At 36.4% G+C, this 124719-nt stretch overlaps 1 protein-coding gene and 4 long non-coding RNA genes across 5 annotated transcripts; 2 read left to right on the top strand and 3 right to left on the bottom strand.

Moving 5' to 3' along the window:
* The first annotated feature begins 21912 nt into the window (after positions 1-21912).
* Positions 21913-82085, top strand: LOC116179229. Its single transcript, XM_031498961.1, has 3 exons — positions 21913-22238; positions 73838-73984; positions 81847-82085. Exons 1-3 carry the CDS (start codon positions 22074-22076, stop codon positions 81946-81948), a joined length of 414 nt encoding a protein of 137 aa, XP_031354821.1. The 5' UTR covers positions 21913-22073; the 3' UTR covers positions 81949-82085.
* Positions 82086-87233: 5148 nt separating this feature from the next.
* Positions 87234-87554, top strand: LOC116179818. Its single transcript, XR_004147046.1, has 2 exons — positions 87234-87331; positions 87376-87554. It is a non-coding gene; the product is annotated as an uncharacterized LOC116179818 (long non-coding RNA).
* A 1607-nt stretch (positions 87555-89161) lies between these two features.
* Positions 89162-89556, bottom strand: LOC116179667. Its single transcript, XR_004147013.1, has 2 exons — positions 89458-89556; positions 89162-89406 (listed from the first exon to the last, which is right to left on the bottom strand). It is a non-coding gene; the product is annotated as an uncharacterized LOC116179667 (long non-coding RNA).
* A 2810-nt stretch (positions 89557-92366) lies between these two features.
* On the bottom strand, positions 92367-92668 carry LOC116177600. Its single transcript, XR_004146711.1, has 2 exons — positions 92571-92668; positions 92367-92526 (listed from the first exon to the last, which is right to left on the bottom strand). It is a non-coding gene; the product is annotated as an uncharacterized LOC116177600 (long non-coding RNA).
* A 5229-nt stretch (positions 92669-97897) lies between these two features.
* On the bottom strand, positions 97898-98219 carry LOC116179792. The gene is made up of 2 exons (XR_004147040.1): positions 98118-98219; positions 97898-98059 (listed from the first exon to the last, which is right to left on the bottom strand). It is a non-coding gene; the product is annotated as an uncharacterized LOC116179792 (long non-coding RNA).
* Between the last annotated feature and the right edge of the window lie 26500 nt (positions 98220-124719).

Here is a 124719-nt window from a genome sequence, read left to right as displayed (position 1 = left end):
CACTCTACTCGTAATCTGTTTCTATACCAGGTACGGTACTTAATTGGGCAAACTCTTCAGGAGGAATTGGTGGTCCCCAACAACATTCGCGTTTCAAACTCGATCATATCTTAACCGAGATGGCAAAGATACTAAATAGGTACTGATGAGTTTGAATGTAATCGCATATGAGCCTGAAGGGGCAAAAATTTTTATTAACTAAAGCGCTAAAGTTACGGAAGTTGTTCCTCTGTTAAGGATCGAATCTCAAATCTCCTCCATGACCCGTTGTGCAGGTGGAAAGATATGTCAAAGGTGTCGGCACTCCCAGGTAATGGTGGACTTAATCCAAGGTTACCACACTCGTATGTCGAACAAGAATTGTAAGTACAGTGAGACGTATTCGGAATTTATACTGATACTTAAAATTAAAATTGAACTGGTCCTTAAACGAGTACTAACAATTCAAACTCCAAAAGAAATCTAAGGCGATCCTTCTTTCATAACCTAAAATTTACATCCCTCTTAGATAAGAGGTCTAATCGTAGAATGGAAATTGGGGTACGCAAATATGAGCCGAAACCTAAAGCCGGGTATACTCTGAGTACACGAAATGCAAATGGTGGTACTTACGATAAGAAAGGAAGAACGCAAATTATATTTTCACTATAGAAGTTATGTAGGTGAATCCCGTCCTACAATACTGCGGAATCCCCAATTATGAATCCAATCGCCAGAGATATGGATTATGGCAATTAGAATTCCATGCGTTCTAACTCACGAAAGAAAGATGAAAATCGGCACACACTAATAAAGGCAAGAAAATGCGCTGTCAAATGCGTCGAAAAATGGCGTTGTCAAATTCCAACAATAGATGGAGCCATCTATCAAAAGGCTACAAAAGTTAAGGGATCTTTCAACCGTAAACTATAATAATGCTTTGTAATGAAGGAAATTAATCGTTACATTCCTTATACTTCAAGAACAAAATTGTCGGAGGAGGGTACTCACAAAGGGCGATTGGGAAGTTAAGGGAAATTAAAGGTTTAAATCTTTATGAAAAATAACTGCAACTTGATTCTTACTAAGTTAAATAAGACATTTTCTTAAAAATCCTTAAAGAGCTCAAGCTATAGGTAATTAAAACCGAGTAGTCTTGCATGTATTTTTTACCGTTTATGAATTAAACTTTCCCGAATCAACGCGGTAAGAAGAACCCTTGCCTAGTTTTGAACGGAGAAGTTTTTATACGCTCAATATCTCGTTGCGGATCAGTCAACGCGAGCATATTACGGGCAACAGACTACATCGTTTTTGGGAAAGAACATTTTTGAATTAATTACAATTACGTTTTAGGACCAAAATTTCAACAGTAAATAAAGTTGCCTGGTCAGTGAAACCGATAACCAAACCCCCAACGTTTCATTATCTTCCAAATTTTACCAGGAGTCTACAGTTTTAAGGAGAGTTTAAGATAATAAAATAATTTTTACAGTAAAAAAGAGTTTTATGGTTTAGCAATCAGAAAGGACTATCAAACGTTATAACGGCATTGAAATTTGGTAAAAAGAGTTAGATTCGGTAAGTTTCAATCAAGCTAATCTTAGGGAGAAGGTTTGTAAAGGAGTAGAGCTGGATTGAGGTTGAATTTAGCAATGTATTTTCCTGAATATCACGGTGGATTTCAAAGATTGGACGAAAAAGGGAAATGAGCCGTTTCCTTTCAATAATATTAATTTCATGCTAGCCAGGAATTATTTCAAAAATTTTATTTATAAAATTCAGATAAGAAAGTGAAAATTAGGTGAGTCAAAACGAACTAAGAGACTCTGAATGGTCGCTAAGTGAGTACGATTTTTTAAAAACTATAAGTTATATATAACGTAACGTAGAATTAAGCCTTTATATGGGCATTCGTTGAAAAGAATACCAGAACATTAATAATGAGCGTGTCTGTTAAGAAGCAGCGTGCCATTTTCGGTAAACTTATTCATACCACACCGTAAAACCTTTTGTCGATAGTATCGCCTTCGCCCAAGCAGAATCATCCCTTTCGTTGTTTAACCAGCCGGTAATTATAATCTTTAAACAGAAATTGAATATTATTCACTCGGGATCATTCGTTGTTTTCTCTGACAAACAATGGAATAATTCACAGGTTGCCACTCCAGAAGAATTGTAATGGATTCCTTTGACCCAAGGAAACTGCCGCAGGGTTTCCTAAAATGACAAAAAATTACGTTCGTGGCAAAGCTTCCCAAATAGAAGTATGATAACTTAAATTGCTCTTCGCTTCGTTATTGAAAAAATCTATGCCGACATTTTATAATGGGCAATTTTAAATCACTACGAAACATCAGTTGCAGTTAGGTACGAATTATATTGTATAAAACACAATAACTTTGTAAACTGTCGAATAAATACGTAAAAAAACGATGTAGGCAGTGAAATTGATAGATTGCCTACATAAGGAAAAATTGCGTCTGTAAAGACGTTGCGAAATTTTTCCGACCAGAATTCCATAAAGAAGCCCATTTGTTCTATTTTAATTCCCTAACGTCGCCTTGTTGTGCTACGCCATGTGTGATGTGTTTGAATTATTAAGTGGCTTGACACCATCTTCGTTCAGTGGTGTCATTCATCATTCCTACATGTGTGTAATGAAGGAAATACGAAGACGACGCGCGCACTGACTCTTATTAACCCAAGCAAACGCTAGGTGGCTTGTACAATCGATTCAAAGTACACTGTCAACGTAAAACTTGCGCCCTCTGCAAAAACTCCGGAATACCACCCTAACAGAACCACTGAAACATTTCTACCGAAGAGGGAAGTATTGATCGGCTAAGAAGCGACATCTGTAGTACTTCTGATACACCTTCAATAGTGCGGAATTTGTCATTTACACCAGCAGTGCTAAAATGGGAGATGAAACCTGTTAGTTTTCATTTAGATATCTGCCACCACAGGAACACAAACCAGACCCAAGTACTTTGCAGAATTTGTGACAACTTCCCCCTTTAGGACACCGTTAGATGCCTCAACTCATACTTGCTCTGAAAAAATGCTTTCCAACCATACCAAATAGCATTACATTTAGGTTAGTAATTATCGTGCAAATCAAAAAATAAACATGGAAAATCGTATTTAACTTGAACTTCCAAAGCCGACTTGACAGCATCTCATTTTTGATCGCCAGTTATAATCTATTCTCAAACTCTTGTCGAACCTTTTCAAATGTTGGTTTTGCAATATTTCGACATTCTTGAATTATTCTCTGTCTTAGTTCGTTTATGTTCGCCGGTTGCGTTTTAAATACGACAGATTTCAAATGTATCATATTAGTTTATTTTTTGATTTGCACGATAATTACTAACCTAATGTAATGCTATTTGGTATGGTTGGAAAGCATTTTTTCAGAGCTTTCCAACGACGTATCACACATGGGGGGTCACTATTTAAGATTTAAAAGTTGTGGTGGCTGGGGCGCAGGGGGTTGGAGGGGGTGCGTCGCCGCAACTATGTCATTGTGATTCCCCCTCCGAATTACCGAAACGGATTTTGATTTTTTTAAATATCTCGTTTATTTACTAAGATATGGGGGGTGGTAAGTTTTCAAATTGTCACCCTGTATAATCGGACATAATATTTTAGATTTTCCAGGAAATTTGTCTGATAGGTATTTTCGCACGATTAGGGCGATGTGTGCGGGTGCACCATCTTGTTGAAACCAACAGTATTCGTAATAAAAAATGCTACTCAATACAGTGTACTATTTTTATGGGCCATATAAAATGAATAAATAAATAAATAAATAAACGATGTCTTGTAGAGCTCAAAAAGTGACAATGGGAAGGTACCTTTTTACCTTTTTGTATCTGTACCAATAACATCAGAAAAAAATAGACAAAGACAAAATCGGCAAATTTTGGTTTTTCTGGCATATATCTCCCGAAGTAATCTGGATTTTCTGGTTTTCTTTAAAGCATGATAATAACTCTCTAATTTCGCACTTTTTCTATAATTTGACCATCGTATCTTCAGAGATCCCCATGACAGACATTCAGCAAAAAAATATGTGAGAAGTCAAGGGACAGCCTAGTCTGGGGTGGTTTTGGAGGGATTCGTTAGCGGACCACGGAAGCTTCAGCCGTGTAGGTCGCAATTTAGTAAAAAGAGAATTAATTCGTGTCTGGGTACAAGAGCAAGCAGTCTGTACTCTGAAAGTAAACAAAAATGGGTTTTGTCCACGGGAGTTTCGAGATATTCGGTTGCCACGAAAGATTTCATTCAGAGAGCTATTTTGTCGAGCATTAGCTTCAAACTGTAATTTCCAGCGAGTTTTCAAGAACGTTACAATTAGAAATGGTGAAGCAATTGAGAACAGAAGAGACAAGGTTTGGATTTAAATTCCCGCAGAAACGGGTGAAGTCGAGTTTTTTAAGCTGTAGAAAAGTAAAAGTTCTGAAGAATTTAGCTGGTTGTTTGGTAGTCAACAAAACACGTGTCATTTCTAACTAGTCATTAATGCGTCTTGGTTTTTTTCTAATTTGCCCTTAATCGTCAATCGCGCCCTGAAATCTAAGTTAGGGATCAACTTACATCCGTTTTAACAGAGATATAGTATTGCATTTCTTCGCTTATCATGATATGAAGCACCGTGAAGGCTGCTGATTGCGTTGATTTCCAACCTTAAAACCATTTGCGATTGGTAGTACAAATGACCAATAGAAAATTTAAACATCGCCATTTTGAAGAGAATCCGGCAAACTCTTACACAGTCATTGAGAGGGGTATTGGCTGTATGGAAATTGAAAGGATTCGCGCTTTGACATTCAGTACGATCCTCTAGGAAAGAAAAATGCCCTTTTTGGCATTAAAAAGTGACCGTTTGGTCCTAACAATAGAAAAATTTGCGTTTTTTTTTTCTTGTTGGGGTCCCTTTTCAACGTTGAACCATTTCGAGTTTCAAGACACGTGGAGAAATTTAGCACGCAAAATTATTTTTTTTGTCTTTATTTTTGAAAGCATCTATTTAACGTTGATGATCCCTTGCTCAAAATGGGATGGGTGAACCAATTGGATAGTAAACAACTCTGAACCTTCTCCATGAATAATTTTTAATTATTTGGCGGGGTTTCAGCCAAGAGCCTACCACCCATTTACATGGATATTAACTATCCATGCCCGGACCGGCCTTAGTGCCTCAGTCGGACTTACACATATAATATAATTTGGTATTAAAAGTGCGTACAGTTTTTGCACGAGGACGGGCATATCCTGAAAAACAACACACCGTCAAAAAAATGATATAGTTTCAAACGAAAAAACCCACTCATTGCGTTAATGCGTCAGTTAACCCAAAATTTTAACTCATCATTTTTCGCGAAGTAACATTTTGCATCAATTAAAATAAGTGTACGGTGTAGAAACTAGACTTTCACTTTTTGTAAAAGATAAATAGGGTTATCTGTGAAATTGGTGAGTGTATCCGCTGCTAATTAAAAAGTTGCAAACGACAAAGAAAATTTCCTAGTCAATAATAATGATAACAACCCCCAACTTTTTGCTATATTCGAAATTTTCCCCGGAGTCTACAAAATTGAAGGAGATTTGAAAATAGTAACCGCATTGTTACCTCTGATCGAGCCATCTTATAAACGTAAGCAGTTTTTTTCTAGTGTACCGTAAAGCTGTACATCCGGAATCCGTCGGCAAATGAAAATTTCAAGACAGTACAACCAGAGAAGGTATTGTTACCATTTTTACCTGCATAATCTTTGGAAATCTAACTTGTTCTTTCATTGAACCTGTTTGGTAAGGCAAATTACGAGAATTAAAAAAATTCTATCTCTTTAATTAGCTATAGCAATTTAGTAAAGTAAGTATTTCGAGTATTTCACTGAATGGCTCCAATGTTGGTGTTGGTGCCATGATCCCACAGGTACTTAAGTACGGCCCTATTGGCAAGGAGGCACATTTCTTTGTCATTTCTTAGCAGTTCTAAAAAACTTCTTTGTGAAAACGTCATTTGAGATTATTAATGATAGCAGGTATTTGTTATTGTGAAATTAAGGGTATTGCATGCTTATTCTATTGCTAGAAAGTGAAAAGGTTTAGGAATTAGAAAAGGTGATCACGGTTTTAATTGACTTAATCTTATTATTTTTGTGTTACCTAATGTAGGTCGTAATCTTTGCATTTCTTTATAATTCTTTTGTGTTTCTTATTTAATATCATACATTTTTTATATTTTTCTGTCTTTGTTATTGAAAATTGTCATAATTTAACCTCAAGAATCACGTTTCTGAAAAATCCCGTTAACCTTTTGTTTGAAATCGTTTACGTTTTTGGTGATGTTTATGATTCCATTACATGGTCTTGGTCTCAACGCAAATGTATATTTTTGATCGTTCATTTAAATTTGTGGAAGTTATTGAATCGTTTGATGTACCGACTTGTTGTTTGTAAATTAACACTTTCGCCGTGAATGAGGCGGTCACGGGAGTGTAACCACATTTCCGACACCTAATGCCGGGACTGACCTCGACTCTCAATTGTAGGTTTAAATTCCCTCGACAAATTTAAGCAGGGAGGGAACGTTGCCAGATTGATTTTGGCTTTCCCTGTTATTGCAGTGTCAATACCACTTGAAACATTGATAGTAATTCTATGTGATTTTCCTTAGAATCTACAGCCGTACCGAAGATCAGTGCCAACTCGATGATTCGAACAAACGACCCTTTTGGTTGTCTCCGAAATTCTGTAACGATAGCTATGGAAAGGGGTGTATACTTTTTCGACATGGTATGTGGGTTACTTCAGTTTTAAGAGTTTGTGCAGAAATTTGACCTTCAATTGCTACGTTTTTGTATTTCTCGGTTTTGACATCTATTACGTGTTAGGGTTTATTGAGGTTTATTGAGTTTATTGAACAGAGGTTAAATGTGGATAAGACAGACTGTGGTTATTTTTATTTGTATATTGTTGTTTAAACTACGCCCTGCAGACATTTTATTTGGCATCAGCACCTGAAACCAGTATGGGTCATCCTGTATGTGAATTTCGATTATTTTTAACGTTAAAGTTGGTTGTAATTTTGAGATTGGATGCAAGAATCGATCATACTGGTTGAATTCGAGGTCAACGTTGATGTTGTATCAGAATTATTTAATTATTTCATGTTTCATTTTGTTATTGTTTTGGTAATTATAAAACACGTGTTATAAGACTTCCGAAATTATTTGCGTAGCATTCGTAGAAGTCTATCTCATTTTTATCTCCGGTTTTAGATAAGAAGTTTCCTTATCGCGGCGTAATATATCGGCGCTGCATGTTTTATGTATGTTTAATTTGTTTTATCGAACGCTTGCTGCGTGGTATGTTTATTCTGACCCTGAGTGCAATTCTTTCTTTCAGCCTATTTAGCTGTTTTATGTCCAATTTGTAGCGATTAGGTTTCCGTGGTTGAATGCTGATGCTTTCAGTAACCCCTTGCCTTTTTTCATGGTTAATTGATGGAAAGCATTCAAATATCTATGCAAAATCCAAATATGAACCTCGCACCCTCGATGTGTCTTTAATAAAAAAATCTCATCAGCTTCCTGTATTTACACTGACCAATGACCTAATTAATTCCTGCTTTAAAAGGTGCCCTACAAGTCAACTGTCCCAAAATGCGAGCTTCTGTGTCAGGGCACAGAAATAATCCTTTTCGATCAATCTCGGATTAGACAGCTCCCCGCTCGCAGACGTTTTGACGGCGAACCGTTGTTTGGTAACAAATTGGTTTCATTGTCCACGCAATCCCATATCGTCTCATTTAGAACAAATCCCAAAATTTCAATAACCGCCGAAAATTGATCCACGCCCGCCGTATCGGCTTACCCGTCGTTCATTATTAAGACGGTTGGGGTACGACAAACTGAAAATGTCTCGCGGATTTCAAAATAAATCTTAGATATATCGGAAAACTTTAATAAGCTGCCTTAACAGCTTCGAAATGTTAATTAAAAGAGATCAGCCGTGTGCAAATATATTTCCCTTCCAAAAATGTCCACATCAGTTTGTTATGGCAAGTCAAAGGTTAATTAACGAAACAGTAATAAACTTTACCGTATTTGTTGGTTTTATTGCGTCTTTTTGGGAGTGGGAGTAATTGAAACGAAATGAAAAAGCAATATAAGACTCTTATTTTTCTAACTAAATGCTATTAGTCGCCAATTCTGTAACTTGGTAACAGTATCTCATAACATCAACATGATGTAGCTACCGGACTGATTGGTTGGAAGTGTATGGTATGCAGAACTACAATGTGAAATCGCTCACCCCTAAATAGGGATCTTTCTCTATACAACTCCTTTGTTTACGTTTGTTTATTCATTTCCGACGTTTTCCCCATTCAAAGACCGACAGTCACAATAGTTTTATTGGTCAAAATTCGACTTAAAAGTTCAGATTGAAAATGAAGGTTAATTTTTCAAGCACTTTTTCCCTTTATACCCTTCTCATTGAATTGAAAAATGTGCAATTAATGCAAAAATCCGATACAACTGAATACCTACCGAACGATCCTCGAGTTCGTTTTTTGAGCCGAACCTTTTTGACCCAATAGTCTACGTACGTAGCTGAAAAACTTTTCTTATATCCGGTGCCATCTATAACACCTCCAAACTAGTTCCATTTGGAACCTTATTAGCGATTGAACCGTCTTAGAATATCAATCCAAAAACTTTTCTTCGGTACTGTAACGGGAGCCCGTTTTGCAGTTTACATTTTTGTACCTATAAGTAAGCGTGAGTGAGGTTATTAGCGGCAAACGTGCGCATCTAGAACGCATGAGCTGTTACCACGGTATCAGCGAACATTACTGCTTCGGTGGTTCCGTTTTGACCGAGCCAAAAACGCATAGTAAACACAACATGGAAGTCTGCTGTTGGTTTAAAAGAGACGCTGCCTAGAAATTTGCGTTGGGTCTGTTTGGGTTTCTCCACGCGGAAATATAAATAGCGAAGCGCAACGAAAAAGGAGAGAGGAGTAAATTAAACAAATACAGCAGACGAGCTCCTGAGTATGGCTATAGCTTGGCATTGCGTATTATAAGGATAAAGCTATGCTAGTTTTCAATTTCATGTAATTCGGTCCAAAACTAACGGAGATATCCCGCGGGATTTGCGGGACTGAGCAATTTGTCGACCAAGAGGACGAATCTGTTTACTTTGTTAATAAAACGCATAACGGAGAAGTTATTTTTAAAATAATTGTTAAACTTTTTTCGTTAAAAATGTACTATGATTTTGAGGCACTTTAGAAGTTTACTTTTTGTGCTTTACAGGTGAGGTTTTGAAGGTACTTTTTTGTTGAATATTGTGATAATTAGCGATTTATTTTAATACAGAAGTTAACCGCACAAAATTGCTTATTTGCTAATTTATTTAAAATTAACAACTAACGATCCCGCCAATACCGGGATTGGGATTTTGCTGCGGGATTGCATTCCCTAATTGGGATCGCTGCATGAATGAACGATAACCTATTTAATCGGGTACGAGCTGCATTCTTTTTCAATTGCCAACTCTGTTGAAGTTTGCCCTTGTCACATTAAGGAGCGGCAATTACCAAAGAGCCTGACATTGCCCAAGGGCAATTCTGTACAACGCGGGAATCTCTGGATCTGGATGACGTTTTCTAACAATATGAACTTAGAGGTATCGTGAACTTATTTTTGTATTTTATGCAAGTTAAAAAACCGTAAACAATTACGCCGATGTATTCAGAATGTCCAGCAGAAAATTAAGTTTCCTATTCCAGTATTGAGTCAAAATTCAAAAATATAGTTTTGAATTGTCCCTCTTACTCCCAGCCCTTTCCATTATTTCGCCTTGTTTTTATTACTATTTATTGCACAAGTTGCATTTTTTGCGGTCGATGAAAAATCTGACATTCACCAAGTCAAATGTGCTGTGTGGAAAGGTTACCGACTTCCCGCCCTTTTCACGATTCGAAATGTTTACTGCTATTGCCGGAATTGTATATGTGAACATAATAGGCTCTGTTACGCCACCAACTCGAATTGATTCGGCGTTATCGGAGGGGGGGGGGGGGATTAACCAATCAGCACAGAGTTGTTCATTTCATTTTGTATTTCTTTCTGTAGTGGTACTTTTCCTTTTCGAGTTGTTGTAATTGCGTATTGTTTATTTAGATGTGTTCATTTATGCCGATTTGGTCGTTTGCGATAAGAAATTTTGGTATCGGGCGAGATTTAATTGATGTGTGTGTTTTTTTATCGGTCTAAGAAAAGATGATGGGATATGCAGTTGTTCAACATTGCGCGCATTAGTTCGGCGTAAGCGGGGACGCGTTCTGACGAAGCTGGGGTTATCAAGGGTAATTATGATTGGCGCTTTAACTGTAAAACACCGAAAGGAGTTTTATTTTTTTGTAGAAGTGGTGTTTTATTAATTACTGCAAACAGGAGGCTGCTGCTAGGTGGCTGGTTTAGCGACGGTTGGGAAGCATACGCTTCTTTCCGGTATTTTTATTCGGGAGTTTCGCCCGATTTGATTGATTAAAGGCGCTGTTCGTCATTTTCGTGATATTTTTATACTGAATGTGTTACAAAGTTGTGAGAAATTCAACGCGTGTTGTCCGTGTTGGGAGAAAGTTAGTCAAGTTGAATTAGTAAACCCTGAGGCACTCTGTCAAGGTTCGCGTATTATCAAAATTAAAAGTGTGTACCGTCCGAATAGCCACCGTCATTTCCTCATCAAGGTTTGTATGTTAAAGAAAAGTTCAGAAGCAGTCAGCGCTTGAACGGTCAGATTAGAGAAGAAAGTTTTAAGATTTTCTTATTTTATTTGTCGAACGCCTCACTGTGGGGTAATAAATTTATCCAAACAAGCTTTAAAAGCTTTTCATTTTTTCCAGGAATTTTGTTTTAATTTTTCACTTCATGTGTTTCAAAATAAAATTTTGTCATGGTTAATATATTAATTGTGTGTTTATTAGAACCCACTGTTTGACCTGGATAGAGTTTTAATGTCACATTTTCTTTGTGTCCAAGAATTGTGTCAGGTGTTAATGAAAATTTGTGTATTTAATCTTTTGGAATTCTCAGAAGTGGACGAGGAAGTATTATAAAAAAGTTATAAGGATCAATTTTGATTGGTTTAAGTTAGCTGAATAAGTGTTTTGTGTTTGGTGTAGTTGACCGCATACCATCTCACAGAGCAATATTTAACATGGGTCCAAGGCCATTTAATCATAACCATAATTAAGCAAACATTTTATACCAAAAACGAAAACGATTTCAAATAGTCATCGGCATTTTTCATACACGCGATCCCGCATTGTAGTTGAATCATATCAATTTTAAAAACAAACGTTGAAAACTATAAAACAACATAAAAACACACAAATTATAATGTGAAAAGATTACTACCATCATTAAATAACACAAAAAAAGAACAAACTTAAACTAGACGATGATCTCTTAACGGCAGCTCAAACCAAACGAAGAAGCGTTCCCGCTTTTGGTACGGCGCAGGCAGATTCCTCTTATAAAACGTCGCGCCATTGCCAACTTTCAAGCCTGTGTCAAATCCTTCACTTTTAACGATCTATTACGTCTGTTAAAGGCCTTTATAAGACTAATAAAAGATTTAAAATAATTACGACGGGCCTCGGAGCCTGTCAAAGACCCTTGGGCACTTTTGATATTATGGACGACTCCTGAAGGTTTCCAAAAGCTCATAAAGACACCGCTTTTCTGGACTCTTAAGGGACACACTCGTAAAGACTAAAAACACTTACAAGACTCTGAAAGTTCTTTGAGCATGTAGGCTAAGTTAACTCTTAAAGGTTCTTAGAGAGCCTCATCGATTTATAAAGTTCTTAAAGACTACAAAGGACTTTGGGAACATTTTAAAGACTCATGTATTGTATTAATACATAATCTTGGACTATACAGGTTTTAAATTTGTTATTGCATTTCAAGCTTTTAAAAATTCTTAAAGACCCTTTAAGACTCTCAAAGTCTCTTGGAAATTTTTGGGTGATGAGTAGTCTGCTATACGCACGATCTATTTGGCCACCCTTAAAAGTTCCTAAAGCTGTTAAAAGCTCCTATAAACATTCAAAAGTTTTTAAGGAATCTTTGTCCTCAACAACACATTCCCCATAACAACGAAACCTCGTAAAACATTTACTTGGCCAAAAAGCTACTGATGCAACAAAACCGTTTACCGGATGTACTTGCTAATGGAGCTACGTAGCTGAATTTTAATTTCTCTGAAAATTTTGTTTTTGTACGCCAATGGATCGTGGAGAAAGAGCCACTTATTCTCTTATTTAAGCGCCAGTGAATTTTAAAAATATTTTGATTGAGAAACGTCTGTGCAATTTCGTTGTGAAAACATGAAAACACTTTGCAACAAACCCCAAAGAGTTGAATTTTATGCGGGTGCACAGATGTATTTGGAACAAGTGAAAAAGTTAACAAACTTGCGTGAGACGTAAACAGGGCGTTTGTATTGGGAAAGAAAAGCTAAAAATCAAAACTAATTTTTGGCAAGATGCATGTGCTGATTATTACCCCCTGATTTACTTTATATATGTAGCAGATTCTACGTTTTCTAAGACGCCGATATCCTCAGCGTATGAAATAAATTATGTCCACTAAACTTGTAGTAGACATTTTCCAAGTTGTCTACCAGACGGTGCATTTTCCAAATAATTCACGAGTGTTCAAGATGTGGTTTAACAATACATGAGAATAAAAGCTGTAGGGCGTTACTTTTGACCAATACTATAAACTATGAAGTATGAACTTTGAAAAGCGACTTTTTTAATTTTTATAAATGGTTAGCTCCCGGGTCATTTATGTTTCATAAGCTGCTTAATACATTTCAGTTTAAAAGTTGTCGAGTTTTGGATTCTCTTAAGTCTCTTAAATTTAAAGAATATCTTGGATTATTTTGTTAAAATAGTCTGTTCCTTCACATCCTCTGACTGTTTTACATTTTTTTTCTTTGCATTGTCTTTATTTTATAGTGGGAGGGGATTAGCTGATAGGAACCTCATCTTCAATATTGCACTGTAGGTATAATTCTATGTAAACATCTCCACTCGTGCTGTGGAATTACTCATCAATCCCACTTGAATCCGTTTATTTCCCCTTGTGATCAGTCCATCTTTGTATGGGTGTAACAATTATTATTCTTAATATTCCGCCCCCTTACCCGAATATTACCCCGACTTATTTGATGTTAATATTGTCAATACCTGCATTATTATTCTGTTTATAACCTCCAGCCAGTTTCATAAAATGTTCTCTGCCTGGTGAATTACGGCATATTATTCATTTGGTAAAGATCAACTTTCGGATCAACCCTATTCGTTAATAGTAACGCATGGCAAGTATTATACACGAAAAAATTACAAGCGATCAAGAATCTTTACTTTAACCTTCCTCAGTTGTCTCTTAAATACACTACGTCTCTTGCTTCTAGAGGATCTAGGGTTCGTTAATAGCTCAGGGACATGCATTAGTATATGACCTGTCTCATACAAAGTAGAGTTTCGAAGCCCATCAAATAATAGTATTTCAACAACATAAACATTCAGGAGTCATGAAAAAGTATCACATTTGCCATTTATACAAAACGAGATCATGGCAAAATACTATTGCAAACAAATTCAAGCCCTACATAAAACAAACAAAACCCCCGACTCATCATACAAGCCGATAACAAATATCGTAATTGAACTTTGAATTGTTAAAATATAAAATACATATGAAAAGTTACACAGCACTTTAACTACGTACAGAAATTCTCCCAAATACCCTAAATTATATAAATACCCTGTATATTAATCTCAAATGAAAGCAACCCACACCTATAGAAAGTTCCACTTTAACCAACTACGCAACGGAAACTTACTAATACGCCACAACTTGTGTTTACACTAATCTTTAACCCTCCTTTAACAAAAATGATAAATCGCAATTGCTATAAACGCAATTGAAGCGTTCTCTATGAAACTACCCCTAAGCACGGCGACTTATCTTACGGACATTGCTCAATGCTTTATAAGGCCTTGCAAATTCAATTGTATAAAAACAATAACACTAATAAATCGAGAAGCAGATAATACAAAACAATTACCCTGCATTCTATGATAATTACAGTAATTATAAAGGAAAATAGAGCATATATATTTACCTATATTGGCGAATCAAACATATACATACCACCAAACGCTATCTACGGTTATAAGGGTCATTGTAAAACTTCATACACATAGAGCTGCCTATCGGATCCGTAATTAAAAGGCGAATTGGAATTCATGTATACCTTCATGAAGTCTGCTTCTTTCCTTCATTACCGCCTCACGACTTTATACTTTTCTTACTTTTAAGTGCGCCTCGGAGGTGTTTTTTTCCTTTATATTAAATCATTTTCCTTCAAATTTCCAGGTTCCGGTCCTTTTACTCTTCCTTTACAGTTACACATTTTTCTCGCCTTTTTCAAGATTCCTCACACCGAGTGTTTTTAAGGGGGTTGATTTTTTTGTTATATTGTAAGGTAAAAAACTGCAAATTCGGCATTCGTTTCAGACAATGTGTATTTATTTATTTATTTATTTATTGTCTTCGGGTAAACAATCAGAGTTAACGGCACTTTGTAAGAACAAAACAAAATTATGGCGCACGGCCCATCCGGCAAGTTCCCTAGCTGGAATGAAACCAACAAACCCAAATTAATTAGCTGTGTCTAAGGAAAAGGGAAGCGAAACAATATTCCCCTATAATTACTGAAACAGAAAATCGAAAAAGCTTACCCAGCAACTAAAGTGAGCAGTAGGGGTTACTTTGCGAGAAAAGAAAACTCTGTGAATACGTAAAAGCAAAAATTAAACGGTATGAATGCAGAATGAATTTACGGAAAGTATCCAATATTAATACGGTACTTACAAATGTAACTTAGCAAAATGAAAAAGGCAAAAAGATAGTACGTTTCGGTAAAAACACCAAAGGCAAAAACGTGTTACATTTTGGTTAACCCTCCGGCCCCGGTGTTTTGAAAAATCACGTACTCACCGGAGGGGGGCAACGGCGTTACCACAGCTCAAGTTTTTTCTGTTAACAACTGAACCGGCTTTATTTCTTCTTTGTTTACATTTTATTAACGAGAGACAAAGAGCGAATTCATGATTTTGGACTTTCTGTCCGGCCGTCCGTCCGTCTGTGTGCATGATAACTCTGCCCACTTGTGTACATGATAATTCGTGAACGGTTTCGAATTTTGCAGTTCTGTTTTCAATAGCAGGTGGACAACGGTCAAGGGACTAATTGGTTGCATTTTGGTCATATGGACTTTTTGTCCATCCGTCTGTCTACATGATAACTAGCGAATGGATTGAATTTTCCAATTCTATTTTCAGTATTAGGCGGACAATGGTCAAGGGACTAACTAATTAAATTTTGGTCATTTGGAATTTCTGTACGTCCGTCTGTGTGCATGATAACTCCGTCCGCTTTGTTCTGGGTAACCGATCAACCCCGACGGTTACAACCTTATTTAGTTAGGTAATTTAATGCCTTAAAATGACATATAATTCACGTAAAATTGCTCTTAAGGTCATGAAAGAAAAGTGTAAGCAAAATACGGAAATGTTAATAAAACACCAAAGGTAAAAAGATCTCTAAGCAACGGTTTTAAATGCACCATGACATGGAAGGAACGCCGGTTTTCCCGACCAACCCAGTGTATTCCGATAAGGATGTCCAAATATTTAAACTTCTTTAATTAATTTCTCGGCTTCTGGTCACCTTGTAAATCGGAGACATTCCAAAATCAAATTTCTAAATGCAAACTTCTCTTGCAACTTCTCAGGTCAGGAGAAAGGTTTCTAATCAAACTGATACCGTCGTAAACCTGCATGGTTTTTCCGCTTTAATTCTCATTTTAAATTAACATAAGAAAACAAATTCTAAAATATGAATTTGCCCTCGTCTTTTAAATGACAAGAACTTTCGGACGCAACAAAGGTAATTGAAATATCTTGACAGGAACGGTTGTAAACGGCGAATTAATTACTGCTTTTGTTTACGGTAACGCCCTAGTAAACGCCTTCTGAAACACAACTCTAAAAATAAAATCAATTACCTTACATCTTCAACTCCTAGAACCAACACAAATACTTTCGGCACGCCACTTTTCGTAACGAAGCGGCTCCAGATAGATACCGGGTGTTCAGGTACCGGGTGGTAATGAAGGACGGTATGTAAACTTCAAAGCGGAAAGTAGATGCTTCTTTACAGAAGGCCTACGATTTCACGAATCTTAAGCTAGAGGGCGACCCATAGGGTCCAATGTTGAACTGCGCAAAGGTTAGATTTGGACGACTTATAAAGGTAAATTGGATTGCTGTATTTGTACTTTGATACCGGTCGTGTCCTTCTAGAAATTTAGCGATTAGAATTTTGAAGATCCTTGAAAAACACGATCCGTTTACTCTGTGAAGGTGTGAAATTGTTGAAAGAATTTTTCCATTGCAATTAAGTAATATCTTGCATATGAACTCGGTTAGAAGAAAGTAAAAATGTTTCTTATTACATATTCTACCTAGTGTGTTCTCTCTTCATGTACCACTAATAGGAATCTCTTTATTAGACTATTCTAGTGACCTTTTTTAAGCCTCCCTTGTCTACCCGTAGCTTTCAGAATTCAGAAAGATGCTCTCCATAAATTAAGAATGTTTAGCGTTCAATTTTGCTTTTATGACAAGTGCCTTCATAATACATTTGCGTAGAACGCTTGTAAGAGGACCGAACTAATCATTGCTGATTTGACTTTCGGTTAGTTAGAAATTGAAATGCGCTACGAGCCGTATAATTGTAGTAATTCAAAGGCAGCCTTGACATTTACTAGTGTCAGAATTAACTTTGTGTATAATTTCGATATGCTAATCCAAATCCCCCCATATTTGTAACACTGTTATGTAACATCGATGAGCTTTACTCCAACACATACCTATTCATCAATAAGAAGGCTTATGCGGCTTAGCGGATTGGATGTTGTATTGTAATCCTTTTCAAACCAATTCGTTGTATATATTTTCGAGGGCGATTCTACTGACACTCCTGCAATGTTTGTACAAATTTGAGGAGTAAAAACGGGACGATTTAGGCCGCCTTTGTTCGGATGGACATTGAACTTAGTGGCGGCGAGTGATCTGTCATATTCACAAACAATCGACTAAGTGACGATGACCGATAAGGAAATGTAATCCCCAGGAGACATCAGAAACGAGGCTAAGTGCAATTGATTAGGTACTTGATTTGTCATAAAGAATCTCAGATTTTCGTATTTGGACGTAGTCCATTCCCAACGCGTTTAAAGATTCTCGTGAAAATAATCACGGAACTGTTGTAGCACCCCCCTCAATTGTTGGGAAATTGTTTAAAATTGACGACTCCGTGTATGCACCGTTCATGTTACAATTCTTGATCCCTCCAGGAATCGGTTCTTCACTTATTTAATTAGACTTTACTTCGTTCAAACGACGTAATAAAAATCTGTTATAGTCTTATAAAAACTAACTTGATTACGTCCAAAATTTACTATTAGCAAGAGTGACTGTATTACGCTAGAAATTCAAAAGCAAAAGACTCTTTTAACGTCCGTCTATTCTATTTAAAACAATTTTGTTTTTTTCCACCTCCACTTCCATAACAAATTAATGCGTCGTTTTTCAATAATATGCACCTGTGTAAACACGTGCCTATCTTGGAACTAGTTAGCCCACACGGCGATAACAAAACTTCTCATCTACCACCGGAGATAAACTTTTCGTGTGCGGACAATTTGCACTCGAAAAATTCGCTCCCGGATAATTCGCACCCGGACATTTCGCTCCCAGGATATTTAGCACCCTGGACATTTCGCTCTTGGATAATTCGCACCCGGACAATCCGCACTCGAAAAATTCTGTAAATCTTTGGTTTATTAAAATTAAATATTTTTAAGAGGCTACTAGACGATTGCCTTTACAGAATGTATGTAGTAGTGCACATCTTGGTAAACATCTACTTCATGGAAAAATGTTTCAAATAATAGTTATTTGGTCTTTCATTTTCAACACATCGCGATTCTTAAGTATTTCCATTTCTTAAATATAATCACGCTGGTTTTTTTTTAAGTTGTATGAAGAGTCTGATATAGTTAAATCCTGTAATTTAAGAACACATAATTTTTATCTACTGCGCTTTCGTTTTGAGAAAATAAGAATAGGTAACTGAAACGTCTTTTGTGGAGTAATTTTAAATACCAAATAGTTATACCTAGTTATAGTATATCTACAATATTATGTGTAATATTCGCTACTTTTGAGACGCTTTTAATATTAAAACAGAATCAACATTATAATACCGTACACAAACAAAGCGATAAGTCTAAAGTTAAAAATATTTACATTATAAGATCAAGTTGAAAATAGAAAAAGGAAGTAATTTTAACGCTCCCTTACATAAAGATTTCTTAATGAAGACACATAAAAAATTGTTCTTTATTTCTTTAGTTGAAAAGGGTGACAAAGGAAATGAATTAAATTTATTTTAGACAAAACGAGTATGTATAAATGACAATAGAACAATGCATTTCATAGATGACACTAAATTTGGATAGGTAATTAAGATAATATTATAATTAAAGGTAAATTTGAAAGGACCCCGATAACACAAATTGCACTTCATAAAGAAACAATAAGAGAAACATCGTAATGACATCCTTTCTATTATTTCTGGAAGACGAATAGGGTTTATTACAAGATAAAAGTAATTAGGTCCGAAAAATCAGGTTTAAGTACGTATGACCACAACTAATTAGAACTTTAACGCCTGTATAGTATCTTCATTCTTGAACGTTTGACAGAGTGGTATCTTAAAATTTATCTGAGCACGGGTTTTGATTTTGTGTATACTTATTTTTTAATTAAAAAAAAATTTATTTCTGGTGGTATTGCCTTGGTGGTGTTCAGAAAAGGTAAGTTTCCAGTTTTCTTAGAACCAGTTTTACGTTTCTTTGACCACATATGGCTAAATGTTGATTATTGGTGACTGAGTAAAATTACACTAACTGCTTATTTTTTTGCGTTATCTTTGCTACAACTATGGTAGTGAATGAACTTGAAAGTTTCTTTTTGATCTTCTTACTCTTATTTATTTTATAGTTTGAAGAGATACATGGAAAAATTCTAGCAATTTTTTAAGAGATTGTTAATAATCAAAACAGTAAAGCTTTTAAAATTCTTGAAACGTATAGGAACAGGCCGATATTGCTGATTTTTTCTTTTAAATGTTTGTAATTATTAAGTACCTATATACTTCCTTTTTAATTTTTGTATGGCATACCTAGTACTAAAGCAAAACCCTTAGCATTGGTAATTGCGCAACAAGGAAGATAAGGACATCATAGGAAAGGCTTTCCTTATCTGAATTTGGTGAGACTATAATTTTTTAGATTAGATATCTTCGAAATATTTTAAAAGTAAGTTGAGGGCGCGCTGTTGTTTATGTCATTGGAAGGATGTCGGGCCGATCACTATGTAATAGAAACTAATGCGATCGTGCGTCAAAATTATGCAGTTGCAAGATGGTATAAAAAAGAGAAAACTTGTATCTGCAACGTCGAATGCGCTGGAAATGATACAACTAAACCAAAAAAATTACATATCCGAATTCAGAGATGGGCGACCATACCAACGATGCATCATTTAACATTTTAAGGGTTGCACTGTCAGCGATGCGAGACAAAGACATTAGTGAGCAAGTTTTATTTTAGACACTGTTTCCTTCCATGATCAATTTGACGTACCAAAGTGTTTTTTTTAAATTATTTTAATTTACAGAAATAGCTATGTATCGTTTCTAATGCACCACCGTATATTATTTAGCTTCGGAGAAATAACACCAAAATCTGCCCATAAAAGTGGTTATAATAATAAATGGGTAGATTTTGGTGTTATTTCTCCGAAGCTTCTTAATTGAGAGTCATGGATCTTCACAATTTCAGTATATTATTTAAATAATAGCCATATAATAAATAAATAATTTTTTTCACGATATTTATCAACATTTTTTGCTTTTTTCGTTACTTTACAGTTCTTATCTCTTTAATTTTACGGAAACTCTCAAGAATCTATTTGTTTTACGTTCAAATATGATTATAATTTACTTGAGATTCTTTTAAGACAATACATACGTATTTCGTTATGTGTCCTTTAAATGGACTACATCGAAGGTTAGAGAACTTGCAGCTATTAACAAATAATAATTGTTAAAATTTTATTTAGATTTTTATATTCCTATTGCAATATTATTTGTACATGCTAAAAGGTTTCCAAATGAAAAAAACCTTGATTGTGAATTGGTACAATAAAACTGGTTAAATAGGTTTAAGAAATGTCAGGTGACAGTTTTGCTGATAGACCGATACCAGCGTTTAGCAACATCCGTCTACTTGTGAACATGAGTGCATGGACAATTGACATCACGGATAGTGTCTTTTTACCTTTTTTTTGTTTTTTTTTTAAATAAATTTTCATTCATGGTACCTTTAGCAAGTGTTCTCATGTTTAAAACGGAGATTAAAATAAAATAAGTACTAAATTCCAGATTTTGAGTGATATGGATGCTATTAAAGTGACCTAAAATCTCTACTGCTTTGATATGGTCCATTCCATTTAAAAAGGTACATAGGATTGTACGTATGAATTCTTGCCTCATAAATACTATTAAAAAAATTATTCCTCTACAAATTGTATGGCTATTGTTTAACCAACATAAATATTTAGGTGCCACATTAAAATCCCAAAATCAAGGAAAATATCATCAAAAATGGACTTGTCCCTGAAACTAAAAGTTGAAATTTGATTCAAATCAAATAAATACAATACATGGTCATTATTTAAACAGAATTAGCAACTAATAGTTCTGATACAAAATAAAATTGACGAATTCAACTAATATGCTCGAATCTTGTATCCAATCCAATCTCAAATTACAACCAACTTTTAACGTTAAAAATAATTGAAACGAACATATACAGGGTAGTCCATCGTTATTGCATGTGCTCAAACGGAAGTTTTACCACCAGGTGGAATTTAATATGTATGACTTATTCGCGTGTTAACTCCACCAAATAGATCATATCTATCAATTCAGCAGTAAAAAAACTGCCTGCATCATTACTTGTCATAAAACGTTGAATTAACAGGAAGCAGACCTGGATCAACATTGTGGTACAAAAACTGAATATCAGAAGTTGTTTTTGGTACAAAGTTTCATTTACGAAGGTAGCGCCCTTTTATAAGACTGGTAACGAAATCCGGTTGGAATGTGTTATACGTGTCTCACAAGATTTAGACAAATTGCTGCCTCAAATAAAGCAAATTGTTAGATAAATCTTTTACAAATCCTAATCACTCTTAAATAGAGCAACACAACACTCGCATGTGCTTCACAATACAGTCGAAAGTTTACCCTCAAATTAAATGGGCCAGGTTAATGGTAATGTAAATCTACACTAATTGCTATGATTTAAAAGATTACAGATCCAATTCATTGCGATTTAGGTCGTTTTTTGAAATTACCTTTTGAGCACGGAATTTTTTTAATTCCATGTAATTACGCCTTTTGTTCTGTTCCTCTCTCGCACTCTTGAATTTCTCCAACTTTAACAAAGAGGCAAAACGCGGCCAATAATTAAAATTGTCTATTTCGTCTAAGATAAATCAACCGTCGACGATTAAAAAAAACGTATGTGCAGAAAGGTTTGTTATTTATCCGGTATGCGATTGCGTTGATCGCAGTCAGAAGAGCGTATATAAACTCGTGCTTCTCCAACGAAAGAGAACAGTTTACAATTGCGCCATCCTACTCCCTTGATAACTCATTGATAGCATATAAACTACGCCAAGAAGCATTCGTAGACAAATTAGTCCGATTTTTAGTTTTCGTTGCTCGATTACAAGGAATGAGTTTTTGATTTTCTCTTGTAAAAGTAGAAGCTCCGTAGTAAATTCTCACAATGGAAAGCAAACAGGTTGCCGCCTGGTTCGGTGTGTGTTTAGTATGCATTTTGGTCGCGAAAGGAATCGATGCATTTGAAATTGTACGTAGAAGCGCCGCTCCTGAGAGGGATTCCGACGATTATCCCGACTACCAGTTGGGAGTTAGATACGACGAATATCCTGTAAGTTGCACGTTTAACAGTTTTCCCTTACGGATTTGTTGCGTCTAAGTAACCTAATTTTTTGTGTACTAACATCCACTTCATTTCTGTTTACTGGATTTCCCCCCACTGACGTTATGACGCATTTCTCGTACTTCTAGATTTAAAAAAACCCATTCGGAGAATGCGTCTTTTATTCATCCTTATTTCGGTACATACAAATATCGTGGGTACCTGTAACCGACGCTTGGGAAATTCTATGCTCAAATATTTGTCACTCGAAATTGGATTTACACCATGGCCGGAAATTGGTGGTAAACTTATTCAATTGAATTTTAGGTAACAATTGTACACCTAGTAAACCTTCCTCCTATATTTAGTATCAGTTAACACAGACTCCCGAGGGACAAGTAAATCTTTAAAGGCTAGCTTTGTTCGCCTTCTACATGTTTACTTATATTAACAATCTACTCAACTTCCTAATTTGACTAGAGATCAACTACCGCTAACATTGTAGCGTGTTCGAAATTGGTTATGCATTAGATTATACAAGACAATCTCCATAGATATTACAAACATTAAAGTCTTCGTATTCGTGCGAATGATAATAAAGAGCATTTCTTGTGTTAACTTTAAAGCAGAAAGAGCCCAATTGCTAACTAACTGAAGTTAACTACATTTTACTTCGATAACAAAATTTTTCCGACACTCGTCTATTATCTCGCCAACCTCTTCACAATTGCAACATAGTAAATGAGATTTTTTTAGATCACTAAATATCTAATATTAAAGTTGTTTCGGGATGTAATTGCCAATCTAGACTATTTTCAGCGTGTAAAAGGCGTTAAATCTATGCCGAAAGAAAAAGAACACAAGGTCTTTTCGACGGAATTGACATGGTTTGGAGCATAGAACAACGTTATTATTTTTACTTGTACAGTAGCTGTTTAAAAGCAGTTAATAATGGGTAACTAGTAGTTTATAATGAAATCTGTCACTTTCAGAGTAGTTGACATCTCATAAGGTCGCTTAATGTACTTTTGTTTATGTTGCACAAAAACTTTAATTAGTCAGGGAGTAGTTTTCCACGTATATTTTTTACTTGGTCTCGTAATTTTGGAGGTACCTTTTAATTTATTTATTGTCTGTTTTTCAAACCGAAACTTGATTGTTTGTTATACTTTTCTTATATATTTTTCAAAATAATAACATACGTACTTTTTTAACTCAATCAATAATACACCCATTTGTCTTAGTTCTTTACAACATACGTCTAATAGTACTTTCACTGTTGTATTAACTTTCAACAACTCTTTCAAGCTAGAAGAGATTTTTTATTTACTCTGAAGATTGTTAGTGTTGAAATTATTTGTGAAATGTGTTTTAAATTAAAATAAAAAAATTAATCTTTAATTTATACGTTCCATTTGTTTTATTAATTCTAAGAAACGCCGTTTTTGAGTAACAAATTGTTTAAACAATGTATAAATCGTTTAAACAATGAAAATCTAACTTGGGTACAAATTAGTCTTTAATTTATACGTTCCATTTGTTTTTATTAATTCTGAGAAATGCCGTTTTTTAGTAATAAATTGTTTAAACAATGAAACCCTAACTTGGGTACAAATTAGTCTTTAATTTATACGTTCCATTTGTTTTTATTAATTCTGAGAAATGCCGTTTTTTAGTAATAAATTGTTTAAACAATGAAACTCTAACTTGGGTACAAATTAGTCTTTAATTTATACGTTCCATTTGATTTTATTAATTCTGAGAAATGCCGTTCTTCAGTAACAAATTGTTTAAACAATGTATAAATTGTTTAAACAATGAAAATCGAACTTTGGTACAAAGTTTTTGATGTAACTAATAAAATTTCAATCGGGAAAGGTGGGGGTGCTAGCTTGATTTCAAGTTAGCACCTCCACTCTAAAAATTGGTTTTCCAGCGGAACTAAGCGAGTACAAATTCTAATTTTGTGGGTACAAATTAGTCTTTAATTAGTCCTAAATTATAGGCATATTTTTAGTTCATTTAGGCAAAGTGGGGGTGCTAACTTTATCGACCTCCCCATACTGTATATTTCCCATCGAGTTTCTAAAGATTCCGAATGCCATTGTTCTCCTTGTAGAAGTTTCTTTCGGCACGATGCTTCTGATGTCGAACCGATTCCTTCACAAAATTTGCGCCGAATTCTTTTTTGGGATCCTCTCATGACAGAATTGTACTCGGCTTGGGTCCTTCTATATTTTTCCCACGTTTCTTCGCGCCTCTTTCGTTCAGCTTCGTTGAATATCCTTCTGACTTTAACCCGATGTTTTACTAGATCCTCATTCCACCAGGGAACGTTCCTCGTTAACCCTTTAGTTTATGTGGGGGAGCACTTCTCATACGCATTAAGTAGGATCATTTAAGGCTACCTATTGTCTGAACTTCAAACTTCTCATAGGCGTGCCAGTCTGTCAGTTGTGGAACCTTGATTGTAATAGACTGTATGCGTGGTCCCTTTATCTCGCCTCACGTTCTGCTGGATTTTGGTCATAGCCTCACCAAGCCTACTTGCAGCCTCACCTGAACTTTTTGACTCCGCAACTGGTGCCTCTGACTGAGTCAGAGCACTTAGTGGGCCCTTTTAATATAATAGGAGTCATAGCTTCGGCTTCGGCGGCTGCGCCGCCTCGCCTCGCCCTGTTACTACGACAAGGTTGTCGACTAAAACACCATTTCCGATTGGTAGTTACAGAGCGAGCCGATTTTGTTAATAAAATGGCTTGCAATCTTTTTTGGCTTGAGAGATTCAATTTTTGTTTCAAAGCTTTAACTACTGAATTGTTTCCCATACCCGCGGGTTATCTTTCAAAATGGCGCCGCCTAATTTTTTAATGACCAGTCTCTTTCTTCCCATCAATCCTAGATGATTTTAATGGTATCCCATCTCTTTCCCAAAACAAGCTTACTCAAAAACTTCCACGTTAACTTTATCTCATGATGAGTTCACTAATGTAATACAGTATCTCCAATCAAGAAGGATAAATTTGCAACCGATTACCGCTACTTTGTAATTAAAGAACAAAGGTCCAAGGGAAATGACTAGTAAGAAACCACGCATATTTCGTTGACCTCAATCAATCAGTTAAATTCAATCTGCTTGGGAAGACACTTTAAAACCTTGATATTTTCAAAGTTTGAAAATAAAGATTCTAATTTACGTATTTATGCGAGAAATTTGACAATAAATCTAAGCCACAATGCTCTCGTTGCAATCTATAACAAATATAGAGTTAATTTCCAAGAAATTAAAAACAAAGATATATAAAAAGACCACAAATGATTAGTGTAAGAAATCCTGAAGATGACATGGAGGTTTGTGGTTTGAAAATGACAAGAGAAATATTTTTTTATCAAAATGAGTTACTTGAACCTCAGCAAGGACACCCTTTCTTTACTCACTTTACTTTGTTTCAATATTATCATATTATCTTTGCTTTTCAAATGAAAAAAAAAACTGGTAATATGGCCATTTTTCCCTTTTTTTAATTTAAAATCTTACTTCTTTCTATTAACCTGCTTCAAATGTTTTTTCCGGAAACTTTTCCGAATTTTCTCCCCATATGCATCTTCAGTTCTTCCTATGATTGCACTTGATCAATCTACCTTGCTAACTTCACTTTGGTAAAATAGTTATGTAGTAATGATTTCCTAGTTATCTAATTTTCTGACTAACTTCTTCATATCCACAACGCAATTCTTTTTTTCTTTAATTTCTTTAAATCCTTTATTACACATTTATGTCTTGGCTGCGCAAACCTTGGTTTTGTCTTGAAACTTCACATATTTATTTCCAACGTCAATCTTCACTTTCCTCTCAGCCATACAATCCATCCTTAAAATACTGATCAATTCCAATATGGTAACAGAGATATACTGGCGCGCTGAATTAATTCGCCCTTGATCGGCTCTCCTTTATGGCGATGACATAACGACCACGTTTATTCTTCCTTGTAACTGCACAATAATCCTCATTTTTATGGTGTAAGTTCCGAAACAAGTACGTTTAAATAATCCACCTAGAGATGGTGGGCGTTCTTTAACGATAAAGCTCGTATTTTTTAATTTTCGTTGACCGAAAAAATAGCTAGCAAATAGTTCTTTCCCATATGACCTCTACTACTTAAGTTAACCATTTCTCTTAAGGACAAATCGTATTGAAGGTACCTTCCGAGTGCTAGAAAAACTAGGATGTCCTTAAAAAACGCAAACATGGGAATGTGCTCAATTTGTAATGTTTACAATGTGGACGTTCATTTCATGGCTGCCTAATCTTTGTCAGCATCTTTTGTGACAGGAGCCCCAATAGCACTTACTCTGTTACTTTCAACTTAATTTTGCCCCGATTTCCGGATCCCAAAAGATACGATGCCCCATAGAATTCAAATGACGCAGACAGCCTAGCAACTGTTTACAGATTTATTCTTGCAAGTGCACCAATCGTGCTATCAACTGTAAGGTTCGGTCCTCTAAATTTTTACATCCGGTATACCTTCTACGATATGTAATGCCTAAACTCTTTTGACCCTTAGAATCTCAAACAAAAATTGAACTCAAGTAAATTCCAAAATTAAATAGAACCAAATTTTGAGCTACTGTTACAGAGCCTATTAAATATGAAGATCTGGATTATACAAAATAATCCGTAAATATTGCTATCCAATGTATATTGTGTAAAAAATTACTTACCACTCATTTTAAAATTTAAAAGAGGGAGGGCTTGCACTTATAATTGTGTAGAGTAAGATTTTGTGCTCTACATCCTCGTCTAGAACCCTAGAACGGTTTCTTCACTTCGTCATCTAGCAAAAAAAAAGACTTAGCACCCTCTCGTTATTTTCATTCAAGTTAAACTTGTATTTCCGGTCTAGTAATTTAATTTTAGGGTAATTTAAACCAGGAACATTTCTATCAACTATTCAGGTCCTCTTTCTACACTTCCTTTTCCACCAAAACCAAGAATCACGAAAATCTTCTAGCTATTTTCAGCTAAAAAATTTCTTTTTCACCTTTTGAAGCACTCCCTCCCACTTCTCTGGAAACTGAAGGGATTTGGGTACACAACTTTCAACACATTTTGTCTACAATTTCTTGGAAAGGCTTTTGCCTGGGCTTTTGTAACCATTCTCCAAACCAAATTTTTTAGGAACCGTAGAAGTCAAGTAAATCTTCAAAAGACATTTTTCATTAGAAACCTTCCAATTGGGATTTAATTACACAACTTTCAGTGCAGAACCGCCGAAATAATGACAAAAAAGGAAAAACTGAAACAAAAACACCAAGGAACCACCACAAATATTTAAATTTATTTAAATCAAAGCTGGCATCATCCACCAGCAATAAATTAAACGAGAGATCTGATGACAGCTTTTCTTGAACGTATATAGAATTTTCTGTACACGTTAGTGGAGTAACGGGTGGCCGTATTACAGTTTTTTCGAATTGGTATTTCGTAGAAAAATTTACATATATACCGCTTCATAGAAAACATTAACGAAAGTATGTCGAGAGATAATAGCGATAACGGGCACGCATTTCGAGAAAATTCAGGCTGTTCTTAGTGAATAAGCGCTAACTCGACCGTGTTGCCAGTTTTAAGAACCGTCGCGACGGTGAGGTAGGGGGGCTTTTACGCATATGAATAGAAAAACAAACTCGCGACTATTTCCCTAAGTTCCGTGTTCGGTTTTTCCAGTAGGTGAATTGCAAATATTGGTTCCATTAACCCAATACCAAACCTGGTGGCTGAATATTATCATTTATCCTTTAATTCTCCGATGTCGGTTTCATGCTTGTCACTTCTCTCTTCATTTTTCTTAACACCATCCTTGATTTCGACTACTTTCATTTCTTGTTGTACTCCTTTAATCGTTTCTTTGGTATGTTGTCTTCGGCTTCTACTACTTGAAAAATTGTTGCTTGCTCTCCTTTGCTGTTTTGAATCTCCTAAAATAACTCGACTTTGTTGCAAAATGCAAAGGGCTTCGTCATTATCGGGGTGTTCTTGTATTGATTTGCTCCTTTCCTTTGCTAATTTACCCGTTAGTTTCTTGAATCCTGACCCTAACTTCATATAATAATAAAAACTTGCCTTTGTTTCCTCCTAAAATCCTTCTAGAAGTTATAAACATCAACCATCGCTTCCAAGAAAAATCAAAACCTTCGACAGCCCTTAATAAAAAATTGTCCACTTCGCCACTTAATTCAAATGGGGCAAAGCCAACGGTTAAACAGAATACGAAACAAGTGACTTCGCCAATGTATTAATCGGCACATAAAATATCAGAGTGCGACATCTACGGAAAAAAATTAAAAAATCCTACAATCCGATCAGGCCCATTTGCGAATCCAGCCATCTGTAAAAACATTTTCTGTCAAGATCCGTCCATCTGTTTAGTCACAAACCCACGCACAGAAGATTTTTATATATAAGGATAAGGGTAAGTAATAGGCTCGGTAATAGGAAACGTGCAATAGATTTGTATTGGTGTACAGTTAAAAATGATTAATGAACTTGATGACATTTGATAGGGATGCAAGAAATTAGCACTTACATTAGTACAAAATTAGCGTTGTCCATTTAGGAATACTACAAGGGTTATTTTTGCAATCGCTAGGCCGTTTCTGTAACACGTTGATATAACTTCTACTGTGTGTTGCCTGAAGTGTTTCAATTTCAGAGCACAGAAGGTCTACAATTAGGGAATGCAATCCCGCAGCAAAATCTCAATCCCGGTATTTGCGGGATTGTTAGATGTTAATCCTGCGGAATCCCGGTATTTGCGGGATCCCGCAAAACTTTAAATATATCGGCAAATAAGCAATTCTGTGCGGTTAACTTCTGTATTAAAATAAATCGCTAATTATCACAATATTTAACAAAAAAGTACCTTCGGCCTAACTTAGAACTCAAAAAAACCTCACCTGTAAAGCACAAAAACTTGAACTTCTAAAGTGCCTCAAAAATCATAGTATATTTTTAACAAAAAAAGTTTAACAATTATTTAAAAAATAACTTCTCCGTTATGCGTTTCATTAACAAAGTAAACAGAATCGTTCCCTTGGTCGACAAGTTCCTCAGTCCCGCAAATCCCGCGGGATCCCGCTCCATTGATGTGCGGGATTAATCCCGCAAAAATGCTGCGGGATCCCAGTATTTCGGGATCCCGCGATTCCGGTATTGCATTCCCTACCTACAATGAACACCCGCCAATTTATTTTGTTATATATTTCCGTATTCGTTTCAGAAATGTTACACCTGCCGCTTGCAACTGACGATCAATGATACCCTAGACTCTTGATAATACTTCCTGTGGATACTTTTATTCAAACCCTTTATTGGTGACACCCATTTCCGAATTCCCAATTCATTTATGCCGGTCATAAAAACTGTAGATATCAAACGTTTAAGTTTTATTGCTATTGGAGCCACAAGTCCTAATGGACCGAATTAACGTGAAACTGCTGAAAAAAACATATCGTTTGGTGACACCTACACCCTCTGATGTTAATTTAAGTTTATATATTCGGTTATTAAACAATCCTGTTTATTCAATAGCAATAAAGCTAATAAAGTCCTATTTTATAACAGATTCGAGTGTTTGCAAAACCATTACATACATTCGTGTCAGGTGTGGAGTTTAATAAACAGGAATAATGTTTACAAAATTAATGGAATTGAAGGCTGCCCAACTTTAATTTGACTTGAATTTCTGAACTTCAAGAAAAACCCCTTGATACGACAGGGTAGGTACTCCAGAAGCGGCTTGAAGCTGGGCTGATTGAGGAATGTACCAACCCCTCGCAGTATTCCTTTCAATTGGAAAATCTCGAAAAAGTTTCTAGAAAAATGGAATTTTAGAAGGATGGAACAAGAACTAGAGAAATAGAAGACAGTCCTAGAAGTTCAAGAGGTGAATGGTGGATTAAATGAGGCATTCATTTTGGATACCGGTCCAGCAGTTGAAGGTGTTTTGTCCCCAAAAACAAGATTTAGAGGAGAAAGTTGTTGGATACTTCAGTTAGGTGGTTCCTAAGCCGGAACGGAATCATTGTGTTACCGTTACCGGTCGCTGTAAAATCCATCGAGCACTTCTACAGATAGCTGTACGTAAGAAACTGTCCTGGTGTTCAACTATAATCCAAGGGGTTCCACTTCTCCAACATCAGTGCATTGTTTCTTCCCAAAAAATGGACATTGTTGTAAAGCTGCGACGTGTCGTTTCCTTCATTATCTTCGGTCAGATATGTCTTTGTTTCGAGACGAAAAGAGTTCTAAGGAGGGGGTAATGTAACGGTCAAGTGATTTAACGGTGTGGACAAGCGGTGACAGGAGAATTTTTAATTTGCTCGTTTTCTAAGAAAGTCTTGTTTTAGAATGATTCAAGTGTTTGCAAAATCATTACAAATTTTTGTTAAATATTCATTATTTGTACTATTTTCTTTTGCATTGGAACCAAAGTTGCTGAGTTCTCATGAAAAAAGAAGATTATTAACTTTGTCAGTACCCTAGACAAATTATAACTCGTACAGTTCTAAGAATCCTATTGGCGTAAAATAGCTGTCACTCTTAACTTTAGTTTATGTAATTATTGTGGTTCATCAGAAATATTGATGGATGGCTCATGAGTTAGGCCACTAGTAGATAAACATGTGAAATTATTGCTTTTATTTATATTGATAAGACATTGTGAAATGATAAAAGTGTTTTTGTTTGTATACAACTTTCTCTAGGAATTATGTTAGGTTTTCTGTGTTTAAAAAAATGGCATCTGGTTAAGCCAATAGTGATAACATTTTGTTGACGCGATAATACAAGCGCTTTAAAAAAATCTATTTCTGGAAGTGTTGCTAGATTTCTACATTTGATTGAGATTTAAATTTTCAAGTTACAATTTGTGAAATGTGATTCCATACGAAATAAGTTTAAATTATCAACAATTACAACTTATTTAATTTAGCTACCGTGTACGTGAAGTTCATTACATTGGAGATATTGTTTTTGCTGTAATTAAATGTGGAGTTACGAGATGTAGATCGGACAAAAAGCAATTATAGACTAGGAAATAGAACGTAACGCGTGGTAGAAAGGTCCATTTGGATTCCACACGCGAAGGGTTTTGCTATTAAACGTTTTGCTACAAGGATCATCCTTGTACCTTGCTTTAATTGTAAAATACGCACCCAGCAAAATATCGTATATTCGTTAGCATGGCAGTTCGGCATAAATTAATTTTAGTATTTCGAGGGCAAGAAGCGGCATAACAGTGGTTTTTAGTTTAATTGCATTTAAGTGCTTTTGCGCCCACATCGTTTGCTAACTTACCCAAATCTTGATAAAGTCCCGCGTGGATTTTCTCTTACACCTTTTAAGGGATCATACCTGCTTTAAAAGTACTTAACACCCTTTTAGTGCCCCATTTCTTTTAAAAGAAGCGACGTAATCAGCATCAACAGTCGGCATTATAGGGCAATTTGCACGTGCAATCTTCGTTTTACTCAAATAATATTAACCTGCACGTTTAAAATATTTTTTCCTCACCATTGCGAGAAAAATTGAGATTCTAGTAAGTGATAACGGTTATTATATTTGCAGATCAAAAACGTTCTCGTTTACGTGTTGTCGTGTTGTTAGGGGCTCACTTCCAAAATAGTCCTTGTGCCTATCCCTACTAATCTCCCCCTTTTCAGTATAACACGTAATGAAAATTCTTAAGGTGTGCTTGTATGGGTAACCACTTGTGACAAAACCCCTGTCTTCTCAGTATGTATAACAACTCCAGGCGCAAAACCGTATTTGGCGAAACTGTTGTTGGTACGCGAGACATAATCCGGAAGGGAATTGAATAAAATGCAGAATTTTTGTGCATAAGAAACAAGAACAAGTAAAATATATTATACACACAAGGTGATATCCGGAAACCTTTTAATGGACAAAAACCTGGCATATCCCACACAAAATACACGAATTAAATCATTTACGACAACAAAATCCAAAAGATTAAAGACCTCAAATTGTATAATAAAAATCAGGTATCGAGTGAAATGAGGTTAGGTAAATCAACAAGAATGAGACTCAAAAGACATTACAAGTGGAAAAAACTATAAATCTAAGATTTCATGGTTGTTTCGTGTATTTTTCCCACACTGCCATTCAGTTGTGAGATCTGTTGCCTAACCATAGAGGTAGGTTACCACAAGGTATTTCCACTTTTAGTAGAGGCTTTATTTGACGAATTGATAAATAAAACTTAATCAAATTTTTTTACATTTTATGTGCGTGAAAAGTGAAAGATTTAAGCTGTGAATATCTCCTTTGATGTTTTTATTTATCCTCCCTGAGACGCAGGCAGGTTAGTGTAAGTAAATTAAATAAAGTCAGAATTCTGTAACTATCAGTTTAATTTAAAGACGCCAATAGTCTAATTTCCAATGTTTCAACTCCCATTGTTACTTCAGAGGTTTTAAAAATTAATTTCTAGTTTAGCACTAAAAAATGTCGTAAATGGATTCGGTTACTTCGGTTTTTTAAGAGAATTTATTAACATGTTCAGTCCAGACGTCTTTGTTTCGTATTGAAATTCATGTTTGGTGATTGCTTGAAGAAATAAGTATTTGCTGTTTTTTTAACGATTTGAGCTTTACTTTGAAAAATGTTTACTGACATATTCCGAATACAATGTTTCTTGATGCCTTTTCATTGTATTCGTTTTTTCTGTTATCAGCAACCAATATCTTCAAACACTGAAATAAAAAGGAGCAAGTAAAAAAGAGTAGAAAGGTTATTTTGGACTAGAAATCTGACAGTCGTTGAAAAGTTTCACTGAACTTTGGTAAATGTAGTTTTTTTAATCGCTAATTTATCGCAAGCATTTCATATTACAATTCACATGTAAAATTACATGTAATTTATGTCACTTATAACAGCTGTTCAGTAATTTTCGAGTGTTCGTATTTGATTGCCACTTAATCTACACGTGTCGTCCTTTAAATCGCGCCAATAGAACTGGTACATACATTCTGAATATTTGTGAGGATAATTCAGGTGCGACGAACTTTTCCGAGAAGTCCGCGCAAATCGGTGGCTTTAAATTAAACGGTGTGATTAATTAAATCCATAAAATAAAATTTAATTGATTACCAAGAAAAATATATATCCAAAACACAAACGGAAGCTGAAGGAACGGGACTCGGGCGCCACCAGGGAAATGTGGCCTTGCCCCTAGACAAAAATTCGGAACGGTTGCCACAGATAACACGTCAGAGATCTTGCGGCCAGCTATGGTCGTCAACGCAACACGGCCACGGCAACAGCGGAAACGGAAGCGCACATTAATGAACGGTATCTACCGGAAAACAAACTGCAGGCAAGCAGAACACAACTTCCCTTATAATTGCCATATTGGCCAGCATATTCGGTTGTTTACGTCCAAACATTAAAACTTCTTTATGTAATAGTGCCACCTGCGGATTTTTTCATCCGGACCGAATCCGTATCCAGGTACGGAATTTTTGCGGGTCGGTCCGGGCCGATTCCGTCCGGACAAATGTGTTTCAAGCTTTAGCCTTTAGTACATTTCAAAGGAGAAGAGAGAATACTTACAGAAAGGGGGAACAAGGCACACTTTGTTCTGGTCTTCATAAGCTAATGTAATTGACAGGGTAGAACATAAATAATAATTGTGATCACAATCGAGGGAAATTTAGTAAATGATCTCAAATTATTTTTTAATAATAATAATAATAATAATAATAATATTTTATTGTGCTCATGTGATGCTTCACTTACACTTGTCATACACTGAATAGATAATACAAATAAAAAATACAAAATATACAAACAGAAAAATATCACAGATTTCTTTTACAATAAATAAGATAATTTTCGAAATAATAAAAAGCGTTCATGACTAGCAGGTTTTTTACAAAATGGTAGTTGTTGTATGTTTGATGGCAAACAGTTGAATAAGAAATTCGATTGGTACTGGACACCATCTTGGGATTTGCATAATCTGTAAAATTCATTTCGAATACTTGTTTTATTTCGGGTGTCATGTGCATGTATTTCACATTGACGTAAATTTTTTGAAATGTTACGTTTTGCATAGCAAACAGCCTCGAGAATATAGATGCTTGGAAAAGTTAGAATTTTAAGATTTACAAACTCCTTTTGGCAGTCCTCTCTATAACCTATTCTGCCTATTACAAATAGGAAATTGTAATATCTAGATCTAAAATGTTAACTCAATATTTAGCAAAAAGAAGGCAATCAACTCGTAGTTGGAAAAACAATGTCAAAAAAAGTTTCCACAGAACACAACGGAGCATTATTATTAAACAAAGGTAGTAATTACAATTCGATTGTATCGAAAATCAGTATATAATCAAACGTTATATCAAAGAGTCGTCGAAAAAATATTCCCTTTCAACTCTGGTCGTAACGGCCTCTTGAGCTCAGAAGGATGCTGTTCAGCCTTATTTGTAGCAGATAAAACAAACAAATTTCAAATTGTTAAGGAAAAGAACGTAACAACCTGAACTTTAATTAAGTAAGTTCCCTAAATTTCCCCCCCCCCCCCAGGGGTTGCATTTATGCATTTATTTCCAGCATGTTGATTTCTGAAGGGCCAATAAAGCGCTAACTGCTCTAAATTTACCAAGATGGCTGTAATAAACCCTTGGAAACTCTTTTCACCATTGTGTCATAAATATTCTTATAAATTAGAAACTTAACATTGCGTAGTTTACGCATGCGATTTTAAAATATGCGATATGTTTGTTTTTACTAGAAGCATCTGTGGTTAAAATTTCCAAAAAAATTACTCCATCAGAAAGTTGACAGTCCGCAGTTTGCGCATGAGCAAATTAATCGTCACGATTTTCCTTAGCCTAGGTGCCAGAGCTAATATAGGCTATCAAATGCAACTCAATAATCTTGAAAACTGCAGAAGTAGTTAAAGCCTAGAACGGACAGAGAAAGTGGTTATAATAGCGCTTTCTAACATGAATTGGAAAATAACTGCTTAAATTATTTCAATTCACCAAGCCAATGGTGCTTCCATACAGTTTGGAAAATCGAATCCCCTGCTCCTACCTTTTTTCTTAGCGTGGGCCTCCCAAGCGCTGAGGCGAAAAGTGCAATAATTTTTGTTTAATTGTAATGTTCAGAGCAACCGTGAACAATAATAAATTTAGTTACGGCCTTTAATTAAAGATTTCGTCCATTAGGAAGCATATTAAATTAGCAATAAACTTTACACCCTCCATACGTTACTGGCAAATTAAGCGCCACTTACATCCAGTCTACTCTTTGTGACTATTGCATTAGAGTCAATTAAAGTAGGTAGGCATTAATTACCAACACGTTTTCAATCGTAAAGGGAGAGTAATTAAAACGTGTGGAACGAAAGCCGATTCCTTGTTAAGGAACGTTAAATGTGACAAAAGCCAAAACTTTGATTTTGTGCTGCTTTTAACTGACAAATAACGATATCGTTAGGGTTACTGTGGAAATAGAAACAGAAATAAGATCTATAGGTTGAAAAACACTGCATACAAAGAGTTAAAATTTAGGGGTATGTTACTGCACGAAAATTTAGGTTGGCAAGAACTTAATTTTTTTGCAGTTGCAATCTTGCCCTTGTACAGAATTAACCTATGCGAGATATTATTATTACTTAATTGCAGCCACTGTCTCTGTGCGTATGTCCGTCTGTCCGCCCGAGGCCTTTTTGAATTAGGTAACCTACAGTTTTGACCCCTGAGACTATGGAATGGTAACTTTTATCTTTTATCTTTTTAAAATTTGAACCACAGATGGTTCTAGTAAAAGCGAACATATCGCATATTGTAAAAATCTGATGTACCTACGCATGCGCAAATTACGCAATGCTAACTTCCGTATTTATGAAGACATTTCTTTGAAATTTTAACCATAAATGCTTCTAGTAAAGAAAAACATAGATACAAATTTTGTCGAAATCACAATTTTTTTCGCACCCCACAGCCCCTTTCATTTCTCAAGACCTCAGGAATTATTCTCCGGAATTCAGCGATAATTCTTTGTCGTAGTTCGACAAATCTTCGTTGGAAGACCTTGTATGCTAAGAGGTAGGCTATTCCAAATTACCTCTGCGTAAAAAAAACAGTTTGTATCAGCATCAAAGGCGACTAATTATATTATACAATCCCATTCGAGTTACGAGCGCTACAGTTTGAAAAACAAAGACTTCTGACAAAATGAAAATTGCGCTGCGAGGAAAATTCAGTGTCACACACTGCCCGCGCAAGTAATTTCTCACAATGCCGTCTGTTGATTTGTTTGTAGCAGGGACAAACAACTGTGATTACAAGCAGGTACGAAATAAAGCACGTAAATAATTGTACGAGACGTGAGTAATTTAACTTTGAAGAAAACTTGAAACGATTGCTGTTGAATAGACCAACAATTTTTGTAATCAGTCTCGTCTGTCCATTTTTTGCGTTGCCTTCGAAAGGTAGACTTCCAAGATTGTCCAATTATTTTAATAGACATCGAACTTTTTATGCGATCAACCAAAATTAAACATGAATTTGAATATGGATAGAGCAAGACATTATTTAAGAGAACTATAGTACGAACGTCACAATATGCAAGTTGTCTCTTTAAATTATATGCTAATTTTGTTCTATTTTTGCTCTGTTATTACCTAAACGTGTTAGATAGAATGGAACTGTTCACCTGTATTCGTATTCTCGATATCGACAACTTCTGTCCCAATGTTGTGTGTTTTTGTGCTATTTTGACTTGCAAATTTGGCGATTTTTTGGTTCAAATTTTTAGCAATTATATAGTATTCCATAGCACAGTTTCCTACCTTAATCTTCGTGTACCCTTTTCCCCCGCCATATAAATTTTCTTTTACCAAAGTTTCGTATTATCAACAGAGATCTCCAATAAAAATTACGGATGGAGGAACAGGTGGAGATATTATGTTCTACAACTCCCATCTCTGTACAAAGATTTTCCTAGCCAATATTGACGCCACCATCAATAAGATCTTGCCGAAAGCTACCACGTTCACTTTGTCGGTACCATTTTCTCACTTACCGTGCACTTGCAATTCGCGTTTGAAGTTTTGACTCCACCATCAGTAAAATCCTTTGGGGGTTACCATATTCCCTTTGTCGACACCCACTTCTGATCACCCGCAACAATTCGGATTTGAAGTTTCGACTCCACCATCAGTAAGATCTCGTCGGGGGTTACCACATTCCCTTTGTCGATACACAGTTCCGACGTCCCGTTCATTCGTAATTCACATTTTGGTAGATTTCGCTAAAATCCCGGCATAAAATCGTATTCAACTTTTGGGTACTTCACATAGCTCGACCTTCTATTAGTGACACGAGAAAGAGAGACCGCGATTCGCGCTGTAAGAAACTTTTGGGCGCCCAAAGTCGACTACCCCTCGAAGCGCGCCGCGCAAAAGGTGGTTTATTTCGCCCCTAGGAAAAAAAAACAAAATTCCGCCACGCAGGAGTTGTGCGCGTTGACAAGATCTTCCCGACGACACCAATTTGAAAACAATCGGAGAAAAACTGTAGAAGAAGATAGATAAAAACTGAAAAATCTCCAGGTTAGTATAATACGCTCGGGGATGACGTCCAGATGTCGTCGTCTCCAAATCTTGTAGCCCCATCCCTAACGTTCTTAATTACACAGCCCCGATAGTTACATGTACACTCCTTGTCTTTTTACAAGCATTTTTCTACGGGCGCGCATTTACTGCCATCCAGCCAGCCAGCCAGCCAGCCAAAGTGAGATTAAAAGCTACTTTTTACAAAAAAAAATTTTTGCAAAAATGCGCTAAAAATGGGAACATTTGAAGCTGAACTGTGTAATTCATTGAATTCTTTTTGTGGTATTTAGTTGTATGATAAATTTAAAACGGGTAGCTTATAGAACATTTAATGGAAATTTTTCCGTGTGCTTAACGTTTTATCCGGCTAGGTGTTGATAAAAAATTGTTATCCAACAAAAATTAATTGGTTTTTCGACGAAAAATGTCACGTGCGAGATAAGCGATGCAGGTGTTTTATCAGTTCTGGCGGCGTAGATAGAATTTCGAGCGTCGTCGGGAGTAACGCTGTTGATTTTATTAGAGTAGGATATTGCTTAAATAGGAAGAATGAAGAGTAAATGAAACTGTCTCGGGTTATTTTTCGAGCAAGTTGTGGTGTATTAAAAGTGGGCTTATCTTGTTTCTAAGAAGAATCTGTCAGATTCGTGTTAAAGAGTGTGTTTCACCGAACATCTGATATTTCGTGTCGTGATCAGTTTGGATTATGATTAAAGAACTGCGAGTAATTTTTCAGATTTCTTAATTTTTCTTTAAATCCACAGTTTGCAAACGTGTGTATTCTATTCAAAAGGCACTATTAGTGACTGATCTACGTTAGATGTTACCATAACCATAAATAAAATTCAACTGCGAGTACTTTCCCTACGCCTGTGGGATACACAATGACGTTTGCCAAGAGGTTATTCTATAATTTTTATTAGTTCAGTTTAGTTAATATGGTATTTTATAAATTCATTAATGTGTATATGTGGGAAATAAAATTTACTTTACTTACCACCGCAATACTTAGCGCTATTCACTATCAATCTTGTTTTTTGTTTTTATCTGCTACAGATAAGGCAAAACAACATCCTTCTGAGCTCAAAAGGCCGTTACGACCAGAGTTCAAAGAGAATACTTTTTATTTTCGACGACTCCTTGATATAACGTTTGATTATATACTGGTTTACGACACAACGATCTCTTAGTTTACCTTGTTCGCCCTTTCTGTAAGTATTCAATATTTTTTTTTTAAATTTACTAAAGACTAAAAGCTAGTCCTCATGCATCCGAAATTCGCAAATTTTTATCCGATTTTCGTGTTTTCGTATAGGTACAAATTTATTGATGTTCTCATACAATCCGAAATTCGTTTATTGAAAATAATAACTTCGATATTTTTTGGTGGATTGGTATTGCTATTGGTCGTAATTAGTAAATATTCAAATAAATAATTAATTCATACGATTACTTGGGAATGATTTAATACCCTTGCATCCAAACTTGCAAAAAAATTTTTTGGATTAAAGGTAATTTCATTGGTTTTGGTTATGTCAACAAATAAGCATTAAGCATACAAACCAAAATCACTACATTGTCTAGTGACAGAGACAGAAAATATGAAAGACTGCAATTAATTAATTAATTAATTAATTCCGCAAAAAAGTTAAACACATTTCAACTTCTGACGCGAATTCGTCCAAGTTCCCTATTTCCCGCCACGAAATACTTTAAACGGAAAAAGCTACGGATCGGGAAAGAAATTGCAAATTTCGGATGCATGAGGACCAACCTTAAAGCTTGATGCACATTTGTACGGACGGAATCGGCAAGGACCGACCACCAGAAATTCCGTACCTGGATAAGGAATCGGTTTGGATGGAAAATTCCGCAGGTTGCATACGCACATTTTGTTAGTCACGTGCAAATGTGCAAAATCTCTTCAAAATCTAACATTTCATCAAAATCCCTTCAACATTTCTTCAAAATCTTTTCAAGATCTCTTCAAAATCTCTTCAAAATCTCTTCAAAATCACTTCAAAATCTCTTCAAAATCTCTCAAAACTCTCTTCAAAATGTCTACAAAATCTCTATATAATCTCTTCAAAATCTTTTCAAAATCTCCTCAAAATCTCTTCAAAATCTCTCCAAACTCTCTTCAAAATGTCTAGAAAATCTATTCAAAGTCTCATCAAAATCTCTCCAAACTCTCTTCAAAATGTCCAGAAAATCTCTTCAAAATCTATTCAAAATCCATTCAAAATCATTTCAAAATCTCTTCAAAATCTCTTCGAAACCTTTTCAAAACCTCTTCAAAATCCCTTCAAAATTTCTTCAAAATTTTTTCAAAATCTCTTTAAAATCTCCTCAAAATTTCTTCAAAATTGCTTCAAAATCTCTTTGAAATCTTTTCAAAATCTCTTCAAAATATCTTTAAAATCTTTTCAAGATCTCTTCATAATTTCTTCAAAATCTTTTTTAAATCTCAAAATCTCTACAAAATATCTTCAAAATCTCTCTCCCAACTCTCTTCAAAATGTCTACAAATCTCTTCAAAGTCTCTTCAAAGAGTCTTCAAAATCTTTTCGAAGTGTTTTCAAAGTCTTTTCAAAATCTCTCTCAAATCTCTTCCAGATCTATTCAGAATCTCCTCATGGCCTCTTCAAGATCTTTTCAAGATCTCTTCAACATCTCTTTAAAATCTTTTCCCAATCTGTTCAAAATATCATCAAAATCTCTTCAAAATGACCTTAAGTTAAGTAATCCTAATCATACGGCCATAATTGCGGCTTTCAATAAACACACTAACACTAACTCTAACTTCTGTTACTCCTTTATTAAAAATAGTTCTTCTTCGCCAGAATTAACATCATTCTGGATCCTTCGCGATATCACGTGCTCATATCTTGAAACTAATTAATTTATGTAGCGATAAGAAATCTTCTTATCTACGACTGGAAAAAACATGAGATATGCTTGTACAAATACTACACAGATATTTCCTAACTGAATATCAAATAATTAAATAACTCTGAATTGAACAAATATGATCGAAGTATGTGCTTAATGCCAAATTCTAACAACAATAAATGAAATTCATATACGGGGTGCGTTTTATCGTTGGTGCAGGTGCCGAAGCCAAAGAAAACGTCTGCTTGAGACGTAATTTACGCAACATTATGTAAGTATTACTTAGAAAGTTACGAATTTAATTATTTTGTATTGTTTGTCGCTTATTTGTTTGACTTTGCGTTTGGGTTGAGAAAAGAGGTATTAATTGACGATTGTCAGTGAAATTATTTTCAGTTTACTGCGCCCTTAACGCGTACCTAATGTGAAGAGTTGTCTATAACCTCAATCTTCCGTAAAAGTATCTATTCTACCTGTATTTTTGAGTAGGCGGAGTTTCAGCCAAGGTAGCTCCCCTATACACCCATGCTTGAATCACGATTCGAACCAGTGACCCTTAGTACCGCAGTCGAGCTTTCGGGCCTGGATGCAGAAAAGTATATTCTTCGCGACCTTCTGCGCGCATTAAAATATACGTGCATGGTGCCTCCAGTAAGTATATGCTTCAAAACAATTTCGCTGACCCTTCAGAGCTGAAATGATGACTGTTTATAGAAATAAAATAAATACGATCTTGCCCACTTCAGATGCCCACTCATTCTATTGAAAAAATCCACCATCCCGCTAATGTTTTTTCCGATAAATCTCGAAACAGGCGTCTCATGAAATGTGAATAATTGAATACGTCAATTACTACTACTTCACCATCAATAGATAGATGGAGAGCACCCACATTTCCAAAGTGACAGATTAAGAATTTATTTATTCAACTCGAATTTTAAACAAGCGGCCCTAATTCATGTAAAGTACGCGACATTCAGCGCCCCCTCAAACTCCTTGATTGGCCTAATAAGCCACTCAGCTTTCAATAGTGGGTCAAATATTGGTGAAAAACGACCCTCTAATTCACAAATTCCCCTCACATTCTTTCGTCGACTGAAGAATTCCGTAATCGAAATTTATTGCCCGTCGTATTTATCCCGCAAGCAAGACGTCACTGTCAGCCACCTTTCCCGGCGAAATTAATTTTTGCCGAGCGACATTTTTAATTTCGAAGGGCCGACAATCGTTTTCGTTTCACCGACGATATTAATTGGCGAACGTTGTTGTTTGTTTTCCTTTTCGTCAAAGAAGATGAACACAAACATTTCGCCCTCTTTGTTAATTGCGGGGGGGGAATGTTTCTGTTGTAATTGAAACTGAAGTGGTTTGGTTCAAATGAGCGCGTGGGAAAAGTTTTCCATTTGTTGTTGGCCAAGTTCGGAAAAGATAAATTGAAATTACGCGCAACTTTGTAATTGTTTTACGAAATTTAAATTCAATTTACCGTTTGCAAGGTAATAATATTTGGACAAGATTTATGCTTTTACAGCTTCCCTTTTTTCTAAATGGGTTGAGTGTTTTAGCTTTCCTTTTGCTGATTAATTGCAGTACTTACCTTTATGACTCATTCGCTATCGATAAGCAAACGTGTCACATAGAAAATATACAATCGCATGAAATTCAGTCCCTAAATATCGAACTCATCCTAAATAATATTAAACTCTAAACTGTATTTTGCTTCCTAGAGGATTTCAAGAACCTCCACAGAAGGATAGGATTCAACTCTTGTCATCTAATTCAAATAATTGAATCCAGTTTAATGGAAAAGAAGTTTCCTGAAGTTAGCGAACGTTTTTCTTTATTTAATTGTCTCTCGAACACCTGCGTGCGTGGTATATGTAAAAACAAACTCTGAATGCTAATTTCTTCTGTGTTGTGCGGAATAACTTTTTGTCTTTGTCGTGTGTTTAATCGAACCCAAAGTGCGACCCAGATAGAGTTTTCACGTTAGTTTTTCTATTCGTGCATAAAAATACTATCCAATGGTATTTAAAAAAAAGTATAGCGTTCGCCTATTTAGAAAAATATACATCTTTTAAGATTACAGGAAATCGAAACATCCGGTGTAACAACGAATTCTATTGATAAAATTCTCCTTGCAAGTTTCTTCATCTTCTTTTTTTATTGTATTACGTTTGGATTTACCTTCTGAAATCAAAAATATTCTTACAATCCTCTGAATAATCGTAACTGATTCAAAAATATTTTTGCTAGCCAGGTAATAGAAAACAATGTAACCCGTAATTAACAAATTTAAATAAGCGTCCTGTAAATACGCACGAAGTTAATGCGAATCAGTTGTCCACTGGTAGCTCGCACCAAACCGAAATAAATAGATAAAAATCAGTACCTTGTCGATTTTGAATTTATCGCTGGATCGGGTTTCAAACGTGTGTTATCAGCTCCAGCAGTTTGAGTTCGATGTACTGCAGCAGCACTCTCAAATTTGAGTAGTAGAGGGGGATCAAAACAAGCACTTTTTCTAAATAAACCGACCGGCTTAAATCTTTCCAGATAAAATGTTCACCCTGTATAATATCTATAATATAGGAGTGGGATGCATATCCGGTACCTTATATAAGTGAGTTATGTACATTATTCGAACAAGAAAATTGCAGGCTGACTCTCAGCAGTAAAAATCTCTTCACTATATGCCACTATGGAATCAAGTGTTCTATCAAACCCAATTTGTCTCGTATAACACATATCGTTTCGACTGACCGTTAATTGTTTAATGTTTAGTCTAGTCGGTAAATAATCGTTAAATGTTTCAGTTCTAAAGGTTTGCGTCTCTTAAAAGGATACAGGATATATCATTAACGTACATTAGGATCCACTAAATTGGCAGTTAGAAGACAAAACGTTCTACGGGGACACATAATTGCGCAACAAGATTAATATGAGATGTTCGGTGTACAGTAACATTTTTTATTCTTTTGTAAATTCTTTGTCTGGTATCCCCAAGGTGTCAGTGATAGTTGCGGTTACAGTTTATTGTAGAATGCGAAATGGAATAATAAATCTCGGTTACACTAATACAAAACGAAACGTGCGTGGATATGAATTAGCAATGATGGAACTTAAAGGTTTTTTACCCACTTGCGGAATAACTTGCGATTTCAAGGCACATAGATATTCAAAAGCATATTGGCAGAGCAAGAAAAACCTTATTCTAAAGATGTGATGTACAAAATAATAACTAAGTTTTATACAAAAAGATAACCAAGCGAAAACATCACACAAAATTCGTTTAACAAGGCTGACTTGAAATGCAATCGTTGAAATAAATCTAATGTCCTACGTATGCTTAAAAATATCCATATGGTAGAAACTGTGTCTTGAGTAAAGCAAGTAAATAGTTGGAGAGATTTGAAAGTTCGGAGGTTTATAAATGGTCATAATATTAAGGGAGAAGAATTAATTAATTAAGCGGCGATGCGAAAACAGAAACTTAGGCTCCATCACGGCCCTAAATGTGGCAAAAAGAGAATTAAAAATTTTAATGGTGACTAAAAGCGACGCTTTTCTTGTTAGCGTCCTATTTAAGGCGAAACCCTTCCTCCGATAATAAAAATTACAACAAATCATACACAGTTGACAACAAAACTATCCTATCAACGCACGTCATTAGTCCAAAACAAATACAGGTAAATTATTTTTCTAAATCAATTTATCAGACATTAAGAGATAAATCCAAATTTAAATTCTAGGAAAAATAAAATAGTATGAGACTAAAGGGAAAATGCAGAAGCATAAGTCTAATCAACGTACATGCGATTTCGGAAGACAAATGTCAAGAGGAAACAAGGGTACAAGGAGGTGGGGAACCTGTACCAAAAAAAAATTGAGAGAAATGGGATATATAACCATGCCATAGGTCAGTACAGCAAACACAGAAAGCTTGGAGAATGTTAATCGATATTGCAACGGAAAGAAGTATGATAATTGCTTGAACTATCTTCAAACACAAAGACATACATATTTCGGAACCTGGACATCATCAGATAGGAGAACTACCAATCAGATTGAACACATGGCGGTGGAATCACAACATAAGAGAACCATCAAAGGCGTAAGAAGTTGTAGAGGGGCAGATGCTGACACAGACTACTTTAGTCCGGGTTAAAATGGAACAAGTTAAACGAATTGAAACGATGGCGATACAAGGGGAAGGAGTGAAGTGTAACAAGAGCAAACTGAAAACGGAAGAATACATCGGAAAATATAGAAAGGAGTTTGAAGATGGAAGTTTATCACTGATCGGGACCACAAAAAAAAGGCCACAGACTAGTTCGATGAAGAAGAGCTATTGAAACCATTATTGAAAGACAAGATGGAAATTGTGACTTGGAATACCCAAGAATATAAAAGTAGGTATAGGGACAGCAGAAAATAAACAAAAAAGATATCCAACGGAAAACAATGGAAGCAGAAATACAAAAATTGAAGGAAAACTTCATCAATAAGGAAATTTGCCATTTTTACCAAGAAACAAACAAAGGTAAAATAAGCAAAAAAGGCTTTAAATCTCTATACTGCAGGAAACCTGGTGGGCGACACAGAAGGAAGTCGGAGCAGATGAATGGAACACTTTGGAGAAATCCAAGGGGTCAACGATGAGGAAACAGGCATGGCGGAACACGAATGAGAAAGAGAGACCAGGAGGAAGGGTAGATACAAACACCCACATATCTCCAAAAGTTTCCCAAAGGACGTTTCCAAGAATATTTATATTTATAGGACTTTCAAGAAGATTTCTAGAATGCTTGAGATAAGGGTGCGACAGTAATGCTCGTAACAAGTTCCAAAAAAGTTTCCGTCGTGAATTTCGAGGGGGGTTTGAAGGTTTTTCAAAATGTTTTAATGCTTCCAATATGGTTCTTTCAAAGAAGATCTAGAGTACTCTTTCTGAATCTCAAATAGTTTAATATTATATCCGTAAAAGAATTCCTGAACACTTTCCGATCTGAGTTTCCGAGTATATTTCGCTTTTGTAACCAAAATTGGTGAAAATAATGAAAATTACACATCGAATTTAATAAGCAACCATTTAAGGATATTTAAAGTATTTCTATGCCAACTTCGAAGACCTAAGAATATTTCTAAGAAGACTGATACGAATACTTCCAAAAAAGTTTCCGAGAATTTTCCAAGTATTCTAGATGAATCTGGGACACTTCCAAGATTCTTAAGCTTTTCAAGAGGTCTAGGAGGGTTATAAGAAGATTTTATATAAAACACCGTTCCCACGGAGAAAGAGGCGCGCTTAGACGCCGATGATTTAAAGTGTAAGATTTTCTCTTAACGTCTTAAAATTTAAACTAATTTTAAGCGACGCACAGACGGCAATTAATTTACACAAATAAAAATCTCCATCTCTGAATAAACTGCCGTTACATCGTACGCTTTATTAAAGTTATATTGTGGTTTCTTTGTGCTTTTGTTTCCGTGTTTGTTACTATGGAGGCGGTGTGCTAACCTCAAGCGTTGAAGATGAGAATTTTAACCATATTCAATACCGGATGATCCTTCCGAACGCATTTCTCGTTTAAACTTCGACTTTATCTTGTAGTACTAATTAGGCGTTGCGTTATTTGCTTATAAATAAGAAATCCTTTTTCATTATTGCGTTCTAAAAGTGATATTAAGTAATTTTAAATGGTTTAGGAAGTATCATCGCAACGTTATCGAATTGTTACACTCAAATCGGAAAAGTTCATTTAAATAACCACGTTTCCCACGACACCACGGTATTCAATTCATTCCAATACTCTATTTTATATTTTATTCTGAAACTATACGTCCTATTCAATTCTGCATCAGCCAAAATGTTGATATTAAATGTACAGTGTAACAATCAAGTACATAAAGTAATTAAACGCCCAGATTGTTCAAAAACTAAAATCCGCAAACTTAAAGGAGACTAAGATTTTGTCGCATTCCCGCTTAAGGATGCGTCATCATGGGATGGGAATTTTTAAATAATGTTTGTCAAATCCGAATAGCCTGGACGTGGTCTTTTACTCCTTCCTCCTATGTGCTATCAGGCACGTTCAAACAAATTAAGTTGTTTTAATACTCCTTTCCTCGACATCAGAAAAATATGGGACTTATGTCAAACTTCAAGTTTTTTAAGAGCGCAGCTAACGGGTGTAATCTCGACTTTACGGTTAATTATACTTACCCAAATAGTCGGAATAAAATCTCCAAATCCGACAGTCCAGCAAAACCATTTTGTTCATAGGAATGTGACGTCATTCGGCGCAATTGGTTACCATGTTAATATTTTGCTCGAACTTGCCGGTTTCAATCCTGAATTTTCGTATACCATTAGAAAAGTGAAATCGATTAAACGGTAATGAACGCACCTAAAACTTAAGCTTGACTCTCCCTCTCTTTTTCCCCGACTAGAGAGCTTGAACCTCGATTCCTTTTACAATTCCTCCGCTTCTCCTTTCAGCGACAGGTGATTCCTGCGATAGGGCTCTATCTTGAGTTTGGACAATTTCTCAGAAGTTTATAAGAGCGACTTCGTCCGTACCTGACAAGATGCTTTGCACGGGCATTGTCTGAATGTTGCGAGCTCGAAGCGCTCCATGGTCGGCTTTTATATTTTGGGAACTCACTCCAAAATGTAGCACCTTTCTGGGTCCGGAACTCTTGTGGTATCGCGCCACCGATTCGTTTAAAACCTCGAACCAACAATTGTCGCATTAGGGTTAAAGGCCTAATGTACACCATCCATCCGGCTCGAAAGGCCAAATGTAGCGTTGGGGTCGTAAATCCTAACATACACTCAAGCCAACTTACACAACGTAATCGGGGATTATCTTACACAAACCGGGTATGTTACCGAGAGTTCGAATTGTTGACGGATAATATTTATTGTAAGAATTATATGTTATTTATATTGCTGTGTGCGCTGGTCCTTAGGCCAGAAAGACCGTACACAAAACACCAAAACAAAAACCTAGCTAGCTCTTTACCTTCACTTAATATCCCAGCACAAAACTCCCCCCCAATACGGAGGAGAGATTCGACTCTGCTCTCTGCCAAGCAAAAAGCCCTTCAAAAACTTCTATGAAACGTAGTTCTTCGTTGACTGTAGCTAAACGCTGATTTTAAACTTCAACGGAACGTAGTTACGCGCTGAACTTGGTCCAAAGCTGATTTAAATTGGCTCACTATGACTCTAAACTTGACATAAAACCGATTTTTAAATCTTCAAAGAAACGTAGTTCCGCTCTCAACTTGGCAAAAAGCGACGCTCCTCCTCCTCACGTCTTATTTAAAGCGAAAACTCTTCTTCCGAAAATTAAAATTATAACAACCAATCACATACAACAGAAAATATCCCCTCAACTTAAGTTAATAGACCAAAATAATAGAGGTCGAGTAATTTTACTAAACAATTTCTTATCAGACATTAATTAACTAAAATACTAGGAAAAATAAAAATTCATCTCTTTTAACTACACAGAAAAGGCGATAAATCACATCCACCTGTCAATTAAATTAAGCATTTACAATTGATAACAATTAAGACCAATACAACATTCTAGGAAATTTCTACTTTAAATAAAATAAAAAGGTAAATAAAAACAGCCTTGAACGCTTTCTCGTATGACATAATAATTTCCATCCTGTTACATAGACCAACGACTAATAAATAACATTTAACTACGAATGTTAATTACACAAAAGGAGATCGCCCTTTTCCAGCTTAATTGAGATGTCTGAAAATTTTATCCTGCCAGACGAAATAAACACAGCATTTATCCCCATTTAAATTGAACAAAAAAAAAAAAAAAACCCAACCCCCCCCCCCCCCCAACTACTGCAAACAAAATTATTGGAATTCCAGGTTTTTTTATCAATTTACCATTTATCTGCTCGAATAGTTCAGGATTTGTATTTGAGGTTCGGACACGATCTCACAAAAACAATTCCCTAAACAAAATCTAACTCTCGCTCCGTACTATAAATCAGAAACTAATATTAAACCAAAACCAAAATCTCACTGTACCGTCAACCAAATATGCCGGTGAACCAATCCTACCATTTCTAGTCTATTTCTTAAACTTTTTCCATTCTCGTATTTTCTTTTTCTCCCCCCTTCTCTAAATTAATCCAGGGTTTCTCTAAAAAAATCCTACACATAAAATAATCTCTTAATTCCCCAATTATTATAATAATTCGAAATTGTTGACGAATAATATTTATTGTAAGAATTACGTTCCATTTTTATATATCACAGATTTGCTTCTTTAACCTATCTTTACTATGTTAGTACGTAGAAAATGCTGAATATGGCAACCTTGCCAACAATGCTCTTTATATTGCAGTTTACTTGGTATACATATTTCCTTTGTTTTGATGGGCACTTTACATCTGTTCTAAATGAATAGTAACGAATCGCCAAACTTAAAACGCTTCTATATATCGGGTGTTTAGTAAATCTGGTAGACTCCACAAATATACGGTGTGGTCATAACTTTTGGTATGAAACTTCAAGGGGGAAAACGGGTGCTTCATTACAGTTTATAGTATACTTCTTTACCCACCAAAAGTAAGCACGCCACAACAACCCTCTAGTCGCTTCCATCATGTTTATCCCATCTGCGACTTTAACAATTCCTTTGACCTTTTGAAACCTTTTTCTCTACTTTTATGCCAGCAATACAATAGTAAGCGTGTCCAACAGCCTTCTAGATATTTTCCATCAAATTCAACCTTTCCGTGTCCTTAACAATTGTTCCTTAAAGTCGACTTTATCTATACTTCTTGCACCAGCACTACCTAGAATAAACATAACACTAAAACCCTCCAGTCATTTTCAACAACCCTTCTGCACCCTCAAAATTTTTTCTCCTTTTAAAGTCGTCTTTCTCATACTTTCTGCGCCATTTTCATCACATTTAACTCTTCTGGCCCTTCCTCTACTTATTTCTCTAGTCATTTTCCATCAATTTGAACTCTTCTGCGCCCTCAACAGTTTTTGTTGCCCTTTTTTTTTCAATTTATTGCGCCGCCAATACGAATAATACGCGGTGATTTTTTCTTTTGCGGGATCGATGTTCCCACTGACACTACAAGAAATTACCGGCCCCCTTCCCCTTGATTTGTGCTAATTTTTTGCGCCTCCAGCATTTTGGTGTAACTTTGAAAAAGTCCAAAAGAACATTCAAGCCACGAAAAAATGTCACTGCATCTCGCGCCTTTTCGTTCCCTCCACTTCTTCCTTCAACCTGTGATCAAACTTCGATCCGTACGGAATCGAATGTGAAACGCAACGAAATAACCACAACTCGAAACGCTCCCTAGTTCTCCCGTTACGTCGTCCTGTATTTACCTCTGCGCCGCGGCGGAGAACGTGGGAGGGGAGGTGCTTTAGGTATCTGGTGTGTGGTAAAGTTCGTCGTCCGTTTCGCTACCTACGTCGTTTCGAATCTCCATGTCCTATTTTTCCCTAGGGAAAATCAGTTTAAGCCCCAAAAATTCGATAAGCGTGCACCCCTTGCTAAAATAACGACCTCCCGGGTCGACTGACTTTTCCTGCATATCAGAAAATGTGTTTTCGCGTTTGTTCGGCTCTATGGCAGCTCTCTCGCGACGGGTGGGGGGGGGCGGGGGGGTTATAACATTTTTACCTTACCTTGTACGACGGTCCTAATCCCCTATTTTACGTTTCTCCGTATCTTCCCTTCTTTGCCCGCTACGAATTTTCAAACTTGCAAGTGCACTTAGCCTACTCCCTTTGCTCCTCTGAGAAACCATGCCGAACTTAATGATTTGATAAGTAGGCACACCTGGTTTTTCGTTTTTAGCGCATTTTTGCAAATCTCATTTTGACTGGCTGGCTGGCTGGTTGGCTTTTTTTTCCAGTTCGACATAGTATAAAATTCCATGTTCCTAAAGTATATAATAATAATAATATGTGTCGTTTATTAGACTTCTAAAATAAACAATAATAATAATAAGCAATAATAATAATAATAAGCAATATAATGGTAAATGGTAAATGGTAAAAAAGTATATTGTAGCCAGAAGCCTAAAAGGGCGAAGTTCAGATGTTCAGCATGAAACATGTGATACATCTGTTCTACCGCTTAACCATTTTTTCGGTTTTTCCTCAAAACGTTCCCAAACTACAACTTTTATCTACCTAGATTATACGGGGGGTGATCGATTTGTTCAAAACAGCAACCACGAATAGCGACTTGCGCAACTGTAATACACTCCCACGTATTTTCTCCGAATTTTCGTAGTGTTGAATAATCGATCCCGTTGACTGTGGTGTTGCGTTCTTTAAAGTCAAGAAAAATCCCTCACAATCCCTTATCACCTTTCTTGTTGACAGACAAAACCCTAAAGTTTGTCGGTGCTTCTCCCGTTCTTCTCCATTCCATCGACTCCATTTTGGACGGTGGATCATAGTTGTACAGTACGATACTCTCATCCTCGATTACAAATACCTTTAACTTGTCCACAGGGTTTTCTCCACAGAGCTCCAAAAAGGACGGAGCACATTCAACCCGATGCTGGCGGTGAACTACTCACCTTGCGCTTACTTTATTCATCCCCAAATGGTCGTTGACCATTCGGCAAATGGTTGTATCAGAAAGCATGCATTTCTTTTACCTCTTTCCGCCAATCGTTCTTTCTGTTTTGCTATCCCACTCCAAGGACTCCCGCCCCGTTCGAAATCATTTGGTCAACCTGCAGAATTTTCCCCATGCATCCCAATCCAGTCATTCCGTAGTGTCTTGGGGAGAAACGTCTTCTCAAGTAACGAATTTTATCAAACCTTGGTACTAAGAAAATTAGTTGACACGAATTTGATGTTTTACTTTCCCAAGACGACTTGAAGTGTCGTGTTGTGACCGACTGCGATCTCTCAGGGCGGGAATTTTTAGTGCTACCCTCGTACTATTACCTTAGATATTAGAAACGATACAAAATGCCATACGAGAAAATTTATAGTGTCATCTGCAGAAATGAGATAACGTTATTTTGGAATCAGTTCTGCACACTCTCTTCCATAGACATAGAGGATAGAGGCTTAGGGGAAATTTTTATTTTCCGTTTTAAACGGACTAATTGTCAAGATGGTTTTGTTCATAGTACCTATTTTTTGACCTTTTAATTCTTATGCTCCTGGTAATTTAAGTTTCCGGGAAAAGTGCACAGTATTTGTTGCAGAATGTTATCAATGGAGACTCGGCTGTAATAATGAAAACATAACAGTTGAATGTTTGCGTTTTCGTGTGTCAACAGAATTTTTTAACATAAAACTCCCAGTTTACTAGAACGAAGTTATTTCCTGAGGGAGTTTGAAATTTTAAAATCTCTTGCATCTTCAAGTGCGTTCGTAAGTAACGGCACAATCACAGGTTTAAACAGCTTCTTCTCGAGATTTGCATAATTGAAAATTAGACCCGAATTTCCCCTGGCAATTTATCGCGCAATTCACATTTAGTATTTTTATCACTACGTATAAACATCGCGACTTGATGGAGGTCGTCTTAGGGGTGGCTAATGTAATTCCTTCATACGCCACAGTATGGTGTTGTCCCGATCGGCTTTTAACTGCTCTAATGGTTTCGGATTTAGCGCCCTTCGCGCTAGATGTAATTGACTGCTGTAGGGGTTAAATGAAGTTGCGAAGTGACTGCCATTAACCGCGCTTTTTGCATCCCTACCGATTAATTCGCGTTATGCGATATTCTAAAGGCCGAACTAATTTCGTCGCGAATTTTACGCAAATCCTTGGAGAAGGGCCGCGAGAGCTTTCGAACGTAATGAAACCAAATTCGCGAAGGAAGTATTTTTGATACAGTCCTGACAAACTTAATCAAGTGTACCGCCCCGTTTAAACAAATACAATTAACGATTTCTGAGTGAAAGCTTCCGTTAGAGAAATAATTTTAATTCAATTCATAAACGCCGGCCCCTAAGAATGATGCAATTTCCCACTCAATTACTCGTTAGCCGGTTTCAAAATTTACTTTCGCCTTTTTGATTTTTCAACGCTTTATTTTTCTCTGTAATGTCTTCGTAAGGAGGGTGGTGGTGTTGACTCGACGGTAACTTGAGATCAGGAGAGAATAAAATAACTGCATGGAAAATACCAGTCCAGCTTGCCAAGGTGCCCTAATACAGAGCACATCCGCTTTGAGAGAAATGATCCAATGGAAATTAAAGGCTATGAGAAGTCAAATCGCAAAATTTAATTATAGAATGTTAACGCTGTATTCATTTTCCCTACTAGAAGAATGGAAAATTTATTTCAGTCGATCATTGAATCGATCGCCAGTGCGTGGTACTGTAAGCTCTGAATGCCTTTTTTACTACATCATTGATCAGTTTTTGTGAAATAAATTTGTGACGTGTGTAAATGATCAACTGCGTGATTACTCGATCCCAGATTAGGGATATAAGGGTTCTTATGATACATTTTTATGTTAGTACCCTGGGTTGGTGGCAATAACTTAAAATTAAATTATTTGGAATTGTGGAGAGGTGGTGATTGTCCCAAAAGGTTTAAACTGTGTCTTCACCGAGATTTTCGTAATTTTTCGGTCAGTTCATGGCAAATTTTATAGTCAAAATTTGCACAGTTCCTTTTTTAACAAATGATTCAGCATTCAGAATTTCGAAACGCGAAGTACTAGATTTTTAATCGGTTAAATTAATAAGTAAGGTTGCTCTTGACAACGTGCGCGAAATCGTCAACAGTGAAAAAAAGTATTTCGCGCACGGTGACAAAGTTGAACTTAAACAGCAAATTTAATTAACAATCGGTTCAGTTGTAGAAAAAATATTGTATATAACGCTAGCGCGAAGTTATTTCGCGCATTTGACCTTCAGTCTCAATGCGCGAAATTGAACTTCGCGCTCTTGTTACATAAATAACTATTTCAAGGCAAGTGATTGAATAATTCATATTCAACCGATTAAAAGTTTTTGCCAGTTTCGCCATGATTTAGAAACCAAATTGCAACATCACCAAGGACTACACGAGTTAAAATTCCTGATATATTAACCGAATTCTTATAAGGTGCTGTAGGTATTGTATTATGCAGACGATTTATTTTGGCGTAACTTTTAAATAAATGAATTTAACGAACCGCTGACGTAATTTTTGGACACGAATTCGAATAAACACACAATTAATTGATTGACGGTGATAAAAATTTATTTAAAAACACACGAAAAAATAAATACAACATCCCTGAACGTAAGAAAAGCTTAAAAAGTTTGTTTGGACATATTACACCGAACGCAGGTGGGTGACAATTAAAATTAAAAAAAACTTAAATAATCTAGGGGCACTAAAACTGACACAAGAACACTCACTGGCAGCTTGAGGAAACTTCACACAAAATTAAATGGCAAACATTCCCGATTAATAACACGACAAATTTTGGGTGGCTGTTCGGACGGTAGAAACTTTTAACATTTAATAAGTGGGGAACCTTAACAAAAGCCTCCACTGTACTACAACTACTTACTATTTCACCTCGACAAACCTTCTTCCGTAATCGGACAATACTTCTCACACAACTTTAGTTAACTTGTATCTGCACAAATTTATTATAAAAATAATAAACTGGATCAACAAAACAGATAGGATTGAGGGTTTTAATGTTGTACGCCGTCGGTTGAATAGCAGTTATTTTGTCTGAATCGGTTTGAAAACCTCCATGACTCACAACGTGGCCCAAATATTTCAGAGACGGGTGACAAAGTTGACATTTTTCGTGATTGATACTCAGATTGGAGACGGTGAACGTTCTCCACAGCACGATGATGTGGTCCAGGTAGGAGAACGCTCGTGTCTCCGTGCACATGGTCCAAAAGACGCTGAAACGTGGTTAGTGCGGAATTTAACCCAAAGAGCATGACTTTAAACTGCAGTCCTCGGCCGGCGATAGTGAAAGAGGTGATGGGTAGACTCTCTTTGATCAGCGGTATCAGCCAATACCCTTGTTCCAGATGGATGCTAGAGATGTAGCAGGTTTGCCTAAGGCGGTCCAAAATCCTATTTATGAACGGTAACGGATAGGCAATGTCAACTTGACTTAACGGAAATCGGTACAGAAACGCCACCTTTCTTTCGAACCATAACAATATTGAAGAACTCCACGGGATTTCAGACGGTTCTTAATAGTCCCGGCCAGCATTCGATCTCCTTCCCCGTTGACGAGTAATTAGAAACAATACACTTCGCATGAGCCGGGAATGTGTTTATTTGTACTTTATTTCGGAGAAGAAAATGACCTCTGTCGTAGTTAATGGAAAATCGCCTGACTGTAGTTTAAAGCAATAAATGTGTTATGCCCTGAACTCGTCTGTCAGGCGGGGGATATGGCGTGATTGTCTCAGGTTACAGAATTTTTTTGCATTGTAGTCGTCATCTTTGATTAGATGAGTGAGGTTCGTCGATTAGTGGAAAAGATTTGCGTCAGGTTATGCGTGTCAATAAAAAAGTGAGGAGCAGTGGAAATTTGGTTTCCCTGAGATAACCGTCAGGGCATTCACGGTGGGCCGCAAGCCGAAGTTAAGCCAACCACCTGTAAATTACTATGTTTTATTGTGTTAAAAGGGTAATTACGCGCCGGGTGATTATTGTTTTTGTGGGACACCTGTAAATTACGGTAGGGTGCAATTATTCGCTTTGACACGAGGCCAGAGCTACGTCAAACACTTGAAAATTAACGCAGGGTGGTATGTATACTCTAGTGGAACGTTAATAATCAAAGGTGTGTATTATTTTCGGAGAAAGTTGAGCATTTATGAAACAAATGCGTAAAATTTGAAAACGCGAATTATATTTACCCAAAACCGTCTTGAAACCAGCTTTGTTTTCATGGATACTTTCTGTCAGGAAGTTTAGTTTCCATGACAGAGACAGATCCTAGGGCAGATCAGACTACGTTTCCTGCCGCATGTCATTTTACTGACGAGTTTTGTATTAAATTTTACCCGAAATCGTATTTTAATATAGAATTTCAATTTTTATATGGAACTTTTGATTAATGTCAATCTGTCAGTGATGACAGGAGTCATTATAGACATTTGGAAATGTCAAAAATGCGGCCGGTAAGGTGACGGTGCGGCCGGTAAAGTGACAAGTGGCAGGAAACGTAGTCTTTTCTGCCTCGGTCATGGAAACTAAAAATGAAGGTTTCAGGACGATTTTGGGTAAATGTTCTATACAAAAATTAAAATTTTATATTAAAATACAATTTCGGGTAAAATTTAATACAAAACTCGTCAGTGAAATGACATTACCTGACTCGGAAACTAAAGTACTCGGCCCCAAAGGGACCTCGCACTTCAATATTTACTCGCCATTATTGATGTATCACTTCCCTGACTTTTATGTAAATAACTGTTCTGGTGACCCTAAATTTCAAGTGCTAATGTGTGAATTAGAAACTATTACGGTATGTACAAACAGTAGCGGATTTAAGCGCGAGAAACGGCACCGGCTTGTCTTGCACGTGGGATATGTAAACTGAAGAAAACTAACATGGTACCACAGATCTATACATATTATTACATTGTTCGCATCTATCTGCTTCCACATACAAATTTTGGCAAGTCGTTAAGCTTTAATCTGTTACAAAAAGAGGATTTACATATCCACATTTATGTAAACCCAAGGGACTTGTGAGCGAGGCTTCAAAAATATGTTTTGCGGAGAGAAAACCTCAAACGCGCTCATTTACTCACGATAATTTTGGGTAAGTAATGGAGTTATGGAAATACACGATACGGCAAGAATTTAAATTGCAGATGCACACGGACATAAACACTTTCCGAGAGTCGTTTTCATTTAAATGCAAAGTGGGCGCCGCACATTTTACATCTTTTTACGTCGTTATAATTCTCAGGGAAACAATTTCTGCGAACGTCAAATGCAAACATTTCTATTAAAAGGTGGGTGACAGATACTACACGGAGTTGTATGTGAGATGTGGGAGAAAAAATTGACACGTACTTAAATTTGCTTCTGTACGAAATCGCCTACTCTCTTCCTTTACATTTAAAAGGCTATGACGACTACACGTTCGTGAATGGATGGATGTGGAAGTCTCACGTAGTACAATGAATGTCGAGTTTAAAAAACGTGATTTATTTCAGAAAATAATAATAAAAGCAATCGATCTTTGATCAATTACGTCATAGCCCTGGGTACGTAAGTAATAATCCTAGGTCCACAACACGCACCGCTCTTGTAAGGTCATCTACTTGTTGAATGGAAATTTTAGTATAACGTTGTCCGTATTTATTGCGAACACAGCAAATCTGCATCAGATTTTTTAAAGCACGGGTCCGAAAACTTGTTTACGCACAGGAATAAAAGAACCATTTCCCCAATGCAATGATTACTAATTTTGTTCACTTATTAATTGGGTTTTGCGGCGAGTAGGTCCCCATACACGCGAAAGCCTCTCTACCTTCAATCGCAATGGTTTTTGGAACTGGCAATATACTGGATTTCCATCTGCGGAAATCCACTCGAGATTACCTCTGGCCAAGTGCATCAGTTTGAGTCTGATCTTCCGCAACTTTATCGTCTTAGGCCAAACATTCATATACGACACCGACCACCCGCAAGGAAACGGTGGAACGCTTCACCGTACCCTCATAGCCGCATTAAAATGTGCCTCTGGAGTTCCTTGGACCAAGACACTACCAACCGTTCTGCTTCACTCGCAGAAATGGTTTTTAGTAGTTCCCTATGCATTCCCGATGAGCTTATTGTTTCCATTATCCGGCCTCAAAGACTTTGTAGGGGACCTACGAGCCCTATTCAAAACAAACCCTACTCCGCACCTTCGTTGTAGATGTTAACAGAGTCGAAAAGAACCCTTTCAACGGACCGGCCTGTCTCACGGATGCGGACGCTACTTCCCCTAAGATGCAGTCTCTTCTAGCGAAGGTCATTGGAAATGGAGTAGCTGTGAGATCTCCTTTATCCGATGAAGGAGGAATGAAGAATCAATAGTTTTGAATATAATTCAACCGCGTATTTACTAAAAGTATACCGGGTGTAAAAAATGTACCTACCGATCAATCTCCAGGAGATTGGTGGACTTGCAAGAAAAAAATCTGTAAGCAGTTGGTGGAATTAACGACTGTCTTTTCTGCGTCATTTTAGTTCTATGTGACTTTGTAATTTTATAGGTTCCGGAAATTAAGGCAACACTAATTCGCTGACGAAAAATAAAATTATGCATCGATGATTCACTTCCATATTGTAACATTGAAAATTAAGCACAATTCCGGTGGACACCTCCAATAACATTCGCCATTAAACAAAATCGGTTGACTTCATATGGGAAAGGAGTTGATTATTTCAATAAAGGGCATGGGGAGGGACATGTAAAAAAAATCTGAAGGCATTCGGTTTTTGGCAACTGGAGTAGTCACGCGTAGTTCACGATGTTTACGTGTCAAGAAATAGTCGTTCAATTACGTTACAAAAATTCGGTTACTGCTATAAAGTTAGTGCGGGCGTTGCCCATGTGAAAGTTGTTATTTTCGGTCATTATAAAAGCGGTTTTTTTACAGACGATGGCTGCTTCTCTGTTATGCTTACGATTTGTGCTTTTTGGTCATTGGGGTGTTTTTGTATCAACCCACCGATATTTTTTTCTGTCGAAAAAATAATCAAAAGGAATTCATCAAAATTGCCGTGGACTTACAAAGCGCCAATCACTCGCATGCAAGCGCAATTATTTCGCTATCTCTCGATTTTACAACAATACCTCAGTACCTGGGGGCGTTTGCACCCGTAAAACGTATTACAGTATCGATTCGCCGTATGATTATAAACAATTATGCACGGCGACGTATAAAACCACGTGATTAATAATCCATACTTCGTATAATAGGCTGTAATCTGGCTATAATACGGCGTAAAGACGAAAACAAACAAAAAGCTCCGCCTAAGTACCGGAGGGATTACCGCCTACTCGTCCCATACTTAAAAATTCGCTGGCGAAAAACTTTAAAGTGGCGATATAAAGAGATCAGTTTAAACGGAGGAAAAAGTACGATTCTTAGAGGATTTCGTCCTACCACCTACTTAAGGTAATTTGTATTATACCGAAGACGTTTACGCAATTTTATTAAAGGATCTTATTGTTATCCTAGGGCTTACGAATTATTCGCTTCCGATTCAATTTTGCACATGGGAAAGTGTTTTGAGGTAAAATTTATACCTCCGGCAGTACAACTAATTTAATTTTTACTCGTTAAATACCGTTCAAGCATTTCTTGTAGATTGGATTCCTTTATTTAGATCCACACAATGACTTAAATTAATAAGTACATGTCGAAGGGAAATGATGAAAACGGAGGTTTGGTCAAATTCCTAAGGTAGATGATCAATTCATGGAAGATGTTAAGATAACAACTCTGTTAGGTGATTTTCCTAAACAAAGTAAGTGATTTGATCAAATCCCAAATCCCACTACCAACTGTTTTAGGGAAAAGATGAAATAAGTATTTATCTAGTAAACCACACATTATTAAATGTAGAGTACCTAATATAATGACAATTAAAATGCAATTATTTTATTCGAAACTAATTACCAAAGAGGGCCCCTTGTTCAAATCCGAGTTCGGCCATGGCTATTTAGTGGGTTGAGTTGCTAGATCAGCCTTGGCTGAAACCCCGTCCACTCAAAGGCAAAAATAAATAGTTACTTAGCTTTAGTGAAACTTGAAACGTTTTTATTAAATGTAATTAATAAATAATAATGTTCATTTAATTTTATTAAAACACGTTGTGGATTTGTGGCATCTCCATTTACACAGAAAGTAATTTTTTTTCTTCTTATTCTTATCTAATCCGTATGCCCCTTCAGACGTCGGATGCGGTTTACTTGTCCTATATCCATTTCCTCCATTCTTTGCTGCATCTCTCTAAGATTTTCATTTCCTCGACCGTCTTTCCGCTTTCCATCCTTATTTCTTGGATTTGGTGTACCTATTTTCTTCCGGGTCTTCCCAACTGCTTCTTCCTTGGTTTTCCGATCTCCATTATTCTTCTTGTAACTCTGCAGCTTGGTTCCATCCTTGCTATATGCGCAAACCAGTTCAATTGTTTCTTTTTTATTTTTTCTGTTATTGGCTCTTGTTCTAATATTTCTTTGATCATGCCATTTCTTACCCTGTCCCATTTGGGTTTTCCAGCAATTTTTCTGAGATTCTTGTTGAGTTATTAGCTCTGTTTGTTGAAATAAAGACCATATTATTATTATTATTATTATTTTTTATTTTTTTTTTTGGGTTGGATCCATCGTTCCTCGAAATGGGGGTTGAAATATATTGTGTGATCAAAACTCTCTAAACCTTCCCCATATAGTTTTTATTCGTTAACGAATATATGGGGAAGGCTTAGAGAGTTTTGATCACACAATATATTATTATTATTGTTAACTCCACTTTCATTTTTCCCATCCTCTGTTACTAGATTTCCCAAATATTCGTATGTTGTTACTCTTTCCAATAATTTATTCTTGCATTTGATTTCTTTGTCGATCTGGGTGTCTGTTTCCTTTTCATTTACGTTAACTATTTTTGATTTGTTTGTATTTTTTCCATTTTCATGTTTTCAATTTCTTCAGTCCAGGCGTTTACTAAATTTTGAATGTTGTCTTCTTTTCTTCTGCTTCTAGGTTCCTGTGCCCCATGCATTTGGATATTTCCAATTCTCTAGGGTTCTCTCTCTCTCTCTCTCTCTCTCTCTCTCTCTTTCTATAGTCTGTTCTATTACAGGACTATTTCTTTTCTCTTTTGGTTCAATAAATAAATATATTGCTTCCGTGATGTTTTCTTATCTTTTGTCAGCCTTTGTATGTCGCTATTCCACCACCTCGTTCTTTTGACGTGTTTACTGTATTTCCTTTTCTCACATATTTTCTCTGTTACCATCAGCAGTTTGAAAGATATCCATCTGTTTTTCCGTTCTCCAGTTTTAGGCATTCTAAATCTTTCTCCTTCTGGTACTTTTCCTTGTTTTCCTTATTTTTAGCTTGTATATCGCTAAACTACTATACTTCTTTTCTTCATTGTTGCTTAGTCTTACCTTGTAACTTGCTCTTACTAATCTGTGTTGTGTTCCTAATTCCGTTTCTTTATCGTTTTAATTCTTTGTATCGTCCCTGTTAATTCTTGTGTACATATTATGTAGTCTATCAGGTAAACGTTCTTCTATTAGTTGTTCCCACATTATGTTTCTTATTATTAGGTGGTTCGCTTTGCAGAAGTGTATCACTTTTATTCCATTTCTATTTAGTGTACCCTCCCTGTCTATTTCCATCAATCCCATTCCTCTGCCCTTTCCTACTCTGCTATTCCAGTCTCACATCATTATATTGTCCTCTCATTTTCTTCTTTCAATTCATCTAGTATTTGTTGTAGATTTGTGTAGAACATTAATTTATTCCTCTGCTGTTCCTTCTACTGCCCCATATATTTGTGTCATGTTAATTTTTCCTTCTATTTTTATACTAGTTATTCTTGATTTTCCTACTCCCTCCTTTGCTGTCTGTTCCGGCTACTCTCCCGAGTAGTAGTGTAACGGAAACGCTCCAGACATGACGTCGCCTTTGGCGCTCTGGAATTTTCTACGCGCGCGATAGTGGGATTTGTATAGGAATATTCGAGACTTATCCGGTAATTACGCAAGTGTTCTGGACTTACATTGCTTGCGTGTATAAATGGTTGCGGACCGAACATCGCAGGGAGTTTTACTACCGAACGAGATCGAGTACGTATGAAACATCGAGCGCGGAAATATAAAGTGTGTGATATAAATAGTCGATATAAATAGTCGATATAAATTGTACAGGTTTTATAGTGTTTTAGTTTTGTTAATAAATATTGATATAAATCGAACCCGAATTTATAAATAACGTTACAGTAGTATGTGTTTGTTTGATAAGTACATGTTTCCTTTGCCCTTTTTCTTAGTTTTACTTAGCCTTAATAAGATTTGTATGTTATTGCTGTCTATTTCTTCCGTTATTTCTATCTCTTTCCTTGTTAGTATGTTTATGTTCCAAATTCCTATCCTTATCTCTTCATTTTCTATATCTTTACCTTCTTTCTTCTATCTTTTTATAGCCTGTTTCTTTGTTTGTAGCGTTTTACGTTTTTGTTTTTGTCAGGTTAGGTCATATTTAAGTTTTTTGGAATCGTGCCTGTGTTACTGTTATATCTGATTATTTTGCTTACAGTTATGCTTGCGGTTCTTCCTCTGGGGGTCTTTCACTGATTGTTCTTCCTCCCTTTTTTTTCTTTAGGCGTTTTCTATACTTGTTCTGCATTTCCATTTACTATGTCCTGATTCTATTCCCTGGTTTTATCAGCTCTTTAATGTTTCTTGGGCCTCCTTTGGTTAATTTTCTTCTTTTGTGCATTTTAGTTTTTTTGCCGCTTTCAGTACCTCCATTTCCTTTGCCCATTCCTTTAGTTCCACTAGGATTGGGATATTTTCCCCGTTTTGCTGCGTACCAGTTCTTCATGTTTCTGTTATTTCTTCCCTATCCCTTAGGACTATTCTTACTTTCTCTTTTAGTTGTAGGTCGGTCTCCTCTTCAGGTGTTTCTATTCCGTGCATGGATATTACTTCTCATTTCTCTTTCTATCCCTTCAATTCTCACCTCTTGTCGTATAAACCACGCCTTGCGGTCGTTATATCAGTATCAGTACCTAAAATGGCGATGGGTCATCCTGTATGCTGAATTTCAATTTTCCTTAAGCGTAAATGTGGTCATTAGTTTAACACAATTTCAATCATGTGGTTTGAAATTGAAGTTATTGTTGATTTTATTTATAATTATTTGTTGAATGATTTTGTACGTTTGAATTATTGACACGTTAAGGTAATTATGTTTTCTTTAATTAAGTGCTTCAATCGATCGCTTGTGCATGTGTATTCTGGCTCTAAGTGCCTATTTTTATTTTAACCTTATTTGATTGATTTTGTTATAAACTTGTTTCATCTGTAAATGTTCCATGTTGTGTTTAATCGAACCCAAATTACGACCCAGGAAGAGTTCTCATGCTAATTTTTTCTGTTGGCACCGAGGGTTATATCAGGTGTTTAATAAAAACTTGTAATATAATTCTTTGGAACTGTGACGTTGACCAAGGCTGATGAGTTTTTTCAAATTTAATAAAATTACGTCAATATCGAGATTTCCGTATAGTACCCTACAAAAATTATAATAATTTCGTATAAAAACCCTTTGTACATGGTATTTTCTTGCATTTCTTCCATGTATGCATCGAAGTAAAAAAATTACCAATTCACTTTCTCTTTTTAGCGCATTTTTGCAAATTTATTTGTAAAAAGTAGCTTTTAATCTCACTTTGGCTGGCTGGCTGGATGGCTGGCTGGTTGGCTGGCTGGCTGGCTGGCAGCAAATGTGGGCGCGTAGAAGAACTCTTGTAGAAAGGCAACGGGTGTACGTGTATCTACAGGGCCGTGAAATTTGTCAACCTTAGGGACAAGGCTACATGATGTGGGGTCATCCTCGAGCGTAGTATACTAACGTGAAGGTTTTTCAGTTTTTTCCTATCTTCTACTACAGTTTTGGTCCGATTCTTTTCAAATTGGTGTCGTCGGAAAGATGTTGTAAACGCGCACAACTCCTGCGTGGCGGAATTTTGTTTTTTGTCATAGGGGCGAAATTAACGACCTTTTGCGCGGCGCGCGCGCGTCTTCGAGAAGTAGTCAGGCGCCTTTTACCTTCCGTTGCGAACTCACGCGGTTTAACGTTTCGTGAATCTCGAATCGCTGTCTCTCTTTCTCGTGTCGCCAATAGAAGTGAATTGCGAGTGAACGGGACGACGGAAGTGGGTACCGTCAACGGGAATGTGGTAGCCCCCTACACGATTTTCCTGATGGTGGAGTCAAATCTTCAAACGCGAATTGCTGGTGAACGGGACGTCGGAAGGAGGTACCGTCAGAGGGAATGTGGTAGCCCCCGACACGATCTTCCTGATGGTGGAGTCAAATCTTCAAACGCGAATTGCGGGTGAACGGAACGTCGGAAGGGGGTACCGTCAAAGGGAATGTGGTAGCCCCCGACACGATCTTCCTGATGGTGGAGTCAAATCTTCAAACGCGAATTGCGGGTGAACGGAACGTCGGAAGTGGGTACCGTCAAAGGGAATGTGGTAGCCCCCGACACGATCTTACTGATGGTGGAGTCAAATCTTTAAAAGCGAATTGCGGGTGCACGCGGAAAGTGGGAAGCGGTTAGTGAATGTAGTAGCCTTCGACAAGATCTGTTATTGATGGTTGAGTCGAAAGTGGCTAATAGAATACTGATCTGCAACACAAAAATGCGCTGAAGTCCCTTCGATCTCAAACGAGGACTTTGATAATTTTTTTCCTTTCTTCGAATATTACCCTGCCCTGCATCCCGACTCTACCCTTATCCTAGACCCAGTACACATTTGTAAAAGGTACTAAAGTCAGAATGATCCAATATTAATAAATAAGTATAACTGTACATTAAAAAATCGAAACGTTACGATAAATTCGTGGTCGAAGCTTCTTCGATGCGCTTTACATTAATAATATACGTAACAGTCGATCCCGCATTTTAAATGTAAACCAATTTTTCTAAGAAAAACGGTATCGGCGTTGACGTTTTTAATCTCATAAATTGTAATTATTATGGCTTGGGTCATGACTACAGAATTTATTATTGCAACTAAAGCAGTAAAAAGCAAATAACTTATGTATAGCAATCATGCTTAAAAATTGCTTTATGTGATTGTAAGGGCTGGATATTCTATTAACTTGTAAATAAAGCGCTCGGGAGGTACAGTATTGCAGATGACTTGGTAGAGTAACCTGCTGAGTAGAAGTATGCAATTTCGAGTGAGTCAATGAAATAGAAGCACAAATATTAAATGTGGGTGTCAAGAATACTCAATTTTAAAGTTACAGTGGGGCAACATTGTTGAAACTGTTAATGGGCATCAATTTCTACCGTGTTTAAGGTAGTATTGTTCCGTTAGTCTTCGTTAATTTGCAAGTAGCTATAATCCTATATAAATCTGTGTGTGGTCCGATGAATAAATGCCACATATGGGGGCGTTGTTCAGGAACGGACTTTTGTTTTTGTTATGTTGTTATGTTAACTTGCCCGATCGATTAATTATCCCATCCCTTATAATTGACTCATACTTTAATTTTATCACTTCTTGAACATTCATTGAAGTGTTTCAAAGGAAGTGACACTGGTTTGAAGTGGGTGTTTACTACAGCTGACAGTAAGGTCAAATAGTGCCTTAAATGTCGTTTCTGTAAGAAGGAAATTTGGGCTGAGCTATGTCTGATCACTTTTCCGCCCTTTTTTTCAAATTATTTTTTAACCATATATACAATCGATTGTTCCACTCCCTCTTCTGCATCCCATTTACGTTTTTTCTAACCTCTTCTCTGATACTTTCCTTTCTAACCTTTCATTGACCACCTTTACGCAGTCGTCATTATGATTCTCTTATAATTGTCCATACAATCTTTGTAAATCTGCATTATTACCCTTTCAATCCATTTTTCCGGTAGTCCTCCTCCTTTCCAAATTTCTTTCAGTTTCCTCAGTTTGTCTTTGATACTAACTCCATCTTTTGAAGTATAAATTAGCACATTAGGATCCTGGTCAGAACAACGTAATGGAGGTTCAATACTCACAACTTCCCTTAAGTGTGGGGTTGTAAAATTTGCTTGCTGCAATACTGTGTAATTCCTATCGACGTTTTTGCATTAATTCTATGCAAACGATTTTTCCCGATGAATTAATTTCTGACAAATTTAAACATTTCCACGCTTGTGTGGCCAGGACAGAATGCAAATGTTGCGTAGGTGTGCGAGTGTAGTAAAAAAAAATGAATAATTCACGTAATGGAAGGCAACATTTACGATTCATTAATTTTAAACTATTGAATCTAAAATGGAATAATTGATTTATGAAAAAAAAAAATGTTTGCAGTCCATTTATCGCGAATTATATTATTGAACATTTTATGAATGAAGCTCCTAAAAGCTCATTGAGTTATGTACGTTTGTTTATGTGAATCCGTTGATAAGCACTTAGTGCAGAGGCGTTTGTTAGCCGACACAATGTGTGGAAGAGGGATGACCAAATTAATTAAGCAACTACCTAACTACGTACTGCAAGTACGTCATTTCACATTGCACAGCGCACCAGTCTAACCGAATTTGCGAAACTACTGAATGCATAGGCGAAATTAAACAAGATCACTACTGAAAGTTCAACCCTAAACCTGTAGATAAACTAAGTTTGCTAATAGTTCAGGTAGGGTTCCTGAAAATGTATGATTATTTAATTATACCCACACGTGCTGAGAATAAACTGTTTCGGAATGGCGAACATTACTTAATGTTCCTATTTCAATTAGAAAATCTAATGCACAATGGGCGTAACGCAATTGTTTGGTTTGGCTTAGCTTGGTAAAATGAAATGCCGAAAGATTTTCGAGTAGTATTAAAAACGTACTCACTCCTGATTATTAGGTTGTTCTTAACCTAACATCTAATGTGTAGGATAGCAATCTTTCTAGAACATTAGCGAGGCACCAGGAATTCTTTCTGTGAAATATGATTTATGTCGCCTTTCGCGATTTTTTCAGAAAATGCCAATTGAATTATGATAGGTTTAGTCTGAGGATCGATGTCGAAGGGATAAATAGTGAAATACACGCTGATCGTTCAACTTACATGTTATAAATGCTAGTACCAGTAATAATTAACTGTTCCTGTGAACATTAATAATTAATTGTACATAATACGCATCGTATTGGATTTACGTTCCAGTAGTTTACAATTCCATTACGAAAATGACTTGACCAATGCATCCAGAGAGATCCTCATTAGGAAGTTTCAGATTGTAAAATAAATTTCTCCCTCTTTATCGGACTGAAACCCTTCAGTCGATACATCGATTGTTAGTCCTCATCTTGAGTTATCATTGTTTCTGTGGCTGTCGGTCCTGTGTCTTGAGCCATGTATCTTCAGTCCTCAGTCTCAAGCTTCACTACCTCAGTATCCAGATCTCTGCCTTTCTCAGCCTTCAACCTTCAGGATGCATAGCTCAGTTGCAGTTTCTAGAATAGCATTAGCCAAATTTTTAGAAAGATGGGTTCTAGTTTCTGAATAATATAGTTCTTCGAGCATGTCGTCTGATGATATTTAAGGGAATCTTACAAAGTGTACCAATAACCTTTTCCGAAAATGTAGGAGGCGGTGTGAAGGGGCGTTTTTAAGAACAGGATTTCAAAGAAATTTCACGTAACGTTTCTACTAAGACTTTTACCAACGTTGAAACAAAGATTTCTTGTTTTTGAAGTCGGTTTCTGGTAAGATTTGTAAAAATACCGCCAACGTGATTTTTTCGAGGAAAATTTCCTGTAGAATTTTTACTGGTATCATGAACACGTAATATTTTATAATGAAGTTACATGTCCTCATTAATTTATTAAACAAAATTTTTTTAAATTGCGCTCTTGCACGTTTTCGATCATTGTAATAATAGTCAGTTCTAAGTGTTCAATCTTCAGTCCACAATTTCCGTTATTCAGACCTTCATAATGGTATTATCAACATGATTCATTTTTTCTTTCGAAGATTCGTAATAACGTCTTTAGGTTTCTTGTCCCCAGTTTTCAGTTCTTATGTTCTCATCAGATACTAAGCTTCTGTTTCGTTCCTTTAGTGCACATCTTTCTTTAACTGTTAATGCCATCAGCCTTCGATCATCGATCTTAGGTCCGGAATTTATGGGCCTCAGTTTTAGGTCCTGTCGTCCCAGTCTAAGCTTCACAGTTCGTTCAATCCTTACTATTCGTTCTTCAGTCTTGTGTCTTCATATTTTTATATTCAGTCTCCATTTTCAGGTCTGTCTATTGTGTTCAACGAAATTACAATATTACTTTTGAAATTATAACCGCAGCCGTTTCTGAGCTCACAAAGGGTGCTGTTTGTCAAATCTGCCATCAGATACAAAACAAAAACAAAAAGAGGATATGACCACCAGCACGCCTGAATTCAAAAGGGTGCTCTCTGCCAATAATCTTCAATCAGACAAAACACAACAAAAAAAGGGCAGTTATAGCGCGGCACAAAAATGCGAGAAAAATCTAACGTTTGTCACGTCGAGCGACTCGAATACTAAAATTGTAACTAACATAAAGCAATAATTAAATTTACGTTAGATAAACAGAAATTAACAAAATTAATCGTTAACGTTAATTCAAGAAAACTACTTTACAAACTAACACGAGCAAATTCTTCGTAACAAATCGTAGATATCGGTTACTAGTCTCGCAACTTGTATCGCAATAGCAATAGTTTGCAAAAGGTAATCGATGGATAATTCTTGCAGTTACTAGTCAGGAACAGTAATGAAAACCTTCAGGTGCAATTAATTTGTATGTAGATTAAGGGTAATGTATCACGTGATGTGCTTCAACTCGAAACTCAAAATGGTGGTTCCATTTTCGATGTCAACCAGGTTCGATGTACATAGGTATTTAGTCCACAAAACGGATGTCGACGTGGGTAGTAATATAGTAAGTTCAATGAAGGCAAAGAGAAAAAGAGGAGCAAATGAAGAGATAAGATAAGACCCTAAAAAAATATACGTGTTAAAATAATGCTACGTCATCAAAATGGGTCGCACTTGCAAATATAAATCGGCTAAAACGGTTTCTATGGAATAAGTCAATCACTACCAATCCCAGAAAGATAAAAACTCCTAAGACAATATTACAATAACCACAATGAGAGTACAATCTTCTCTGAAAAAGGAACAAGTACAGTTTATATGCAAGCCAGGATTAAAAACAAAGGGATAGAATAAAATTCAGAAAGGTACATACCGATAACCTCTACCGGTAGAATAAGGAACTATGAAATAAAACTAATTACTGCGAGCTTCCACGATAATATTAATACACAGATGGTGTACAGGGTATTACTTAAATGTTGAAATGAAACGGGAAAGATGTTTTTCAAGATTTCCAAAGCTCTGTTCTTCAGTCCTCGGGTTCTTTGTGCTCAGTCCACAGTCCCTCAATCGTAATTCTTCCATCCTCAATTATCAATTTTCTGTTTTCAATAGTTTCTCCTCGGTTTTCAGTCCTCACTCTGCAGTTCACAGCCCCACTTCCTCGATCCACCGTCTTCACCCCTTAATTCTCTTTCAATAGCTAGTACTAGGTTCTTGATTTATAGTCCTCACTTCCTGGGTGCTAACCCCAATCTTCACTCTTTACAAGAGTTTGTTATCGGTTGCAACTAGCGTTCATTCTTCAATCATGGAGCGTTAAGAGGTTTTCAGTTTACAGTCCTCAATCTCCAGTCCTCGCCCATTAGTTGACCACCTTCACTTTTCATTGCTCACTCGACCGCGGTGCTCAGATTTCTGTCTTCAGGTTCAGCTTTCGATCTTCGAAATTTGGTTCTTCGTTTATCTTTGTTTGTTCTCCGTTCTTTGTCCTCCATTGTCTACTATCCGTCCTGACCCCCCATTTTTTCCTATTTTTCCGGTTCTTATCACCACCTTTTTTCTTTCGTCTCCCTCCACAGTCTTAGCAACACCCCTAAGTAATTGTCGGAAATTGTTTCTAATGAGTTTTTAAAGATTCCTCATATTTTATCAAATAAGGTATCCTTAATGAGAGATTTTTAGAAATATATTTACGACACAAGTTTCTCCAAAAAGGTATCTAGGAGATTTTGGAAGATGTTTTCTAGAGAGCTTTGAAAGTTTCCTACACATGTTTTCAAGAAAATTACTTCTGATGCTTCTAATAAAATACTTGGAGGTTTATCAATTACGTTTTTAGATAACTTTGAAGACGGTTCAGGTTTGTATCAGATACTAACCGGCCAGTTTCCTGCACGGGTTTCATTTCGCTCAAAGGAAAAGTCCAATGGAAGCTTTCAGCATTCAGTACTCATTTTTAGGCACCCGTTTTCAGTCGCAAGTTCATTGTTCAGTCTTTTGGCATCGGCATTCCGCCCTTCGCCAGGAATGTTTTGTTCTTAGTATTTTTCAAGCAGCCTCTGTGTTTATTATTCAACATTCAACTCTCACCCCTTACACCTCGCTCCTTGATCTTCCGTTTTTAGTCCTAAATTCTTCAGTCCTCATATTAAAATCTTAGTTCCTTACGTACTGGGGAGAGATCATTAAAACCTCCTAGTGTGGGGACAATATTTAGGTGGGTGCCTTCTAAAGAATTTCTACACTACTTCTCTCGACAGATAAACTCGACGGCGCGAAACCGACCGAAACCACTTCCGACTTTCCATCTTTTGGGCCAGATTTTATTGGATTTATCTGCCATTTTATAACTCCCGGGGGGCGGGGCGGTGTGAATTTTTCGTAAACTAAACCCTTAATTTTCGATCCACTTGAGGAGTGAGTGAAATGAAAGTACTCAAAGACTGAAAGTCCCCGGTTTTCAGAACCAACGTTAGAAACTAGGTATGTTTCTTACAGAACCAAATTTGAGCACTATTTTTGCCTTACTGTTAACTGCAGTAAACGTTATTGAAGTTCCCTATACCAGTACAAACTGAAATAATTATTCCTTCCAGCTATATTAGTACAATTTACGTTAGCTGAATAAGGTTGAGCGCCACAGAGTTTCTTTAAATGCTTAACGCTTTCCCTGGGAAGATACCAAAGAAGTAACCAATGAAATACTAATTCATTAATCCACAACAAAAATTAATGTACTTAAATTTCTCCCCCAAATAGAAACTATTTCCACACATCAAAATTATTAATTTAAAAATTTAATATAATCTCCCAATGAATCCCAAACTAACAAACTCAATAGTGACCTTGCAATTAGCGTGGAAGTAAAGTTGAACTAGGATCTGGAGCTGGTACTCTTACTCATAATTAGAACGGAAAATTAAATTGGAAACTAAAACTCTGAAAGCAAGCACATGTAACCCTTCAATCACACAAATTTAACATACCTCCAATTAAGAGGGATATTATATAATAATTTTACAGAAATGGTTCAAACTTCATATAAAGCAGGTTGTGCGAGATAATGAATAATGCAGACTATTCAATTCATCTAACATTTGTCACATTTCAACCAGTGAAATGTCTCGATTTCAAATTGCTGCGCCAATGGGAACGAATTATAGTGATAATTGCACGTGTGGTATTTCAGCGATAATTTCACGTGTGGTATTTCAGCGACAATTCAATGCGATTATTCAATGACATTTGTCAAACTTCCACCAGTGAAATGACGCGAAATTTTGTCGTATTAACCGGAACATTCTTCTTAGTTTGTTAATCAATTTCGACAACCGACTTATCACCACATCTTTTAATTTAATCACTCATAACGAATTAGCTTGGAGCACAAAAGTTCGAATAGAATCAATAGCAAAATGAAAAGCAACTTCCATAATTTATTTTGACGTTTATTGTTGTCATGGAAATACATTCGCGTGGGTAATTATGCTTAATTTTTCTTTTGATTCCTTGAATAGTCCTCCGAATACCATTCGTAGTCGAAGTATTTGTAGATTATTTTTGAGCTGCTGCTCCACTCTCCACTCCACTCATGCTAGTTACGTCAGCGTAACTAGCATTCGTGACAGCACCTCAAAAATATTCGACAATACTTCGACTACTTATGGTATTATATCGGGCGATCAAAAATGAGTGACTGTCGAGTCGCCTTTGGAAGTTCGAGTTAAGCACGATGTCCCATGTAAACAAAAATTCCAAAGGTGACTCGACGGTCACTCATTTTTGATCGCTATGTATATGAAAATGGCAGCCACTTACATATTCAATGAATCCAATTTTATAGCCTCCAAAATGAGCGACAGACTTTTCAATGGGGCTAACCTTGATTTAAGCGCTAGGAAACACCCGTCTCGAGTTCCTCTCAAAAATACCACAGCAGAGAAGGCTTCTTTGCTGGCATCGCAAAATGTATGAAGCGGCTAATGTTCAGCCTCCTCCGTACCAGCGCGTATCCATCTAGGAACCTTTATGGCGTATAAATAAGAGAGTTCTTGAGCCCGATACGGAAACGAGTTTCCAGTTCATCGTCGGTTTGATGTCTTCGTCATCGTGGTTTACAGATTAAGTATCATCCACCTTGTCTCACTTCATTCTCAGAACCACCGCGCCAGCGTTAGAGACATCCTCCTAGATTTGATGAGTATACTCCCACCCTATGAGGTCGCCATTATAACAATGACTCCTTTGATAAATGTTTCCAATTCTCTCTCATTAGAAACACTTAGTAACGCACTTATCCACATAGAAGCTGTTTGATAGTTTCCTATCAGTTTCTTTGCTAAAAGCGTATTTCATATTCCTTCACACATGTTGACAGATGACATTCTAACGATGCTCCCAACAAGAAAGAGTTACTATTAATTGCAAACACCACCCGTCGCTGACGAAACACTTGGAGGTTATTCTCCTTATCACACCATAGGAACCTAAGAAAATCTCTGTCGTCCGTCTATTTTTGCTCTACATTTTCCGCGTTTGTCTTATTAACTGCAAGCACCGGACACATCAAATGTGCATAAGATTTACTAGAAATACACAACTCAAATGTATTCGACATTTCCGAGATTGAAGACCGTGTTTAAGCAGCGAAAGCAAGCCCCGTTTTGACACCCTCTCATCTTTTCTCGTAGCTCAACTTCTTCGCATTAAAGCAGCCGGCGTTGTCGTGTGAATTTTGAGAAAAAAGGCATTTGGATGTTATTTTGTGATTTTATCACCTCCATCGCGGTAGGAAAATTTTCTTTGTGTTTCCGAGATTTTTGGCTAGCCTCTGTTTGTCACACCGCATACATCAAATCTTTCCACCGCTCATTGTCAACTTCCCTTTTAAAAAACTCCATGAGTCCCCAGCCTGTCCTGTCACGGTCGCCAAATGTTCAGTGCGTCAACGTAAAACTACCCGTCGTACGTTAATTACACGGATCGATTATATTATAGCCGTTCGTAAAGCACTACAAAACATGTCAAATCGAATAGACGTTTTATATAGTAAAAGATTAATTAATGCGCTAGGTGTTTCTGACACGATGCTTGAGCAATACAGTTTCTAAGTATATAAAATTTGATTTGCTTATACTTTATTTCCCCCTCACGCCCTTTTTATATCGAGAAGTTTCTCAAATGAGTATTTCCCCTTCTTCATTTTTGTTTTTCTCTTTTGGATAGTTAGTAGGTACTACATTAGTATGCAAATAACAAGGTAGGTACATACCGATACAGGATTTTATTTTTAGTCGCCGTTATACGAAGTTCTCAAACTTTCCTTATTTGCCATCTTTTTTATTTGCTATTCTATAGGATACTCGCAACTTGACAATGTATAAATGATTTATTAACTAAAGGAAAAAGTGACGTTCACAAACTAATTTCCTTTGTAAAACCTTCAATGGGAAACGTACATTGAATTGCGTTTCCAGTGTAATATCCTTTAGAAATGTCTGTGTATATTACATGGTAATGGATTTTCGAACATTCAGAAGAACAGAGAGGTAGGGTAATAATTGTTTGCTGTTGTCAAACAAACCGCACGTCATCGTAACGGAGGGTGGCGATGAACAATCTTCAAAATGGAATAAACGTGGAAGGCCCAAGATCGCCAACGCAACCGGCCGAACGCTAATGCAATTGCACTCAAAACAAAGGAGTCGGATCCCCCGTCTGTATTTCGGAAACAACCGGTAATGGCCATTAAAACAAAATTGGATAAACACGTCCTGTTAATTAATTGACTTCTGTTAATTACGCCTCGTTTACAATCTCTCGTACATTTACGCGTAACGAATACTAACGGGAATCCGCCCACCACCGGTTTAATTAAGGGCCCTCTTACAATTCTAGGCGTTAGCGTAACAATAATGTCTGAATCTAATTGAATCTGTTACAGATGATCGTGCCGAAGAAGAGGGCCGCACTTTTACTCGACCGGCTCATGGTTGCGCTACAGAAAGCGATCGAGGAGGAAGAGGAGCCCGATAATCTGCTGGTCCAGGTTCCCCCGCGAAGCACACTTAGACCGGATGATGTTAGATCGGTACGTATACTCCCCCCCTCCCCCCCCCTCACCCCGATTGTCTCATTGTAAGGATTTCTAAATTAAAATCATGCCCACTCTTTTGGAAGTGATTATGAGAAATACTCTTAGAATTTTAAGAAATGAGAAAAAGTCGGAATTATTGCTGAAATTACTGTTTACTGCGATTGCATAATGTGGAAGTTAACGACGAATTAATTACAAGAATATTTTCACTGCAGAAATTCACTGCATGCGGTAACAGTCCGCTAAACAAAGGCAAAACCGAAGAGTACCTATTTAGTTACCTGAGTCCCACCCCTGAAATGGAAAGCTTCTCCCTCGTGCGGCAAATGCCAGCGTAAAGATGAGATTCGAGATCACTCTCAGCATTAGATGCCGTACATAATTTGGTTACGGTATTTACATGCAAATCCATAAACAAATAATCGAATATATAAATTAAACTTTGGGCTCATCAAAATATAACGTTCAGTTGAGCAAACATTTACACCAAAAATGATAATAGTTGCAAAAAATCAAGGCTAAGGGCATTTTTTGGGCAATTGATCCATTATTGAGCTCATTGAGGTCAATTCTAAAACAAAGATTGGAAATTATAGACAAATTTAAAATCTATACAAAACACAAATAAATTATAAAGAAATGCCAGGGGTACCTGAATTAAATAATAGAAAAAAAAACAGCAAGGGAGCAAAGGGAGAGAAATAAGAAAACCTGCTGGGACAGAGAGTACAGAAGAGAGAAACAGATACAGAAAACGATGGAGAAAGAAAGAGGGGAGGATAAATAAAAAAGAAAGGGGACAGGAAACAGAAAAAAAGTACAAAAGGCAAAGAATAAAAGATGGACAAATAGAAAGAAAGGAAGAGGAAATCAAGTAAATAAAGACAGAGAAGGTTTTTTGGATGGTGATGAACAGGGGAAAAAATAGAACAAATAATGCGAGGGAGGAGGAGATTGAGCAGTAGCCAAAAAGGCTGAAGACAGAAAGCAACAGCAAGAGACGAAATAGCAAATGATGCTTGGACAGTTAGAATCAAGGAAAGGATGAGGAATCGAATCTAATAGACAAGATATGGAAAGGAGGGGGTTAATGGTGAGAGGGGTGATTACGAAACGGAACAGAGACATGGGGATGGAAAGAATGAGATGAACTAGAAGGAATAAACAAAGATACTCCAAATGTGTTTAGAGCTAAACGGAAAGACATCAATTTTTTTATATTAGAGGAGGAAACATACATTTGAGTAGATAAGAATAGCTTCGGGGCAGAGGGCGATAAGGTTCGAGGAAAGAGTGAAAGAGCGAATGGGTAAAACAATGCTTGACAATGATGATGAACGTAAAAGTAATGTGGGAAGAACAAAGGGAAAAATATTATGAAAGGAGTGGATAAGAACGGGATGAAGTCGAAAAGAGGAGACGAATATTAGAGAAAATGAGCTGACAAAAATGCACAAATGCTAGATAGAGATGGAAAGCGAACGAGGAAATGAGGTGAGGAGGAGGGAGAAATAGAGACAAGAAGGAAGAAAGTGTAGAATCTTTGGAGAGGAAGAAGCGCAATTAGAACACACATGCTATGGAAATGCAAAGAGGTGAAAAGGACAGGGAGAGGATAGGAGTAATGTCCTGGAAGAGGAGGAAAGGGGTGAGAATTGGATGAGCATTTGATTATACAATAATTTGTACCTTTCATTCAAACTTTGTGTTCTTATAATTTCAAACTGTTTCTCCGACTCCATGTCATTTCTCGATGGTGTAAGTTAAAAATCCTCCCACGCCTCAATTTTATGCTCATTTGGAGTAAATTTTATATTCTTATAGTTTTTGGGTTAGTGTAAAAAAGATATTGAAACGTATTTGCTAGCGTGAACGATAAAAAGTGCTCTGTTTTTTGGATTTGGTACCGAACTTTACAGCCTGACGATGGCTAAGCCTAGAATAAAATTCAAGTAACCCCTTGTTCTCACCAGTTCTGAACCAGCTTCAAAAGACTCCAGTGATTCCCCAGACTCCTTATGTTTTTTTTAAAATGTCCTTCAGACTGTTTCGATTCCTCGTAATCTTTCATTTTTGTTAATTCTTCAGCTTCATGTTCAGCAATAGCGTATTCTAGAATGTACGGCCTGAATTTGTAAAAATTTGTCTACCATATAATAGAGAAATGTTTGCTACAAAACGGCTTTTGAGGTTTTTTAAAATCTTGAACAATCTTTGAGAGCATCCGAAAATGTCCATCAGTCTCCAGATGTTTTCCCTTATGGAGGTATAGCAGTCGTTAAAAATGTAAAATTGTAGACCTTGTTACACTCTGATTTTATACAAATTGAATGCTATTTTGTGCCGTAATGCACAAACGTTGTGCTTGAATGGCTTTTGAGTTGTTCTGTCAAAATGCCCAAGACGTAAATTTAATGAATCATTTTCGACATTCAACTGAAGGGCCATCAAGAGTCCAAATTCTCTCCCTTCAACCCCTAAGTTTCTTTTCAGGAACCATTTTCGGCTTTACTTTTGGCAGAGCTCTCTCTGATTTTCTAAAAATACTACTAAAACATTCGTTGAGCCGCTTATGAGACATCAGGAGATCAAAAAGTAAACTTTTTATTATTTTTTTTAAGTGAAAGTACACTAAAAATCTCATCTCAAGATGGGGTAGACTATTCGAAAAGGTATTTTGGTATGAGGGTTTCTCAATGCCCACTTAAAAACTAGTTCCTGAAAATTTGCAAGAAAAAGTCCAACTGCAATTCTTGGTGGGCTAACAAAGATGATCAGAATTGGGTAGATACACTCCTGATGAGAGGGAGAACGGTATTTCAACGATAGGAGTAGTAAACTCCACTAACGTGCCCCATTTATAAATGGGTTTCGGATTGCGATATAGGTCATATAGTTCATGTGTATCGCGTATCACGTATCGTCTACGCTATATCGCTTATCGCATATCCCCTCAGTATGAACCCTGGCTAAAGAACGAGAGGGTAACTCAAACATCAGTGCGTGGGTGCACCGCCCATCGTTGATGATGATTTCTCCGAACAGACATGTTGTATGGAGAATCTCTCGACGGTGTCTCTTGTAAAGCTTACAAAATTATTTGTCTGTGTCAAATGACATCACAAACAAATGAAAACGACATCGGCTAATTTCGGTTCATCTGGCATATCTTCTGAAGTATACCGAACTTTCTGGTTTGCTTTAAGGCATAATAATAGAGCTCCCCAAAACAACATTTTTTGAAAGAGGCTTTTTATGGTATCCAAAATTATAAAAAAAATGCTACCTATTTACGTATTTTAAATTTGTGGCCAGTGGCGTACTAGGTTCCATTACATATTATTAAATATAGCAGCATAAATAACTTATTGCGTTACATAATCAGATTAAGAGAATAACTCAAATTAAGGAAAATACTTGTGTTTATAATTTTATAGTTTTACTAGTTTGATCATTTTTGTGTGTTCATATTTAAAAAAATAACATATAGATTTCCTTACAACGCTTTTTTTTTAATGAAAGCTAATAAAATTATGAAACTAATTTTACTTTATTTTTCAGTCTTAAATTTGATTATGTATAATGTAACCAAAACTAGTAGTTACCATTAAAAAAATTTGCCCCCCTTTACCATGCAGAAGCACACGCCACTGGCCACAAATTTAAAATACGTAAATTGGAAGTAATCTTTTAAAATTTTTGGACATCATAAAAAGTTTCTTTAGAAAAAATGTTGTTTTGATCCACTGTTCCAGACAATATGTTCACTCTGTGTATCAAAGCTCAAAGACTAATAAGGACTTTTACCGAAACCCTCCAATGCTCTTGTAGATTCTGAAAGACTCTTTAAACATCTTGCAGGCTTAGCTTCGTCTCTTAAAAAAGGAGGAAATCTTTAAAAGCTCCTGAAAAACTCTTGGAGCGCGTTTGAGCCAGTGGAAAGCTTTTGGAATTTTGGAACCTATTTGCGATTTTTGAAGAGCTTGGGAGCCTCATAAACCCTTTAAAGAAGTTCAAATATTAATTAAAGTCTCTCCAAGACGCCTCCCTTGAACACTATTAAAGTAAACTAAGAACTGTTGAGGGTTCTTCGGGACTTCTAAAGACTGTTATGGGCGCAAACAAAACAAAAGGAAAGCTCTAGGAGCCCGTTTAAGTATCTTCCTGATTATTGAAACCCTTTGCAAATTCATGGAGACCTTTAAGGGCTCCGAATCTCTCTGATTCTTGCAAACTGGATTCTTTTAGACCCTGTTTTAGACCAAACATATTTTGGTGAATTATGGAAACTGCTTTTCAAAATATTCGTTTTGTGCCCTTTTGCGTTATGTAACCTTAGCCACATTCTGAACTGGTTTTCTTTGAAGTAACTATTCTAATTTACATGGAACGATATATTTCGACACTGACTTTCGGGAGGAGAATATTCTTTAGGCAAATAGTACTTGGTCAAATATTCCGAGGTCCCGAACTTTCCGGAGTCAAATGTTACAATAGCGAAGTTTCGAAGAAATTATGAAACGAATTTTCCACCAATTACTAGGAAACCTTCAGCAAAATTTCCCCTTGTTTTTCATTCCGAGAATGCAATGAAGTATGAAGTAACCCACCTACGTTACAAATTCTGGGTTATTCACTGTCTGATAAATGTCACCACCGGTATCCCGAAAGAAGTAATTAATTTCCATTACACTTGGCGCACTTTTAACCCTGTCAGTTATTGAGGGAAAATTGATTTCTAAACGTTGATAAACGACCACCCTCGAGCAACAACTTTATGCCGATATCATACATTATACCGTACACGTCAAGTTACTTTATTCCACACCTATTTATTCATTTTAAGAACTAAAATCGGGACAGTCTTTTATAAATCACCTTCTGCGTGTGACGTGAAAGCTTCGGAGAATTGCAGGCGACCTTAACGTTTCAAAGTAATATTGTTAGCGACTATTGTTTCCGGCGTTGTAAAAATGAAAACAATTCCCTTTGGCAAACACTTCTGCTTTTTCGTATTAAATCGATTAGCTCTCTCGAGCGGCGAATTTCTCGTCCTCTCAAATTAATATTTGTATTGGCTCGTTTGACTGACCGGCTAATCCATTGACATTTACTTCCTTTCTTTGTATTTTCTAGCTATGCGTTTCACATATTGTGTAAATTTCGAGTGAATAGCAAAGTCACCTGTATATCAAGCGTATTTAAGACAAAAAACTCAGAACCCCGGGGCACCCGATATTGTGTATGATGTCCAATAGTCTTTTTACATTGCGATGCTGGTCTCTTCCGCCTTTGGCCACCTTGATCTTCAACTGCAACAATCCCCTTAAATGAAAACTTGAACACGGAAACGGAATATCAGTTTTATCTTTACAACGTACATATTTTAATAAGTTAGAAGACTATCCTTATTTAATATTGAACTGAAAATTGGAAAACTGTATTAACTTCTTCTAACCGAACCCCTACAGGAATGTTATGTACAATATCGAACAGATACAAAACAATTAGATCAATAATATCTCTATTTTTATGGTTCAAATAACTTAAAATTCCACTAATGAATATCCTTGAAAGACACGATATGTATTGAATACAAAACTAAACATTATCTTATTTATAAGACGTCTGCACTACCAGCGAGTCGTCCAACCTTGGAAATCCTGGCTAGCCCTCTAATTAAGGTTTGAGAAAATGGAAATTGGCTCCTTGAACTCTAGCTCGTAACCGAAGGACGTCTTTTCGTTTTCAAACTCCTACCGAATGCGCTACGTTACATAAGCTATCTAAGCGGATGTAAGGATGTTTAAATCTCTTAATATCTTTCTGAACTGATTAACTCAAGCTAGTTTTAGACTGCACGTTTGTTTTGTTTTCCGAAACTGAGTGGAATAAGCCTTTAGTTCTTGGGCACATATACTATTCGGGAGAAATTGAAATGGTGGATGAATCCAGTATCGTCTTCCTTTCTATTTCTTCTCCTTAAAGACTTCCGCAACATAACCACTTCGTCTTCTTCTCTCGGGTACAATTACCTCCATCATCTTACGGATTTTTCGCCAAACGAAACCATCAATCCCACAGCCTAATTTAGGGACTGCAATTTTTAATGCCCCGTATGCAACATCTACTTGCTCTAACCCTGTATCGAATCGAAAAAAACGTTGGTATCCTCTGGAAGGCGAGTCAGAGGTCTAGCAATTGTTGCAAAACCCGCAATCGTCGTAATATATGCGCAGGCCGAGAAAACTACTTACCTCACATTCTTTAGCAACAATTTGTTTTGAACGGTGCCCTTCTCTACTACATTTCTACCGCTACTTTTTTCTTCATCGTACCTTGAGCTGCGTCTACTTCGAGATCTCGGTCTAACGCGTCAGTTCCTCTAAACAAATAGCTTTCAGGATGTCATCACGAACACCGTCTCTAAAGCTATCGACTTCTTCCAGATTCTTCTCGATCTGGCCTCAAAAAGTCCCAAAAACATTCTGGAAGTTTTCACGAATTCCCCTCTTAAACATCTAGAAATTTCTTCTATTTTCTGGTAATTTCGTCTTCCATCCTTCTTTTCCATTTTTCAAGAAATTTGTTCGAGGAATACTTCGAGGGATCAAAAATAAAGGCAAAATAAAAAAAAAATCTACTCCTTCCTCAATTCCTTTTCCTTTTGATCCTTATGATCTTTGAGTAAGGTTAGGTATTGTCGGACATGAAGTCATCAGGAAGCATTCAGAATCTTCTCCACGTTTATGCATGAAAGTATGAGTTAATTTTTCAAACTGCAGAAGTTTCCATTTCCTTGACCATTTTGCAGTGAACAGACATGGATTGACAAAAGGGCTCAGTGGTAGAACGTTGGGCTAAATAGCCAGGAGGTCGGGTGTTCGAATCTGGGTTGACGAGAATTTTCCGTTTGTGGCAGAGATTGGAATTCCCTTTGATCAGTTTCGACCATTTTATCTTTCATGGTATTCTAATGAAAGGTCTAAACGAAAGGAATTAATTTCTAGCAACTATAGTCCTCCACCTCCACCCCTTTTCGTGATCGGATCTATTCCCTTATATCTCCAGAACTGATTGTCGGAAGACGGTACTCACCAAGGGCGATTGGTACGTCTGGAAGAATCCATTGGTGGTGTCAAAACTTTAACAGCGAATATCTCGAAAACTGTTTGTCGGAGGAAAGTACTCTCAAAGGCAAAATCTGCAGAATGGAGTGTCGGAGGATTTTGAATGTATGCCAGGCGGTCTTTAAATGTTTCTGTTTCAAGAGCCTCCTCCCCTTATTACTAAGCTATTGCGGTTTTTAAAAATATGCGATTTATCTGCACAATTTATACTTGTTTATGGGTCCATATTTTTTTCTAACTTGGAAAACTGAACTTTTCATCTCATAAATGGTCTACCCTGTTACGTGTTATGGTTACTTAGAAAAAATTAAGCAGGAAACGCCACTTTTGGGATTTTTAAATCTCCCAAGTCAAGCATTTTGGATCTCTAGATTATTTACAATTTGGATCCTTTTTTAACATATTTTTTCAGAGGAAAAGGGAAAATGTGGTGAAAATCTTCGTTTTTGGGAAATAAAAATCCTTCATTTTCGAGAGTAATTAAAAGCTTAGGAAGCTGTGTTGGTGGAATTGCGGAGGATTTATTGGGACCATTGCCAGATGTCACAAAAACAGAGTCCTGTAAATCATTAGCGTGGGTGACTCAGCTCCTTTACCCCTCCACACGCGCTCAAAGCCCACTTTTGACCGTTATGATAACCGTAACTGAGAGTGATAGGGGTTTGGACTTGCTTACTTTAGAAAGCAGTTTTGATCAATTATGATGACAGCATTTTATTTTTCCAGATGGATTTGCAAAGACGAGGTCACCAGGGCGGCTTGTCGGGCCAACAAAAGGGTCGAGTCTACTGGCGATGCTACTTCAACGCCGTAACGTGCTTCAAGTAAATTCCAATACGACTGCTCGTGGTTGAACACGCCAAAAACAAACGTTAATTCTTAAGGCTTTTTAATTGTAAATGTAACATTCATTTTACTGTATTTTGAATAACGTGTAACAAATAAATGGTGTATATTTCTTTCTACGGTCAGCAATAATCATCTATGGTTGAATTACTAATGTCCCTTAGGATACGTACTTCGTTCCTGTACATATGTGAGGAAATGGACGCACGAGGTTTAAATCTCTTGGGATTGACGGAAATCTCGGTGCAGTGATCGAGGGAATTTGTTAATTTTTACAATTATGTTAGCTTTAGTAAGAGCGATTACAATAATAATACAATCATGGTAAAATTGGACATTACCTGTCGACCGTTGGCAGTGGAAGAACCAAATTTTGCATTCTTATGGTTTAAGGTGCGATTTCACGCTCATGCAATTTGCGCAAATTGACTTGTGCATGCCAATTTGTGCAAATTCACTGAACTCATGCATTCATTTTCACGGTTCAAGTTTGGTGCACAAATTTGTCTACAGTATAGTTCAGATTGTCCTTGTAAACGATGGAGTGCGAAGAGGAATTAATAGCATTAGCTGGTGTTCGTTTAATTAAAAAGTTAAAAGTGCTAAAAGACAAAAAAAAAGAAGATCGCAGAAGACAAGAAAAGGATTTATAAAGCTCAATAAACTGTACCTTGCACCCTTTTCTTTCTTTGAAATTATTATCGCAAAGAAAACACAAAATAACGTACAACACCGTCTATTAAAGCCACGTGCATGTCGAAACAACTATTCTGTTTACTATTATTTACCCTCCCACACATGCGCCGAATTGGTGTGTCGTTTACACGTTCATGCATTTGCACCAACCACATGCAAAATATCTGACCGTCCAGATTTTACTCAAGCCAAATTTTCTGGCTTGCGCAAGTAAACAATTTTCGTTTTCATGCCCCAATTTACTTGCACAAATTGGCATGCACAAGTCAATTTGCGCAAATTGCATGAGCGTGAAAACGCACCATTAGATTCATACACCAGGTGTGATTGACAAATGACTCTCTTCAATCCCATCGGGGACACAGGTAGAGAATGGTACTCCTCGTCTTAAACGCCCTCAGGAGGTCTTATTCTTACTCCTCCTTTTAAAGTACCCTAGAAGCTTAATCCCAGAAACTTAATCAAAAATATTCTTCATAGAAGTTTTTCCAGAACCTTTACTAAACAGCTTCAGGGTAGTCTATTTAGATATACTTTCTTAGCAACCTTAGAAACCGTTTGCACAATTTTTTTTACGGAAACCTCTTAGGGTTTTAAGATAATCTACAAACCGTGTACGCCATCTTGTAAAAATGTTATTGGAAAAATTCCTAAATTATTATCCGTTATGGGTTTTTGTACAATTCTTTAGATTTTGGAAATCAGAGAAATTTCCTCGATATATTTTTCAAAATATCTTACTGTGTTCTTTGACCTTTTCTTATTAGAAGCACTTTGAAATATCCTTAGAAACGTACTTAGATGCGTGTTCGCAAGCAAGAAAGATTGTTACTAAGAACTATACCTGTGGAAACCTACAGTACTACACTGTAACAATGACATTGGATCATAATCGAAAACTTTTCATTTTTTAATGGACATCCAATAAGGCAGCGTATTGTACTCAAAAATGCTGCGTATTGTTCTTTGGTGCTTGCGAGTTGTGAAACAAAAGCATGCGTTGGTTTGTGAATGGGGCCTTGGTGTGTTTGGTAGTAGGTAGTTACCACCTTTTTTAATACCACGTGTACAAATGAAGCCCGCCATGTTTTCTAATGTGTCAATTAAGATTATCCTCCTTGTTAAAACTCGGCAAACAGAGGCTGTGAGTATTGTTCTGCCGATCAGGATTCTGAAAATGTTATGCTGCTATTGTAAATGACCCTCAAAAACACGTCTGAACCTGAGATAAGCTTTCGCCATCTAGTCGCCTCGATATCCTGAAGGAATTAAGTAACAAGGATGCTGTGTGCAACCTAAAGGGATGTCGTTTAAACTGATACAGACCTCGAGATTGTACCGTAAAACTGTCAACGGTCTAGAATCCTCGGTAAGGGGGACTTTCCAATCAGGCGAGGTAAGGTTAGAAATCTGGTATACCGTAGACGAAACGAACGGCAAAGGGTAGGCGTCGGGCGTAGTAACTTGATTGAGCTGACGAAATTCTGCATAGAAACACACAGAATGGTGCCGGATTATCGGACCGGTGTTTCTTAAATTACAACTCCAAACACTCCTCCTCCAATACTGTCATCAAAGCAATCTCCCAATTATTTTTCGCAAACCAAACCAAACGGGCTCCTTAATGAAAACCAATTTTTCAACAGCACACAATTTTCGAACGTGCTCACTTAATCACGTCTTTTCTATCTACAGGGAGATTTTTAACGAACCAGTCCCGAAACCGAACGGAAACACATCAATGACCAAAATTTATACTATGAGCAAAAATCATACACCGATTTACCCCTATGCTTGGCCAACAGTTCGACAAAAGTAACAGTCCTAGTATCGCGAAGTTATGGATGCTTAACTTGAATGGGTGGCAGTGATAAGGCGGACAGTTTCCTTGTTTAAAATCCTTCCAAAATGCCATGATACACTCGGCGCCCAATTTAAAGTGATACCATTATTTTCAGAGATCCAACTAAGAAGACCTCGAAGCTGTTAATCAATATGTTAATAGATCTTTGCATAGTCTAAGGCAAACCTAGTTCGTATCGTGACAAATTGGCTTATCCTCCAGATCCCACAATGAGCGAAAAATGCAAGAAATACAATTCTGTAATATTGGTACAGGTCTTGTCCAGTACTCGGTTAAACTCAAATCCGGATACTGACCCAATTAAAATAGAAAACTTGTTTAACACGAGTGAATGAGACCATGTACGTTTTAGTAACGAAATCTCGAAGAAAGTGCACGTTCTGCGTTTACTCATAAAAGGCATATATACAGGGTATAACAGAAAATTAGAAGAATCGCAATCGTAACTAGGCGTAGGGATGTGACGACCCCATCGCCCATCACTTCCGTGATGCAATCAGTCACGCAGCTGTAGATTTGTTTACATATTTTAGTTATTTGCAACATTTCTGTGCCTGAACCCAAATTCGAACTGGAGACCTTGTCGTTGCAAAAAAGCTCTTCTCGGGCAAGACTTAACACATCTCATCTGATGCTGATCTTGGTTGTCTCACACAGCAATCTTAGTAAAAGTGTGGCTACTTTTGAAGTTAAAGGAACAATTTCAGCTTGTATATTTGCACATTTGTAACGGTCCGTTGAATGTACTCTTTGTTTGTGTAACTGACTGAATGCGCTCTTAGTGTGTTAGGAGTAGTTGGTACCATTGGTATTGAGATGCTATCACTTTTGCTTTTGTCGTTGAAATGAGAGGTGGACCTCGAAAAATGTTGATTTGAAAGGGAAAATTCCGGAGTCATCACGCTAAAATTGTTTAAATTAATTATCTAGGCGTATTCACGCGAATGGTTCAGGGGTGTAATACTCTTAAGGTAAAGTAATTTTCATATAATTCCTCTTTGTTAACACGTTTCTTTTTAGGTTATGCTATATGTGTTAATTTAATTATCTATCTTTGTTTTACATATATCGCAATCCGAAACCCATTTATAAGTACGTAAGTTCGAATTAATTGGAATTAGGTTTGATTTTGGCATTGTAGTTTTTGGGTACCTGTTTTTCTTTGTACGTTACAGAAGTGTCGTACTCATTGTCGATTATCTTTGCCAATGTCGTGATGAATTGCTCTGCAATTGATATCTTCAAAACCAGAAACTTTGCGCACTCTCATTTAGAGGCAAAATCAAAATTGTGTGCTTTTCCGCAAAAGAAATCTTTATTAATATTCCTTTCTAATGCATATTGTCTGCTAGCAACATCGAAACCGCGCAAAACATAAAGAGGAAACTCTTTTAAAAAGGGCTTAGAGGTTCCGCTGTATATGTAACTTCGCAATATTTTCTACTGATCCTTATATGTATGCAAACGCACTGGCAATTTTAACTTTACGGCCTAATTTCGTATCTGTAAGGAATTTAAAATTTATTTTCCATTCGCACAGCGATGGTTTGCATAAATAGATTGGCATCATTTCCATAGCGCTTCTCGTTTGGTTGTGGCTCGTATTGTTGATAACGAGTATGTAAAAATTTCTATGATAAACGCGACTGTTGAATTATTTATACACATCGACATTTTAATCGAATTCATCTTATGCGGTTGTATTTCAAATACGCATGTTGCACAGCAGGTATAAAACGTCCACGCCTAAAAATTGTATATTTTTAAAGCTACAAATCGAATATCTGCTTATGACCATTCGTCTAAAATTCTGTGCACATTTAGGTAACAGATCATATCAGGACGTACTCCTTACAAAAGAATTATTTAATTGAATTAATTAGCTTCCGTATTCACTGCATAAAATTGGGCTCACCATTTACCGGTTTTTGTTTTTTATTAAATGTTGCTTTCGTCCTTTTTCCCGCCCAATTTTTGTTGATACACTTAATTGCAACATCTTGTATACAAAATAAGAAAACCTAAATCTCTCATAAATTAAATCTAACAAAAATGTTCTGTCCTGTTTCTATGAAATTTGTAGACTTCGGGGAGAATTTTGAAAATGGCGAAACGTTGGGGGTTGTTCTTAATGACCAAGCCACTTTCTTTACCAATTTAAACCTTTTTAACTAGCACAGAATTTAGTGAATACAGTCATCCACGTTATAGATAATTCTATTGATCTTTTACAAAAAGAAAGGTTGCGCCACTCGAATATTTCTTCGAATAAACTTGACTATACAAAGGTTCATCAGATCACAGGTTTGGTATTAGTGTCAGCAAATACGTACCTTATGGGCGAGTCTTAGGACCACTGCTATTAACGGCATACACCTTGGAAATAACACTTCTAAACCATTGACTTTTCAATTTCAAATCTTCAATGGACATTGTGTCCGTTGCAAGGTAATGCCAATTAATTCCGTACCATGAAAAAAAAATGTTTTTATTCCTCGATATAAGTGAGCAGAATTACGTAACAGCAAGTTTGAGGACCGTGAATAATCACGATAATGAGGAGGTGTTTGAAAAATGGTAATTTGCAATTTAATTGATTGCTCATTAGTGCAATTTGTATTGTTTACCTTTTACGCAACTGGCCCAATTTACTACTAATTGCTAATTACCGTAAAACCGCCTCCCACGACTCGTATAAAATCAAAAACGTGCCCGATATCTCGCAAACTTAGTGCGAAAATGTCGTTCATGATAGTATGCCTTCTTTTCAGTTTCGTTTTCGCAGACGTCATTGGGAATCATCTGGTAAGTGCTCATTTGTAGACGTAGTTCATATGAGTGCGTTTCAGGTTTTGGGAGAAGACACAATGAAGGAAATTCCTGAAAAGGCAGGCGAGTTGGCGAAATCGGGTTTTGAAATGGCGTCTGGAATGGCAAAATCGGTAGCCGAAATGATGAAAAATTATACTCAAAAGTTTACAGGTTAAGTGCTATGTGTAGCAGTGATAATTAAAGTGAGTTTACATGATCCTTGCTTACCTTTCCCTCGACTTTCCTATACATTCGGCCTAAAAGTCAAGTTCTATCGTGGTTCTTCTATAGTTCTCTTATAGATATTAAAATGCGCACGAACTGAGAACACAAACCACGAATTTGTTCAATGCTTTCTAGTAAAATCCCCAGATGCACAAGATGGAGACAACAAACATAGTATACAAAATAGTGGTGGAAATTAAAAAATAAATTTTCCACCGCGGTGCAAGTGTGGTGCGTTTAATTTCTATGGGGTATTGTTTCTTAATGGGTTTTGGAAACCTCTACTCGAGCATAGATGTCTGGGATTCACACTAAACTTCGTATTTTTTTATTAACGCCAGTTTTTTAATTCAACGAATTCATAAGTGAAAATTAAGTGGGAGAGAGGAATTCTTCAGCAAGCTTTTGAAGCGAACCTATGTGAGTAGAGCGCGGCAATTTTGAATTAAGATTCATTTTGAATTAAAGGTTCGAGACAAAGTCGTATAACCGAAGTATAATAAAGCCCGCGCGTCGTACGTGATATTTTATTGCGAAAGTTAATTACCGAATTTTAAGGAAAAACTGTGCTACCATTTCGACGAAATTATTATCTTGTGTGCATTTAAATCCATTGCGAGTAAACTAATATGAAGTGACGTATTTACGTGAGCGTTTAGTGTGCTCACGTTTAAATAAATTACCACGAAAGCGTTGTGGTCCAAGGTACAGAACGAATTCACTCCGTTTATATTTGGAGACGATTAGATTAGACGATAAAATAAAAATTCATTAAGTTGTTAATCAAAATTGTGCACATTTCCTGCGTATACGGCGTGTTAGTAGACTTGAATTAAACGGCAACCGGTAAAAATGTCAAGTCGATTAATTCGAGCTCTTACTGACTGTGATAATCTAAGTTTATAAGGGTAATTTTAGCATTTCCCTCCTTCGTAACATTGGTATATTAATCCAGTGGATAAATAAAAAGTTTAAATATCAAATTTCTAGAAATCTGAAGTCCAGATCTTGATTTCGAGGAGTCGGTCATCTCTTAATTTCTTAATTTTCAACTAGCATATTTAGTTTACCTTACCAGGTGATACAAGTCCTATTGTATTGTAAAAAAACCGTTGCACAATCCAATTTTCTGAATGTCGGCTACTTTTCAATAGGAACCAACTGTCAATTGAAGAAAATATCTATGCATCGATAAATGTAAGTTATTTGAACTTTTTGCGATGTGTAAAATAGGAATCGATCGCTTTTGGAATGTTGTAGAAAAAATGTATGCTTAAATCAATTTAATATTCCCGAAGAGCTCGACCCACGGGAATTTATTCCGTGAACAGAGTTGCATATTTTTTTTAAATGATAAGCAGACCCAAAAAAAAGATTTTAATAACACTAAATACTAAATGTACTAAATGTAGATCATCAAAAAGACAAACAACCGAGTTTAGACACAAGGAGGTGCAGGTTAGGAGCGGTGAGATTTTTTCCGTTATCGCGAATGAATGTATAAAAAACTTTCGTATTAGGTTACTGTACCGTGAGTGAAATAAGGGACACGCGCTCTATGGATTTACGTGAGCAGACGCTTTGGTGGAATCGATATCCTTTGCATTGCTATTACAATTTATTCTAAACTTGGTGAAACATTCCTTTTGTGCAACCTGTCTATTGCTAAATACATTAACTTGCCAACTACACTTGTTCGTGAATTACTTTTGGGACGGAATTATACCCTGTGCCGCGTCAACAACAGTTTGGCCCATGTTCTGCATCACTCTAGCCATGTCCCATCCGACATCTACTATTTTTCCTGGTATTTGCGCTATGTCTTGATACGCTTGGCGTGTAATCTGCAATACTTTGCTTATTTTTGGTTAAAAGTAGAAAACTGCAGAGCTTACCCTGCGATGCGGTGCCGCACCGACCTGGATTAGAAATACAGCCACAAGCCAGAGGACTAGTAGTCGTTTCCTCATTTTTTCTTTGTGTTTAGCATGTGATTTTCGCTTATATAGTTCAGTTTTTGTAAAAAAAAACAAGCGGTATAAAAAAAGGTACACCGCCGCACAGAAAGTGTGGCGTTGTTTCCTTTCCACTCTAATGGAGCGCATGATAAATTAATTTCGTTTTAAAATCGTGCAACTAAAAAAAGCAGTCATTTTCACACAAATAGAACATTCCACGCGTGCATTACGTGTTTCAAACCGTGCATAAGTAGATGCCCACTATGATCAACAAAGACGCATCTTGACATCAGAAGAGCCGAATTAGAGGCATTGTAAATTCGGGTTACTCTATTGTTTTCCAATCGCCGTGAATTGGGTATCTTAAGGGTATCATAATAAATTCAATTTGTTGTTAAACAATTCTTTTTGTTGCCACTGCTTTAAGTAGGTAAAATATAAAAGAAAGACCCCTTGAGATATTACAGTGAAGTGTAAGACAACTAGTCAACAGGTTTCTATTTTATGTGTATTTTAACAAAGCTTAACAGGGAAGGGTTAATTTTTAATTAGTTAGATCATACTTGGGCTAGATTACGCTCCTTTAATTGACCACTGCTCTCCACCTTTCCTTGTTTATGCCACAAACACCTGTAATTATGGATCAGCTGGTGTATGTTGTTTTGCCTACCCTCCACGGGCGTGCATAAACTTACTCCCTTTTTACACTCAGTCGCAGACTTCACGGTTTATCCACACATGCATAACATTACTCCTTGCAAAGGAAATATATTATATCGACTAAACTACCAAAATAAAAGTAGGAGGTTGTCAATGACCGGAGAAGTATCTAGCAAACCACGACCTCGTTCTTCCGATCGTAATTAGTAATAATGAGACCGGTATCGGGAGCGAATACAGCGCGTTCATACGGTCGCACAAGGTTTTGCTAAGATCGGGTGTTAAGTCAGGGAGTCAGGATAGCTTTCAGTGCAGGTATATCAAAAGATCCCCTGGATTAAATATCTTTAGAAGGAAGTGGGAGTAAATGGTGGAACAACAGGTGCAAAACGTTTATTTCTTGATCCATGCGCCAAAGCTACCACCCTTTCCTGGTGGAAATTTCAATTAATTCAGAAATTCCCGCAGGAGTTTTAATTATGAATTAATGATAATATTCAATTTTCAAGTTAGTTAAGCCAAGATTCGTTATACTGAGTCATGGCGCATTTTTTAATTTCATTATCGACCGGATGATAAGAATTATTTTTATTCGATCGCTTTTTACGTGGTGAGTGTTATCTGGCCCTGAGTGCCTATATATTTTTCAGCTTATTTGAGTAATTGATCTTGAACAAATTTTGTTTCATTTGTAAATGGTTAATTTTATGAAGGGAAAGATTAAGATTAAGGAGAACATGGGAGATTGACGAGTTGCTTCTCTCACAGCGGATGAGTGTTCGCACGACTCGAAACTCGCACGTTTACGCACGAATATGCCCGAACAGCAGCCACTGTGAGGGAAGCCTTATCCCAAATATAACAAGCATATACAATTGTAGTCCTAAATGAATACATACGTTTTGTGCAATAGAAGATGGCAAATCGTTATTTACTCATCAATTTTTATGTAAAAGAGGCGTAATGGATTTTTTAGATAACCTTCGAATTGAAATTCCTTTGAGGACCAGGTAGGTTTGTGGGTGCCAAAGTAGCTTAATTTTTGTAGGACTTTTAGGACGAATTAGTAATTGTGCTATTTTGTTTCTTTTACCGATTCCCGACGTGGTGGACGAAACGTTGACTTTTCGTGCAAGATTGACAGGGACTGTGTTAACCAAGCACTTTTTTTAGCAATAATGATCATGCAGCTTGCCAAAATTGACATGAAACTCTAAATGCTCTGTGTTCCCAAATACACGTGACAAACTTGTATTTTCTCTGTATCCAGCCACAATCCTATTAAAATGACGAACAAGTTCCTTTATCGTTGGTTCTTGTAATAGATTTTAGAAGGAGTTTAATTAGACAAAACTAAATACCGGTGTAGCACCAACACTTTACCGTACTTTTCACAAATTTATAACCGCCGGCATAAAATTCAAAACGTCATATAACAATGATTAGAGTGAGTAACTTCAATTATTTGCATACCCTAAACGGCGAGAATCCCTATGTGGTCAAAGATGGGAATTTCTTTCCTTTCTTTTGACACCTTTTTATAGGAATGCGTAATAGCGTTACACTTACGCATTCTCGTTAAAGTGGAGCAAAATGCGCCATATAAACATATAACTATACATATTTATCAAAAGAAACACCTGCAAATTTTATACAATTTATGAAACCATTCAAAACATTCACTTCGCATAGCGATTGGCTAAAGCGTATTTTTCAGGCGTGCTCTCTCAAGAAGCGCGTTTGCTCCATAATTTCCATTTCCTTTGAAGTTTCATGGTTTATACATTGGACACTTTAGCTAGGTACCAGAGTCAGAGGTAGTTTCATGCGAACACTATTAAAGACCTTCTAAGAGTTTTTATGACTATACCTCAACGCTTCTACCGCCAATATGGCACTTGGAACGTGTAGAAGGGCTTCCGTTCCGTTTCTTTTCTTGTTTGTATATCTACCTGTCTGACCGCCTAATGGATCCAGGTTTTTATTATACCGTAGCTTAATAATTTAAGCTGTGTAAAATACAAGGAGTCAAAATTAAAAGCAAATGGAAACATACAGGACGGACTTGTAATTTTGCTTAGAGCGACAGATACTCGCTCAGACCAAAAATAAGCTTTCAGTCTTGGGAAATGGAAAAAAAAACGACAGTAATTTGCGTGTGTGAAACGCGTTAGTAAAGCACTAAGTACTTCCAACATTTTATTAACAATGCCATTACAATGGAATTAAAAAGGAAATGAAGCCCTGTCAGTGAGGAACCCCGGGTATATTCGACGCCATGTCTTGGGCCTGCTCGATTGCATCTTGAACTTGTGGTGGCGGACCTTGAGGAGCAGCCTTCATATCCTACAAATTAAAAACGTTTACGTTAGCTCACTAACCTATACTACCTTTAATTTGGCTTGAGTTGCAGTTTGAACTGCCTGGCCCACCATGACGAGTACAATCGCGATTACGATGAAATTTTTCAGCATTTTGCGTTTGCGTCAACTGTGGGGATTGATGGCACTGAATCCGTATATATACTCGATCAAACGGATGTTGTGTGAGTTCGAATATGTTCCGGATGTGTTATTTTTTGCACATGAAAAAAAATGTCTCAGTTTAAGCATCAGTAGATCATAAAATTATCACGAAAAGTCCCTCACCTGTAATTCCTGCTCATTAATTCCCGGATGACAACATGTTTCCGATGTATCACAACCAACTTGTCACCATGTGCTGTAAACATCGATTCTGATCACTTATAGTCCAGTACCCAAGCCACCGTAACTCCACCTCTCCATAAACATCTAGTGGGCCATCTCCGTAACACTCTCTAGACCTTTTTGTAATGAAACTCAGTGATACCTTCACTTGGTTCTGACGCAAGAAAGGGGGTCCTTCTAAATTATACTATGGGCTGTTTTTTTTTAGTTCTGACAGGTTCTGGAGAACTCATAAGCCTCAAAAGCAACAGAGGCCGACAGAATCGAGATATGAATGACTTTGAAAGGTGCCATAAATATTTAAAAGGTTTTTGAAAACCCTTAAAAGCTTTTAAAGGTCGTAAAACGCTGTTGAGGGGCCTTGGGAAACATATGGAAGAATCTGAAAATTAAAATAATTTTGACGATATCCCAAAGGTTTTGTAAGTTTTATAAGGATTCTTCAATTCTAGGCTTTTAATTACAATAAATACATTAAAGCCTCATCTGGAAGCTTTTTGGAGACATCTCTTAAATACTCACAAGTGTTCTCAAAATCTCACTAAAATCCACCTTCTACAGAAAGCTGTAGAGGCTCTTGAGGGTACTTAAAATTAAAGGCGACCTTTATCAGCTGTTGAAGACTAAAAACCTCTTATAAACCTTCATGGGTTAATTAAAGCTCCTCAAATTTCGATTGTCAACAGTCAAATTTCATCTTAAAAAATGGCTTTTAACTTTAGAGGTCCTCAAAGGTTTATAAATACCCTTAAAGCCTCGATCCATAAAGATAAAGATCCCTGGGACACTGCTCGACGCTTTCGAAAGCTAGTTGCGGGTCAATACAGCTTAAATTTAGGGTCAACAATCGCAGAGAAACCAATTTGAAGTCGTTTAGAGCATCAAAATATTATATGATGAAAAGATTTCCAATACTAATTAGACGACTATGAAAGCTCTTATTCATTCTTAAAGGCTCTTGCCCAACAAAAGGTCTTCGCAAAGGCTTTTAAGAATTTAGAAGACTTGGAGCCAGAATGCGATCCTTAAACACCCTTGAAAGCATTTAGAGGCCCACTTTTTCTTAGTAATTTTGGTGCGTAGAATCCAAAACAATTCGTCCTTTTTCGATTAGAATTCTCAATCAAAAGTTATGGACTAGAAACCAATTTTGGAACTGTTTGAAATTATGGATTCTACAGGCCACATTCTATAAGAAAATTTTTTTTCCGGGTCGTTCTGAGCAATTTTTTTTTCGGGCCTCAAAAAAAGGCAGTTATAACCTTCCTTTTTTTACCAAAAATCGACTACACCAAAATTTCTCGGGAAAACACTTTTTATTATTAATTTTGGTGCGTAGAATCCAAAACAATTCGTACTTTTTCGATCAGACTTCTCAATCAAAAGTTATAGACTAGAAACCAATTTCAAAAAAAAATTCAAAGGGCTGTAACTTTTGAACTAGTAGCCCAATCTTGGAACTGTTTGAAATTATGGATTCTACAGGCCACATTCTATAAGAAAATTTTTTTTCCGGTCGATCTGAGACAATTTTTTTGTCGGGCCTCAAAAAAAGGCAGTGTATAACCTTCCTTTTTTACCAAAAATCGACTACACCAAAATTTCTCGGGAAAACACTTTTTCTTATTAATTTTGGTGCGTAGAATCCAAAACAATTCGTACTTTTTCGATCAGACTTCTCAATCAAAAGTTATAGACTAGAAACCAACTTCGAAAGAAAATTCAAAGGGCTGTAACTTTTGAACTAGTAGCCCAATCTTGGAACTGTTTGAAATTATGGATTCTACAGGCCACATTCTATAAGAAAATTTTTTTCCGGTCGATCTGAGACAATTTTTTTTTCGGGGCCTCAAAAAAAGGCAGTGTATAACCTTCCTTTTTTACCAAAAATCGACTGCACCAAAATTTCTCGGGAAAACACTTTTTCTTATTAATTTTGGTGCGTAGAATCCAAAACAATTCCTACTTTTTCGATCCGACTTGTCAATCAAAAGTTATAGACTAGAAACCAATTTCGAAAAAAAATTCAAAGGGCTGTAACTTTTGAACTAGTAGCCCAATCTTGGAACTGTTTAAAATTATGGATTCTACAGGCCACATTCTATAAGAAAATTTTTTTCCGGGTCGATCTGAGACAATTTTTTCTTCGGGCCTCAAAAAAAAGGCAGTGTACAACCTTCCTTTTTTACCAAAAATCGACTGCACCAAAATTTCTCGGGAAAACACTTTTTCTTATTAATTTTTGTGCGTAGAATCCAAAACAATTCGTACTTTTTCGATCAGACTTCTCAATCAAAAGTTATAGACTAGAAACCAATTTCGAAAGAAAATTTAAAGGGCTGTAACTTTTGAACTAGTAGCCCAATCTTGGAACTGTTTGAAATTATGGATTCTACAGGCCACATTCTATAAGAACATTTTTTTTCCGGGTCGATCTGAGACAATTTTTTTTTCGGGGCTCAAAAAAAGGCAGTGTATAACCTTCCTTTTTTACCAAAAATCGACTACACAAAAATTTCTCGGGAAAACACTTTTTCTTATTAATTTTGGTGCGTAGAATCCAAAACAATTCGTACTTTTTCGATTAGACTTCTCAATCAAAAGTTATAGACTAGAAACCAATTTCGACAAAAAATTCAAAGGGCTGTAACTTTTGAACTAGTAGCCCAATCTTGGAACTGTTTGAAATTATGGATTCTACAGGCCTCATTCTATAAGAAAATTTTTTTCCGGGTCGATCTGAGACAATTTTTTTTTCGGGGCTCAAAAAAAGGCAGTGTATAACCTTCCTTTTTTTTACCAAAAATCGACTACACCAAAATTTCTCGGGAAAACACTTTTTCTTATTAATTTTGGTGCGTAGAATCCAAAACAATTCTTACTTTTTCGATTAGACTTCTCAATCAAAAGTTATGGACTAGAAACCAATTTCGAAAGCAAATTCAAAGGGCTGTAACTGTTGATCTAGTAGCCCAAACTTCAAACTGATTGAAATTATGGATTCTACAGGCCACCTTCTATAAGAAATTGTTTTTCCGGGTCGTTCTGAGACAATTTTTTTTTCGGTCCTCAAAAAAAGGCAGTACTTTTCAAAGTATTCGAATACTTTTGAAAGTATTCGAATACATTTTAAAGTATTTGAATACTTATGTTTTAAAGTCTTTGAATACTTTTCAATGCATCTGTATCTGTATCTAGTATTCGCTTGTGCTGAACGTAAAAGTATTTAGTATTCAAATACCTTTGATTTGTGTAAAGTATTTTCTATTTAGTATTCAAATACTTTTTGAAAGTATTCTGCCCAGCTCTGCCCTTACGACAAATACCCTCTAGTAGGGTCTTGAAAGCTTTTAAATGTTTTTAACGCTGTAGAATGTTGCAAAATACTGTGTTTATCACTTTACAACTGTTAAAGACAAAGACCGTCTAGAAGGGAAAGCTGGGAAAGCACTTGGAGCCCCTTAAGGCTGATCTTACAGTCGGACAAAGTTTCTCAGGGGTACAAGGAGTGCATAATATGGTTTAAATGTGGGTTGTCCTTATGCACTCCTAAACCACACGACACGCGGCGGATCCATTCGATCATGATGCGTTTCGAGTTTAAATTTTCGCCAGAGACGGCTTCAGGACACCTATAAACCACACATTTCCAATTTAGCAAAAGCGAATATGTTTACCTATACCATTGATTAAGGTATATAATCAATGCCTATACGTATATTCACATTTCATGCAACTTGCGTTTAGAATAATATACAAGGACGTTGGTATGTTTGACTTTGAAATGCTTTAATATTACGTTGTAAACCTTTTCTCACTTGATCTTTCCGAATAAATTGACGGAAGTATCTATTTCAGCTCAAAAATATTATTCTGAAATTAATTCGCATCAACATCAATGACTTTACTTTTCGAAATAACTTATACGGAAACTTAAACGCGTTCTCCCGAAGTATGGGCTTTATCTTTCTTTTATAGCGAGTAAGAGTAGATAACAATATAACAATTTAACCCGATATTACATTTGATATTGCAATAAATTGAAAAATTTGTTACTATAAAAACATCGCAAATTTCCTTGGGAAGAGATTGATCTATCATACACCACTAAGTAATTGAAACTAAAGTCTGGGGAATTTTTCTATGAAACCTCTGCAAATGCTCATAAATGAACTGTGTGAGATCCCCCTTAAGTATCCTTAAACACTCCTAAACACGCTTACGTGCTCTAAAAAACTCTTCTTACGTTCATTGCGGCGGGGAAGCGTCCAAAATCTTTGTATGACTGCTTTAGACAGGAATTTTGCTCTCCCTGTTTTGAAGGGAATTCTAAAGTGCATTTAGCAATTGAAAATCTATTAGTAATGTATTGCAATACCTGACATTTAGTGTTATTCGCAATAACGATATGTTGCCCATTTGAACATTGAAATAGAGCAGTCCGTCTCTGCATAAATCCATTTGCAAGCCTTTCGGGGTTTTGAAGTGATGAGGTTTAAAAGCTTTGAGATTAATCCGAGTTCACCTAAATGTGTCAAATAGATCAGTGATAAAATGCAGGTATTAGGGACACAACATGTTGAAACGAAGCATATAGTGATATCTCAAAGCATTTATTTTTTATTTTAAAAACCTGAGGTGTGTTACGAGTAAGGATGGGATTTATCATTGTAAGAGAGTAATTCGCATATATTTCCGTCCGTAATAAGGAACGCTTATTTATTTAAATTTGATTATTTAGAATTATTCATTACATTGTTTATAAAGATAGATTTCATCATCTGGCCAGTAGGCATATTTTTTAGCTTGGTTAGAATTAGGGTTTTGTCGTTTTTAAAAGAGTGTAAGAATGTGTTCAGTTTAAGCTAATTTCTTGTAATTTTTACAATTATGATTCTTACAAGGAAGTAAAAGAATTTGTACAAGTGAAGTAATTTATGAATATTTTGCTGATTCATGTCATTTAAGGGGGTGGCATGTATTTTTGGAAGGAATAAAAAGATTATGAATATATATGAATATTTTATTCACATTCCACTACAACGGACTTGATAAGGGCGAAGTAGGTACACTTAGTATACACCTCTAGGTCCCCCGGCCGCTATTTTCTGAGTCTGCTCCCTTGCTTCTTCACCCTCCGGTGGTGGAGCCTGAGGGGCCGCCTTCATGAACTAAAATTTTCAAAAAAATAGCATTACATAACATACTACCTATGTTCTGCTTTGTTACCGTCGCTTTGGCATGAGATGCACCCTGAACAGCCAGACCCATTACAGCGAGTACCAAAGCAATTATAAGAAGATTCTTCAACATCGTAGACTAGTTGCGTGCATAAACTGCAATGAGTGGTTTTGCAAGCTGCGTCCTTATGTACTCGATTGAACGGATGTTGCAGTAGCTCAAAACACGTTTCGGAAGTGTTATTGCATGCTCCGTGATCTACACACGAAATGTCAGGACATAATCTGAACACGAACCGCAAAATGTTCTCCGTTTCTCTCAAACGCTACATACATTTTGAAACAATAACTTAAAAAACCTGACGTAATAACTCGTTATAGATCGACGAAAAAGGAACAAACAACTACTTTTCCAAATTAACTCTCATATGCGTAGCGCTTATCAATGCAGGTCTCGTTTTATCAAAACCGGCCAATTAATTTGTCCCATAATAACTTTTTTTTCACTCACATAGGTCGTAATAAGACTTCTTTTTTACGACGATTTTAAATTAAATGTTTCTTTATTTATGAGTCCTTTGAATTTCATACCCATTAAATAAAATAACCACCCCCAAATTACTTATACAAATTCACAATTTACAGTAAAAAGAACTAAACATTACAATGGCCATCAAGTAAATGAAATTCTGTGTCCATTTGGCAAAATGTCTCCCAGATCCTAAACAAATGAATTACATTGTACAGGTTCTCCCGCCTGAAACTTCCAATACTAAACCTAAGTTACGTTTACAGCGCGTAAATTTTCAGGGTAGCTCGCTCTCATCGAAGGCATTATTTCAACCTAGAGAAACAGGGAATATCTTGCAGTTTTCACAACACTATATTCGCAAAATTCCTACGCTTAAATGGGGGCGTAAAAAGGAGTTCTCCTCTCACACCATGCCCATGATATTGTAACGGAAACGCTCCAGACATGACGTCGCCTTTGGCGATAGTGGGATTTGTATAGGAATATTCCAGACTTATCCGGTAATTACGCGAGTGTTCTTGACTTACATTGCTTGCGTGTATAAATGGTTGCGGACCGAACATCGCAAGCAGTTTTACTACCGAACGAGATCGAGTACAGATGAAACATCGAGCGCGGAAATATAAATTGCGAAGTGTGTGATATAAATAGTCGATATAAATTGTACAGTTTTTATAGTGTTTTAGTTTTGTTTAATAAATATTGATATAAATCGAACCCGAATTTATAAATAACGTTACAATATTATCCATAATTATAGTGGCGTACTGATCTCTTTTTAACGCCAAGTGTTTCATTGTGTCAAATAATGTCACCACGTTTTTAATTAAGTTACTTTTAATAATTTTGGGGAAGATCTTTACAGATTTAATCTGTATATCAAAAATTCCATTTTACAAATTACTTACATTTCATCAACACTGATATGACGGCAGAATTATATAATATATGACGAAATCTATCACAATCTCAAAAAAAAAGAAAACCAAACACCAACTCATTAGAAAATAAAACACTGTTGTTGTTTTTTAACCATATTCTCTCAAACTCTCTTGAAAATCTTTTCAAAATTTCATCAAAATCTTTTCAAAATCTCTTCATAATATCCTCAAAATCTCTTCAAAATCTCTTCAAAATCTCCTCAAAATTTCTTCAAAATCTCTTCAAAATCTTTTCAAAATCTATTTAAAATCTCTTCCAACTTTCTTCAAAATCTATTCAAAAACCCTTCCAAATTTCTTCAAAAACTCTTCAAAATCTCTTTAAAAACTTCAAAATCTCTTCAAAATCTCTTCAAAATCTCTTCAAAATCTGTTCAAAGTCTCTTCAAAACCTCTTCAAAATCCCTTCAAAATCTCTTCCAATTTTCTTCAAAATCTCTTAAAAACCCTTCGAAGTTTCTTCAACTCTCTTCAAAATCTCTTCAAAAACTCTTCAAAATCTTTTCAAAAACCCTTCAAAATCTCTTAAAAATCCTTTTGAAAGTATCTTCAAAATCCATTCAAAGCCTCTTTAAAATCTCTTCAAAATCCCTTCAGTCTCTTCAACAAATTTTCATAATGTATTTTTGTGTGGGTCATACTGGACAACCACGTGGCTCACACAGTAACATAGGGTGTCCTATTTAAAATAAGCAAGTTGGTATCAGCCTAGAGACTCCAGCGTGAAAATATTTTGTATGAATTTTGGTAACGGCATTAGTATACTGTCAAGTTTTCAAAATATTTCCCTTTTTGGGATATGGATATTGGATAGGCGTCGATCCAAGTTATGGAACTTCCACAATAGCATGGGAGATTAGGAAAAAAGTTCGCACTTTTGACTAAAGCTATGAACATATGTTCTTGGACTCTCCCTCTTAAAGTTCCAACGTGGCGCCAGGCTCATTTGCATCTGGCCCCCCCCCCCCCCACGCAAATGTTGATTTTCTAACGACCGGACCATTCTTTTTCGACTCTACTAAGCTTCATGGTTGTGAAAAAACGATTAGACTGACTGACTGAATTCGCGCTTAGGGTGTTAGGAGTATTTGGTACCATTTCTATTGAGAGAAGTATGACGAAAGTGGTTGATACATTGAAAAATTCTAGAGTCATCACGCTCAAATTATTTAAATTAATTATGTAGGCGTCTTTACGCAATAGATTATGGCTGAATTCTCTTTAGGCGAAGTTATTTTCATAGAATTCCTCTTTGTTAACAGGTTTGCTTCTAGGTTATGCCATATGCTTTAATTTTTGTTTTGAATTTCTTTATCGCAATCCGAAACCCATTTATTAATTGGAATTGGGTTTGATTTTGGCAATGTAGTTTTCAGATATATTTTTCTTTGTACGTTTGAGGTGATCGCATCGTGTTCTGGGTGAGATGCAAACACTCACTTTCGAATTTTAGATTGCTACCTGTCGATTAGCTGGAACTACTGATGTATCTAACATTGAAGAATTGATATATTGAGATGAACAATATATTTACTGGGAAGCTACACTTCTTTCTCCCAATTCATTTTTTAGATGAGCCGATCTATAGTGGTAATAAAAATTGTATATTACAAATTTTCATGAGAAATTCATTGCGTTAGCAGCACTTTCTATATTAAGCAAATGTAAAATGGTGGTGAATCTACTTTATTCTGAACAGCGATTGTTCGACTTTTCCATAGGATCTGTAGAATTTTATTTGTACTCTTCAACTAAGTTTGTGTGTTTTCCTGAAATCCATTTGTAATCTCCAATGTTAATACGAGTACGACTATCTTGTGGCACGAGTGGCGTAGCGTATAGCGAATTAGCCACAACAATATTAACATAGTCAGTGTGGCCGTGTTAATTTCTACATGCGAGAAATATTTTGAATAGTTGTCACTAATAATCTTACTTTAATCCGATTCAGAGTGTTGAACGGCATAATTTCCTCCTTATCGAATTATAATTCGCTTTCCTACGCCATTACGCCGTCCTATTAAATTTGTTTCTTCGACATACACCAATTTCATATAGAGAGTGACGCAAACATTAATCTGAAAAAGTTAATGGGTAATTCGATACTCGAAGGAAGAAAATACCTGAACTGGCTTGAACACCCCCTGAAAAGTAATATCTGTATCGGATTTTGAAAAAATAAAATTGACAAAGGGGGTGTATTTCATTTAATATTATCAAAGGAAAATGGATTTTCCCACGTAAACAAGTACACAGTTACCACATAATTACCTACTGGCGTATATTGTAATTTGAGATCCGGGATTAGCCGCTTATCGCAAAAGGGATGTATTTCGAAATTTCGATGCATTAATGCCGGTCTAATTAATTTTGCGTTAAACGCGTAACGCGTACCTCCGCGTCTCATTCAATATTCTCTCTTAAAATGAATCCTTCGCAACAATGAACCATCGGTTTACACTGTTTATGTTGCTCATAATTATGCCATGTCAACGTCCGTGCATAGACTAAAAAAACCCTATAATTAGTCCATGGTCCGTGTTACTTGGGATTTAGTTTCAGCGCAATAATGGTGGTAAACTCGATATGCGTGGTACGGTGGAAAAGTATTTGGAAACTACTTCAGACAGTAGGACCGTGGATCTTTTAACAGCTGCTGGAACAAAAATATATTTCACCTGGCAATTTATTCTTTGTCTGCAAATTAAAAAGAACGGCCATTGGTCATAACTTTATTCGCAAGAGACCGGATTGCTTCACACCCCTTCGGTTATTTGGATCTGGCGAATTTTATCAAAATTCGAAGTGCCTAAACCCAAAACAATTTGAAGGAATCTAAAAAAGACGCAGTCGTAGTCGCAGTCGCAGTCGCAGGCGCAGAAGCAGCAGTTTATTTAAACCCTCAGTACAGGTGATCTTTGGTCAACTTCATCGAATTATTGTTACCCAAAATCTCACTGAAACTGTGACGTATGTATGAGATGATGCCCTTCCAATTAATTTGCTCTCATTTAATCTCACATTTTGACGTGTAGTGTTGGTCTGACGGACATTAAATATTATGTTTTAGCTATCTGGTGAACGGAAAATAAAGGGAAAGGTAATTCTGGTCTGGTCTTCCACAGGTATATGCAGGAATAATGAATAAATGATCGGATGTGGAATACACGGGAATACGGTTCTGGATTAATATCTCGTTATTAGCTTCGGTCGTTAGGTGTTCTGAGAAGAAGTTTCTGACGAATGAAGTCATGCTTTTATAGGGAAAAGCAGAGCACAAAAAAGTGGGGAACTAAGAATGAATTTAATTTCGAAGGCGATGACAGCAGGCAGTATCTAACGTAGGAACTTTAAAACACTTTTTACAACTGGGACGGAGATTTGTCATTGCAAGATGGGCAACTTGAACGTGTGTCCCAGTCTTACAAATGGAAATAGCAGGTCTCGAAGAAATTTCCATTTGGAGAAATCAACGGAAATACTGCAAGTGGGCACTCAAATCACTCATCGTCAAAAGCAATGGAATTGGACACACATACTCCAGAAAAAACTAAAGTCGCACGAGAGGAAGAATCTTATCATGTATATCTTGAGGGATTCTGGTCAGAGGATTTGATGACAACCAATTCCATCGGAAACAAATGTCATCAGCATCCTCGGTCTACGTGGATGACATTAGGACTGTATTATCTCGGAATATTTTGGTAGCCCTTTTGGCTGAAATTTTTTTGACTTTGTGTCCAATTTTCTGTTTACCGGTAAACGGTGAAGCCGGGGCGAGTTTATACTCACTCTTTTCGTTGACTGAGCCATTACTTTTCGGCCTACTCACGAACCAGCGAGAAATGACGGTACTCGAGACCGAAATTCCACGTGAATGCGGAACTGGTATTAGGGGATGTAATTTCCCGCATTCTACAGAACCAAATTCAAGGCTCTGTCCTCATCTTCAACTGTAGTTAATCGTTACAGCTGCTCTGATGCCGTTCAAAACGACTTAATTTTAATTAATCCCAATAAAATGCAAAGGAACACTGAAACGTCTGGATTAAGTATATTTGTCCCTGAAGCACACTCGGAAATTAAAGTACTCGGCCCCAAAGGAGCCTCGCACTTCAATATTTCCTCGCCAGTAATGTATCATTTCCCAGACTTTTATGTAAATAACAATAATTGAAAAGAATTTACCTTGTGGTGAAGTAGGTATTCCGAAAGAAAGTTTTTTAGTAACGCACCACGCATTTTACGACCAAATTGCACCTTTCTTTAACTAAGTAAGTTGTCCAACTAAATTATATATTTCTACAGCATTGCTCTATTAACGGACATCTTTGGCTATTCCCCCGAACGCTTGTTTTACGAGTTGTTTTCGTTGCACAACCAAATTTTGTGTATATTTAGTCAGGATCTATATGTATTAAAGGAATTTATGGCTTCGAAACCGTGAAAAACTGGTTTAGATTTCAAATACGGGACAGACCGTTACGCATATTGCCAAAGTATTGCACCTAAAATTAGAACGACTAAAAGGTCGTCACAGATAAAGATTTGTATTGTATAATTGAAGTAATCACTATCTATCCGGCAGGATCACTTCAGTACCGTACAGATCCATTCGAGTCGATGGTTTGCTTCAAAGATTTGAATGTCCGTCTGAGGACACGGCAGCGGACGATTTGACCAAAGGATTTCCGCAAAAACAGCATCAGCACTGTCTACAACATTTGGTAATTCAAACGAGGAAGAAGTAAAGTTATCTACTGTCCTCATCTCGAGAGGAGATGTTGGAGAAAGAACGCGAGAAGCTGTTGAACATGGTTTGACGTTGAAAAACCAGGTAATATTCCAAAAAATTGATTTATAAGGAATTTGCCGCACCAAGTCAATCAAAATTTACGCTTTCTTTACAATTTACCACTTGGGAACTACTACTACTTGTTGCCGACAGAAGGGACTACTTCTTATTGTTTAAATTAAAAGCTTCCCTCTCGCCTCAAATTTGCACTTACCGCTAAACCGCTTGTCAATTCGTATAAATTAAGTCTTTCTTAGTACTTTTCCATTGTGACATTATGAACTCCTTGTAAAAAACTCACTTGGGTTTGAACCCGTGTCATCGACCAGACTGGCCGGCCTTAACTTCACTTTTGTCATTCATTTTCACGTTCAATGGCTTATTTTGTATAGTACCATATTTCATTTTCAAGGTTATACTATCTGAATTCCTCAATTTTTTGGCGGGGTCATATTTTACTTTCAAGGTTGTCGGAGGTCAATGGCCCTCAATGTTATCCAAGCGCAATGACCTTCATTTCGTTACTGTATCATATTCTATTTTAAGGATCATCAGAGGTCCTTTTTTGTTGCATCATATTTTATTTTCAAAGTTCAATGACGCCGCCCTTTCAAGGTCATCAAAGCACAATGACCCCAATTATTGTGGTGATCAAGTTTTTTTTTGCGGTCATCCATTCCATTGAATTGAATTCATTGAAAAAATAGGGTGATTGACCTTGGAAATTATAGTCGGTCATTCGTATATTTTAATACGTTTTAAATATGTACTATGCTCGCCAGGAGAGAATGCCGGTCACAGAGCATCTGATGTCGGTCTTCTTTACTATGAAAAACAGTATTGTAGACCGGCATCAGGTGTTCTGTGACCGGTATTCTTTCCTGGCGAGCATTGTATATTAGTCACTTTCAAAGACGATGAGCAACATAAGTAAATGATTCAGTGACTAATCGTAATTGAAAAATCTATCAGTCTATGAATGGTATCTTTAAGGTCCGAAAAATAGAAGCAGAAGTGGGATAGACTGAAGAACTATCAGAAGCCATCCTACGCCTCCCAGTGGAGGGAAAAGGAAACTTTTACTATTTCTACCGATAGCTAGGTAGTATGGGGATCAGTGCTTGTTTAAAGTCACAACATCTTGGGAATCATTTAATTCAGGAGGCTTAGAACATTCCACAAATAAATAAATTGAAAAGAATAGCAGGATCGATTCAGAGAATTAAAAATTTGAAGCGCTGGAAGCCCTTTAAGTAGGCGATAAACCCTAATACATAATATATCCTTTCCGACAATGAAATCAAACCACCGATACCTTGCGAAATGGGACTAAGGCAACAAAAGGAAGGGCGAAAATTCAATTTCGACTCCTATTACATTAATAATTACTATTCCAAAGTTTTTCTTTGGATAGGACTCGGGGGCTTTACTTTACATTTCATAAATTTTAATATTATCTGTCACAATTTCATTAGATACACCACCAGTGTAATAGAAATTGGATTTTTCTGCTTCGACCACAACGCTCCGTCGAAACACTTCTTTGCGTAGGAATCATAGTCAAAGTACCCGTTCACATTTCCATACCATATGCCTTTCATTAGAGGTGAACAAGATAGGTAATAAACCTCGTAATTGGCAATTAGTGACAAATTAGCAGAGAAACGTGTTCACGTAAATCCCAATGCGTCGACATCAAAAGTGCGAATTCTCTGAGGTTAACCCGTAAAGTCGTAAACGGGCGTATAATATTAACAATTTTTCGACAATTTGAGGCATGGGACATTAAAGGAATTAATCAAGAGACGGGGTTTTTCGTTTCCCTCAATCATATAGTAATTAAATAAATGACACCAGGTAATTCATTCAAAGTGGAAAATTTGCTTTATTGTACCGTCTGCTAACAGCGGGCGTATATGGCAAATTACACAGTTTAATTAATTTCACCTGTAATTTGAGTGTGCGTAGGCCCGCTTTCAACGTCAACAATGCAAAACATTGTCAAATCTCGACTTGGTTTATTGTTTTTTTTTTTCAATTTTTGTACCGGTGATGAACGATTCCCATTAGGGGTACTTACAACGGAAAATTCAGGGATCGCTTCCGGCTTCACGCTGCATGTGCTACAATACTTCAACAATAATGTTCTAACAGGACACCGAACTTACACAAAACAAATGATTAAGTTAAACAAATTCCCTTAAAAAGTGTGGTTGCCCCGAAAAATATGTTTAGGCTGGCATTCTCGTACGAGGGGCTGGTCACCTGTTGCAGGGGTGGGATCCTGCTAACAAAAACTTTAGTAACTTACATATTCCGTAGTTTAAATGTTGATTTGGGATTCTACACGCCCAAAATCTATGCGAAAAAGCTTGTATTCGGTCGATCCAGGATGCGATATACATTATGTCGAAAAAATGATTGGTGCCAAGTCGACTTTTCCAAAAAGGTATTAACGAGTATAAATGACTTTGGAAACAAATGCAACGATCAAAAACAGTGATTTAGCATTTGAGCCTTTATGTTGACTCTTAAAATTAACGAGGATTCGGATATTCGTGTCGTCGGGTTTTCTAGACTTCGCCGCTTTGAGTGGTTTTGTATTAATGAGTGCATTCGTTTATGGTTCTGTGCACTGCACCTTTGAGGGTTTAGGTTTTCGATAATTCGAACATGCAAGAGTTTGGACCATCTGACCTTCTGGCCTTCGGTGTCGTGTATTCTCGCATTCTCATTTTCGGGCCTCCGAAACATTGTGACTTCACGGTTCCTTGAGTCTGTGTGTCTTCGAGCGTATGAGACTACTGGGTTTTTAAATTATCGGGTCTTCAGGATTGAGTGTATGAGTCGTTGAGCATGTATAACCCTTTGGGTTTTATAGCCGTTGGTCTTCGAATTTTTTGGATCCTCCAGCATTATATTCTTTGAATCATTGAGTGATGGAATTTTTGGGTCTTTGGTGTCTGTATCTTAGAGTAATGAAGTATATTAGTTTCGATATTTAGGGGCTTGGAGCCTGGCTCTTTGTGGTTAGCATTTAGATCTTCATTTTTTTGAATTCTCTAAAACAAGAGCCTTTAAGATGGAATTTTTACTACTGGAGGCATTAACCCTTGAAGTTAAGTTCCGTGAGGCATCCACGCATTGACATCACTTTAACGTATACATAGGTCTTTTAGTCTATTAGGCTCTGAATTCTTCGCTCAGACTATTTTTTTTTGTTTGAATGCTTTAGTCGCTGAGCTTTAACTCGTCTTTGTCGACAATGGAAATGAAAGAATGAATTTGATATTTTGTGCTGATATTTAGGGCTTTTAGCCTTTAAAAAGTTTGAGCTCTTCGATGATTCGAGTATGCGAGTGTTCGGGATTTCGAGTTTTACCAATATCTTTGGTTTGGCTTCACTTATAATTCATAAAAAATACACAAATTTGTTCATGGGATAAACTTCCGTGGGTCGACTTCTTCAGGAATGTTAAAATGACTTGAAACATACACCTTTTATACAAAATCCCAAAAAAAATCAACTCATAGGGTTACACAATACAGAAAAATCAAAATAACTTGCATTTATCGATGAGTCAAACTTTTCTCTAATCAACACTTGATTTTTTCTTTTCGAAGGGAAGCAGTAATTTGTAAAATAACCCGTTGACGATTAATTTCGGAAATGTAAGACAATTTGAATCGCGAACAAACCGTGCTTCAAGTTTTTCGAACTTTAAGGCCAGGTTGACACGGGTGGGGATGCTTCACTCCAACGCAATACTTCCCTTACTAACGCGAGAGTGGTGGATAGGTAACGTGATGCAGCGGCACACCACCTTTTGCCGTGTAAACAGAATAGGATCTTCGTATTTTACGAATGTCTATTTGGCACTTTCGTCTCTAACGAAAGCGTGAGACACGAGCGTGCCCACCCTGGCTTAAAGTTGAAATTCGATTTATTCATTAGAATAACTTCCGGTTGTTTCGTAGTATGGAAATGTACAAAATTACCCTGATATCTTATGGTTTTGACACCCAACAAAGGCACGAATTAATTGTCTTTCACCTTTTTACCTGTTTAATGTAGATCTAATATGACCCCATATACACAAGAGAAGTGCACAGTTTTGATCGACAAACTTGATTTTTAATCGTCTAACGGCTCCAAGTATATCCGCAATGACTGTTGCGCACCTTGGACCCCAACGATTTTGTGGTAATTTATTTAAATGACAAACCTTGCAATGACAATTCATAACAAATTTAACTGCGGAAATACGGCTTTCGAGTGAAAATTTCTAAACGAATTTTCACGTGATCTCAAAATGTGTACAACGCACATGAGTAACCTTGAAAGCTTCGCGATATAAAATCGTCGCGGTTAGGTGACGTAGGCTCGAAAGTTTGACTAAAAATCCAATATACGATCGAAAAATGACGCGCTCGACCTGCACAGATTTGTCACGAAAGTTTGAGCAAAAATGCCTTCGTCCCACCCAATTTTTACTTACGTAGTCGCCAAGTTAGAAGGATGAAACAACAAAGATATGAAGATGTAGGGGTTTTTGGAACCGGCAACACTGTGGCGTTTCGATCCTTATCTGCTTGAACACTCGTTTCTCATATTAACGCGCTTTACTATTTGGCATATTAGTTTCGTTCTCTTTCATTATGAAGCGGTACACGTATAACATTTCCTATTCCGGCAAATTTGTAAATTTATCAAAAAACCTTTGAAGCTTAAAACGACCACCTGCACCACGCATTTTTGAATTTTTGTGCTTCGAGTTTTTTAGTTCGTATCCTTTCGATCTTTGGGTATCCAAACTTTTGGGTTTTTGAGGAATAGTTACTTTGGAGCTGTGTGGCTCCTGGTTTCCAAATTCTTGAGTATTCAATTTTTTCAGTCATCGAGTCATCGACACTTAGAAATTTTGAATTTTCAAGCCTTCCGGTCTTTGAAACTTCGCGTTTTGGGTAGTCTTATAGCCTTCAAGTCATCTCCTGTCTGAGATTTTGACCTTTTGGGTGTTTTGCCTTATGAGTTTCGAAAGCCGTAACGATTTGGGAGTGCAGGGTGTGACTTATTGATGTTTTGATGATTAAAAAATGGACGATTTAGAGGTCATTGCGTGATTATCGTGTTACGTTCACGTTGAGCAAACGTAACTAAATTACCACGAGATAAACACACGATAAGCTCAGGTAAGGTAGGGGTGGATCGGGATTAACAATGGGGTTCTTGTACAACTGCAGTAAGAACGAAGGAAAACGGAAATGTAATAATAGTAAACCGCGTCGCCTAATCGTAAGTAAATTTTAAAAGAGAAAAGAGTATACTTACCGAAAGGCAGACTAAGAGTTCTGATGCTGATAGACTAAATAAGTAAAATAATTGACAAGGGTAGAACATAAACTAGAATCGTTGTCACAATCGAGGGTGTGTAATCAAACGTTATATTAAAGAGTCGACGTAAAAAAAGAATTACCTTTGAACTCTTGTTGTAACGGACTTTTGAGCTCAGAAAGGTGCTCTTTTGCCTTATCTGTAACATAACACAAACTAAAAAATAACAGTTACGATGTATTGCGTTATAGCAATGTCTAACGTCTGACACTAGGGTCAATCGTATACTAAAACCGTAATTAATACTCAATCGGAATCAATAATTCAATTTATGTTAACTAAGCAAAAGGAAAATTTTTATTGACAACGAATTGTCCGTACAAATTTGTGGAACGCGACGTTAACTTCAAGAAAACTACTTTACGATCCACAAATAACTAAATTCTATACGAAAGCATTGTACTCTAATTAATTCAAAATGTAAATAAGGTAGTATGCCCAAATTCGTCGGAGTGACAAAAGTAACGTAACTACGTAACTAGAAATGGTAGATATGGGTTGCGGACTAGGGGTAATTTTAAAGACTAATTTACAAAGCAATGGTAACTAGCACCTTCGTATAAAAAAGCTAATCTGAACGATATAATGTAATCAAACTAACAGGAATGAATCATCGGAGTAACTAAAGTAATTGGCGACAAAATCAAGTCTTGATATCGGTAAGGGGAAATCTAACGACAAAAGGTGGTGTACGTAAAACCAATAATATCGGAAAGAACACTAGTCTCCAAATGGTTTCGTAATACTTCAGTAATAATTCAGATACAGGATTATTTTTAAACCACCAAAGGATTTCAATCAAAACCCAATTAAGCGAATATGTGCACGTATTTCCTGTTATAATTAATGATATATCTGATTAAATCAAAACTTACGTAAGGCTGCAAACAATATTGTTACATTCCGGAAATAAACACGTATAAAATGCGGAAAATCGTGTTGTTTTTCATTATCGTGATTGGAAATACGAGGACGCTACGTAAGGATGTCGAGTTTCCCAAGGTAATAATCAAGCCACCCTGACTCTACAGGCATCTCGTCCAACGCTACCGCCCTCCGTTGATCAGCTTCAGTCTCAAATTGCGGACCGAGTTGTCGATAATGGCGTAAGAGTAGTTCGGCGAGTGGGACAAATGCCAATTCCATTTACTCGTTAAATATAAGGAATAAAAATGTATTAAAATAAATTGTTAGGAATGAATGGAAATAAAATAAAAAGGGATATTGCGGGACAAATGGCGGCTTATAAAAGTTACTGCTCTAGTATCGGTAATGTGTATTAAATTGGAGGGCACCAATTTTTATTATTCGCGGTAAACCGTTTAAATTGCCCGAATCGAGATGGAACCAAATTATTCTCAAGAGTGCATGTATTATTTTTTTATTTTTCTGATACCACCAATTTGTGGTGCCAAGTTTGTCTATTTCAATCTCTAAAATAAAATTTTTCATTTCCGTTAATGTTAAATTTTCCCCTTAAATTTAGCCCTATGAAGCTACCAGGACCCTTATCGATAGAATTATTTTGTATCAAATCGTTTATTTTACGATTGCTTTGCTATTTTTATCCTTGATTAGCATTTTTAATTACGATTTTGCAATGGTTGCATAAGAAAGCGGCCGAACTTCGTTTTTTTTTTATTAAAAACCATAATTTTGAAGTTATACGTTAATCACTAATCCTCTAGAAACAATTTATTTGACCGACGACTGGATCTATATGAAACTTTACTATGATTAACTGAAGATTCTTCCTGTTCCCTAAAATTTGACTTCAATATTTGACTTTATAATGGGCTTGTTAGAAAATTCAGACATAAAATTTACCAAGTTTCGAATATATTAATCAAAAAATAAATCGGGTAACTAAGGGAACATTTTATCGACATTTTAATGTGGATTTAAAGTTTTATCTGGTCAGGTGATGATAATAAATTATTATCATACAAGCCTTAATTGATATTCGACAAACAATGTCACGTGCGAGATAAGCGATGCAGGTGTTTCATCAGTTCTAGCGACAGAGTGGAATTTCAAGTCTCGTCCGGTTACTAACGATGTTGAAATTGATAGAAGAAGTGGTTTTTGTATAAATAGGAAGATTGAAGAATAAACGAAGTACCGGTAGTCCAGTCAGGTATGCAATTCATAAAACAGAAACGAAATCGTCCTCATGTTAGTAAAATGTTAATAAAGAAGAAGCTACAGGCTACTACTTTCTTACTTCTCATGGGAGTTGCATTCGATTTTTACGGAATGAGACTGAGGACAAAAAAAATTTATTTACATCCATCGCGATCATAGTCATGTTGATTTAGCAAGATCTAGTTACTGTTGGATGTATTGTTGAGAAATGAAAAAACACGTGATTACTTTCCTTTTTTCTTCTCTACCTCATTCCGTAAGAATCAAATGTGGTGCCTCTAAAAAATAAGAAACTAGTAGCCTGTATAATACTAACAATTCCAACACAAATGACTCGCTCGATGAATCAACATACTAATGTAACGTTGACGCGACTTAATTACAAGTTAAAAACGCAAAATTATTGAGAAGACATTGTAGAATGATAAAATTGCGGTCCTTTTGTGTAGAATTTGTGCGTCCCGTAAAGAAAGAACCGCATACACCAACAAGTGCAAACCTGGACCTAGGGGAATTTTCAACCAAGACGAAATCTGTGGAGATTTTACTATTTTATTTTATTCAACAATCTAAATTACTCTTTCTCAAAATTGGTGTACCTGAACATTTCTTTTAAACTTTTTAATACATTACAAGCTCGAATCATTTATGTATCCAGTTGGAGTCAAAGCAAACCTTTAAGTTTGCAATTCTCAATTTCAAAGTATGTAAGAAAAGAGAGTTGTACAAAATGAGAAAGGAAAATATAGAGGTTTTTCCTCTAAAAATGAAGTACGTGTTCCATGCGGAATAGAGTTAATTAGTTCTTTGACCAGAGTTATAAGTCTCTCACAAGCACAACCGCGAAATTTATTTAAGAAGTGTATGTGACTTTGATATAGCGTAAGCTCGCTGAGAAAGCTAAAATGCGTGGACGGTTAAAAGTTATTAGTATATTAACTCTCTTTTTACCGGCTGGCAAGTGAAATAGAGCTGCATAAACACAAGGTTTCGTCTTATATACGAGAGGTAATTCGTTAGGTTACACTAACTAAAGTTGTAACGTTGTAGTAAGAGTTTGTTTACTCTTAATAACGCCTTAAGTTACCGTAGGTGATTTACAAAGATTTTGTTACGGTCCGCAACTAACGTCTTTGGTTTAATTAGCATTTCGCGTGCTACTATTATTGTAATTTGTTAAATTTCTAGACCTTCTGGCTAAGCTTATTGTCGTTATGTACGAACAAGGGTCACGCTAACCTAACTGGGGGACTTCCAAAATATCGTCTACTATGGGACATCGTTTTACTGAATCCCGCCACAATATAAGATGCCATAGAATAAATAATATATGCCTGAACTACTCAATAAGTACCTATAGGTATATTTTGACCTGATATTTTTAAATAGGTTAGAAGTGCAGTACATAAAAGTTTATTGAAGCAAAATGTTTACACGTGATATTAAAAAGGAAGATTTTGGGATCATTCCGTTTTTTGGCAGCTAGCGTAATCAGTTGTTAATTAATTCGATAGTATGGCGGGTTTCCTAGCAAAATTTGGAAAATTTAAGCGTTTGGCAACCCTGTACTACTAGTGCAGGTACGGGATTCGGCTTTTAGAGAACCGTCACGACCAGTAAATATAACAACGCGAGTTCCGGTAGTAAATCTTGAAAGTGAACGTTAAGAGTCAAGTTAGGCTGGGGCCGTGCCTTCCCGTTTACGAAAGAGTTCAGTCAGAGTGATGTGGTTTTCGAGCATTTATCGCTGAAGAGGAGCTTTTCTTGAAGATCTCCCAGTTATCAGTTACAGGGAGTTTTTTCCGCCGGCCAATACTATAATTGTAATTACAACGAAGTGAGTGTCGTCTAAATCTAATTTTATGTGAAGTGAAGGAGGTGAAGTTCCCAAGTTTCGTCAGCTTGTTTTTTATGTTACGTATTAGTATGTCTGTTGGTTGAAAAGAGCAATTGTGGCCGGATGATAAGGATTATACAAGGATTATACAACTTAAGATAATCAAAACTTAAACTTTTTTCAATCGATCGTTTGTTACGTGGTGTTTTTATCTGGCCCTGATTACTATTCTTTCAGCTGATTTGATGGAATGATATTGAATACGTGAGTTTCATCTGTAAATGGTTAGTTATGTGTTTAATTCAGCTTATGTTGAATTAATTAATCTTTTGAAATGTTGGAAACGTATAAGGCTGCTGAAGTAGTCAAATTAATAAAAAGTGTCGTCAATATCGAGATTTTCGTCGTGGGGGAGGCTGGATGTGCCCTAGAAAGGTAATAATTATTCCTTTGGAAGGGATTCTCAAGACATTGAAGAAATTTTGAAAAGATTTTGAAGAAATACTGAAGAGATTTTGATGGGATTTTGAAGAGAGTTTGAAAAAATTTTGAATAGATTTTAAAGCGGTTTTGAAAAGATTTTGAAGAGATTTTAAAGAGATCTAGAAGAGATTTTGAGGAGATTTTAAAGAGATTCTGAAGTGAATTTGCAAAAGATTTCAGGAAATTTGCAGACGTTTTGAAGGGCTTTTTAAGGGATTTTGAAGAGATTTTCAACAAACTTTTTAGGGATTTTGAAGAGATTTTGAAGAGATTTTGAAGAGATTTTGAAGATATTTTGAAGAGATTTTGAAGAAATTATGAAGAAATTTTGAACCGTTTGCTATTGCACATAGAAGTATCTACCACTACCACAGAGCACATAGTTCAGCCCATTTTATTGCAAAAGCCTGTTGGACGTGGAAATTTTTTTTTCATTTGACGATAATGAGACGGTTAAAGCAGTAATACTGAATGAAATGAAGAAAAGTAAAAGATTTACCAGATGCAATACTATACGAGAAATGGTTCTCTCGAGGAAAGGGATCCATTCCCTGAAGAAGGCATTCGCCACTCAACCACTGGATTTCTTCCTGCTCTTGGGCCAAGTATCTGCTTCGGGATAGTTATAAATAATGAATCAATAAACTAAGTTCATTGCTCGCCACCGAATACCAGTCCTTTAACCTGTTTGAGCTGATAAAACTTATAGAACGCCGAAAGCTTCGGGCAATTCTGTATCCAACGCAAGCCGCCCTGGGAGTTGGAGAACTAAAACATCCCCAACAAACTATTGATGTAATTGACGTTCGAGGTATCAAGTGTCCCCGAGCACTTCAAATTATTACAAAGTTTTCAACTCCTATGAATTTTACATTGTCAACTGGGATAAATAAGTTGTAACTTCTCGATGAACTGCACCCACTCTAGACGGGGTTCTTTCCGGGAGACAATCTCGTCACGCTACAAAATTGTGCATTATTAAATTTAATGGACGCGAGCTCTGTTTAGGAGTGGGCACATTTGCAAAATGCAATACAGTATGCGATGAATTATGCGATAAGCGGACATGGAGTAAATAACGTAATTTCCGTTAGCTATACGCATGATTACAAGTTTAGCACAAACGCGCACTTACACAAAAAGGGTATTAGCCCTTGCCATCTTAATTTAAATTGCAATTTATTATTGTTTTCGTTTGAATAAAAAGTAATCTTTTAGGTACCTGTGCACAGTGTCCAATATAAGGATTAAGGGTGTCTATCAAGGAGGTCTCCGAACCCTGGTCAAGTTAGAGAATAGTTACGCAATTATAGATTATCACGCTGTAAAGAAAACCAGAAAATTTCTTCCCAAAATATACCAGAATTTTGCCGATTTGGTATTTATTTTTTTCTGATGTTAATTGAATAAATACAAAAAAATAAAGTACACATTCTAATTGCCACTTTTTGAATTCTATAAGACACCGTTGAGAGATATTCAATACAGCGGTTCGTTCCGGAGAAAACATCAACTTTATTTTTTTATACGGCCCGTAAAGAAAGGACATAGGTACTGTATTGAGTATCATTTTTAGTACGACAAGATGATGCACCCGCGTACAAATTTTCCAAATTTTCAGGAAAATTTAAAATGAGTTTGTCGACAGGGATCATTTTTGTATTATTTGAGCATTTCAGGGTCTTAAAGAAATCTAAATAAGGCTTTAAGACAGTTTAATGAATATGTAGATTTTTTAGAAGTTTGAATAAATTTTTGCGGACATTACCTAAAAGGTTTAAAAAAGGCCCTGAGAAAATGTTGGGAAGAAGCTGCCATAACTTCAGAAGAAGGGCTATAAAGCGAAAGGAAACCATGATGATCTTTAGAAACTCGAGTGTTATTTTAAAGAGATTGTGAGGAGACTTTAGAAAAATTGAAGATTGTTTCAAAAATGACTCCTTAAGAATTTTTAAAATGATCTCGAAAATATATCAAAGAAATTTTCAATAAAATTGCACAAAGATCTGAGGAGTATTTCCAGAGTAATTCCAGAAATATCCAAAAATGCTAGAGACCAAAAAAATGTAAAAAGGTAAAATGGTTTTCTAAATTTTTTGAAGTTTTCAGTATAGGTACTTACTTCAAGAATATTTAATGGAAAAATTCAAAAATCTTCGAAAACCCCGAAAACGTTTTAGAAAGTCTTTTGAAAAGTCCTTAATGAGCTTCAGGCGAAATATTCGAATGTCTTCGGGAGGATTTTATGAATACCTATCCCAAAACGTTTTGGAAACATTTCCTGTAAATTTCAAGAGTATTTCCAGAACATTTCGGGAATACTTCAAAAGGGCTTTTGGTGAAATGAGAAGATTTCGAAAGGATTTTGAGGTTTTGGGAAATTTTGACATGATTTCGTAAGACTTAGTGGACGATTTCGAAAGGAATTAAAAAAGAATTTGAGAAAGGGATGATCTTGATGTATTCAAATAATATTTCAAGATGAATGTGAAAAGAATTGACTGCGGATATATTCACAAGTTTGTTTTCGCGAACGCTTGGAGAATATTATTTATAAATAACAGTTACGACATGATTCCGAGAAGGTTTCAGGAGGAGCGGGGTCCAAACAAATTCGGAAGGGTTTCGAAAATAGATACTTTCAGACAATGTGGTAAAAATTTCTAGGGGAATTAAATCGTTGGTGCCAAAAAGGTTTGATGAAGATTTATATTATAATAATTCAACAAAGAAGGCAACCTAGGAATACTTCAAGAAAATGTAATGAGAGCGTTTGAGGAAGACTTTTGGAGGATTTCAGAAAATGGTGGTTTTGGTGTACTCCATAGGAAAATCTTCAAGAAGGTCCCTCACAAAACTCGACCTCTTGAAGTTCACCCCCTGAATATTCTGCTCAATTCTGGTGGAATCGTTCCCAAAGTATTCGCTCCCTGAATCACTCAGAACCCCTCAAACTCACTTCAAATCTCTTCAAAATCTCCTCCGAATCTCTTCCGCATTTTTACAAAATCTCTTCAAGCTCTGACTCCCTTAAAAATGTTTTCAACCTCCTTAAAAACTCTCTTCAAACTCTCTTCAGGCTCTATTCTAACTTATTTTTAAGCACCACGATATATACTGGTTTATTATCAAACAAATATTCAATCAAAAATAAACTCCCCCAATGGGATATCGTACACAAATATTCAAAATACAAATACACAAAAATTTTAATAAGTTATCTTTACAATGAAATCTCCCAGTTTGATTAACCCGCAATCAAGAATGATCGATTGAATTCTTCACAAATAAATGAATGTTCCGAACACAAATGCGTAAATACACGTGACCAAATGCAAAACATAAGAAAAACAACGCTTACCTTCGTTTAAAAGGAGATGTTATCCAGAGAAGTGAGCTCAGTTCTCGGATTTCCATAAAATCTGCAAACCAAAGACAACCCCAAGCCGCAGAGCTAGAAATGCAAAGTACTGAACAATGCCTGAAGGGCCTCGCCTTACTCGTAGTAAGCTTCTATAAGATACGGTTACTTGACCAACGCTACGGAAGGAAGTGGCCGTCTACAAAAACATACGTGAGAAAACACGATCAAAACTTGAGGTTGCAAGATAATAAATACAAGTAACCCTCGTTCTTGATAACCTTAAATGTACGTACATCTTTAAATAAGAGGGCTAATTATCGATGAATAGAACAGTTGTCGATGGAAAATTGCAGTATGAAATATCAGCCGAAACCTAAAGAAGCAGATCAAATGCAAATTAAAAATGGCGTACTTACAATGAACAAGAATAATGCAACTGTAACCCCCTACCGGAGTGAAGGGGTGAAATTCTAATTACAAATTGATGCGGAATCCCTCAATTTACCGAATTTAATCGCCAAATGCTAATACAGCGCTGTACAATTTCGCGCTTGACATTTCGTGTTTGAAAATTCGAAAGGTACAACTGTTACGAGGATCATTCAATAAGTAAATTTATCGGGAACGCTAGTAAAGCTCCTAATGAAGAAAATAAATCGTTTATACCCTCTCTTCAAACTCTCTCCAGACTCTCCTTAAACTCTCTTCAAAATCTGATCAAAATTTCAGCAAAATCTCTTCAAAATCTCTTCAAAACCTCTTCAAACTTTTAAAACGAAAGGAAACCATGATGATCTTTAGAAAATCGAGTGTGTTTTTAAAGAGATTGTGAGGAAACTTAAGAAAAATTGAGGATTGTTTCAAAAAAGATCCTTTAAAAATGTTAAAAATGATTTCGAAAGTATTTCAAAGAAATTTTCAAGAAAATTGCACAAAGATCTGAGGAATATTTCCCGAGTAATTCAAGAAATAACCAAAAATGCTAGAGACACAAAAGATTTGAAAAGAGAAAGTGGTTTTGAATATACTTACTTCAAGAACATGGAATAATTCAAAAAAACGTTTTAGAAAGACTATTGAAGAGTCTTTAATGAGATTTCAAGAGTATTTCAAGAACATTTTGGGAATACTGCAAAAAGGGCTTTTGGTGAAATGCGAAGATTTCGAAATGATTTTGAGGTCTTGGGAAATTTTGACATGATTTCGTAAGAGTTATGGCCGTTCGCACCGACAAATTTAAACTTAAAATCCATGGCAACGATTATTGAGACAATGGTTACCATGGATTTTCAGTTACGCTTACGCTAAGCTTCGCTTAATTTGTCGGTGCAAACGGCAATTAGTGAGCGATTTCGAAAGGAATTAAAAAAGAATTTGAGAAAAAAATGATCTTGATGTACAATTTCGCGCTGGAAATTGCGTTTTTCAAAATTCCAAATGTACAACTGTTACGAGGATCATTCAACAAGTAAATATACCGGGAACACCAATAAAGCTCGTAATGAAGAACATAGATCGTTACACCCTCTCTTCAAACTCTCTCCAGACTATCTTCAAACTCTCTTCCAAATCTCTTCCGAATATCTTCAAAATCTCTTCAAATTTTTTTCAAAATTTCTTCAAAATCTCTTCAAAATCTCTTCAAATTTTTTTCAAAATTTCTTCAAAATCTCTGCAAAACCTCTTCAAACTCTTCAAAATTTCTTCAAAATCTCTTCAAAATCTCTTCAAAATCTCTTCAAAACATTGAAAATTTTTATAATGAAGCCGTGTATTTGTGATATTCCACGATTTCTATAAAAAATATAGTTAATAACGCTAATGTGGTGGAATTCATTTCAAGATTGTACTGTAAAATGTTTATAGTAAACTATAGTTAATATTTGGGGTTTTTATATCAGCATTTGACGAGGTTAGGCGTTGATTTTATGCTGTACTACTTTAATTACCTATCAGGAACTTTAGAACTAACTATTAATGATATTTTGAGAACTAACTTCGGATTATGCTAAATGTGACTTGTAACACTTGATTTGTATGTTCAGGAAACGTAATTTCAACACCAATCTATCGCTTTCAAAGTTATACTAAAAAAGGCAAATTAACTTACCGCAAGTCAAATAGCGGATATTATGACTACATTGTAGTACGATAATTGTATATTGTGCATGAAAAGTTTGAATGTAACTACAACATCGTGAAACACTAGTCCCAATCTGTTAATTAAGGTCTCAGTTGTGTGTTTCTTACCGCATGACGAATTTCAATCTAAAACCCCATTGTACGTATAGGTATTTTCATTTCGCCGCGAAAGAACCGCTGCCTTAGTAACAAAGGGCGTGCAATTTTGTACCGCTGTGTCGTAATAACACTCGTATGTCGTTATTATAAACAGAAATTTGGCAATTCCTTGCCTCGCTCGCATCCCGTTCTCATATGAGGCAAATTCCTACATATTTTCCCATCGTCTCAAACTTTAAACCATAAAAACTGAAATTTTCCAAATTGTAAACTTAAATTTAGTCGACGACGTTAAGGGTTGCGGAACGTGGACTTAATCAAATATTAATTAAATCGAATTTTCCCGCATTGCAAACTTTGATAAAGACATAATTTTAAGAAGAGCACGTAGGACAAATATTAACTGCGAACCTTTGAAAATTTTTTTTCTATTATCACGCCGCAAGTAATTACCTTTACGGCCTTAGGGCGAAAGAGACTAAATAATGACCGGTCGATGACGCAATCAATTTAAATCTGAGTCTATGCGTCTACCGTAAATCACGGCGGATGGCTTCCTGAAGTTTCTTACACATACTTGAACTTTTAACTTTGTTGTGCTCGTATTTTGTGTCGAGCCTTTGATGCTTTCAAAGCTGTACATAATTTAGAAGGTGGCAGGTTTTTTGTTTGTAAATTCCTTGATTTATCGAAGTTCGTAAGTTGATGCGAACTACAACTGTCCGAAATTATACATCAATCCACAGGTTGGGGTAGGGCTACGCCGCTTACTATTGGCTAATTAAATCTCGCCTTTTTGTACAAACGAAAGGAAATTGGTTTCGGAATGAATGATAATGAGATTTAATTATTATCCTTTGTACTTCAACTGTACCGTATTATTTGCTTCCATAACATTTCTCTTTATTATTTATTTGTGGACTGTGGGAGCAGCACTTTTAACTGGAACTTATGATTGGGAAAAGATAACCCAATCAATAAAGAATACCACGAAGGAGCATTACTCAGGTTGTATACAAGAGAGAGTGCGACGGAAGTCGGCCATTTGCAAAAGCCACTTATGACTCATTTTTGTTGTCGTTTTTGCAGTGACATAAAATAATGGTTAGTTGTTGTGCTTGTGGTTGCTCCAAAACGGAAAAAAATAAAAGTTTGGGAATTACATTTCATGTGTAACTATTGATACCAATATTATTTTTATATAGTACTTACATGTAAATTTACAAATTTTTTATCGGAATGTAGTTTGAGGTTAGTTAAACAAACGTCATAGGTGGAGTAGACACATGGGGGTTTAGATTGTTTTCGTGTAAAATTCTTTATAATGTATCCTTCTACAACTGTAAGGTAGGTACGCCACTGGAACAGGAAACTACTATCCGCCATTTGCAAAAGCCATCGCGGTCGCACGTATATTGTTGATATTCTCCTTCCTGGTGTTCTTTATTCATTGAGATAACCGTATAACGCCATTTATGTAAAACACAAATAATACTTATAATTCACCCTGGATCACTTGCTCCACTCGCTCGCTAGCTCGCTCGTGTCGCACAAACCGTCTGAATAATAAGCCTCATTACATGTGCGAGAATTTTAGATTTGAATTAACAGAATAATTGCGCACCATTAATAAGCACCGTGTCGACACTATCCGCGACTTTTCCGTAATCTACCGATGGCAGCCGAGTCCAGTACAATCATCACTTGATGCGACACCGCTGTGTTTTGTGCTTGAACGAAACTGGTAACTTCATACTTATATACAAATGCCAATGCTAAAAGTCAATGTAAAATATTTCTGAAAAGGAAGGGCTGCTTTTGCTTCTTCCGTTGCAGATACTTTGTGAGTTTTGAAGTGCCTATAAAATTGTGATGATTGCTTCTTCATATCTTCCCTAGAAAGCTAAGAATCCCTGGTACTTCTTAGATCTTTCTAACGGTTTTCAAGAGCCAAGCAAAGGAAAACACACAAATTTTCAGCAGTGTTTCTCCCCGTTTCTCACAGTGTTGACGTATGCTACTTACGTTTTCCAATAATTATATGTAGACCTTTCAGAGTTTCCCAAGTTTTTAGGCACATTTCAAGGTGGCGTGCGGTGCACCGAAAAAACAGGTGTTCAGCTACCTCAAATCAAATAAAAATGGAAACTTAGAATGTTATAGTCTCTCCTGGTACACATCAGCCGGCATAAATCCTAATACTGAGTGTATACTCAATGTGAGAGATTCGGTGGCATCGATCAACTTCCGAATATTTCAAATAATTTACTTTAAATAAATCTTGGTACCAATTAAAAAAATCTGACATGAAAACTCTATCCGGGTCGCACAAATGATTCGAATAAACACATAACTAATTGATTGGCAATGACAACAATTTATTCCGATACACACGATAAACCAAAATCCCCGAAAGAAAGAAAAGCTCAAAACGCTTGTACGAACATAATACTTCGCCCGCATGCGTTCGATAAATAAAATTTAAAGAATTAGTTATAGTTTTTTATAGGAATCCAAATAATCTAGTCGTGAAAAGTTTGCGATAATCAAACGCACTTATCAAAGATAAGCCACAAAATGGCTCACTCACAGACAGCTTCCGGAAACCACTTTTTTTTTTTATTAAAATTGCTTTATTTCGAAACCGAGTTCGAGATCTTGCGCAAACAACGCTATAAACGTGGCGAGTAGAAAAGGATGTCATCCCCTCCACTTTTTTATGACGTTACACATGCTGTGCTGTGATTGGCTGCGCCATGTTGTGGCGGTAAATTTGAATTTGTGCGGGAGGTTTGAATTTTAGAATTTCCAGATGTCTTCCATTTTGTAGCGGTTTGAATTTGTGCGCGAAATTTAAATTTTTTACTGTCATTTTAAATGTACAGGCTGTAACCCTGGAAGGATAGTTATATTCAGGATATTTACATTGTCGCGGCTGTGACGCATTGTACCGTGGATAATTATCTAGAGCGACGTACGCCTCTTACGATGAGCTGATGATACTCTGTAATTATTAAGACGTTGGAAGCCATACCGTTTTGGTAATTGGTAAAAACCAGATGTTGTTTGTATTAATGTTCACGATAATTAGACTATAATAAATAATAAAAGGACTACAAAAATTTAAATAAATGAAACGCAAAATTGGTACGGCAGACGAACCCGCTTTATTTATATCATTTTAAATTGAACAAAGTGAATTATGAGTCTTGTTTAGTGTAATACACGTAAGAATAATTACAATTTGATGAGAACTTTTACTGCTATCCAATAGATTGTCGATTATCGTCGTTACTTGACTTTGGGGTGTTAGAAGTTTCTCGTTACTTTAAACCGACATTCTGAAAATGATACATTTTAAGCTTTAAATAACCGCGCAGTTGAAAAAGTATATTTAGAGAATCCAAACTTAGACACAATTCAACGCCTGCACGTCTTGAATTTCTCGAATGAAATCCAATCGTGTCGTTTTGAAGTGTCCAAATTATGATTTGATTTATATCGACGACAATGGACTGACTATTAATTATCTCCATTAGTTCCTCTAAGCAATCGATGAATCGTATAAAAAAAATAGATAATTGAAATACACACTTTGACCACTACTGATTTTCAAAATCCTCGCACAACAACACTATTTGCAGAATTGTAATTACTGTATTATTTAACGATATCGTTGTATTGTAAAGCAAACGACACTCTTCCTCTTGCAACCGATCGGCATATTCTTGTGTCTTTATACCATAATAATTAATGTATCGCACAAGTTTGAAAATCTTGATATTCGTCATTATGTCGCCTGATAGCTCATTGACTTCATCGGCATCTGGTCTGCCATCATACAGTATAGTAGGCAGTGAAATGAGACCTTTTGTAACTACCGGTATTTTATGTACGATGGAAAAAAGTAGTCTAACTAAAGAATAACAACTTTCACAATACCTTTAGGGCGAGCCCACTGGGATGTAACGTTACAAATGGAAGCACTCCGAGGAAAATTCACCGTCTACGTCACACAATCACTATGAGAAGTTTTAAATTTTACCGACCTCAAAAAGACCTCAGCAGAACTGAATGCCTTAGAGACTAGTGCCATTATGACAGTCCGGAACAAAAAGACGTCTTACGTATAACTACCATTACACCCTGTATATTTAATTTCAAATATACCGACACACACGTTTCGATTTGGCCTCATCGGGACCAGTTAACGGCCTATTGCCATCGGTACAAAAACATCGATGGCAAATACCCTGTATATAACTACCCTTGCACCATCTACATTTAAAATTACACAGCCAAACACAGTAAACAAATTCAAATTCCCCGCTACAAAATGGCAGACATCGGAAAATTCAAAAACTCAAATCCCTTTCACTATTAGATATTTGATATACCGTTGTGCCTTATCTTTCATTTTTGTGTTGTTACTTTTGTATATAATATATGAATAAACGTCATTATTATTATTATCTTCCGCAACAAAATGAGTGTTCTGAAAATTAAAAAATTTAAATCTTCCGCAAAAATTGCCACAAAATGGCCAACACCAGCAAATACAAAAATTCAAATCTCCCGCATAAATTTAAATTCCCTGCTACATAATGCCGCAGCAAATCACAGCGCAGCGCAGTGGAGGGGATGGCGGTCTCCTTTCTACTGTCGTGTAACTGGCTGATTCCAGTGTTAAAAGAACACCATTTCTTCTATAAGATATATATCTTAACATGTGCGGTAATTAATTTTCAACTGATACGACTCCTGACCATGGAAAAACAATCAGATAATAGTTATTTACTATACAAGACGCTAAAGGGATGTTTTAAACATTGAGTGAATTAACTCTCACGAGATGGTTAGTTTCCCTTTTTCTTAGTGTATAATACAAAATTTTATTTTATAGCAAAAGCCATATAAA

This window comes from Photinus pyralis, unplaced genomic scaffold, assembly GCF_008802855.1.
Source record: "Photinus pyralis isolate 1611_PpyrPB1 unplaced genomic scaffold, Ppyr1.3 Ppyr1.4_LG8, whole genome shotgun sequence".
Classification (NCBI taxonomy): Eukaryota; Metazoa; Arthropoda; class Insecta; order Coleoptera; family Lampyridae; genus Photinus; species Photinus pyralis.
Note: the sequence above shows the minus strand (reverse complement) of the source record. Positions and strands in the feature narration are given on the sequence as shown.

Excerpts from the sequence above, each read along its gene's own strand:
- LOC116179229 (XM_031498961.1), top strand. The coding sequence starts at position 22,074 with ATGGAAAGCAAACAGGTTGCCGCCTGGTTCGGTGTGTGTTTAGTATGC. Across the intron at positions 22,239-73,837 it reads TTAGATACGACGAATATCCT|ATGATCGTGCCGAAGAAGAG; the intron begins GTAAGTTGCACG and ends AATCTGTTACAG. Across the intron at positions 73,985-81,846 it reads GACCGGATGATGTTAGATCG|ATGGATTTGCAAAGACGAGG; the intron begins GTACGTATACTC and ends TTATTTTTCCAG.